The sequence below is a fragment of the Pristiophorus japonicus genome, unplaced genomic scaffold, assembly GCF_044704955.1.
Source record: "Pristiophorus japonicus isolate sPriJap1 unplaced genomic scaffold, sPriJap1.hap1 HAP1_SCAFFOLD_842, whole genome shotgun sequence".
NCBI classification, from domain to species: Eukaryota; Metazoa; Chordata; class Chondrichthyes; family Pristiophoridae; genus Pristiophorus; species Pristiophorus japonicus.
This window is the reverse complement of record NW_027254764.1, coordinates 6,922-151,100: the sequence shown is the minus strand read 5'-3', so window position 1 is coordinate 151,100 and position 144,179 is coordinate 6,922. Positions and strand designations below refer to the sequence as shown.

The 144,179-nt window shown below is 49.8% G+C and overlaps 3 protein-coding genes across 5 annotated transcripts; 2 read left to right on the top strand and 1 right to left on the bottom strand.

The window, feature by feature from the left end:
- Positions 1 to 46,858: 46,858 nt before the first annotated feature.
- Positions 46,859 to 128,489, top strand: LOC139257437 (zinc finger protein 721-like). Its single transcript, XM_070874492.1, has 7 exons — positions 46,859 to 47,108; positions 50,529 to 51,695; positions 68,575 to 69,369; positions 120,345 to 120,470; positions 121,625 to 121,760; positions 125,888 to 126,274; positions 127,131 to 128,489. Exons 2-7 carry the CDS (start codon positions 50,836 to 50,838, stop codon positions 128,244 to 128,246), a joined length of 3,420 nt encoding a protein of 1,139 aa, XP_070730593.1. The 5' UTR covers positions 46,859 to 47,108; positions 50,529 to 50,835; the 3' UTR covers positions 128,247 to 128,489.
- Positions 75,899 to 87,028, bottom strand: LOC139257440 (zinc finger protein 383-like). 3 transcript variants are annotated; one of them, XM_070874496.1, is made up of 3 exons: positions 86,957 to 87,028; positions 79,039 to 83,541; positions 75,899 to 77,146 (listed from the first exon to the last, which is right to left on the bottom strand). In XM_070874496.1, the coding sequence occupies exon 3, from the start codon at positions 76,792 to 76,794 to the stop codon at positions 76,036 to 76,038; it is 759 nt and encodes a 252-aa protein (XP_070730597.1). In that variant the 5' UTR covers positions 76,795 to 77,146; positions 79,039 to 83,541; positions 86,957 to 87,028; the 3' UTR covers positions 75,899 to 76,035. The 3 variants fall into 3 exon arrangements, with proteins under 3 accessions (XP_070730597.1, XP_070730598.1, XP_070730599.1); XM_070874497.1 differs by having other exon boundaries at positions 83,310 to 83,541; XM_070874498.1 differs by lacking the exon at positions 86,957 to 87,028 and adding an exon at positions 86,678 to 86,775.
- On the top strand, positions 95,671 to 115,473 carry LOC139257439 (zinc finger protein 239-like). The gene is made up of 2 exons (XM_070874495.1): positions 95,671 to 96,094; positions 111,411 to 115,473. The coding sequence occupies exon 2, from the start codon at positions 111,762 to 111,764 to the stop codon at positions 112,572 to 112,574; it is 813 nt and encodes a 270-aa protein (XP_070730596.1). The 5' UTR covers positions 95,671 to 96,094; positions 111,411 to 111,761; the 3' UTR covers positions 112,575 to 115,473.
- Positions 128,490 to 144,179: the final 15,690 nt, after the last annotated feature.

Genomic DNA, 144,179 nt, shown 5'->3' with positions numbered 1-144,179 from the left:
AACCACGGTGCCGGCAGTGCGACGGGTGATAGACTTGTTCAACTATTGCAGGAATTTCATTCCTCAATTTGCGAATATGGCCGAACCCATTCAGCGACTAGTGAGGGGAGGGAAACCAGGAACAGAACAGGTAGAGTGGGGATTGGAGCAAGAGGAAATTAAAAGCCGAATTATTGGCAGCCCCAGCGCTGAAGCTACCTGACATGATGAAGCCGTTATCGAGGGAGGTTTCTATAGCGCCGTCACAACCCAGGAAAAGGGAGGGGTAATGAGACCAGTAGCGTATTACTCAACACAAGAGTCCCCGGTAGTGAAGGGACTTCATCGGTGTGTGGCTGCCCTCGATTGCGCCGCTTGGGCTGCAAGAATATGCGAACCAGTCACAATGTCGGGGCAGCTAATCCTACACACGAAGCACACCATAGTGGAATTGCTAAACACCGGGAGGTTAAAAACAGTGTCAGATGCGCGACGAGCTACCTGGGAGGCAGTACTATTACCCAAAGACCAGTCCATACAAGTAATCAGGGATATAGGTTTTAATCCCGCGGAGGGAATAGTGACCGAAGGTGAACCCCATAGTTGCAAAACTGAGATAGACCAAGGAACGGAAGGGGGAATAGCCGATGAACCTCTGAGCGACCCCGATTTAACCCTTTACGTTGATGGGTCCCGACGATATATTGACGGGCAATTCCGCACCGGATGGGGCGTGGTAGACCAGGACGGTGCCACCCTCCTGCGAGGAGCACTGGAAGGAACAGTGTCCGCCCAAGTGGCGGAGCTTGTAGCATTGAACGAAGCCCTCAAATGGGCAGAGGGGAAGTGTGTAAATGTTTATATTGACAGCCGGTACGCATTCGGGGTAGTACACGACTACATGATAGCATGGAGCAGACTGGATTCATAACTTCGGGGGGGGGGACACATTAAACACGAGAATATAGTTCGGGAATTGGTAAAAGCCGTTAAAAGACCCGCGACAGCAGCAGTAATAAAGATCAAGGCGCATCAAAGGGTAGAGAGCAGGGAACAGCGGGGAAACATGCTGGCAGATCAAGCAGCCATCAAAGGGTAGAGACCAGGGAACAGCGGGGAAACATGCTGGCAGATCAAGCAGCAATCAAAGGGTAGAGACCAGGGAACAGCGGGGAAACATGCTGGCAGATCAAGCAGCAATCAAAGGGTAGAGACCAGGGAACAGCGGGGAAACATGCTGGCAGATCAAGCAGCAATCAAAGGGTAGAGACCAGGGAACAGCGGGGAAACATGCTGGCAGATCAAGCAGCCAGAAGCGCAGCGGAAGAAGATGAGCCCCAGATAATCAAAGTAGCCGTGATAGGACCAGGAGAGCTGAATATCCGTAAGGTACAGGAAGAAAGTAGCTCGGAGGAACGGTCGCTATGGGAAAGCAAGGGGGCCAGCATTGGGGAGGACGGGGTGTGGAGGAAGGGATTACAAGTAGTCGCCCCGTCCTCAATCCAGACCGAACTACTCCGGCTACACCACGAGCCGGACCACACTGGGCGAGACGGAATGCTGAGCCGTCTACTCAAAGACTGGTGGTGGGCCGGGGTAGGGCGAGACGTAGCCAAGCATTGCCAGCGCTACATAGTATGCACACAGCATAATCCAGGCAGACCCATAAAGGTCAAAATGGCACATCAGACACATCCCAGGGGCCCGTGGGAGAATCTACAGATTGATTTCACAGGGCCCCTACCCAACAGTCGGGGAAAGAAATACTGCCTGGTCATTATCGATCACTTTACCAGGTGGGTTGAGGTTTTTCCCACCCGGGATTGTGGAGCATCCACGGTAGCGCAGATTCTCGCATTCGACATAATCCCACGGTGGGGAGTGCCCCTTCAAATTGACTCAGACCAGGGGACACACTTCACGGGACAGGTCATGAAGCGGGCATGCGGTCTGCTCGGAATCCGACACCGGTTCCACATCCCGTACCACCCCCAGAGCTCAGGAATGGTTGAGCGAATGAACCGCACCCTCAAGACAGCAATTGCCAAAGCCATAACTGAAACCAGGAAGGGATGGGTGGATGTTTTACCCTGTATACTAATGAGACTTAGGGCCACCCCTAACCGGACCACAGGCCTGACCCCCTTTGAATTAATGACGGGGAGGGCATGAGACTCCCCGAAGGCATCAGAACGGGGGGAGAGGACATGGGGCCTTTACGAGATCGGATTAAACAATATGTAAAACAATTAGATTCACAGCTAAAGGAACTAAGGAAAGAGGTGATAGAGCAACAGACCATACGGGACTTGGAGACCTAAAACAAAGGAAAGGCCGATGCACAGCTCCCACAGGTAGGCGACAAAGTGTTGATGCAAGTCACCCCCGACAGGACGGGGTTTACCCCAAGGTGGACCGGGCCGTATGACATCATTTTGACTAGCGACACATGTGCATGTGTCGACATGAGAGGGAGAGGTCGGTGGAAGCACTGGTCGCAATTAAAAAGGTATAACTCAGAAGGGTAATGGCTGAACCAAGGGTGATACGCCTCGATAAGATGGAATGGTATGCTGTAAAATACCAGGAGTGGTTAGACACCCTTTTGGAAGGGGTGTTCGGAGGAATAGCTTTGGCCTTGGTGATAGTAGGAGTTTGGGTAATATTTAAGTGGGTAAAGACACGGACGCACGTCCTACAGATTCAGCTCAAAATGGTTCGATTGTAACCTTGTGCTTCTGATTTCGCAGGGTGACCGGGACATTCGTAGAGCAAAACCTAACCCCTGGTGATGACCAGGCCGTCTGTTTAAAATTACAGATAATACTTACCAGAATGGGAATACGAACGGCGCTACTCGTAATATGGATAGCCCTGCGACATGCACGTACCCTGGACAACACCGACGGACAGCAGAGCACGCTGGAAATAAACAATTACATGAACTACGGAGTTTTATTCAATTTGACGGATGGAGTGTGTGTCCCAGCGACTAAAGATTGGAGCATGGACAGGACTTATTTTAATGCATGGTAACAAGTAAATCCTAATAAGGACCGGGTATGTGTACAGTGCTCCACGGGTATAAGGAGCAGCTGCATTAAATGGAGGGATGTCAAAGGGCCCGATGAATGTACTTTCGGCATAATTTGCGCACCTCCGGGACAGTCCCAGCAATCAGTCATCCGCAAAAAGGGAATGGGGCTGTGTGGGTACTACGAGGAGGTGGAGGCGGCAGCAATATCATTGTATGTATGTTTCTCACCCCCTCCAACACCGCGCCCCATAAGAACCACTACATTGCCCGAGGAACTGCCTTGTCCCATAACTACTAAGGGACCAGAGAATGGGATTGTAATGTACAACGAAGGGGAATTATTGTATGATAATGTTAAACATGAAATTGTGCCTGTCCTGATCAATATTTCAGGCATCCAGATGCCGGAATACTGTACAGAACAGTCAAGGAAGATGTACAATGTATTAAGTAAAGTTGTAATGCAGCAGGCTGCCGATGCAATGGGTGCCAGTAGATTCTGGGGACAGGGGTCAGCTCCCAGGGTCAAGAGGGAAATAGTTAATGATATTGCCACAGTTTTCAATACAGGGACCTCCGTAGTAAACTGGGTAGATATACAAGGGTTAAATGAGAGGGTGGAACAGCTTAGAGGGGTGATGAAGGGGTTATTAGAGAGGGTGGAGCAAAACCAGGAAGACCAAGCCAACCTAGGAAAAGAGGGTGCCGAAATCCAGTTGGATGGCATCTCAGTCCTGGAAGCTCACGCCAAAACCATCAATCACCTCATTGATAGAGAAAAAGAAGATACAGGAAAGCAAAGACAGGGGCAACTCTGTCACGCTTATGGTCTGTGGATGGTGGGACAGATCTGCCACAATCTCGACCAGATCCAACGCGGGGAAGTACCCGAATGGATAGACAGTTCACATTTGGCTCAGTTGGCTAACCAGAGGGGGACACTGGATAATTGTACTCTGAAGGGACTGACCCGAGTATACCCAGCAATTCCAGATTGCCAGATGGGTAGGAATACTGGAATAGGGATAATCCTGATGATCCCTATAGCCACGCCGGACTCAGGGCCGTTCCCCCTGTACTAACTAGAGAATATCGGAGTAATACGGGAAAATGTCTCCATGCGTTACTATCTGACCACCACCTCCGCCGTTCATCAAAACAACATACTTACCAGGATTTCCCTAACAGATTGCAAGCAAAGGGGGGGAGATCACAGTATGCCCTCACCCGGTAGGCCGAGGTGAGCTAGACGAGTGCGGGCTTAACTGAACCAACGGGTGTGTACAAGAAATAGTGCCCGCACACAGGCACTTCGCGAGGGCAGGCTACAGAGGGAAGGGAAGATACTGCGTCTCTACCACAGAGCGTTCATACCAGTATAATGACCTGCAGTGCCCTATACCACAGCCAAACTTTTGCTTTATGCCACTACGACCTGTCACGATCAGGCAAGCGCATATCACCCAGGTTAGGCGCCGGAAGTCCGAAGTTATTGAGGTAACTGATCAGCTCCATGATCATTTTCAGGATTATGACGAGCCAGATCAGGTCCCTATCCCACATCTAACCGAAGTATTACGAAAGTTGAGGCTCAGAGTGGGTCAATCCGTAAAGCTCTACCACCAACTGCAAACTAAAATCAAAGTACTGGAAGAAGATATCGATGTCGACTTACAAAGTCAGAGTTGGTGGAGAAAGGTCTGGGACTGGGGAATAAATGTGAACATCCATCCTTGGATTAGAATAATTTCACACATACTGGTCGGGATACAATTGATCTTAGCAATAACATGGGGCATAATGGCCTGCCAGGCATGCAGGCACCAAGCACAACGAAGAGGGACCCATGACCGGTCCCCAAATACTAAACAAGCCTGTCTAATAAAGGGGCAGGAAGATTTGGCCTTTGTCAATTTGATTTAAGCAACCGGGACTCCTGAAACGGTGTGACTGGCCAGCACGTTGAGGCAGGGAGCACCGGGCCATGCACAAAATCTAATAAAAGTAGGGCGGTCGGTTAAAGGGGGATTAGGACTAGTCCCTTTACCGAAAGGAGGGAATTGTTGTAGGCATTAGGCACCTGCTGAATATATCAAACACTAGGCATTAGGCACCTGCTGAATATATCAAACACTAGGCATTAGGCACCTGCTGAATATATCTAAACTCATATAAGTTTAAAGCGGCCACATGTAAAATGGCTGCCCAAGCATGATGGGAAGCCCGTTAGTCAAGTAATGAACTGGGGCTGACCGAGCAATGACCGAGCAATGGCCCTGTGAGGCTCACTACCAGGAATGCCTTGGATACATGATAATTATAATGGACCAGTGATTTCACACAGCCGAAGCCCGAGGAAGAGAGATAAGGGGCGAACCTGCCTCACATAACGAGGTCATTAATCAGCCCGAGCTGACAAAAACCGAACATGCAGTTCCTGAGGTATCAGGGGAATTCTATTGGGTTAAAGAAATCTATATGTAATCTATAATCATTATGATTGGATTGTGTCCAGCCGAAGTGGGCTGAGTAACTGTAAAGAACTATTGTAAAACATATAAATATCGATGAGTTTCTTTGTTCGGCGGAGAGAAGTGCCTGGATCCAGTCCTGAGGCTTCCTCCCCGCTAGCGTAAATAAAGGCCGCATTGGCGTTGGAACCGACTCTGAGTGTTGAGTGATTCTTCTGAGAAAACATTCACGCTAACATGGGCATCCTGGAGAAGTTCTCGGAGGGTGAGGACTGGGAAGCCTATGTCGAACGGCTAGACCAGTACTTTGTATCCAACGAGCTGGACAGAGAAGAAAGCACTGCAAAAAGGAGAGCGGTCCTCCTCACGGTCTGCGGGGCACTGACCGACAGCCTCATGAAGAATCTTCTGGCTCCAGTGAAACCCACAGATAAGTCATATGAGGAGCTGTGTACACTGGTTCGGGAGCATCTTAACCCGAGGGAGAGCATGCTGGTGGCGAGGTATCAGTTCTACACGTGCCAGCGATCATAAGGTCAGGGAGTGGTGAGCTATGTCGCTCAGCTAAGGCGACTTGCAGGACAATGTGAGTTTGATGGCTACCTGGAGCAAATGCTCAGAGACTTTTTTGCACTGGGCATCGGCCACGAGACCATCCGATGAAAACTTTTGACTGTAGAGACACCGACCCTCAGTAAGGCCATTGCGATAGCACAGGCGTTTATGTCCACCAGTAATAACTCCAAACAAATCTCTCAGCACACAAGTGCGAGCAATGTTCATAAATTAACTGGCACTGTGTTTGCAAGCAGAAATGTACAGGGCAGAAACCAAGAGTCTGCAACTGCCAGCAGGCCTCAGGTGACCCAGATGACTTGGAGTCCGCAACAAAGGATGAATGCAAGGCAATTGTTGGCGTTGTGGAGGCTTCCATTCAGCCTATTCATGCCACTTCAAAGGTTATGTTTGCAAGAGCTGTGGAACAATGGGGCATTTCCAATGAGTTTGCAGACGAGCTGCAAGCTCTGTGAAACCTGCTAACCACCACGTGGCAGAGGAAGATCGGTTCATGGTGGATCAAAGTAATTTTGAGCCTGAGAGAGGAGGCAGATGCTGAAGTACACGGGGTGCACACATTTTCAACGAAATGTCCACCTATAATGCTAAATGTAAAATTGAATGGCTTACCCATAGCCATGGAACTGGACACTGGCACTAGCCAATCCATCATCAGTAAAAATATATTTGAGAGACTGTGGTGCAACAAGGCACTCAGACCAGCCCTGAGCCCCATCCACACGAAACTCAATATGTACACCAAAGAGCTTGTCACTGTCCTGGGCAGTGCCTTGGTCAAGGTCACCTACAAGGGCATGATGCACGAATTGCCACTCTGCATTGTCCCGGGCGATGGCCCCACACTGCTTGGAAGCAGCTGGCTGGGCAAAATCCACTGGAACTGGGATGACATCTGAGCGCTATCACATGTCGATGAGGCCTCATGTACCCAGGTTCTTAACAAATTTCCTTCCCTTTTTGAGCCAGGCATTGGAACCTTTTCCGGGGCGAATGTGCAGATCCAATTGGCATGACCCATTCACCACAAGGCGCGAGCGGTGCCTCACATGATGAGGCAATGCGAGGGCATCATCGCCCCAGTGGAATTCAGCGAGTGGGCCAGCCCGATTGTTCCAGTACTCAAAAGTGATGGCACAGTCAGGATTTACGGCGATTATAAAGTAACTATTAATTGTTTCCCGCTACAGGGCTAATACCCGCTACCTAAGGCAGACAACCTATTTGCGGTGCTGGCAGGTGGCACGATGTTCACCAAGCTCGACCTGACTTCGGCTCACATGACACAGGAGCTGGAGAAGTCTTCGAAGGGCCTCACCTGCATCAACACGCACAAGGGACTGTTGATCTACAACAGATACCCGTTTGGAATTCGGTCAGCTGCAGCGATCTTCCAGAGAAACATGGAGAGCCTACTCAAGTCGATACCACGCATGGTGGTTTTTCAGAACGACATATTGGTCATGGGTTGGGACACCGTCGAGCACCTACAAAACCTGGATGAGGTCCTCCAGCGATTGGATCGCATAGGGCTGCAGCTGAAGAGGTCGAAATGCGTCTTCATGGCAACAGAAGTGGAGTTTTTGGGGAGAAAGGTCGCAGCGGACGGCATTCGACCCACAGACGCCAAGACAGAGGCTATCAGGAACGCTCCCAGGCCACAGAACGTCATGGAGCTGCAATCGTTCCTGGGACTCCTCAACTATTTCGGTAACTTCCTACCAGGATTAAGCACCCTCTTAGAGCATAAAGGTGAGAACTGGGTATGGGGAAAAAAACAAGTAATTGCTTTTGAGAAAGCCAGAAACATTTTATGCTCCAACAAGCTGCTTGTATTGTATAACCCGTGTAAAAGAATTGTGCTAGCATGTGCTGCATCAGCGTACGGAGTCGGGTGTGTAATACAACAAGCTAACGTTGCAGGGAAGTGCAACATGTCGCCTATGCCTCCAGGAGCTTTTCTAAGGCCGAGAAGGCCTACAGTATGATTGAGAAAGAGGCATTAGCGTGTGTGTTCGTGGTAAAGAAAATGCATCAATATCTGTTTGGCCTCAAATTTGAGCTGGAAACCGATCACAAGCCCCTCATATCCCTGTTCGCTGAAAACAAGGGGATAAATACTAATGCCTCAGCCCGCATACAAAGGTGGGTACTCGCACTTTCAGCGTATAACTATACCATCCGCCACAGGCCAGGCACCGAGAACTGTGCAGATGCTCTCAGCCAGCTACCATTGTCCACTACGGGGGTGGAAATTGCGCAGCCTGCAAACTTGTTGATGGTGGCACAGCCTGCAGACTTGTTGATGGTCATGAAAGCATTTGAAAATAATAAATCACCTGTCACAGCCTGCCAGATTAGGACTTGGACCAGCCAAGATCCTCTGCTGTCCTTAGTAAAAACAAACTGTGTACTGCATGGGAGCTGGGCCAGCATCCCCGTTGAAATGCAAGAGCTAATCAAGCCGTTCCAGTGGCAAAAGGACGAGTTGTCCATTCAGGCAGACTGCCTGTTGTGGGGTAACCGCATAGTGCTACCCAAAAAGGGCAGGGAGACGTTCATCTCGGATCTCCACAGCACACACCCGGGTATAGTAATGATGAAAGCAATAGCCAGATCCCACGTGTGGTGGCCCAGTATCGACTCTGACTTAGAGTCCTGTGTACAGCAATGCCGCGTGTGTGCTCAGTTGAGGCACCACTATGTTTGTGGTCCTGGCCCTCCAGACCATGGTCAAGAATCCATGTCGACTATGTGGGCCCGTTTCACGGTAAAATGTTCCTGGTGGTGGTGGATGCTTTTTCAAAATGGATTGAATGTGAAATAATGTCGGGAAGCACCGCCACCACCACCATTGAAAGCCTGAAGGCCATGTTTGCCACCCACGGCCTGCCTGACATACTGGTCAGTGACAACGGGCCATGTTTCACCAGTGCCGAATTTGAAGAATTCATGACCCGCAATGGGATCAAACATGTCACCTCGGCCCCGTTTAAACCAGCCTCCAATGGGCAGGCAGAGGGGCAGTACAAACAATCAAACAGAGCCTTAAACGAGTCATAGAAGGCTCACTCCAAACCCGCCTGTCCCAAGTACTGCTCAGCTACCGCATGAGACCCCACTTGCTCACGGGTGACCCCGGCTGAGCTACTCATGAAAAGGACACTTAAAACCAGACTCTCATTGGTTCACCCCAACCTGTATGATCAGGTAGAGAGCAGGTGGCAGCAACAAAATGTAAACGATAGTGGCGCCACTGTGTCATGGGAAATTGATCTGAATGACCCTGTGTATGTGCTAAACTATGGACATGGTCCCAAGTGGATCGCGGGCACGGTGATAGCTAAAGAAGGGAGTAGGGTGTTTGTAGTCAAACTAGACAATGAACAAATTTGCAGAAAGCACCTGGACCAAACGAGACTGTAGTTCACAGACTGCCCTGAACTAACCACAGCAGACACCACCTTTTTCGAGCCCACAACACACACCCAAAGGATCAATGACACCACCCCGGACCAGGAAATCGAACCCATCATGCCCAACAGCCCAGCAAGGCCAGGCTCACCCAGCAGCCCTGCAGGGCCAACAACATGCCAGCGCAGCGAGGGCACAGCCAACACACCAGAATAGACATTTGTACCGAGGCAGTCCACCAGGGAAAGAAAGGCTCCTGACCGCCTCTCTTTGTAAATAGTTTTCACTTTGACTTTGAGGGAGAAGTGATGTTGTGTATCTGTAAAGCATGCACTCCCATGTTCTGCCACCAGGGAGTGCAGCCCCTGAGATCCCACGGGATCCCAGCATCCCTTGGGAGCACTGTATATAAGCCGGCCCCTAAGGCCTGTTCCTCACTCTGGAGTGTCTTAATAAAGACTGAGGTCACTGTTACTTTCACCTCCCTGTGTGCAGTCTCATCTGTGTTAGGAACACAATAGCGACGAGATAACGAACAACCACGCGAAAATGCAGAGAACTGTTGGTATCCTGGAGAAATTCTCACAAAGGGACGATTGGGAGGCCTGCATGGAGCGACTCGACCAATACTTTGTCGTCAACGAGCTGGAAGGGGATGAGAACACTGCCAAATGAAGGCCAATCCTCCTCACTGTCTGCGGGGCAACAACCTATGGCCTCATGAAGAATCTTCTCGCTCCAGTGAAACCAACAAGCAAATCCTATGAAGAACTGTGTACGCTGTTCCGAAAGCACCTAAACCCAAAGGAAAGCGTTCTGATGGCAAGGTATCGATTCCATACGTGTGAGTGGTCTGAAGGCCATGAAGTGGCGAGTAACATCACCGAACTAAGGCGCCTTGCAGGACATGAGCTGTGAGAAGGACGCTAAATGGCTGTGTGGTGACTTGGACAGGTTAAGTGAGTGGGAAAACGCGTGGCAGATGCAGTATAATATGGATAAATATGAGGTTATCCACTTTGGTGGCAAAAAACATGAAGGCAGAATATCATCTGAATGGCGGCAGATTAGGAAAAGGGGAGGTGCAGCGAGACCTGGGTGTCATGATACATCAGTCTATGAAAGTTGTCATGCAGGTGCAAAAGGTGGTGAAGACGATAAATGGTATGTTGGCCTTCATAACTAGGGGATTTGAGTGTCGGAGCAGGGAGGTCTTACTGCAGTTGTACAGGGCCTTAGTGATGCCTCACCTGGAATATTGTGTTCAGTTTTGGTTTCCTAATCTGAGGGAGGACGTTCTTGCTATTGAGGGAGTGCAGTGAAGGTTCACCAGACTGATTCCAGGGATGGTTGTGCTGACATATGAGGAGAGACTGGATCGACTGGGCCTGTATTCACTGGAGTTTAGAAAGATGAGGGGGGATCTCATAGAAACATATAAAATTCTGACGGTACTGGACAGGTTAGATGCAGAAAGAATGTTCCCGATGTTGGGGAAGTCCGGAACCAGGGGACACAGTCTAAGGATAAGGGGTAAACCATTTAGGATTGAAATGAGGAGAAACTTCTTCACTCAGAGATTTGTTAACCTGTGGAATTCCCTCCCGCAGAGAGTTGTTGATGCCAGTTCATTGGAAATATTCAAGAGGGAGTTAGATATGGCCCTTATGGCTAAAGGGATCAAGGGGCATGGAGAGAAAGCAGGAAAGGGGAACTGAGGTGAATGATCAGCCATGATCTTACTGAATGGTGGTGCAGGCTTGAAGGGCCGAATGGCCTACTCCTGCACCTATTTTCTATGTTTCTATATTTCTATTGCGAATTCGATGGATTCCTTGAGCAAATGCTTGGCATTGGACATGAGGTTATCCTTCGCAAACTATTGACTGTTGAAACACCAAATCTGAGCAAAGCCATAACAATAGCCCAGGCATTTATGTCCACCAGTGATAACACCAAACAAATTTTGCAGCATAAAGAGGTTTCGGCAAGTACTGTACACAAAAAAAATAACGTCATTTTTAGGCAGAAATGCATTTGGCAGAACGTACACGCCGGCAGCTGCAAGACCTCAGAAGACCCAGAATCGACAACTAATCATTAATGCGATGCAGTTAACGCCTTGTTGGAGCTGTAGAAGTGATCATCAAGCCCATCAATGCCGCTTCAAACACTATCTGTGCAAAGGGTGTGAAACAATGAGACACCTGCAGCGAATGTGCAGACGAGCTGCAAACCCTGCAAACCACCACGTTGCAGAGGAGAACAGATCCATGGCGGAGCAGGCTGAACTAGAGACTCGAACCGAGGAGGCAGAAGTGTATGGGGTACAGACCTTCACCACAAAATGCCCACCATCATGCCAAAAGTCAAATTGGATGGAATTCCAGTATCCATGGAACTGGACACGGATGCGAGTCAGTCTATCATGAGCAAAAAGGCCTTTGACAGGCTGTGGTGCAACAAGGCACACAGGCCCAAGCTTAGCTCCATTCATACCAAGCTAAGAACTTACACTAAAGAGCTGATCCCTGTAATTGGCAGCGCAGCAGTAAAAGTCTCCTATGATGGAGCAGTGCACGAACTCTCTCTATGGATTGTACCAGGAGATAGCATAAGAACATAAGAATTAGGAACAGGAGTAGGCCATCTAGCCCCTCGAGCCTGCTCCGCCATTCAACAAGATCATGGCTGATCTGGCCGTGGACTCAGCTCCACTTACCCGCCCGCTCCCCGTAACCCTTAATTCCCTTATTGGTTAAAAATCTATCTATCTGTGATTTGAATACATTCAATGAGCTAACCTCAACTGCTTCCTTGGGCAGAGAATTCCACAGATTCACAACCCTCTGGGAGAAGAAATTCCTTCTCAACTCGGTTTTAAATTGGCTCCCCCATATTTTGAGGCTGTGCCCCCTAGTTCTAGTCTCCCCGACCAGTGGAAACAACCTCTCTGCATCTATCTTGTCTATCCCTTTCATTATTTTAAATGTTTCTATAAGATCACCCCTCATCCTTCTGAACACCAACGAGTAAAGACCCAGTCTACTCAATCTATCATCATAAGGTAACCCCCTCATCTCCGGAATCAGCCTAGTGCATCGTCTCTGTACCCTCTCCAAGGCTAGTATATCCTTCCTTAAGTAAGGTGACCAAAACTGCATGCAGTACTCCAGGTGCGGCCTCACCAATACCCTATACAGTTGCAGCAGGACCTCCCTTCTTTTGTACTCCATCTCTCTCGCAATGAAGGCCAACATTCCATTCGCCTTCCTGATTACCTGCTGCACCTGCAAACTAACCTTTTGGGATTCATGCACAAGGAACCAATCGTGGAGCAGTGGAGGCGTGTCCTGCTCAGTTGGAGCTGTGAGCAGTGAGTGGAGCTGCTAGCAACTTGAGCTCCTGCCTGGAGAGCCCTGAGACCAGCCCAGGAAGAGAAGGAAGGAAGGGGCTTCAACACCAACTTTTATCCAGAGGGAGAGGAGAACAGAAAACATTGAACAACTTTTAACATTCTGCAAAGAGTTGGAGAGAGGGGGAAAAACCACAACAACCATCCAGTGTGGAAGGAGGGAGACTCTACATTCTACAGGTGGGTGTGGGTGCATTTCCCCAAACAGACTTTGTTGTATCGGTGGGGGGAGGAAAGAAGACCACTGAGGGCCGGAACATCGCGGGGGGTGTGTGTGTGTGTGGTAGTGTGTGTGGGGGCCTTGCTTACAACTAGGCCCCCCCCACAATTGGAACCCCCCCCACCCCCCACATTTGCCTAGCCTGGGATAGCTGGAGCTACCAGGCTGAAGATTGTTTTTCTTAATCACCCAATTAAAGATCGTTAGTAGTGTGAGCCTGGTGGCTCCAGCTACCCCAGGTGAAGACATCTTCTCCCCCCACCTGAAGACCACCCCAAAGACTGTGTTTTTTTGTGTGTTTTGCCATCTGGGGAGTGCACCCACCCACAGCTGCGAGGAGAGACCTGCCCTCGCAGCCCCCCCCCTTCCCACCCCCCTCTCTCTTTTCTCTGTTACTCTGTTTCTCCCCTCTCTCTCTGAGAGCCCTTCCTTCCAAATTTAATTAAAAAAAAAAAACAATTTAAGACAACTGAGCAGAGGGAGCAAGGCCCCTCCCCAATTGCCAACTAGGGGAGAGGTGTGCCTCATTAAGGGCTCCTCTGCTCAGTCATTATACAAGAGGCCAATAAAGACCATTAAGGCCTGTGACTTTGGGGTGGGTGTAGCCCTTAAAGGGACCCCGTGATGGCGACCCCATCCACGCCGGTGGCAGGGCCAGCAAGGACGTATGCGCAGGCAGTGTCTACATCCACGGCACCTCCTGCGCCACCTGCTGCCCTGCCACCATTCAAACTAATAACCAAAAAACACGGGGTCAAGAGCTACACTCACCCCACAATGAGCATCGAGGAGTGCGTGCGGGCGATGGCTGGGGTAGTCGGCCCCTCGGCCATTGTCGCAGCCTCCAAGATGTCTGGGAAGGCCGTGTTCTTCCTGGGGTCGGAGCGGGCGGTGTCCCTGGCCCTTGAAAAGGGGCTCACGGTGGGCGGGACGTTCCTGCCGGTGGACCCTCTCGAGGCCACCGCGCAGAGGGTCATCGTGTCAAACGTCCCGCCCTTTGTTTCCGCTGAGCTCCTCCTCCCTCACCTACACCAACTGGGGGAGGTAAGGTCGGGGATCAACCCCATACCGCTCGGCCTCAGGGAGAACAGCCTGCGCCACGTGTTCTCCTTCCGCCGCCAGCTCTTTGTCCGGCTGGCGCGGGAGGACGTGACAGAAGGGCACTTTAATGTGGTGCACAAGGGGACTGCCTACCGCGTCTTCTGGACGTCGGACGGCGTGCGGTGCCATGCCTGCAGGGAGGTGGGGCACGTTCGTAAGAACTGCCCCGCCTCCAAGGCCGCCAAACCACCGAAGGCGGCCATAGCTGGCGCCGCCGCCACCCCTCCCCCTAGTTGCGTCCGCGTGCCGGGAGCCATGGGTGCGCGGGCATCGTCGGAGGCCTTTGTTTTCAGGGCCTCCGGCGGGGGGGAGGGAGAGCGTCCGAGCGGAAAGAAGGCGCGGAAGAAGTAGAAACATCTAGAGGCGGGTCCCCTCGGTGCGCCGGAAAGTCTGACCACCGTGCGCAGCCCAACCCAGTCACCGGCGAGCGCGGGGTGCCCCGAGCCCGTGCCCGGGCCCTTGAATAACACCACAGAGGGGCCCAGGCGCGGGCAAGAAAAGGAAAAGGGGGGGGCGGAGCGGGAGGCCTCGGCAGACATGGAGGTCTCCCTGACTCCGCGCGCCCCCAGGAACAAAAAGAGGCACCGCCCCAATGAGGCGGAGGGGGAACAACATCCCTCCGCGGAGGAGGCGGTGCCCGCCGCGTGTCCCGCGTCCCCCACCAGCGCCCCCAAATTGCGCTGCAGGCGCGAGGAGTCTTTCCCCGGGGAGGGTGAGGCAGTCGAGGCTGCCCAGCCGCTGCCTCCTGGGGAGGGCGTGGAAGATCTGCCTGTCGTGGGGGGCGTGGGGCCAGTGGAAGAATGCGTAGCCGCCGGGTCGAGCGTCCCGGGGACTGAGGCGGGCGGGGCCGAAAAGGCCGAACCTGAGCCCGCCCAGCTATTATCCAACTTCCCCCGGGAGTCGCTCGACCCGGCAGAAATACAAACAAATAATTATGACACTGTCGATGCTGGGCCGGGGGGTGGCAGCGGGGAGGGGGAGGAACACCCACCCTCGCCCCTTACTTTGGAGCTGGAGCACTTGGAGGGCCTGGGGATTTCCTATGGCCGGGTCTCTCCTTGTTCTCCGGTTCCTGGGGCGGAGGGGGAACCCCTTCCGCTGTCATTTCCCGACCCAGCACCATTTTTAAAAGAGCCCAGTGAGGACTCCTCTGCCGACGATCCTGGGGGTGGGATCGGGGCAGTGCCAGGGCCGGTTGGAGCGGCCGGTTCATTTGCCGTACCTTGTGCGGTCGATGGGCCGGCTGCTGGCGGCCACCTCCCGGAGGAGGACGGGGACTCGGTGGGGGACGCGGGTGAAGACCTAGAGACCACCGCCAGTGAGGCGGTGGATCTGCTCGCGGCCGCCGCTGAGGCCCTCCTCATTCCTGCAAAGGAACTCCGGGACTTTTTGGCCCAGAGCCGGGGTCGCCGCGACCAAGCCCGACTGGCCCTGGAAAAATGGTCCGAGCCGGAGCTGATCAAGGGGTCCGTCCGCGCCGCCGTTAAAACCTTGGCCGCGGGCGGGCCCTTGACAAAGGAGCAGCACCTTGAGCTGCGCGAGCTCGAGGGACTCCTCGCTGGGCTGCGGAGGGAGCGGAGTTCAACAAAAGACTCCGCTCCCTCCCCCACAATAGGTTAAGGTAGAGGGTGCACTATGCTTTTGCCATGAAGATAACCATAGCCAGCCTCAACATCAACGGCGGCAGAGGGGCACGCCGTAGATTTGACAATTTTTCGCTCCTGCGGGAGGGGAAATATGCGGTGTGCTTCCTGCAAGAAACCCACACCGTTCCGGGAGACGAAGCCACGTGGCTCCTGGAATGGCAAGGAGAGGTCCGCATGAGCCACCTCACCGCCATTTCTAGTGGGGTGGCCATCTTGCTGGGCCCGCATTTTCAGCCGGAGATCTTGGGGGTCGAGGAGCCCGTGCCAGGCCGCTTGCTGCACGTAACGGTTCGCCTGGGGGACGTGCCGCTCCATCTCGTGAACGTGTACGCCCCTCATCCCGGCCCGCAGCAAACGCGCTTCTTTGAAGAGGTGTCCGCTCTTCTTGGCTCCGTCGACGTCGGCGACTGCATTGTCCTCGGGGGGGATTTTAACTGCACCCTCGAGGCGAGGGACCGCTCCGGTGCCCCGCAGTGCATGACGGCGATGGAGAAGTTGAGGGACCTGGTCGGGTCCTTCGACTTGGTGGACGTCTGGCGAAATCTCCACCCCGACTCCAGCGCCTTTACTTGGGTGAGGCCTGGAGTTGGATGGTCTAGAGTCGACCGCCTTTACGTGTCTCGGGCGTACGTTTCCTGCGTCCCGGCGGCCTCCATGCGGCCGGTGCCGTGTTCGGACCACCACCTGGTGTGGGCGGAGCTCGCTTCGCTCCGCGCGAGGACGGGGTCCGCGTACTGGCACTTTAACAACCGGCTGCTGGAGGACGTGCGGTTCCAGGACTCGTTCCGTCGATTCTGGTCCGACTGGAGAAGGAAGCAGGGGGGCTTCCCCTCCTTGAGGCTATGGTGGGACGTGGGCAAGGCTCACGTCCGCGTCTTCTGTCAAGAGTACGCGAGGGGGTCGACCAAGAGGCGGGCGGCCAGAGTCGGGCGCCTAGAAAAAGAGGTGCTCGACCTGGAAGGCCGTCTCGGTCAAGTCGTCCAGGACCCGGCCCTGCGGACGGCGTACGAAGCGAAGAAGGCCGCGCTGAAGGACCTGCAGCTCGTCGGGTCCCGAGGCGCGTTCGTGAGGTCGCGGATCCGGTTCCTGCGGGATCTGGACCGCGGCTCCCCCTTCTTCTACTCGCTGGAAAAAAGGCAGAGTGTCCGTAAGCAGCTCTTGACGCTGCTGGCCGACGACGGCTCTCTCGTCTCGGATCCGGAGGGCGTCAACAACAGGGTCCGTGAATATTACGGGGCTCTGTTCTCTCCGGATCCGTCCAGCGAGGAAGCGCGTAGAGTTTTGTGGGAGGACCTGCCGAAGGTCGGCCCGGAGGGCGCCGAAAATCTGGAAGCTCCGCTAAGCCTGGCGGAGCTGACCGGTGCCCTCGCCCGGCTCTCGAGGGAAAAATCCCCGGGGCTGGACGGGCTGACCGTGGAGTTCCACAGGGCGTTCTGGGACGTCCTGGGGAGCGACTACGCGCGGGTCCTGGGGGAAAGTCTGGCGACCGGGGAGATGCCCCTCTCTTGGCGCAGGGCAGTCATCGTCCTGCTGCCTAAGAAGGGCGATCTCCGCCTCCTTAAGAACTGGCGCCCGGTCTCCCTCCTCAGCACGGACTACAAAATCTTCGCCAGGGCGATGTCTGCTCGCCTTGGTGCCGTGCTGGACCACATGATCCACCCCGACCAGTCATACACGGTCCCGGGCCGGACAATCCACGATAACATCCATCTGGTCCGGGACCTCATCCATTGTTCCCAGGAGGCTGGTCTGTCGGTCGCCTTCCTATCCCTCGACCAAGAGAAGGCGTTCGACAGGGTGGATCACGACTATCTGCTCGGAACTCTGCGCGCTTTCGGGTTCGGGACGCATTTCGTCGCCCGGATCCGACTTTTGTACGCCGCCGCGGAGTGTCTGATTAAGGTTAACGGGTCCTTGACGGCGCTCCTTCGCTTTAGGAGAGGGGTGCGCCAGGGATGCCCCATGTCCGGCCAGTTATACGCCGTTTGCGTGGAGCCTTTCCTGCGCCTCTTGCGGACGAGGTTGACGGGACTGGCTCTGCAAGGGCCGGGCGTGGAGGTCGTCCTCTCGGCTTACGCCGATGACGTGCTCCTCGCGATAGAGGATCCCGCTGACCTGCGGAGGATGCGTGAGTGCCAGGAGATTTACTCGGCCGCGTCCTCCGCCAGGATCAACTGGGAGAAATGTTCCGGACTCCTGGTGGGTCAGTGGCGGGTGGACTCCCTGCCGGAGGAGCTCAGGCCTTTTGCCTGGAGCACGACCCATCTCCTCTATCTGGGAGTCTACCTTAGCCCCGACGAGGGAGCCTGGCCGGCGAACTGGCAGGAGCTGGAGGCCAAGGTCGCCGCTCGCCTAGGGCGCTGGACAGGACTGCTCCGAGTGCTGTCCTACAGGGGTCGAGCGCTAGTCATAAACCAGCTGGTGGCCGCAATGCTGTGGTACCGGCTGGTCACTTTGACCCCTCCCCCTGCGTTTGTCGCCAAGATACAGAAGAAGCTGGTGGACTTCTTCTGGAACAACAGGAAGCACTGGGTCTCTGCCGCGGTCTTGAGTCTCCCGCTTGAGGAGGGCGGTCAGTCGTTGGTGTGCGTCAGCGCCCAGCTCGCGACTTTCCGTCTTCAGACCCTGCAGAGATACCTTTACGTCGAGCCCCCTCCTAGGTGGTGCGCTCTGGCGAGGTATTTCTTCCGCCAGCAGCTCGACCTCAATTATGACACGCAGCTCCTGTTTGTGAACTTGGGGGGTGCCAGGACCGCCCTCCGGGAGCTGCCTGTCTTTTACAGGGAACTCATCAGGGTCTGGAACAAAGTCTCCACCAAGCGCAGCTCTCCGCCGGCTGGAGTGGCGGCCGTCCTGCAGGAGCCGCTGCTCGGGAATCCGTACCTTCACGGCCGAGGCTTCATGTGGCGGTCGGAAGAGAGGGCTGTGGCTGGTGAGGTGACCAGGGTCAGGGACCTGCTCGATGGCGGAGGAGCGGGCTGGATGGCGCCAGACACGCTGGCGCGGCGCCTAAATTCTGCCAACGTCCGCCACGCGGCCGATGCCATCGAGTCGCTAAAAACAGCTCTGGGCCCTGACTCCGTTAGGTGCATCGAGGAGGCTCAAGCACGTGGGGAGATCCCGTCCGAACTGACCCCCGTCCGGACGGAATTCCTCATCGGCGCCAAACTCCGGAACCTCCCTCGGGGGCCGGCGCCTCACAACTTGAGCTGCCTCGGGGAAATCCCCTCCGTGCCTTTCAGTTCCGCGCGGAGGGGTTTCCTGTACGGGCTGCTCCTGCACACCCTCAACTTTGCCATCCTCGCCGGCCGTCCGGACACGCCATGGCGTACCATCTTGCCGTCCGGAGGAGGCGGGGGTCCTCGATGGAGGGCACTCTACGCAGGGGTCCTCCCACTATTCATCGGGGACTTGGCCTGGAGGGTGGTGCACGGAGCAGTGCCGTGCAACAAATTTTTAAGCTGGTTCACGGACTCCCAGGACGCCTGCAATTTCTGCGGTCTGGAGGAGTCCGTGTTCCATGTTTTTATGGAGTGCACAAGGTTGCAGCCCCTGTTCCATTATTTGAAGGGGCTGCTCCTGAAATTCTGGCTGCACTTCAGTCCCACTCTCCTGATCTTTGGGCACCCTGTGCGGAGGGGAGCGGGTAGGTCCGAAGGCCTCCTCGTAGGACTGCTCCTGGGCACGGCCAAGGGTGCCATCAGCCGGTCCAGGCAGCGGGCGGTCGAGGGGGTCGTTCAACCTGACTGCCTGCCTCTCTTCCGCTCTTACATCCGGTCCAGGGTGTCCTTGGAGATGGAGCACGCGGTGTCCACCGGTACGCTCGCGGCCTTCCGCGAGAGGTGGGCACCGGAGGGACTGGAGTGCATCATCACACCCGGCAACCAAATTTTAATTTGATTTTACGTTTTTTAAGTTTAATTTGTTTTAATTGCCGGTGCTTTTAGTGTCCCCCTTCCCTTTTATAGGGGGCACTGGGGAAAATTGTGAATTTAGTGCCCAAAAAAAAAAAACCAAAAAAGAAAAACACAAAAAAAACAAAAAAAAAAAGGGGGGAAAAAAGGGCCTTGTAAATGTCTGGAGTGTCACCCAGGTCGGGTGGCACCGTTTAATGTTTTTATGTTTTGCAGGTAAACTTAAAAGAGTTTCATGCACAAGGAACCAATCGTGGAGCAGTGGAGGCGTGTCCTGCTCAGTTGGAGCTGTGAGCAGTGAGTGGAGCTGCTAGCAACTTGAGCTCCTGCCTGGAGAGCCCTGAGACCAGCCCAGGAAGAGACGGAAGGAAGGGGCTTCACCTTCAACTTTACCCAGAGGGAGAGGAGGAGAACAGAAAACTTTAAACATCTTTTTACCATTCTGCAAGGAGTTGGAGAGAGGGGGAAAAGACCAACAACATCCAGTTTGGAAGGAGGGAGACTCTACATCTTCTACAGGTGGGTGTGGGTGCATTTCCCAAAAAGACTTTGTTGTATCGGTGGGGGGAGGAAAGAAGACCACTGAGGGCCGGAACATCGCGGGGGGTGTGCGTGTGTGTGGAAGTGTGTGTGGGGGCCTTGCTTACAACTAGGCCCCCCCCCACAATTGGAACCCCCCCCACCCCCCCCCCACATTTGCCTAGCCTGGGATAGCTGGAGCTACCAGGCTGAAGATTGTCATTAATCACCCTATTAAAGATCGTTTAGGAGTGTGTGCCTGGTGGCTCTAGCTACCCCAGGTGAAGACGTCTTCTCCCCCCACCTGAAGACCAACCCAAAGACTGTGTTTTTTGTGTGTTTTGCCATCTGGGGAGTGCACCCACCCACAGCTGCGAGGGGAGACCTGCCCTCGCAGCCCCCCCCCTTCCCACCCCCCTCTCTCTTTCTCCGTTACCCTCTGTTTCTCCCCTCTCTCTCTGAGGCCCCTTTTCTTCCTAATTTTTAAAAAAAAAACCAATTAAGACAACTGAGCAGAGGGAGCAAGGCCTCTCCCCAATTGCCAACGAGGGGAGAGGGGCCTCGTTAAGGGCTCCTCTGCTCAGTTAAATATACGAGGCCATTAAAGACCATTAAGGCCTGTGACTTTGGGGTGGGTGTAGCCCTTAAAGGGACCCCGTGATGGCGACCCCATCCACGCCGGTGGCAGGGCCAGCGAAGACATATGCGCAGGTGGCAACCGCTTCCACGGCACCTCCTGCGCCACCCGCTGCCCTGCCACCATTCAGACTCATTACAAAAAAACACGGGGTCAAGAGCTACACTCACCCCACAATGAGCATTGAGGAGTGCGTGCGGGCGATGGCTGGGGTAGTCGGCCCCTCGGCCATTGTCGCAGCCTCCAAGATGTCTGGGAAGGCTGTTTTCTTCCTGGGGTCGGAGCAGGCGGTGTCCCTGGCCCTCGAAAAGGGGCTCACGGTGGGCGGGACGTTCCTGCCGGTGGACCCTCTCGAGGCCACCGCGCAGAGGGTCATCATATCGAACGTCCCGCCCTTTGTTCCCGCTGAGCTCCTCCTCCCTCACCTACACCAACTGGGGGAGGTGAGGTCGGGGATCAACCCCATACCGCTCGGCCTCAGGGAGAGCAGCCTGCGCCACGTGTTCTCCTTCCGCCGCCAGCTCTTTGTCCGGCTGGCGCGGGAGGAGACGACGGAGGGGTCTTTTAATGTGGTGCACGAGGGGACTGCCTACCGCGTCTTCTGGACGTCGGACGGCGTGCGGTGCCATGCCTGCAGAGAGGTGGGGCACGTTCGCAAGAACTGCCCCGCCTCCAAGGCCGCCAAACCACCGAAGGCGGCCAAGGCTGGCGCCGCCGCCACCCCTCCCCCTAGTTGCGTCCGCGTGCCGGGAGCCGTAGGTGCGCGGGCATCGTCGGAGGCCTTTGTTTTCAGGGCCTCCGGCGGGGGGGAGGGAGAGCGTCCGAGCGGAAAGAAGGCGCGGAACAAGAAGAAACATCTAGAGGCGGGTCCCCTCAGTGCGCCAGAAAGATTGACCACCGCGCTCGGCCCAACCCAGCCACCGGCGAGCGCGGGGTGCCCTGAGCCCGTGCCCGAGCCCTTGACCAATACCGCAGAGGGGCCCGGGCGCGGGCAAGAAAAGGGAAAGGGGGGGGCGGAGCGGGAGGCCTCGGCAGACATGGAGGTCTCCCTGACTCCGCGCGCCCCCAGGAACAAAAAGAGGCACCGCCCCAATGAGGCGGAGGGGGAACAACATCCCTCCGCGGAGGAGTCGGTGCCCGCCGCGTGTCCCGCGTCCCCCACCAGCGCCCCCAAATTGCGCTGCAGGCGCGAGGAGTCTTTCCCCGGGGAGGGTGAGGCAGTCGAGGCTGCCCAGCCGCTGCCTCCTGGGGAGGGCGTGGAAGATCTGCCTGTCGTGGGGGGCGTGGGGCCAGAGGAAGAATGCGTAGCCGCCGGGTCGAGCGTCCCGGGGACTGAGGCGGGCGGGGCCGAAAAGGCCGAACCTGAGCCCGCCCAGCCAATACCCAACTTCCCCCGGGATTTGCTCGACTCGGTAGAAACTGAAAAAATAGGAAAATTTAATGAATCCGTACACGCTGGGCTGGGGGGAGGTGGCGGGGAGGGGGAAGACCAACAACCCCCGCCCCCTACTTTGGAGCTGGGGGACTTGGTGGACCTGGAGAATTTTCTAAACCAGGTCTCTCCGTGTTCCCCGGCTCCTGGGGCGGAGGAGGAACCCCTTCCGCTGTCGCTTCCCGACCCAGCACCAATTTTAAAAGAGCCCAGTGGGGACTCCTCTGCCGACGATCCTGGGGGTGGGATCGGGGCAGAGCCAGGGCCAGATGGAGCGGCCGGGCCGTTTGCCGTACCTCGTGCGGTCGACGGGCCGGTTGCTAGCGGCGACCTCCCGGAGGGGGACGGGGACTCGGTGGAGGACGCGGGTGAAGATCTCGAGTCCATCGCCAGTGAGGCGGTGGATCTGCTCGCGGCCGCCACTGAGACCCTCCTCATTCCCGCAGAGGAACTCCGGGACTTTTTGGTCCAGTGCCGGGGTCGCCGCGACCATGCCCGTCTGGCCCTGGAAAGATGGTCCGAGCCGGGGCTGCTCGTCGCGTCCGTCCGCGCCGCCGCTAAAACCATGGCCGCGGGCGGGTCCTTATCAAAGGCTCAAGGCCTTGAGCTGCGCCGGCTCAAAAAGTTCCTCGCTGGGCTGCTGAAGGAGTGGAGGTCAACAAACGACTCCACTCCCCCCCCACAATAGGTTAGGTAGAGGTTGTACTATGCTCTAGTCATGAAGATAACCATAGCCAGCCTCAACATCAACGGCGGCAGAGGGGCACGCCGTAGATTTGACAATTTTTCGCTCCTGCGGGAGGGGAAATATGCGGTGTGCTTCCTGCAAGAAACCCACACCGTTCCGGGAGACGAAGCCACGTGGCTCCTGGAATGGCAAGGAGAGGTCCGCATGAGCCACCTCACCGCCATTTCTAGTGGGGTGGCCATCTTGCTGGGCCCGCATATTCAGCCGCAGATCTTGGGGGTCGAGGAGCCCGTGCCAGGCCGCTTGCTGCACGTAACGGTTCGCCTGGGGGACGTGCCGATCCATCTCGTGAACGTGTACGCCCCTCAGCCCGGCCCGCAGCAAACGCGCTTCTTTGAAGAGGTGTCCGCTCTTCTTGGCTCCATCGATGTCGGCGACTGCATTGTCCTCGGGGGGGATTTTAACTGCACCCTCGAGGTGAGGGACCGCTCCAGTGCCCCGCAGTGCATTACGGCGATGGAGAAGTTGAGGGACCTGGTCGGGTCCTTCGACTTGGTGGACGTCTGGCGAAATCTCCACCCCGACTCCAGCTCCTTTACTTGGGTGAGGCCTGGAGTAGGATGGTCCAGAGTCGACCGCCTTTACGTGTCTCGGGCGTACGTTTCCTGCATCCCGGCGGCCTCCATGCGGCCGGTGCCGTGTTCGGACCACCACCTGGTGTGGGCGGAGGTCGCTTCGCTCCGCGCGAGGACGGGGTCCGCGTACTGGCACTTTAACAACCGGCTGCTGGAGGACGTGCGGTTCCAGGACTCGTTCCGTCGATTCTGGGCCGACTGGAGAAGGAAGCAGGGGGGCTTCCCCTCCTTGAGGCTATGGTGGGACGTGGGCAAGGCTCACGTCTGCGTCTTCTGTCAAGAGTACGCGAGGGGGTCGACCAAGAGGCGGGCGGCCAGAGTCGGGCACCTAGAAAAAGAGGTGCTCGACCTGGAAGCCCGTCTCGGTCAAGTCGTCCAGGACCCGGCCCTGCGGACGGTGTACGAAGCGAAGAAGGCCGCGCTGAAGGACCTGCAGCTCGTCGGGTCCCGAGGCGCGTTAGTGAGGTCGCGGATCCGGTTCCTGCGGGATCTGGACCGCGGCTCCCCCTTCTTCTACTCGCTGGAAAAAAGGCAGAGTGTCCGTAAGCAGCTCTTGACACTGCTGGCCGACGACGGCTCTCTCCTCTCGGATCCGGAGGGCGTCAACAACAGGGCGCGTGAATATTATGAGGCTCTGTTCTCTCCGGATCCGTCCAGCGAGGAAGCGCGTAGAGCTTTGTGGGAGGACCTGCCGAAGGTCAGCCCGGAGAGCGCCGAAAATCTGGAAGCTCCGCTAAGCCTGGCGGAGCTGACCGGTGCCCTCGCCCGGCTCTCGAGGGGAAAATCCCCGGGGCTGGACGGGCTGACCGTGGAGTTCCACAGGGCGTTCTGGGATGTCCTGGGGAGCGACTACGCGCGGGTCCTGGGGGACAGTCTGGCGACCGGGGAGATGCCCCTCTCTTGGCGCAGGGCAGTCATCGTCCTGCTGCCTAAGAAGGGCGATCTCCGCCTCCTAAAGAACTGGCGCCCGGTCTCCCTCCTCAGCACGGACTACAAAATCTTCGCCAGGGCGATGTCTGCTCGCCTTGGTGCCGTGCTGGACCACATGATCCACCCCGACCAGTCCTACACGGTCCCGGGCCGGACAATCCACGATAACATCCATCTGGTCCGGGACCTCATCCATTGTTCCCAGGAGGCTGGTCTGTCGGTCGCCTTCCTATCCCTCGACCAAGAGAAGGCGTTCGACAGGGTGGATCATGACTATCTGCTCAGAACTCTGCGCGCTTTCGGGACGCATTTCGTCGCCCGGATCCGACTTTTGTACGCCGCTGCGGAGTGTCTGATTAAGGTTAACGGGTCCTTGACGGCGCCCCTTCGCTTTAGGAGAGGGGTGCGCCAGGGATGCCCCATGTCCGGCCAGTTATACGCCGTTTGCGTGGAGCCTTTCCTGCGCCTCTTGCGGACGAGGTTGACGGGACTGGCTCTGCAAGGGCCGGGCGTGGAGGTCGTCCTCTCGGCTTACGCCGATGACGTGCTCCTCGCGGTAGAGGATCCCGCTGACCTGCGGAGGATGCGTGAGTGCCAGGAGATTTACTCGGCCGCGTCCTCCGCCAGGATCAACTGGGAGAAATTTTCCGGACTCCTGGTGGGTCAGTGGCGCGTGGACTCCCTGCCGGAGGAGCTCAGGCCTTTTGCCTGGAGCACGACCCATCTCCTCTATCTGGGAGTCTACCTTAGCCCCGACGAGGGAGCCTGGCCGGCGAACTGGCAGGAGCTGGAGGCCAAGTTCGCCACTCGCCGAGGGCGCTGGACAGGACTGCTCCGAGTGCTGTCCTACAGGGGTCGAGCGCTAGTCATAAACCAGCTGGTGGCCGCAATGTTGTGGTACCGGCTGGTCACTTTGACCCCTCCCCCTGCGTTTGTCGCCAAGATACAGAAGAAGCTGGTGGACTTCTTCTGGAACAACAGGAAGCACTGGGTCTCTGCTGCGGTCCTGAGTCTCCCGCTTGAGGAGGGCGGTCAGTCGTTGGTGTGCGTCCATCTTCAGACCCTGCAGAGATACCTTTACGTCGAGCCCCCTCCTGGCTGGTGTGCTCTGGCGAGGTATTTCTTCCACCAGCAGCGCGACCTCAATTATGACACGCAGCTCCTGTTTGTGAACTTGGGGGGTGCTAGGACCGCCCTCCGGGAGCTGCCTGTCTTTTACAGGGAACTCATCAGGGTCTGCAACAAAGTCTCCACCAAGCGCAGCTCTTCGCCGGCTGGAGTGGCGGCCGTCCTCCAGGAGCCGCTGCTCGGGAATCCGTACCTCCACGACCGAGGTTTTATGTGGCGGTCGGAAGAGAGGGTTGTGGCTGGTGAGGTGACCAGGGTCAGGGACCTGCTCGATGGTGCGGTGCCTAAATTCTGCCAACGTCCGCCACGCGGCCGATGCCATCGAGTCGCTAAAAACAGCTCTGGGCCCTGACCCCGTTAGGTGCATCGAGGAGGCTCAAGCACGTGGGGAGATCCCGTCCGAACTGACCCCCGTCCGGACGGAATTCCTCATCGGCGCCAAACCCCGGAACCTCCCTCGGGGGCCGGCGCCTCACAACTTGAGCCGCCTCGGGGAAATCCCCTCCGTGCCTTTCAGTTCCGCGTGGAGGGGTTTCCTGTACGGGCTGCTCCTGCACACTCTCAACTTTGCCATCCTCGCCGGCCGTCCGGACACGCCATGGCGTACCATCTTGCCGTCCGGAGGAGGCGGGGGTCTCCGATAGAGGGCACTCTACGCAGGGGTCCTCCCACTATTCGTCGGGGACTTGGCCTGGAGGGTGGTGCATGGAGCAGTGCCGTGCAACAAATTTTTAAGCCGGTTCACGGACTCCCAGGCCGCCTGCAATTTCTGCGGTCTGGAGGGGTCCGTGTTCCATGTTTTTATTGAGTGCACGAGGTTGCAGCCCCTGTTTTATTATTTGAAGGGGCTGCTCCTGAAATTCTGGCTGCACTTCAGTCCCACTCTCCTGATCTTTGGGCACCCTGTGCGGTGGGGAGCGGGTAGGTCCGAAGGCCTCCTCGTCGGACTGCTCCTGGGCACGGCCAAGGGTGCCATCAGCCGGTCCAGGCAGCGGGCGGTCGAGGGGGTCGTTCAACCTGACTGCCTGCCTCTCTTCCGCTCTTACATCCGGTCCAGGGTGTCCTTGGAGATGGAGCACGCGGTGTCCACCGGTACGCTCGCGGCCTTCCGCGAGAGGTGGGCACCGGAGGGACTGGAGTGCATCATCACGCCCGGCAACCAAATTTTAATTTGATTTTACGTTTTAAAGTTTAATTTGTTTTAATTGCCGGTGCTTTTAGTGTCCCCCTCCCCTTTTCTTGGGGGCACTGGAAAAAATTTGATTTTAGCGCCCCAAAAAAAAAGGAAAAAGAAAAAGCTGCCTTGAAAATGTCTGCTCTGTCACCCAGGCGGTTGGCACGGTTCAATGTTTATATTTATTTTCAGGTAAACTCAAAAGAGTTTCATGCACAAGGACCAATTGTGGAGCAGTGGAGGCGTGTCCTGCACAGCTGGAGCTGTGCTGCAGTGAGGAGAGGAGCTACCAACTTTTGCTCCTGCCTGGAGAGCCCTGAGAACAGCCCAGGAAGAGAAGGAAGGAAGGGGCTTCACCACCAACTTTCACCCAGAGGGAGAGGAGGAAAAAGCAGAAAACTTACAACTTTTTACCATTTCTACAAAGAGTTGGAGAGAGGGGGAAAGACCAAAACAACATCCAGTGTGGAAGGAGGAAGACTCTACCATTTCGACAGGTGGGTGTGGGTGCATTTCCCAAAAAGACTTTGTTGTATCGGTGGGGGGAGGAAAGAAGACCACTGAGGGCCGGAACATCACGGGGGGTGTGTGTGTGTGGAAGTGTGTGTGGGGGCCTTGCTTACAACTAGGCCCCACACACAACTAAACCCCCCCCCCCATTTGCCTAGCCTGGGATAGCTGGAGCTACCAGGCTGAAGATTTCTTTTCTTTAAATACCCATTTTAACATCGTTAGGAGTGTGTGCCTGGTGGCTCTAGCTGCCCCAGGTGAAGACATCTTCTCCCCTCACCTGAAGACCACCCCAAAGACTTTGTGTTTTGCCATCTGGGGATTGCACCCACCCACAGCTGCGAGGGGAGACCTGCCCTTGCAGTTCCCCCCCCTTCCCACCCCCCTCTCTCTTTCTCTGTTACTCTGTTTCTCCCCTCTCTCTCTGAGACCCCTTTCTCCCAAATTAATTTAAAAAAAACAATTGAGACAACTGAGCAGAGGGAGCAAGGCCCCTCCCCAATTGCCAACTAGGAGAGAGGTGTGCCTCGTTAAGGGCTCCTCTGCTCAGTCTTTAGACAAGAGGCCAATTAAGACCATTAAGGCCTGTGACTTTGGGGTGGGTGTAGCCCTTAAAGAGACCCCGTGATGGCGACCCCATCCACGCCGGTGGCAGGGCCAGCAAGGACATATGCGCAGGTGGCAACCGCTTCCACGGCACCTGCTGCGCCACCCGCTGCCCTGCCACCTTTTCGACTTATTACAAAAAAACACGGGGTCAAGAGCTACACTCACCCCACAATGACCATCGAGGAGTGCATGCGGGCGATGGCTGGGGTAGTCGGCCCCTCGGCCATTGTCGCAGCCTCCAAGATGTCTGGAAAGGCCGTGTTCTTCCTGGGGTCGGAGCGGGCGGTGTCCCTGGCCCTCGAAAAGGGGCTCACGGTGGGCGGGACGTCCCTGCCGGTGGACCCTCTCAACGCCACCGCGCAGAGGGTCATCGTTTCAAACGTCCCGCCCTTTGTTCCCGCTGAGCTCCTCCTCCCTCACCTACAAGAACTGGGGGAGGTAAGGTCGGGGATCAACCCCATACCGCTCGGCCTCAGGGAGAACAGCCTGCGCCACGTGTTCTCCTTCCGCCGCCAGCTCCTTGTCCGGCTGGCGCGGGAGGAGACGATGGAGGGAAATTTCAATGTGGTGCATGAGGGGACTGCCTACCGCGTCTTCTGGACGTCGGACGGCGTGCGGTGCCATGCCTTTAGGGAGGTGGGGCATGTTCGTAAGAACTGCCCCGCCTCCAAGGCCGCCAAACCACCGAGGGCGGCCAAGGCTGGCGCCGCCGCCACCCCTCCCCCTAGTTGCGTCCACGTGCCGGGAGCCGTAGGTGCGCGGGCATCGTCGGGGGCCTTTGTTTTCACGGCCTCCGGCGGGGGGGAGGGAGAGCGTCCGATCGAAAAAAAGGCGCGGTAGACGACGAGACATCTAGAGGCGGGTCCCCTCAGTGCGCCGGAAAGTTTGACCACCGCGCTCAGCCCAACCCAGTCACCGGCGAGCGCGGGGTGCCCTGAGCCCATGCCCTTGAACAACACCGCAGAGGGGCCCGGGCGCGGGCAAGAAAAGGAAACGGGGGGGCGGAGCGGGAGGCCTCAGCAGACATGGAGGTCTCCCTGCCTCAGCGCACCTCCAGCAACAAAAGGAGGCGCCGCTCCATTTAGGCGGAGGGGGAACAACATCCCTCTGCGGAGGAGTCGGTGCCCGCCGCGTGTCCCGCGTCCCCCACCAGCGCCCCCAAGCAGCGCCATAGGCGGGAGGAGTCTGTCCCCGGGGAGGGTGAGACAGTCGAGGCTGCCCAGCCTCTGCCGCCCGGGTATGGCATGGAAGATCTGCCTGTCGTGGGGGGCGTGGGGCCAGCGGAGGAATGCATTGCCGCCGGGCCGGGCGTCCCGGGGACTGAGGCGGGCGGGGCCGAAAAGGCCGAACCTGAGCCCGCCCAGCCAATATCCAACTTCCCCCGGGATTTGCTCGACCCGGCAGAAACCGAAATTATCAAGAATTTTAACGAAACTGTAAATGCTGGGCCGGGGGGTGGCAGCGGGGAGGGGGAGGAACACCCACCCTCGCCCCTTACTTTGGAGCTGGGGCACTTGGGGAGCCTGGGGATTTCCTATGGCCGGGTCTCTCCTTGTTCCCCGGTTCCTGGGGCGGAGGGGGAACCCCTTCCGCTGTCATTTCCCGACCCAGCACCATTTTGAAAAGAGCCCAGTGGGGACTCCTCTGCCGACGATCCTGGGGGTGGGATCGGGGCAGAGCCAGGGCCGGTTGGAGCGGCCGGGTCATTTGCCGTACCTTGTGCGGTCGATGGGCCGGCTGCTGGCGGCCACCTCCCGGAGGAGGACGGGGACTCGGTGGGGGACGCGGGAGAAAATCTAGAGACCACCGCCAGCGAGGCGGTGGATCTGCTCGCGGCCGCCGCCGAGACCATCCTCATTCCTGCAAAGGAACTCCGGGACTTTTTGGCCCAGAGCCGGGGTCGCTGCAACCAAGCCCGACTGGCCCTGGAATAATGGTCCGAGCTAGAGCTGATCAAGGGGTCCGTCCGCGCCGCCATTAAAACCTTGGCCTCGGGCGGGCCCTTGACAAACGCGCCACAACTTGAGCTGCGCGAGCTCGAGGGACTCCTCGCTGGGCTGCGGAGGGAGCGGAGTTCAACAAAAGACTCCGCTCCCTCCCCCACAATAGGTTAAGGTAGAGGTTGCACTATGCTTTTGCCATGAAGATAACCATAGCCAGCCTCAACATCAACGGCGGCAGAGGGGCACGCCATAGATTTGACAATTTCTCGCTCCTGCGGGAGGGGAAATATGTGGCGTGCTTCCTGCAAGAAACCCACACCGTTCCGGGAGACGAAGCCACGTGGCTCCTGGAATGGCAAGGAGAGGTCCGCATGAGCCACCTCACCGCCATTTCTAGTGAGGTAGCCATCTTGCTGGGCCGGCATTTTCAGCCGGAGATCTTGGGGGTCGAGGAGCCCGTGCCAGGCCGCTTGCTGCACGTAACGGTTCGCCTGGGGGAAGTGCCGCTCCATCTCATGAACGTGTACGCCCCTCAGCCCGGCCCGCAGCAAACGCGCTTCTTTGAAGAGGTGTCCGCTCTTCTTGGCTCCGTCGACGGCGGCGACTGCATTGTCCTCGGGGGGGATTTTAACTGCACCCTCGAGGCGAGGGACCGCTCCGGTGCCCCGCAGTGCATGACGGCGATGGAGAAGTTGAGGGACCTGGTCGGGTCCTTCGACTTGGTGGACGTCTGGCGAAATCTCCACCCCGACTCCAGCGCCTTTACTTGGGTGAGGCCTGGAGTAGGATGGTCTAGAGTCGACCACCTTTACGTGTCTCGGGCGTACGTTTCCTGCGTCCCGGCGGCCTCCATGCGGCCGGTGCCGTGTTCGGACCACCACCTGGTGTGGGCGGAGCTCGCTTCGCTCCGCGCGAGGACGCGGTCCGCGTACTGGCACTTTAACAACCGGCTGCTGGAGGACGTGCGGTTCCAGGACTCGTTCCGTCGATTCTGGTCCGACTGGAGAAGGAAGCAGGGGGGCTTCCCCTCCTTGAGGCTATGGTGGGACGTGGGCAAGGCTCACGTCCGCGTCTTCTGTCAAGAGTACACGAGGGGGTCGACCAAGAGGCGGGGGGCCAGAGTCGGGCGCCTAGAAAAAGAGGTGCTCGACCTGAAAGCCTGTCTCGGTCAAGTCGTCCAGCACCCGGCCCTGCGGACGGTGTACGAAGCGAAGAAGGCCGCGCTGAAGGACCTGCAGCTCGTCGGGTCCAGAGGCGCGTTCGTGAGGTCGCGGATCCGGTTCCTGCGGGATCTGGACCGCGGCTCCCCCTTCTTCTACTCGCTGGAAAAAAGGCAGAGTGTCCGTAAGCAGCTCTTGACGCTGCTGGCCGACGACGGCTCTCTCCTCTCGGATCCGGAGGGCGTCAACAACAGGGCGCGTGAATATTACGAGGCTCTGTTCTCTCCGGATCCGTGCAGCGAGGAAGCGCGTAGAGCTTTGTGGGAGGACCTGCCGAAGGTCAGCCCGGAGGGCGCCGAAAATCTGGAAGCTCCGCTAAGCCTGGCGGAGCTGACCGGTGCCCTCGCCCGGCTCTCGAGGGGAAAATCCCCGGGGCTGGACGGGCTGACCGTGGAGTTCCACAGGGCGTTCTGGGACGTCCTGGGGAGCGACTACACGCGGGTCCTGGGGGAAAGTCTGGCAACCGGGGAGATGCCCCTCTCTTGGCGCAGGGCAGTTATTGTCCTGCTGCCTAAGAAGGGCGATCTCCGCCTCCTTAAGAACTGGCGCCCGGTCTCCCTCCTCAGCACGGACTACAAAATCTTCGCCAGGGCGATGTCTGCTCGCCTTGGTGCCGTGCTGGACCACATGATCCACCCTGACCAGTCCGACATGGTCCCGGGCCGGACAATCCACGATAACATCCATCTGGTCCGGGACCTCATCCATTGTTCCCAGGAGGCTGGTCTGTCGGTCGCCTTCCTATCCCTCGACCAAGAGAAGGCGTTCGACAGGGTGGATCACGACTATCTGCTCGGAACTCTGCGCGCTTTCGGGTTCGGGACGCATTTCGTCGCCCGGATCCGACTTTTGTACGCCGCCGTGGAGTGTCTGATTAAGGTTAACGGGTCCTTGACGGCGCCCCTTCGCTTTAGGAGAGGGGTGCGCCAGGGATGCCCTATGTCCGGCCAGTTATACGCTGTTTGCGTGGAGCCTTTCCTGCGCCTCTTGCGGACGAGGTTGACGGGACTGGCTCTGCAAGGGCCGGGCGTGGGGGTCGTCCTCTCGGCTTTCGCCGATGACGTGCTCCTCGCGGTAGAGGATCCCGCTGACCTGCGGAGGATGAGTGAGTGCCAGGAGATTTACTCGGCCGCGTCCTCTGGCAGGATCAACTGGGAGAAATGTTCCGGACTCCTGGTGGGTCAGTGGCGGGTGGACTCCCTGCCGGAGGAGCTCAGGCCTTTTGCCTGGAGCACGACCCATCTCCTCTATCTGGGAGTCTACCTTAGCCCCGACGAGGGAGCCTGGCCGGCGAACTGGCAGGAGCTGGAGGCCAAGGTCGCCGCTCGCCTAGGGCGCTGGACAGGACTGCTCCGAGTGCTGTCCTACAGGGGTCGAGCGCTAGTCATAAACCAGCTGGTGGCCGCAATGTTGTGGTACCGGCTGGTCACTTTGACCCCTCCCCCTGCGTTTGTCGCCAAGATACAGAAGAAGCTGGTGGACTTCTTCTGGAACAACAGGAAGCACTGGGTCTCTGCTGCGGTCTTGAGTCTCCCGCTTGAGGAGGGCGGTCAGTCATTGGTGTGTGTCAGCGCCCAGCTCGCGACTTTCCGTCTTCAGACCCTGCAGAGATACCTTTACGTCGAGCCCCCTCCTAGGTGGTGTGCTCTGGCGACGTATTTCTTCCGCCAGCAGCGCGACCTCAATTACGACACGCAGCTCCTGTTTGTGAACTTGGGGAGTGTCAGGACCGCCCTCCGGGAGCTGCCTGTCTTTTCCAAGGAACTCATCAGGGTCTGGAACAAAGTCTCCACCAAGCGCAGCTCTCCGCCGGCTGGAGTGGCGGCCGTCCTGCAGGAGCCGCTGCTCGGGAATCCGTACCTCCACGACCGAGGTTTTATGTGGCGGTCGGAAGAGAGGGCTGTGGCTGGTGAGGTGACCAGGGTCAGGGACCTGCTCGATGGTGGAGGAGCGGGCTGGATGGCGCCAGACTCGCTGGCGCGGCGCCTAAATTCTGCCAACGTCCGCCACGCGGCCGATGCCATCGAGTCGCTAAAAACAGCTCTGGGCCCTGACCCCGTTAGGTGCATCGAGGAGGCTCAAGCACGTGGGGAGATCCCGTCCGAACTGACCCTCGTCCGGACGGAATTCCTCATCGGCACCAAACCCCGGAACCTCCCTCGGGTCCGGCGCATCACAACTTGAGCCGCCTCCGTGAAATCCCCTCCGTGCCTTTCAGTTCCGCGCGGAGGGGTTTCCTGTACGGGCTGCTCCTGCACACTCTCAACTTTGCCATCCTCGCCGGCCGTCCGGACACGCCGTGGCGTACAATCTTGCCGTCCGGAGGAGGCGGGGGTCCCCGATGGAGGGCACTCTACGCAGGGGTCCTCCCACTATTCATCGGGGACTTGGCCTGGAGGGTGGTGCATGGAGCAGTGCCGTGCAACAAATTTTTAAGCCGGTTCATGGACTCCCAGGCCGCCTGCAATTTCTGCGGTCTGGAGGCGACCGTGTTCCATGTTTTTAATGAGTGCACGAGGTTGCAGCCCCTGTTTTATTATTTAAAGGGGCTGCTCCTGAAATTCTGGCTGCACTTCAGTCCCACTCTCCTGATCGTTGGGCACCCTGTGCGGAGGGGAGCGGGTAGGTCTGAGGGCCTCCTCGTAGGACTGCTCCTGGGCACGGCCAAGGGTGCCATCAGCCGGTCCAGGCAGCGGGCGGTCGAAGGGATCGTTCAAACTGACTGCCTGCCTCTCTTCCGCTCTTACATCCGGTCCAGGGTGTTCTTGGAGATGGAGCACGCGGTGTCCACCGGTACGCTCGCGGCCTTCTGCGAGAGGTGGGCACCGGAGGGACTGGAGTGCATCATCACGCCCGGCAACCAAATTTTAATTTGATTTTATGTTTTAAAGTTTAATTTGTTTTAATTGCTGGTGCTTTTAGTGTCCCCCTCCCATTTTATACGGGGCACTGGAAAAAAAATTTGATTTTAGTGCCCCAAAAAAAACAAAAAAAAAACAAAAACACAAAAAAGGTAAAAAAAGGGCCTTGTAAATGTCTGGTGTGTCATCCAGGTCGGGTGGCACGGATTAATGTTTTATATTTTTCAGATAAACTCCAAAAAGATTTTCATGCACAAGGACCAATGGTGGAGCAGTGGAGGCGTGGCCTATTCCATTGGAGCCCTGCTGCTGTGAGGGAAGGAGCTACCTGCTTTGCTACTGTGTGGAAGGCCTGGAGTGAGCCCTGAGACCAGCCCAGGAATAGGAGGGAAGGGCTGGCTTGCTACCCACTCAACATCCGGAGGGAGAGGTGGAGTACAGAAACATTTATCACCTTTATTACTGCTACAGAGAGTTGGAGAGAGGGGTAAAAAACAACAACCTGTGTGGAAGGAGGGAGATTCTGCATCATTCTACAGGTGGGTGTTGGTGCATTCCCCGAAAGACATTGTTGTATTGGTGGGGGGAGAAAAGAAGACCTTTCGAGGGCCGGAACATCGCGGGGCGTGTGTGTGTGTGGAAGTGTGTTTGGGGGTCTTGCTTTCAACTAGGCCCCACACACCACTGAAGCACCCCTCCCCCATTGCCTAGCCTGGGATAGCTGGAGCTACCAGGCTGATAACTATATATTTACCCTAATTAACATCGTTGGGAGTGTGTGCCTGTGTGGCTCCAGCTGCCCCAGGTGAAGACATCTTCTCCCCCCACCCGAAGACCACCCCAAAGATTGTGTTTTGTTTGCCATCTGGGGAGTGCACCCAACCATCGATGTGAGGGGAGACCTGCCCTCGCAGCCTCCCTCTTTCCCACACCCCCTCACTCTATCTCTCTCTCTCTGTCTCTCCCCTCTCTCTCTGAGAGCCCTTTCCTCCTAAATTTTAAAAAACAATTAAGACAACTGAGCAGAGGGAGCAAGGCCCCTCCCCAATTGTCAACTAGGGCAGAGGTGTGCGTCATTAAGAGCTCCTCTGCTCAGTCTTATTGAACGAGGCCAATTAAGACCATTAAGGCCTGTGACTTTGGTGTGGGTGTAGGCCTTAAAGGGACCCCGTGATGGCGACCCCATCCACGCCGGTGGCAGGGCCAGCAAGGACATATGCGCAGGTGGTGTCCACATCCACGGCACCTCCTGCGCCACCTGCTGCCCTGCCACCTTTCAGACTTATCACCAAGAAACACGGGGTCAAGAGCTACACTCACCCCACAATGAGCATCGAGGAGTGCGTGCGGGCGATGGCTGGGGTAGTCAGCCCCTCGTCCATTGTCACAGCCTCCAAGATGTCTGGGAAGGCTGTGTTCTTCCTGGGGTCGGAGCGGGCGGTGTCCCTGGCCCTTGAAAAGGGGCTCACGGTGGGAGGGACGTTCCTGCCGGTGGACCCTCTCGAGGCCACCGCGCAGAGGGTCATCATTTCAAACGTCCCGCCCTTTGTTCCCGCTGAGCTCCTCCTCCTTCACCTACACCAACTGGGGGAGGTAAGGTCGGGGATCAACCCCATACCGCTCGGCCTCAGGGAGAACAGCCTGCGCCATGTGTTCTCCTTCCGCCGCCAGCTTTTTGTCCAGCTGGCGTGGGAGACGACGGAAGGCAATTTTAATGTGGTGCACGACGGGACTGCCTACCGCGTCTAATGGACGTCGGACGGCGTGCGGTGCCATGTCTGCAGGGAGGTGGGGCACGTTCGCAAGAACTGCCCCGCCTCCAAGGCCGCCAAACCACCATTCAAATAATATTCCCTTTTACTGTTTTTTTCCCCCAAGGTGGATGACCTCACATTTTCCGACATTGTATTCCATCTGCCAAACCTTAGCCCATTCGCTTAACCTATCCAAATCTCTTTGCAGCCTCTCTGTGTCCTCTACACAACGCGCTTTCCCACTAATCTTTGTGTCATCTGCAAATTTTGTTACACTACACTCTGTCCCCTCTTCCAGGTCATCTATGTATATTGTAAACAATTATGGTCCCAGCACTGATCCCTGTGCCACACCACTAACCACCGATTTCCAACCCGAAAAGGAACCATTTATCCTGACTCTCTGCTTTCTGTTAGTCAGCCAATTCTCTATCCATGCTAATACATTTCCTCTGACTCTGCATACCTTTATCTTCTGCAGTAACCTTTTGTGTGGCATCTTATTGAATGTTTTTTGGAAATCTAAATACACCACATGGTTAGGATCTGGAATGCACGGCCTGAAAGGGTAGTGGAGGAAGAATCAACAACAGCTTTCAAAAGAGAGTTGATTAAGTTTCTGAAAGAAAACATTTGCAGGGCCGGTGTGAAGGAAGGGCGGGGCAGTGGGACGAGCTGGGAGCCAGCAGGGTCTCGACGGGCCTAATGGCCTTCCGTGCTGTAAACATTCTCTGATTGTGTGAGGAGAACCACTCTGTTCCCTGACTCAATCTAAAGCTTCCTGATTGTGAGCACCTCTGTTAAACCTGCCCTGCACCTTCACTGCTCCAAGGAGAACCACCCCAGATGCTGCAGCCATCATTTTATTGAATGGCGGCAAGCTCGAGGGACCAAATGCCGACTCATCTCCTATTTCTGATGTTCTCATGTATTCATGTCACTGGTCCCCATCCTGCACCTGATGGCCTCCCTGCAGTAAGATGGCCGCCGCGCATGCTCCCTGCCCTGCAGAGGGACAATGGAAAGCATTGTGACGTCAGGAAGCCCCGCCCCTGTCGCTCCCTGTGGAGGCCGGTCCCGTGCTGCCCAAAGATGGCGGCCGAACTCCCCACAATCCCCGACAGTATCCAAGGCCCGTCCCCGCCGGAAGGTGCCCCGCAGCCGCCACCCGCAGACTCGGCGGCCAAATCTCGCTACAGGCGCGTGTCCGTGAGTATGTGAGTCCGCAGGGAGACCGGGCGCGCTGCTCGGGCCGCTGCTCCAATAGGCTGGCCCGCGCCTGCGCACAACTCCTCCCCGCCTCACCCGGGCCCCCGAGTTCAAAGGCCGCGAGCGGAGCCCGCCAACCGCCCGTCAGCCCGCAGCCAATGGCGAGGCGGCGCGGGACACCAGCCCACCCAGCGCGCGCTGCTCCGCGCCAATCAGCGGCGGCGGGGGCGGGGCCGAGGCGCCAATCAATCAATCGGCGAACAAGCCAAGGCGCGCGGTGCTGAAGGGAAAGTGTCTCTGGCGACACAAACAGAAGATGCTGGAAGTGTCCGCGGCCCAGGCAGCATCTGTGGGCAGCGTCAGAGGGGGCGGGGCCGCGGCCCTCCGTCACAACTGGAGAGTGCTGGGAAAGAATAGATCCTGAAGGAGCACTGAAAGGGGGAGGGGGAGAAAGGACAACAGGGAAGGCCTGTGATAGGGGGGAAGGCAGGAGAGATTAGAGAGACAACAGGGAGGATGGGCCGAATTCAAATAGTACTGACAGGAGTTAGAACAACATTAGTCAGGATGGGGTGTGAATGGTGGGATAATGATCAGTGGGCACTAGAGACAAGGGAAAAAAACATGCTCGGTGGGTGAAGACCATGAGAAATAGGAGCGGGAGTGGGCCACCCGGACCCCAAGCCTGCTCCCCATTCAATAAGATCATGGCTGGTCTGATCATAGAGTCAGCTCCACTTTCCTGCACACTCCCCAGAACCCTTTACTGCCTTATCGCTCAAAAATCTGTCCATCTCCGCCTTAAATATATTCAATGACCCAGCCTCCACAGCTCTCTGGGACAGAGAATTCACCGATTTACAACCCTCTGAGAGGAGAAATTCCTCCACATCTCAGTTTTAAATGGGCGGCCACTTTTTCTGAGACTATATCCCCTAGATACACTATCCCATCAAAAACTGCCAGGGCAGGTACAGCACGGGTTAGACAGGAAGGTTTAAGCTGGGCATTCCAGAACTTGGGGCCTGGACAACAGAAGGCACAGCCAACAAAGCCACCAGTGGTTGAACAATGATAATCAGGGATGCTCAGGAAGGCAGATATCTTTTTGGCCGGGGGGGTGAGGGGAGCAGATGTGGGGCTGGAAGAGATTACAGAGCTAGGGAGGGGCGAGGCCATGGAGGGATTTGAAAATAAGTATTAGAATTTTGAACTCAAGGCGTTGCTTAACAAAAGCCAGTGTAGGTCAGCGAGCAGAGGGGTGATAGGTGAGCAGGACTTGGTGTGAGTTCGGACACGGGCAGCCGAGTTTTGGATCAACTCTGGTTTATGTAGGGTAGAATGTGGGAGGAGTGCGTTGGAATTGTCAAGACCAGAAGTAACAAAGGCATGGATGAGGGCTTCAGCGGTGGATGAGCTGAGGCAAGAGCAGAGATGGGCGATGTTACAGAGGTGGAACTAGACAATCTTAGTTATGCTGTGGATATGTGGTCAAAAACGTATTTCAGGGTTAAGTATGACACCAAGGTTGCGAACAGACTGGTTCAGTGTCAGACAGAAGTTGGGGAGAGGAATGGAATCAGTGACTAGGGAACGGAATTTGTGGCAATAACAATTACAAATATCACGATATTTCACAGGCTATCACGTGTAAAATGTGTGGATGAGTTTGTTAAATTTAATCTGTTCCAAAACCGGGTTAACTGATACAGAAAGTAACGGATTTCAAATCATACATAGAAATCATAGAAAATAGGTGCAGGAGTAGGCCATTCGGCCGTTCGAGCCTGCACCGCCATTCAATGAGTTCATGGCTGAACATGCAACTTCAGTACCCCATTCCTGCTTTCTCGCCATACCCCTTGATCCCCCTAGTAGTAAGGACTACATCTAACTCCTTTTTGAATATATTTAGTGAATTGGCCTCAACAACTTTCTGTGGTAGAGAATTCCACAGGTTCACCACTCTCTGGGTGAAGAAGTTTTTCCTCACCTCGGTGCTAAATAGCTTACCCCTTATCCTTAGACTGTGACCCCTGGTTCTGGACTTCCCCAACATTGGGAAGATTCTTCCTGCATCTGACCTGTCTAAACCCGTCAGAATTTTAAACGTTTCTATGAGATCCCCTCTCATTCTTCTGAACTCCAGTGAATATAAGCCCAGTTGATCCAGTCTTTCTTGATATGTCAGTCCTGCCATCCCAGGAATCAGTCTGGTGAACCTTCGCTGCACTCGCTCAATAGCAAGAATGTCCTTCCTCAAGTTAGGAGACCAAAACTGTACACAATACTCCAGATGTGGCCTCACCAAGTACAACTGTAGTAACACTTCCTTGCCCCTGTACTCAAATCCCCTCGCTATGAAGGCCAGCATGCCATTTGCTTTCTTAACCGCCTGCTGTAACTGCATGCCAACCTTCAATGACTGATGTAGCATGACACCCAGGTCTCGTTGCACCTCCCCTTTTCCTAATCTGTCACCATTCAGATAATGGTCTGTCTCTCTGTTTTTACCACCAAAATGGATAACCTCACATTTATCCACATTATACTTCATCTGCCATGCATTTGCCCACTCACCTAACCTATCCAAGTCACTCTGCAGCCTCATAGCATCCTCCTCGCAGCTCACACTGCCACCCAACTTAGTGTCATCCGCAAATTTGGAGATACTACATTTAATCCCCTCGTCTAAATCATTAATGTGCAATGTAAACAGCTGGATCTCCAGCACAGAACCTTGCGGTACCCCACTAGTCACTGCCTGCCATTCTGAAAAGTACCCGTTTACTCCTACTCTTTGCTTCCTGTCTGCCAAGCAGTTCTCAATCCACGTCAGCACACTACCCACAATCCCATGCGCTTTAACTTTGCACATCAATCTCTTGTGTGGGACCTTGTCGAAAGCCTTCTGAAAGTCCAAATACACCACATCAACTGGTTCTCCCTTGTCCAGTCTACCAGAAACATCATCAGAAAATTCCAGAAGATTTGTCAAGCAGGATTTCCCTTTCACAAATCCATGGTGACTTGGACCTATCATGTCACCTCTTTCCAAATGCGCAGCAATGACATCCTAAATAATTGATTCCATCATTTTACCCACTACCGATGTCAGGCTGACCGGTCTATAATTACCTGGTTCTTCTCTACCTCCTTTTTTAAAAAGTGGTGTTACATTAGCTACCCTCCACTCCATAGGAACCGATCCAGAGTATATGGAATGTTGGAAAATGACTGTCAATGCATCCGTTATTTCCAAGGTCACCTCCTTAAGTATTCTGGGATGCAGTCCATCAAGCCCTGGGGATTTATCGGCCTTCAATCCCATCAATTTGCCCAACACAATTTCCCGACTAATAAGGATTTCCTCCAGTTCCTCCTTCTCATGAGACCGTCTGACCCATAGTAACATAGAAAATAGGTGCAGGAATAGGCCATTCGGCCCTTCTAGCCTGCACCGCCATTCAATGAGTTCATGGCTGAACATGCAACTTCAGTACCCCATTCCTGCTTTCTCGTCATACCCCTTGATCCCCCTAGTAGTCAGGACTTCACCTAACTCCTTTTTGAATATATTTAGTGAATTGACCTCAACAACTTTCTGTGGTGGAGAATTCCACAGGTTCACCACTCTCTGGGTGAAGAAGTTTCTCCTCATCTCGGTCCTAATTGGCTTACCCCTTATCCTGAGACTGTGACCCCTGGTTCTGGACCTCCCCAACATTGGGAACATTCTTCCTGCATCTAACCTGTCGAAACCGATCAGAATGTTAAACATTTCTATGAAATCCCCTCTCATTCTTCTGAACTCCAGTGAATACAAGCCCACTTGTTCCAGTCTTTCTTGATATGTCAGTCCTGCCATCCCGGGAATCAGTCTGGTGAACCTTCGCTGCACTCCCTCAATAGCAAGAATGTCCTTCCTCAAGTTAGGAGACCAAAACTGTACACAATACTCCAGGTGTGACCTCACGAAGGCCCTATAGAACTCTAGTAACACCTCCCTGCCCCTGTACTCAAATCCCCTGGCTATGAAGGCCAACATGTCATTTGCTTTCTTAACTGCCTGCTATACCTGCATGCCAACCTTCAATGACTGATGTACCATGACACCCAGGTGTCGTTGCACCTCCTCTTTTACATCCGGAAGGTTGTTTTTGTCCTCCTTAGTGAATACCGAACCAAAGTACTTGTTCAATTGGTCTGCCATTTCTTTGTTCCCCGTTATGACTTCCCTTGATTCTGACTGCACCACCATTCAATAAGATCATGGCTGATCATTCCCTCAGTACCCCTTTCCTGCTTTCTCTCCATACCGCTTGATCCCTTCAGCCATAAGGGCCATATCTAACTCCCTCTTGAATATGTCCGATGAACTGGCATCAACAACTCACTGCGGTAGGGAATTCCACAGGTTAACAACTCTCTGAGTGAAGCAGTTTCTCCTCATCTCAGTCCTAAATGGCTTACCCCTTATCCTTAGATAAGGTCCCCTGGTTCCGGACTTCCCCGACATCGGGAACATTCTTCCTGCATCTAACCTGTCCAGTCCCGTCAGAATTTTATGTTTCTATGAGATTCCCTCTCATCCTTCTAAACTCCAGCGAATTAAGGCCCAGTTGATCCAGTCTCTCCTCATATGTCAGTCCTGCCATCCCGGGAATCAGTCTGGTGAACCTTCGCTGCACTCCCTCAATAGCAAGAACGTCCTTCCTCAGATTAGGAGACCAAAACTGAACACAATATTCCAGGTGAGGCCTCACTAAGGCCCTGTACAACTGCAGTAAGACCTCCCTGCTCCTATATTCAAATCCGCTAGCTATGAACGCCCACATACCATTTGCCTTCTTTACCACCTGCTGTACCTGTATGCCAACTTTCAATGACTGATGTAGCATGATACCCAGGTCTCGTTGCACCTCCCCTTTCCTAATCTGCCACCATTCAGATAATATTTTGCCTTCATGTTTTTTCCACCAAAGTGGATTAGCTCACATTATACTGCATCTGCCATGAGTTTGCCCACTCACCTAACCTGTCCAAGTCACCCTGCAGCCTCTTAGCGTCCTCCTCACAGCTCACACTGCCACCCAGCTTGGTGTCATCTGCAAACTTGGAGATATTACACTCAATTCCTTCATCTAAATCATTAACGTATCTTGTAAATAGCTGGCGTCCCAGCATTGAGTCCTGCGGCACCCCACTAGTCACTGCCTGCCATTCTGAAAAGGACTAGTTTATCCCAACTCTCTCCTTCCTGTCTACCAACCAGTTCTCTATCCACGTCAGTACATTACCCACAATACCAGGTGCTTTGATTTTGCGCACCAATCTCTTATGTGGGACATAGAAACATAGAAACATAGAAAATAGGTGCAGGAGTAGGCCATTCGGCCCTTCTAGCCTGCACCGCCATTCAATGAGTTCATGGCTGAACATGCAACTTCAGTACCCCATTCCTGCTTTCTCGTCATACCCCTTGATCCCCCTAGTAGTAAGGACTTCATCCAACTCCCTTTTGAATATATTTAGTGAATTGGCCTCAACTACTTTCTGTGGTAGAGAATTCCACAGGTTCACCACTCTCTGGGTGAAGAGGTTTCTCCTCATCTCGGTCCTAAATGGCTTACCCCTTATCCTTAGACTGTGACCCCTGGTTCTGGACTTCCCCAACATTGGGAACATTCTTCCTGCATCTAACCTGTCTAAACCCGTCAGAATTTTAAACGTTTCTGTGAGGACCCCTCTCATTCTTCTGAACTCCAGTGAATACAAGCCCAGTTGATCCAGTCTTTCTTGATAGGTCAGTCCCACCATCCCGGGAATCAGTCTGGTGAATCTTCGCTGCACTCCGTCAATAGCAAGAATGTCCTTCCTCAAGTTAGGAGACCAAAACTGTACACAATACTCCAGGTGTGGCCTCACCAAGGCCCTGTGCAACTGTAGCAACACCTCCCTACCCCTGTACTCAAATCCCCTCGCTATGAAGGCCAACATACCATTTGCTTTCTTAACCGCCTGCTGTACCTGCATGCCAACCTTCAATGCCTGATGTACCATGACACCCAGGTCTCTTTGCACCTGTCCTTTTCCAAATCTGTCTGAATTCAGATAATAGTCTGCCTCTCTGTGTTAACCTCACATTTATCCACATTATACTTCATCTGCCATGCATTTGCCCACTCACCTAACCTATCGAAGTCACTCTGCAGCCTCATAGCATCCTCATCGCAGCTCACACTGCCACTCAACTTAGTGTCATCCGCAAATTTGGAGATACTACATTTAATCCCCTCGTCTAAATCATTAATGTACAATGTAAACAGCTGGGGCCCCAGCACAGAACCTTGCGGTACCCCACTAGTCACTGCCTGCCATTCTGAAAAATACCCATTTACTCCTACTCTTTGCTTCCTGTCTGCCAACCAGTTCTCAATCCATGTCAGCACACTACCCCCAATCCCATGTGCTTTAACTTTGCACATTAATCTCTTGTGTGGGACCTTGTCGAAAGCCTTCTGAAAGTCCAAATATACCACATCAACTGGTTCTCCCTTGTCCACTTTACTGGAAACATCCTCAAAAAATTCCAGAAGATTTGTCAAGCAGGATTTCCCTTTCACAAATCCATGCTGACTTGGACCTATCATGTCACCTTTTTCCAAATGCGCTGTGATGACATCCTTAATAATTGATTCCATCATTTTACCCACTACTGAGGTCAGGCTGACCGGTCTATAATTCCCTGTTTTCTCTCTCCCTCCTTTTTTAAAAAGTGGGGTTACATTGGCTACCCTCCACTCGATAGGATCTGATCCAGAGTCAATGGAATGTTGGAAAATGACTGTCAATGCATCCGCTATTTGACCTTGTCAAAAGCCTTTTGAAAGTCCAAATACACCACATCCATTGGTTCTCCCTTGTCCACTTTACTAGTTACATCCCCAAAAAATTCTAGAAGATTTGTCAAGCATGATTTCCCTTTCATAAATCCATGCTGACTTGAACTGACCCTTTCACTGCTTTCCAAATGCGCTGTTATGTCATCTTTAATAATTAATTCCAACATTTTTCCCACTCCTGATGTCAGGCTAACTGATCTATAATTACCCATTTTCTCTCTCCCGCCATTTTAAAAAAAGTGGTGTTACATTTAGCAACCCTCCAGCCCATAGGAACTGATCCAGACTGTTGGAAAATGATCACCATTGCATCCACTATTTCTAGGGCCACTTCCTTAAATACTCTGGGATGCAGACTATCATGCCTTGTGGATTTATCGGCCTTCAATCCCATAAATTTCCCTCACACAATTTCCCGTCTAATAAGGATTTCCTTCAGCTCCTCCTTCTCACCAGACCCTCGGTCTGCTAGTATTTCCGGAAGGTTATTGGTGTCTTTCTTCATGAAGACAGAACCAAAGTATTTGTTCAACTGGTCCGCCATTTCTTTGTTCCCCATTACAAATTCACCTCAATCTGACTGCAAGGGACCTACGTTTGTCTTCACTAATCTTTTCCTTTTCATATATCTATAGAAGCTTTTGCAGCCAGTTTTTATGTTCCCAGCAAGCTTCCTCTCAAACTCTATTTTCCGCTTCCTAATTAAACCCTTTGTCCTCCTCTGCTGAATTATAAAATTCTCCCAGTCCTCAGATTTGCTGCTTTATCTGACCAGTTGATATGCCTCCTCCTTGGATTGAACATTATACTTAATTTCCCTTGTTACTCACGATTGAGCCACCTTCCCCGTTTTATTTTTACTCCAGACAGAGATGTACAATTGTTGAAGTTCATCAATGTGATCTTTAAATGTTTGCCATTACCAAGCCACCATCAACCCCTTAAGTATCATTCACCAGTCTATTCTAGCCAATTCACGTCTCATACCATCGAAGTTACCTTTCCTTCAGTTCAGGACCCTAGTCTCTGAATTAACTGTGTCACTCTCCATTTTCTACCAAAACATTCTACCATATTATGGTCACTCTTCCCCAAGGGACCTCGCAAACAAGAGTGCTCATTAATCATTTCTCATTACACATCACCCAGCCTAGGATGGCCAGCCCTCTAGTTGATTCCTCGGCATATTGGTCTAGAAAACCATCCGTAAAAGACTCCAGGAAATCCGCTTCCACCGCATTGCTACCAGGTTGGTTAGCCCAATCAATATGCAGATTAAAGTCGCCCATGATAACTGCAGTACCTTTATTGCACGCATCCCTAATTTCTTATTTGATGCTGTCCCCAACCTCACTACTACTGTTTGGTGGTGTGTAAATAACTTCCACTAGCGTTTTCTGCCCTTTGGTATTCCGTAGCTCCACCCATACTGATACCACATTATCCAAGCTAATGTCCTTCCTTACTATTGCGTTAATTTCCTCTTTAACCAGCAACGCCACCCCACCTCCTTTTCCATTCTGTCTATCCTTCCTGAATGTTGAATACCCCTGAATGTTGAGTTCCCAGCCTTGGTCACCCTGGAGCCATGTCTCCGTGATGCCAATTACATCATATCTGTTAACAGCTATCTGTGCAGTTAATTCGTCCACCTTATTACTAATACTCCTCGCATTGAGGCACAGAGCCATCAGGCTTGTCTTTCTAACACACTTTGCCCCTTTAGAATTTTGCTGTAATGTGGCCCTTTTTGCTTTTTGTGTTGGGTTTCTCTGCCCTCCACTTTTACTTTTCTTCTTTCTACTCCTGAATCCTACTCCATTCATCTACACTCACTGATTCCTGGTATTGTTGTTGATGTAAAAAAATTCTAAATTAATGACACTGCCTTTTGAACAGCACTTAAATAGAATTGTTGACATGTACAATGGGTTTGCTTCTGCCCCCATTCTACTTCCCTCTGTCTCCCTGCATAGGTTCCCATCCCCCTACCATATTACTCTAATCCCTCCCCAACAGAACGAGCAAACACCTCCCCCAGAACCAGTTGCAATATTCCAGGAATTTGAATCCCTCTTTTCTGCACCACTCCTCAAGCCACGTATTCCTCTGAGCTATCCTGCGATTCCTACTCTGACCAGCACGTGGCATTGGTAGCAATCCTGAGATTACTACCTTTGAGGTCCTACTTTTTAATTTAGCTCCTATCTCCATAAATTCGTCTTGTAGGACCTCAAACAGAACAAGTTTGGGGTTTGATATGAAAGAAGACAAATTGGTGAGAAGTGATATAAGTTAGATTAAGAAAAAGCACTAAAATGGAACATCAATTGGTCTCCTGTGATCACGGAACAATCAAGTATTCGAAACACTGTTTTTGAAACACAGATAATTTATTCAATGTTTATACAGGGTATCAATTTCCAGCTCACGTATAGGGGCTATTAAGATCATCAGAAACTAACAAGAGCTGCCAGAATGAACATGTTTCAGTGTCCAATGCAATCACAGTAAATCCTGTTCTATTCACAAATGCAGCCTTTCTCCTCAGCCCATTTAAAACTGAGATGAGGAGGAATTTCTTTTCTCAGAGGGTTGTAAATCTGTGGAATTCTCTGCCCCAGAGAGCCGTGAGGGCTGGTTCATTGAATATATTTAAGGCGGAGATGGACAGATTTTTGAGCGATAAGGGAGTAAAGGGCTCTGGGGAGCGGGCAGGGAAGTAGAGCTGACTCTATGATCAGATCAGCCATGATCTTATTGAATGGGGAGCAGGCCCGGGGGTCCGGGTGGCCCACTACTGCTTATATTTCTCATGGTCTTATGTACCCAGCATGCCCCGTGGGGAAGAATGTGCCGCACCCAGACTACAGGAGCTCAGTGCGCAGGCGCGGGTCCTGGGGGGCGGGGCTTTGGTGTGTGTGCAGTGCGGGTAATGGCGGAGAGCACAAGTTTTGTGTAGGCTCCTCAGAAGTGTCCTTTTCATCGGTACAGAGCGGAGTAATGAACCAACGGGGAGCCGGGGAGGCTTCATAAACAACCGGTGCCCGCCGCAAGCCCGGAATAATAACCGGAATATCGGCGGTTGCAGCTTCGGGGCTTACTCTCGGTCACAGGATCAGGCTAACGGCGGACATTTTGGTGTAGGAAGGCTGGTTCAACGGCCTGCCATCTGTATTCAGTGAGTAGCAAAGCGCATGCGCGGCCATGTTAGTGCAGGAACAAAGTGAATTATGTCAGTGTCTGGAACTGAACCCAGCCAGAGTCAGCACCTACAGGGGAGGGGAACCAGTGAGTGTAGAACTGAACCCAGCCAGAGTCAGTACCTTCAGGGGAGGGGAACCAGTGAGTGTAGAACTGAACCCAGCCAGAGTCAGTACCTTCAGGGGAGGGGAACCAGTGAGTGTAGAACTGAACCCAGCCAGAATCGGTGGTGAAAACTGGGAGTGGAGGGGAAATTCTCTAGAACATAAGAAATAGGAGCAGGTGTAGGCCATTTGGCCCCTTGACCCTGCTCCCCATTCAATAAGATCATGGCTGATCCGATCATGGATTAGGTTCGAATTCCCTGTCCGCTCCCCATAACCCTTTACTCCCTTATCGCTCAAAAATGTGCCTATCTTCACCTTAATTATGTGTCACTCTCCATCTTAATAAAGAATTCTACTCTTCCCCAAGGGGCCTCGCACAAGATTGCTAATTATCCTCTCTCATTACACATCACCCAGTCTAGGATGGCCAGCCCTCTAGTTGGTTCCTCGACATATTGGTCTTGAAAACGATCTCTAATACACACCAGGAAATCCTCCTCCACCACATTGCTACCAGTTTGGTTAGCCCAATCAATATGTAGATTAAAATCGCCCATGATAACTGCTGTACCTTTATTGCACGCATCCCTAATTTCTTATTTGATGCTGCCCCCAACCTCACTACTACTGTTTGGTGGTGTGTACATAATTCCCACTAGCGTTTTCTGCCCTTTGGTATTCCGTAGCTCCATCCATATTGATTCCACATCATCCAAGCTAATGTCCTTCCTTACTGTTGCGTTAATTTCCTCTTTAACCAGCAATGCCACCCCACCTTCTTTTCCATTCTGTCTATCCATCCTGAATGTTGAATACCCCTGAATGTTGAGTTCCCAGCCTTGGACACCCTGGAGCCATGTCTCCGTGATGCCAATTACATCATATTGGTTAACAGCTATCTGTGCAGTTAATTCGTCCACCTTATTCCGAATACTCCTCGCATTGAGGCACAGAGCCTTCAGGCTTGTGTTTTTAACACACTTTGCCCCTTTAGAATTTTGCTGTAATTTGGCCTTACACTTTAACCGTCCTACACTTCAATCTATTTTCCCAGTCCACTTTTGCCCAATCTGCCCTCATACCTATGTAGTCTCTGTCATTTAAGCTTAGAACGCTGGTTTGAGATCCAAATTTCTCGCTCTCCATCTGAATTTGAAATTCAACCATGCTATGATCACTCATTCCAAGGGGCTCCTTTATTCGGAGATTGTTTATTAATCCTATCTCATTACACAGGACCAGATCTAAGATAGCCAGCACTTCAGAGGAGGAGAGAGAGAGAAAACCAGTTATTGTAGAACTGAACCTAGTCAGAGTCAGCACCATCAGGGGAGGGAGAGGGAGGGGAACCAGTGAGTGTAGAACTTAACTCGTCCAGATCCAGCTCATTCAGGAGAGGAGAGGAGAGGAGAGGAACCAGTGAGTGCAGAACTGAACCCAGCCAGAGTCAGCAGCATCAGGGGAGGAGAGAGAGAGAGGGGAACCAGTGAGTGTAGTACTGAACCCAGCCAGAGTCAGAAGCTTCAGGGGCGGAGAAAGGAACATGTGATTGAAGAACTGAACCCAGCCAGAGTCAGCACCATCAGGGGAGCAGAGAGTGGGAAACGTGTGATTGAAGAACTGAACCCAGCCAAAGTCAGCACCATCAGGGGAGCAGAGAGTGGGAAATGTGTGATTGAAGAACTGAACCCAGCCAGAGTCAGCACCATCAGGGGAGGGGAACCAGTGAGTGTAGAACTGAACCCAGCCAGAGTCAGCATAAGAAGAAGTAGGCCATACGGCCCCTCGAGTCTGCTCCACCATTTAATATGATCATGGTTGAGCCGATCATGGACTCAGGTCCGCTTCTCTGTTTGTTCCCCATAACCCCTTATTCCCTTATCGATTAAGAACTTGTCTATCTCTGTCTTAAATTTATTCAATGAGCCAGCTTCCACAGCTCTCTGAGGCAGCGAATTGCACAGATTTACAACCCTTTGAGGGAAGACATTCCTCCTCATCTGTTTTAAATGGGCGGCCCCTTATTCTAAGATTATGCCCTCTACTTCTAGTCTCCCCTATCAGTGGAAACACCCTCTCTGCATCCACCTTGTCAATCTCCCTCATAATCTTATACGTTTCGATAAAATCACCTCTCATTTGTCTGAATTCCAATGAGTAGAGGCCCAACCTTCTCAACCTTTCCTCATAAGTCAACCCCCTCATCTCCGGAATCAACCTTGTGAACCTTCTCTGAACTGCCTCCAAAGCAAGTATCTCCTTTCTTAGATATGGAAACCAAAACTGTACGCAGTATTCTAGGTGTGGCCTCACCAATAACCCGTATAACTGTAGCAAGACATCCCTGCTTTTATACTCCATCTCCTTTGCAATAAAGGCCAAGATTCCATTGGCCTTCCTGTTCACTTGCTGAACCTGCATACTTACCTTTTGTGTTTCATGCAGCAGGACTCCCCAGGTCCCGCTGTACTGCAAATTTTTCTCCATTTAAATAATAACATGCTCTTCGAATTTTTTTCTGGCAAACTGCATAACCTCACACTTTCCAACATTATACTCCAACTGCCAAATTTTTGCCCACTCACTTAGCCTGTCTATGTCATTTTGAAGGTTTTTTGTGTCCTCACACATTGCATTTCCTCCCATCTTGGCTACATTACACTCGGTCCCTCCATCCAATTCATTAATCTAGATTGTAAATAGTTGGGTGCCCAACACTGATTCCTGCAGCACCCCACTAGTTACTGATTGGCAAACCGAGAATTTATCCCGACTCGCTGTTTTCTGTTAATTAACCAATCCTCTATCCATGCGAAAATATTACCCCCAACCCCGTGAACTTTTATCTTGTGCGATAACCTTTTATGTGGCACCTTGTCAAATACCTTCTGGAAGTCCAAATACACCACATCCACTGGTTCCCCTTCATCCACCCTGTTCCTCAAAGCCAGAGTCAGCACTTTTAGGGGAAGAGAGGGAGGGAAACCAGTGAATGTGGAACTGAACCCAGCCATAGTCAGCACCTTCAGGGGTGGAGAGGGAGGAGAACCAGTGAGTGTGGAACTGAACCCAGCCAGAATTGGTGGTGAAAACTGGGAGTGGAGGAGAAACAGTTTAGAAATGTGCGATGGGTTTGGATTTCAGCACAGCAGGGGGGACAATGTGTGGGATAGGGATTTACAGCTTTGGAAGAACAAGAGAGGAAAGAATGTTCCATGGAAACTAGATGTGTCTATCCTGAATTTCTGTCTTGTACTGACAGTGATGAGTTTTATTATCTCCTTTTACAGAATATTGGAAGGGGAGATTTTCAGACAGGAAACACAAACCAAACATCACGTCAAGATCTGACGGACTCAATCGATTCATCAGGACCTGAATATCATCGGCCTTTGAAAGTGGAAGGAGAAATGTTTGTCTGTTCTGCCTGTGGGAAAAGATTTCAAACATCAGTGTGACTGGAAAAGCACTGAGACACACACACACCCTAGTGAGTGTTCCAGTGCACGGCCTGTGGAAAAAGCTTTAACCAATTAAACAGCCTGAAAAATCATCGCACCATTCACAGCGCGAAGAAACTGTAAATGTGTTGTGTGCATGGGCGAGGCTTCAACCCATCGTCCAACCATGGAGAGTCACAAGGATACCCGCATCATGGAGAAACCGTGGAAATGTGGTGACTGTGGGAAGGTATTCAGATCACCGTCTGAGCTAGAAATTCATCGACGCAGTCACACTGGGGAGAGGCCGTTCACCTGCTCTGAGTGTGGGAAGGGATTCACTGGGTCATCCCAACTTGTAGCTCACCGGCGAGTTCACACCGGGGAGAGACCGTTCACCTGCTCTGAGTGTGGGAAGGGATTTACTCGGTCATCCGACCTGCGGATACACCAGCGAGTTCACACTGGGGAGAGGCCATTCACCTGCTCTGAGTGTGGGAAGGGATTCACTTTTTCATCCAACCTGCTGGCGCACCAGCGAGTTCACACTGGGGAGAAACCTTTCACCTGCTCTGAGTGTGGGAAGCGATTCACTCAGATATCCCACCTGCTGACACACCAGCGAGTTCACACTGGGGAGAGGCCATTCACCTGCTCTGAGTGTGGGAAGGGATTCACATGTTCATCCGACCTGCTGATACACCAGCGAGTTCACACTGGGGAGAGACCGTTCGCCTGCTCAGAGTGTGGGAAGGGATTCACTACGTCATCCACCCTGCTGACACACCAGCGAGTTCACACTGGGGAGAGGCCATTCACCTGCTCTGAGTGTGGGAAGGGATTTACTCGGTCATCCGACCTGCTGATACACCGGCGAGTTCACACTGGGGAGAGGCCATTCACCTGCTCTGAGTGTGGGAAGGGATTCACTTTTTCATCCAACCTGCTGGCGCACCAGCGAGTTCACACTGGGGAGAAACCTTTCACCTGCTCTGAGTGTGGGAAGCGATTCACTCGGTCATCCCACCTGCTGACACACCAGCGAGTTCACAAGTGACTGCAGGGGTTGGAATCTGCTGTTATTGCTGCTGTTAATCACATCCCAATTGAACCATGTTCATTCCGACAGTTGGGGTTTGTTTCTGCTGATGTTAATAACCCTATAACTTGGCTGGACTTTAATATTCTGCATATATTGCTGATGGTGTTCTCAGGGCTGCAGTGTCCATTTAAGAAACGCTGTGTGTTATCTTTCCCCTTAATTCAGCGACTCACAACAGAAAGTTAGTTTGCAATATATTATGAACTTTTACTTTAATCCTAAATTGATCTTTGGTACAAAATCTACAATAGTGTGTGAAAGTTTCTACTGAATAAAATGTCCAATTAGAAAGAGCTTGCTGACAATTCTTACTGACTTACACATTACACACAGTGGCCCCTCCATTATCCACCAGAAAGAAGCGGAATGGGAATTGGTGGGGAATCAGTGTTCCCAAATGTTGCCTCTCCCGTCTGGTGTAGCAATCCCCTCGGCACGAGAATAAAGACCACTCCAGCACAAAACTCTGCGCAGTGCTCCAGGTGTGGTCTTACCAACGCCCTGTACAGTTGCAGCAGGACTTCCCTACTTTTATACTCCACCCGCCTTGCAATAAAGGCCAGCATTCCATTTGCCTTCCTGATTACCTGCTGTACTTGCATGCTAACTTTTTGTGTTTCATGTACAAGAACCCCCAGATCCATCTGTGCATAGAAACATAGAAAATAGGTGCAGGATTCGGCCCTTCGAGCCTGCACCACCATTCAATAAGATCATGGCTGATCATTCACCTCCGTACCCCTTTCCCGCTTTCTCTCCATACCCCTTGATCCCTTTAGCCGTAAGGGCCTTATCTGACTCCCCCTTGAATATATCCAATGAACTGGCATCAACAACTCTCTGCGATAGGGAATTCCACAGGTTAACAACTCTGAGTGAACTTTATCCTCATCTCAGTCCTAAATGGCTCAGCGTTTATCCTTAGACTATGTCCCCTGGCTCTGGACTTCCCCAATATCGGCAACATTCTTTCTGCATCTAACCTGTCCAGTCCTGTCAGAATTTTATATGTTTCTGTGAGATCCCCTCTCATCCTTCTAAACCCCAGTGAATACAGGCCCAGTTGATCCAGTCTCTCCTCATATGTCAGTCTTGCGATGTCAGGAATCAGTCTGGTGAACCTCCGCTGCACTCCCTCAATAGCAAGAACGTCTTTCCTTAGATTAGGAGATCAGAACTGAACACAATATTCCAGGTGTGGCCTCACGAAGGCCCTGTACAACTGCAGTAAGACCTTCCTGCTCCTATACTCAAATCCCCTTGCTATGAAGGCCAACATACCATTTGCCTTGTTCACCGCCTGATAATCCTGAATGCCAACTTTCAATGATTGATGTACCATGACACCAAGGTCTCGCTGCACCTCCTCTTTTCCTAATCTGCCGCCATTCAGATAATATTCTGCCTTCGTGTTTTTGCCACCAAAGTGGATAACCTCACATTTATGCACATTATACTGCATCTGCCAGGCGTTTGCCCACTCACCTAACCTGTCCAAGTCACCCTGCAGCCTTTTAGCATCCTCCTCACAGCTCACACTGCCACCCAGTTTAGTGTCATCTGCAAACTTGGAGATATTACACTCAATTTCCTCATTCAAACCATTAATGTATATTGTAAATAGCTGGGGTCCCAGCACTGAGCTCTGCGATACCCCACTAGTCACTGCCTGCCATTCTGAAAAGGACCCGTTTATCCCGACTCTCTGCTTCCTGTCTGCCAACCAGTTCTCTATCCACATCAGTACATTACCCCCAATTCCATGTGCTTTAATTCTGCACACCAATCTCTTGTGTGGCACCTTCTCAAAAGTCTTTTGAAAGTCCAAATACACCACATCCACTGGTTCTCCCTTGTCCATTCTACCAGTTACATCCTCAAAAAATTCTCGAAGATTGATCAAGCAGGATTTCCCTTTCATAAATCCATGCTGATTTGGGCCGATCCCATCACTGCTTTCCAAATGTGCTGCTATTTCATCTTTAATAATTGAATCCAACATTTTCCCCACTACTGATGTCAGGCTAACCGGTCTATAATTACTCGTTTTCTCTCTCCCTCCTTTCTTAAAAAGTGGTGTTACATTGGCTACCTCCAGTCCACAGGAACTGATCCAGAATCGATAGACTGTTGGAAAATGATCACCAATGAATCCACTAATTCTCGGGCTACTTCCTTAAGTACTCTGGGATGCAGTCGATCATGCCCCGGGAATTTATCAGCCTTCAATCCCATCATTTTCCCGAACACCATTTCCCACCTAATAAGGATTTCCTTCAGTTCCTCCTTCACACTAGACCCTCGGTCCCCTAATATTTCCGGAAGATTATTTGCGTCTTCCTTCGTGAAGACAGAACCAAAGTAGTTGTTTAACTGGCCCGCCATTTCTTTGTTCCCCATTATAAATTCACCTGAATCTGACTGCAAGGGACCTACGTTTGTTTTCACTAATCTTTTTCTCTTCACATATCTATAGAAGCTTTTGCAGTCAGTTTTTATGTTCCCTGCAAGCTTCTTCTCATACTCTATTCTTTCTCTCAGATGTTGCCTGACCTGCTGAGATTTCCAGCAGTTTGTTATTATTTCAGATTTCAGCATCTGCAGTATTTTGCTTTTGTATTAAGAAAGAAAAACTTGCATTGATGTAGTGCCTTTTATGTCCACCAAATGTCTCAAACGCTTTACAGCCAATGAAGTACTTTTGGAGTGTTGTCACTGTTGTAATGTGGGAAACGCAGCAGCCAATTTGAACACAGCAAGCTCCCATAAACAGCAATGTGATAAATGTCCGGATACCCTGTCCGTGTTATATTGGAAGATCGGGATATGTTATGGAGGTCGGGGCCATAAAAGGAGCAGTGTGCAGCCCAGGGAGCAGCGTGGAGGCATGCAGCTTCAGGGAATAGCGCAAGCTGTGAAGGCAGCAAAGAGTGACGTCATCAAGGTCCAGGTTGATGATTGGACCATGGGTCGGTGTAGCAGGAGCAGCGAGGTCGGGGCGAAGGAGCGGTGAGAGACTGTGGAGGGACATGATTGGGGCCCAGAAGAGGTGTGAGTTCGGGACCAGGGGCCCAGAGTCAGCACGGGCCAGCCCACACTGTGATATGTGTATGCACTAGATCCATGCAGCAGAGCTGGTCTCCAGTCGACCTGGTTAATCCTCGCCACTGGACCAAGACCTAGCTCTGTCAAGCCCATGTGGTGGCTTCTGTGCAACGGCCACCACCTTAAAAAAAATCCACGCACAGGCATCTTCCTCCCTTCAGGATGTAGTTCAGGACCTGGAATATTAGGTCCTTTATTGAAACACCTGTGAACTCATCCTATTTTGGCGTGGAAGCAAGTCATCCTAGTTTTGAGGGACTGCCTATGATGATGATTTCCCCCTCCTAATTAAAACCTTTGTCCTCTGCTAAATTCTAAATTTCTCCCAGTCCTCAGGTTTGCTGCTTTTTCTGGCTAATTTATATGGCTCTTCTTTGGATTTAACACTATCCCTAATTTCCCTTGTTCGCCACGGTTGAGCCACCTTTCCCATTTTATTTTTACCCACGACAAGGATGTACAATTGTTTAAGTTCATCCATGTGATCTTTAAATGTCTGCCATTGCCTATCCACCATCAACCCTTTAAATATCATTCGCCAGTCTATCCTGGACAATTCATGTCTCATACCATCGAAGGTACCTTTCTTTAAGTTCAGGACCCTAGTCTTTGAATTAACTGTGTCACTCTCCATCTTAATGAAGAATTCTGCCATATTAATGTCACTCTTCCCCAAGGGGCCTCGCACAACAAGATTGCTAATTAATCCTCTCTCATTACACAACACCCAGTCGAGGATGGCCAGCTCTCGAGTTGGTTCCTTGGCATATTGGTCGAGAAAACCATCCTTATACACTCCAGGCAATCCTCCTCCACTGTATTGCTACCAGTTTGGTTAGCCCAATCTATATGTAGATTAAAGTCACCCATGATAACTGCTGTACCTTTATTGCACGCATCCCTAATTTCCTGTTTGATGCCATACCCAACCTCCCTACTACTGTTTGGTGGTCTGTACACAAGTCCCACTAGCATTTTCTGCCCTTTGCTGTTCTGCAGCTCTACCCATACAGATTCCACATCATCCAAGCTAATGTCCTTCTTACTATTGCGTTAATCTCCTTTTTAACCAGCAACACTACCCCACCTCCTTTTCCTTTCTATCTATCCTTCCTGAATATTGAATACCCCTGGATGTTGCGTTACCAGCTTTGGTCACCTTGGAGCCATGTCTCCGTAATCCCAATTGCATCATATCCGTTAACAGCTATCTGCGCCTTAGTATGAATGCTCCTCACATTGAGACAGTCTTCAGGCTTGTTTTTTTTAACACTCTTTATTCTTTTCAAATTATGTTGTAATGTGGCCCGTTTTGATTTTTGCCTTTGGTTTCTCTGCCCTCCAATTTTCCTTATCTCCTTTCCACCTTTTGCTTCTGCCCCCATTTTACTTCCTTTTGTTTCCCTACATAGATTCCCATCCCCCTGCTGTATTAGTTTAAACCCTCCCCAACAGCACGAGCAAACACTCCCCCTAGGACAGTTCCGGTCCTGCCCAGGTGCAGACCGGTTGTATTGGTCCCACCCCCCCCTCCCCCACCCCAGAACCGGTTCCAATGTCCCAGGAATTTGAATCCCTCCCTCTGGCACCATTCCTCAAGAAACCTATTCATCTTAACTATCCTGCTATTTCTACTCTGACTATCATGTGGCCCTGGTAACAATCCTGAGATTACTACCTTTGAGGTCCTACTTTTTAATTTAACTCCTAGCTCCCTAAATTCAGCTTGTTGGACCTCATCTCATTTTTTACCTATATCGTTGGTACCTCATTATCCTATTCATATCCCTTTCGAGATTATTTGCATCTTCCTCACAACTTGGTTTCCCACCTATCTTTGTATCATCAGCAAATCTGACTGTGTTACACTTGGTCCCTTCATCCAAGTCATTAATATAAATTGTAAATAGTTGAGGTCCCAGCACTGATCCCTGCAGCACCCCACTAGTTACAGTTTGCCAACCAGAAAACGACCCATTTATACCGACTCTCTGTTTTCTGTTACTTAGCCAATCCTCTATCCATTCTGATATATTACCCCCAACCCCGTGAGCTCTTAGCTTGTGCAGTAACCTTTTGTGTGGCACCTTATCGAATGCTTTCTGGAAATGCAAATATACAAGTTCAACTGGTATTCCTTTATGCACTCTGCTCATTACATCGCCAAGCAACTCCAGCAAATTTATCAACCATGATTTCCCTTTCATAAAACCATGCTGACTCTGCTGGACTGCAACATGATTTTTGAAATGTCCTGCTACTAATTCCTTAATGATGCATTCCAGTATTTTCCCAATGACCGATGGTAGGCTAACTGGTCTGTGGTTTCCTGCTCTCTGCCTCCCTCCTTACTTGAATAGGGGTGTTACATTTGCAGTTTTCCAGTCTGCTGGGACCTCTCCAGAATTCATGGAATTTTGGAAGCTTACAACCAGTACATCCACTATCTCTGAAGACCTTAGGATGCATGCCATCAGGTCCGGGGGATTTGTCCACCTTTAGTCTCATTTGTTTGCTGAGTACTTTATCTCTAGTGATAGTGACTGTTTTAAGTCCCCCCTCACCCCACCCTCACCACCACAATAGCTCCTTGATTATCAACTGTTGGGATTTTTTAATGTCCTCTACCGTGAAGAACAAGACAAAATATTTGTTCAAAATCTCTGCCATTTCCGTGTTTCCCGTTATTAATTCTTCAGTCTCATTCTCTAAGGGACCAACGTTTACTTTAGCTACTCATTTCCTTTTTATATACCTGCAGATGCTCCTACTGTCTGTTTTTATATTTCTTGCTAGTTTGTTCTCATGCTATCTTTTCTGTCTTTATCATTTTTTTGTCGTCCTTTGCTGGTTTCTAAAAAATTCCCAATCTTCTGGCCTTCCATTGTCCTTCACAACATTATATCAGACAGGAGGGGATTGGTGTCAGTGACTGTGGGTTTGGTTTATATCAGACAGAAGAGGATTGGTGACATGGAATCATAGCAGTTTACAACACAGAACGAGGCCATTAGACCTATCATGTCTGTGTGGCCGAAAAAGAGCTATCCAGCCTAATCACACTTTCCAGCTCTTGGTCCGTAGCCCTGTAGGTTAATGCACTTCCAGTGCACATCCAAGTACTTTTGTAAACGCGATGAGGGTTTCTGCCCCTACTATTCTTTCAGGCAGTAAGTTCCAGATTCCCACCTCCCTCTGGAGGTTAGGCTCGAACTGTGTAAAACACTAGTTAGGACACAGCAGGAGTACTCACACAGTTCTGGTCTTTGCATCACCCTGTTGTGCCAGCCCAGGCTCACCCTATTGGGCCAGCACAGGCTCATCCTATTGGGTCAGCCCGGGCTCAACCTATTGGGCCAGCCCGGGTTCAGCCTATTGGGCCAGCACAGAAGACCCAGTAGAGAAAATTAGCAGCTCATTGAATTTATTCTCACTCTGCGCACAGCAGGTGCAGAACTGAACCCAACTTGTAAGCTGGAAATGCATCGTCGCAGTCACACTGGGGAGATGCTGTTCACCTGCTCTGAGTGTGGGAAGGGATTCACTCATTCATCCGACCTGCTGAGACACCAGCGAGTTCTCAAGTGACTGCAGGGATTGGATTCTTCTGTTATTGCTGCTGTTAATCACATCCTAACTCAATTGTGTTCATTCTATCAGTTGGGGATTGTTTCTGCTGATGTTAATAACCCCTATAACTGGGCTGGAGTTTAATATTTTGCAATTTCAATTAACAGAGTGTGTTAATATTTGATGACTCCAAAATAAGATGAGACTAATTGACATCCTGTTACCGACTGCTCCATTTTGGGCCTTTTCTCCTTTCTAACTCTGGATTATTTTAGTTCTTATACCTTCGGTTACTCTCAGGGGCAAGTCCCAATTTCCCATACCTTCCAGAGTTGATCTCCTAGCCTTGGTCTCCAGGGAAGGTGTTGGTAAGACGCCCAGGATCACGAAACATAAAACCCAGTCTGTTAATCACCTTCGGATACTGGACTTAGTGTGTGCCCCACAGCATCTCTCTCACCTTCGATGTGTGAATGGAGCATCACGCCTGCAAACCTGGTTTCAATTTGTATTTGAATCCACTCAGCAAACATATTTTTTTAAAAGACGCACATGTAAACCAATCACACCAAATAATTGGCAAAGATTTAGAGTCAACAGGATGAAGTAGTAAACACATCACAGGCCAATAAACCAATTCTATATTCACAGGAGAAAGTCTGTTATCTAACTCCTCGAATGTCAGTTGGTGAGATGAGCGACTGAATCACTTTCCATGTACAACACCATCCATTCCCACTGTCCCCACATTTACAGTGTTGAGTCAGGTGGGTGCACGGGTCTCACAGACTGAACGATTGGTTGAAGGTGTATCCACACACACAACATGTGTCCTGTTTCTCCCCGCTGTGATTGGTGTTTTTACAAAGGCTGATGAGAAGGTGATCCTGATCAATCCGGGAATCTGTCAAATCTTGAGGCGATGTTTGGATTGAGTTTCCCAGCTGCAGATCCTCCCCTTCTAATACCCGGCAAATAATGCCATCCTCGCCGGCCGTCCGGACACGCCATGGCGTACCATCTTGCCGTCCGGAGGAGGCGGGGGTCCCCGATGGAGGGCACTCTACGCAGGGGTCCTCCCACTATTCATCGGGGACTTGGCCTGGAGGGTGGTGCACGGAGCAGTGCCGTGCAACAAATTTTTAAGCCGGTTCACGGACTCCCAGGCCGCCTGCAATTTCTGCGGTCTGGAGGAGTCCGTGTTCCATGTTTTTATTGAATGCACGAGGTTGCAGCCCCTGTTCCACTATTTGAAGGGGCTGCTCCTGAAATTCTGGCTGCACTTCAGTCCCACTCTCCTGATCTTTGGGCACCCTGTGCGGAGGGGAGCGGGTAGGTCCGAAGGCCTCCTCGTAGGACTGCTCCTGGGCACGGCCAAGGGTGCCATCAGCCGGTCCAGGCAGCGGGCGGTCGAGGGGGTCGTTCAACCTGACTGCCTGCCTCTCTTCCGCTCTTACATCCGGTCCAGGGTGTCCTTGGAGATGGAGCACGCGGTGTCCACCGGTACGCTCGCGGCCTTCCGCGAGAGGTGGGCACCGGAGGGACTGGAGTGCATCATCACGCCCGGCAACCAAATTTTAATTTGATTTTACGTTTTAAAGTTAATTTGTTTTAATTGCCGGTGCTTTTAGTGTCCCCTTCCCTTTTATAGGGGGCACTGGGGAAAAATTGTGATTTTAGTGCCAAAAAAAAACACAAAAAAAAAAGGGGGGGAAAAAAAGGGCCTTGTAAATGTCTGGAGTGTCACCCAGGTCGGGTGGCACCGTTTAATGTCTTTATGTTTTGCAGGTAAACTCAAAAGAGTTACCCGGCAAATAAATGGTGCTTACAAACATTGTTACTTTAAATACAGGATAGAGATACAGAACAGACAATTCTAGATCCGACACAACATTCTGTCCCCCCGGGGGGGGGCCTGTCACCGGGAGATAGCCCCGCAGCTGCCCCCCGCCCGGGGAAAGGCCGGAGGCCCACAGCGGGTGTGTGTGAGGCGGATAATGCGGAGTGTTGTCTCTCGGGCGGGACGGCGGGGCCTGGGCCCGCACTCGGTGTGTGTGAAGCCCGCGGCCCCCCGGGTTTTATTAACCCGCTCCCTCCCTCCGCCCATCTCACAGCCGCCCAACCGCGCATGCTCAGCTCACGCTGCACGGGTGATTGACGGCGGCTCCGGTCCAATAGGATGAGCAGGGGGCGGGGCTGGAGGACCGAGCGGGCGGGGCTGGAGGACCGAGCGGGCGGTTGGTCCTCCAAGCAATCGGAGTGTGCGAGGGGCGGGGCTTGCGGTCACCATTCCCCCCCCCCCCCCCCCCCCCCGGATCTCCAGCACTGAGCATGCGCGGGCGGCGGCGGCAACAATTGGTGGAGCCCGGATGATGTGGGACACGAGACGGTGGGTTGTAGGCGCGGGGCAGGAATTGGAGCCGCGAGTGGGGCTGGTGAGTGACATAAACACCTGGTGTAGGGCCCAGGGCCCAATAACAGGCCAGAGGCTGAGCCCGGGGTTGTCCCGCCCGCCCGCGGGGACAGGGCCTCAGGCTCCCAGGGACACCCACACTCAATGCATTCTGGAAGCAGGAGAGAAATGGGAGGCATTCTAAACCAAATGGTCCAATTTAAAGGTGACCACAAATCTGTGAGGGGCAGGATCAGCTGATCAATCTGTTAAAGCATTAATAGCAGTATAGAGCACAACAACAAGCTCATTATGGTCAACCTTTATCAGTCACTAGTTAGACCTCAGATATTGAGGGTTGGGCTCAATTCTGGGCACCACACTTTGAAAAGTTCATCAATAATAACATAGAAAATAGGTGCAGGAGTAGGCCATTCGGCCCTTCGAGCCTGCACCACCATTCAATAAGATCAGGGATGATCATCACCTCAGTACCCCTTTCCTGCTTTCTCTCCATACCCCTTGATCCCTTTAGCCGTAAGGGCCATATCTATCTCCCTCTTGAATATATCTAATGAACTGGCATCAACAACTCTCTGCGACAGGGAATTCCACAGGATAACAACTCTCTGAGTGAAGAAGTTTCTCCTCATCCCTGTCCTAAATGGCCTACCCCCTTATCCTTAGACTGTATCCCCTGGTTCTGGACGTCCCCAACATCAAGAACGTTCTTCCCGCATCTAACCTGTCCTGTCCCGTCAGAATCTTATACGTTTTTATGAGATCCCCTCTCATCCTTCTAAACTCCAGTGAATACAGGCCCAGTTGATCCAGTCTCTCCTCATATGTCAGTCCAGCCATCCCTGAAATCAGTCTGGTGGACCTTCGCTGTACTTCCTCAATAGCAAGAATGTCCTTACTCAGATTAGGAGACCAAAACTGAACACAATATTTCAGGTGAGACCTCACCAAAGCCCTGTACAATTGCAGTAAGACCTCCCTGCTCCTATACTCAAATCCCCTAGCTATGAAGGCCAACATACCATTTGCTTTCTTTACTGCCTGCTGTACCTGCATGCCAACTTTCAATGACTGATGAACCATGACACCCAGGTCCCATTGCACTTCCCCTTTTCCTAATCTGCCTCCATTCAGATGATAATCTGCCTTTGTGTTTTTGCCACCAAAGTGAATAACCTCACATTTATCCACATTATACTGCATCTGCCATGCATTTGCCCACTCACCTAACCTGTCCAAATCACCCTGCAGCCTCTTAGCATCCTCCTCACAGCTCACACCACCACCCAGTTTAGTGTCATCTGAAAACATGGAGATATTACACTCAATTCCTTCATCCAAAAAATGTATGTATATTGTAAAGAGCTGGGGTCCCAGCACTGAGCCCTGCGGCACTCCACTAGTCACTGGCTCCCATTCCGAAAAGGACCCGTTTATCCCGACTCTCTGCTTCCTGTCTGCCAACCAATTCTCTATCCCCGTCAGTACATTACCCCCAATACCATGTGCTTTGATTTTGCACATCAATCTCTTATGTGGGACTTTGTCAAAGGCCTTTTAAAAGTCCAAATACATCACATCCACTGGTTCTCTCTTGTCCACTCTACTCGTTACATCCTCAAAAAATTACAGAAGATTTGTCAAGCATGATTTCCCTTTCATAAATCCATGCTGACTTGGACCGAACCTGTCACTGCTTTCCAAATGCGCTGCCATTTCATCTTTAACAATTGATTCCAACATTTTCCCCACTACTGATGTCAGTCAACCAGTCTATAATTACCTGTTTTCTCTCTCCCTCCTTTTTTAAAAAGTGGTGTTACATTAGCTACCCTCCAGTCCATAGGAACTGATCCAGAGTCGATAGACTGTTGGAAAATAATTACCAATACGTCCACTATTTCTAGGGCCACTTCCTTAAGTACTCTGGGATGCAGACAATCAGACCCCGGGGATTTATCGGCCTTCAATCCCATCAATTTCCCCAACACAATTTCCCGCCTAATAAGGATATCCTTCAGTTCCTCCTCCTCACTAGACCCTTGGTCCCCTAGTACATCCGGAAGGTTATTTTTGTCTTCCTTTGTGAAGACAGAACCAAAGTATTTGTTCAGTTGGTCTGCCATTTCTTTGTTCCCCATTATAAATTCACCTGAGTCCGACTGCAAGGGACCTACGTTTGTCTTCACTAATCTTTTTCTCTTCACATATCTATAGAAGCTTTTGCAGTCAATTTTTATGTTCCCGGCAAGTTTCCTCTCGTACTCTATTGTCCCACTCCTAATTAAACCCTTTGTCCTCCTCTGCTGAATTCTAAATTTCTCCCAGTCCTCAGGTTTGCTGCTTTTTCTGGCCAATTTATATGTCTCTTCCTTGGATCTAATACTATCCATAATTTCCCTTGTTAGCCAAGGTTGAGCCTCCTTCCCTGTTTTATTTTTACTCCAGACAGGGATGTACAACCGTTGAAGTTCATCCATGTATCTATAACTGTTTGCCATTGCCTATCCACCGTCAACCCTTTAAGTATCATTTGCCAGTCTATTCTAGCCAATTCACGCCTCATGCCGTCGAAGTTAGCTTTCCTTAAGTTCAGGACCCTAGTTTCTGAATTAACTGTGTCACTCTCCATCTTAATAAAGAATTTTACCATATTATGGTCACTCTTCCCCAAGAGGCCTCGCACAACAAGATTGCTAATTAGTCCCTTCTCATTACAAATCACCCAGTCTAGGATGGCCAGCTCTCGAGTTGGTTCCTTGACATATTGGTCAAGAAAACTATCCCTAGTACACTCCAGGAAATCCTCCTCCACCACATTGCTACCAGTTTGGTTAGCCCAATCTATATCTAAATTAAAGTCACCCATGATAACTGCTGTATCTTAATTGCACACATCCCTTATTTCTTGTTTGATGCTGTCGCCAACCTCACTACTTATAGTTCGTGGCCTGTACACAACTCCCACCAGCGTTTTGTGCCCTTTGGTATTCCGTAGCTCCACCCATACCGATTCCACATCATCCAAGCTAATGTCCTTCCTTACTATTGCATTAATTTCCTCTTTAACCAACAACGCCACCCTGCCTCCTTTTCCTTTCTGTCTATCCTTCCTAAATGTTGAATAATCCTGGATGTTGAGTTCCCAGCCTTGGTCACCCTGGAGCCATGTCTCTGTGAAGCCAATTACATCATATCCATTAACTGCTATCTGCACAGTTAATTCGTCCACCTTATTTCGAATACTCCTCGCATTGAGGCACAGAGCCTTCAGGCTTGTCTTTTTAACACACATTGCCCCTTTAGAATTTTGCTGAATGTGACCCTTTTGTTTTTTGCCTTGGATTTCTCTGCCCTCCACTTTTACTATTCTTACTATTCTCCTTTCTATCTTTTGCCTCTGTCTCCCTTTTATTTTCCTCTGTCTCCCTGCATAGGTTCCCATCCCCCTGCCATATTAGTTTAACTCCTTCCCAACAGCACTAGCAAACACTCCCCCGAGGACATTGGTTCCGGTCCTGCCAGGTACAGACTGTCCGGTTTGTACTGGTCCCACCTCCCCCCAGAACTGGTTCCAATGTCCCAGAAATTTGAATCCCTCCCTTCACTCATCAAGCCATGTATTCATCTAAGCTATCCTGCAATTTCTACTCTGACTAGCACGTGGCACTGGTAGCAATCCTGAGATTACTACTTTTGAGGTCCTACTTTTTAATTTAGCTCCTAGCTCCCTAAATTTGTCTCGTAGGACCTCATCCCGTTTTTTACCTATATCGTTGGTACCTATATGCACCACGACAACTGGCTGTTCACCCTCCCTTTTCAGAATGTCCTGCACCCGCTCCGAGACATCCTTGACCCTTGCACCAGGGAGGCAACATACCATCCTGGAGTCTCGGTTGCGGCTGCAGAAACGCCTATCTATTCCCCTTACAATTGAATCCCCTATCACTATCGCTCTCCCACTCTTTTTCCTGCGCTCCTGTGCAACAGAGCCAGCCACAGTGCCGTGAACTTGCCTTCCCTTGATGAGTCATCCCCCTCAACAGCACCCAAAGTGGTGTATCTGTTTTGCAGGGGGATGACCGCATGGTACCCCTGCACTACCTTCCTTGCACTGCTCTTTCTGTTGGTTACCCGTTCCCGAGCTGGCTGTATACCCTTTACCTGCGGTGTGACCAACTCGCTAAACGTGCTATTCACGTCATTCTCAGCATCGTGGATGCTCCAGAGTTCATCCACCCGCAGCTCCAGTGCCGCAATGCGGTCCATCAGGAGCTGCAGGCAGATGCACTTCCCGCACGAGTAGTCATCAGGGACACCGGAAGTGTCCGAGTTCCCACATAGTACAGGAGGAGCATAACACGTGTCCGAGCTCTCCTGCCATGATTTAACCCTTAGATTAACTTAATTGAGCAACAACAATGTTAAAAGGTTACTTACTGATAAAGAAAGAAAAAGAAAAACTTCTTGCCAATCACCAGCCAATCACTTACCCCCTCGGCTGTGACATCACCTTTCGATTTCTTTCTACTTTTTTGCCTCCCTGTAGCTGCACAAGCTCCGCCTCCCCACGCACCTCCCGAGCCTCTGGCTGACGCACCACGAACTCCCGACGACTCACGGACGCTGGACCTTTTTATAGGCCTCCCCACGCACCTCCCGAGCCTCTGGCTGACGCACCACGAACTCCCGACGACTCACGGACGCTGGACCTTTTTATAGGCCTCCCCACGCACCTCCCGAGCCTCTGGCTGACGCACCACGAACTCCCGACGACTCACGGATGCTGGGCCTTTTTATAGCCTCTCCTTGCACCTCCTGAGCCTCTGGCTGACGCACCACGAACTCCCGACGACTCACGGAGGCTGGGCCTTTTTATAGGCCTCTCCACGCAATAATTTTCAAAACGATAAGTGCTTCGGAGGATGTTGCATGGACTGGAGAATTTTAGCTATGAGGAAAGATTGGATAGGCTGGGTTTTTTTTTGGAAGGGAGGAGGTTGAGAGGGGAGACCTAATTGAGGTGTATTAAATTATGAGGGGCCTGGATAGAGTGGATAGGAAGGACCTATTCCCCTTAGCAGAGAGTCAACAAACAGGGGCCTAGATTTAAAGTGGTAGGAGGTTTAGAGGGGAAATCTCTTCACCCAGAGGGTGGTGGGGGTCTGGAACTCGCTGCCTGAAAGGGTGGTAGAGGCAGAAACCCTCATAGCATTTAAAACAAACTTGGCTATGCACTTGAAGTGCCGTGACCGACAAGGCCATGGACCAAGAGCTGAAAGTGGGATTAGGCTGGATAGCTCTTTGTCAGCCGGCACAGACACGATGGGCTGAATGGCCTCCTTCACTACTGTAAACTTCAGTGATTCCATGGTCCTGTACTTAGTGATGACGTTTGTAAATTATGAGAAATATAGAAGATTAAAGGATGATCTAATTGAGGTGTTTAAGATTAAAGATAGGGTGGATGGAGAGAAACGATTTCCTCTGGTGAGGGAGTCTACAACAAGGGTCACAACTTTAAAATCAGAGCCAGGCCGTTCAGGGTGATGTCAGGAAGCACTTCCTTACACAAATGGTGATTGGCTGTTTCTCTTTGTTGGAGAGTCTGGAACTAGGGGTCACAGTCTCAGGATAACGGACGGCCATTTAGGACTGAGATGAGGAGAAATGTCTTCACTCAAAGGGTTGTAAATCTTTGGAATTCTCTGCCCCAAAGAGCTGTGGATGCTCAGTCGTTGAGTATATTCAGGGCTGAGATCGATAGATGTTTGTACAGTAAAGAAATCAAGGGATACGCGGATAGTGCGGGAAAGTGGAGCTGAGGTAGAAACATAGAAAGTAGGTGCAGGAGTCGCCATTCGGCCCTTTGAGTCTGCACCACCATTCAATATGATCATGGCTGATCATGCAACTTCAGTATCCCATTCCTGCTTTCTCTCCATAACCCTCAATCCCTTTAGCTGTAAGAGCCACATCTAACTCCCTTTTGAATATATCTAACGAACTGGCCTCAACAACTTTCTGTGGTGGAGAATTCCACAGGTTCACAATTCTCAGTGAAGAAGTTTCTCCTCATCTCGGTCCTATAGGCTTACCCCTTATCCTTAGACTGTGAACCCTGGTTCTGGACTTCCCCAACATCGGGAACATTCTTCCTGCATTTGACCTGTCCAGTCCCGTCAGAATTTTATATGTTTCTATGAGATCCCCCCTCATTCTTCGAAATTCCAGTGAATATAAGCCCAGTCAATCCAGTCTTTCTTCATATGTCAGTCCTGCCATCCCGTCAGCCATGATCTTATTGAATGGTGGAGCAGGCTCGAGGGGCTGTTTAACCCACTCCTGCTCCTATTTCTTATGCTCTTAAAGCCTAGTGGAAATCCGGAACTCTGTTCCCCATAAAATGGAGGCTGGGGGCCAATTGAAAATTCCAAAACTGAGATAGATAGATTTCCTTAGGCAAGGGTATTAATGGCGATGGAACCAAGGCAGGTAGACGGAGTTAAAATACTGATCTAATTGAATGGCGGAACAGGCTCAAAGGGCTGAATGGCCTATTCCTGTTCCTATGCTCCTAATAATAGCTGTCGACACTCACTGTCGAGGTTCACACACGGACATTGGGCACATGGGGGGTGTGTGTGTGTGTTACTGTGTTTTGGGCACTGGGGGGGATGTTGTTGCCGTGTTTTGGGTAGTGGGGTGGGTAAGGGGATTATCAATGATTGGGCTGTAGGATGGGGAAGGGAATTATCAATGATTGGGCTGTAGGGTGGGGAAGGGGATTATCAATGATTGGGCTGTAGGGTGGGGAAGGGGATTATCAATGACTGGGCTGCAGGGTGGGGAAGGGGATTATCAATGATTGGGCTGTAGGGTGGGGAAGGGGATTATCAATGATTGGGCTGTAGGGTGGCGAAGGGGATTATCAATGATTGGGCTGTAGGGTGGGGAAGGGGATTATCAATGACTGGGCTGCAGGGTGGGGAAGGGGATTATCAATGATTGGGCTGTAGGGTGGGGAAGGGGATTATCAATGATTGGGCTGTAGGGTGGCGAAGGGGATTATCAATGATTGGGCTGTAGGGTGGGGAAGGGGATTATCAATGACTGGGCTGCAGGGTGGGGAAGGGGATTATCAATGATTGGGCTGTAGGGTGGGGAAGGGGATTATCAATGATTGGGCTGTAGGGTGGGGAAGGGGATTATCAATGACTGGGCTGTAGGGTGGGGAAGGGGATTATCAATGATTGGGCTGCAGGGTGGGGAAGGGGATTATCAATGACTGGGCTGTAGGATGGAGAAGGAGAGAGAGGGGAACCAGTGAGTGTAGAACTGAACCCAGCCAGAGTCAGACATTAGTGAACCAGTTGGGTTTTTACGACAATCCGGCCGTTTTCATGGTCACTTTGTTCGAGTGCCGGCCCCACAAATTAGCAGATTCATTGTTCAATTTTCTAACCTGCCTCTTTGTGGGTTCTCTCTCTCACTCCCTTTTTCCTGTTTTAAATTAATTTTACAGGGTATTAGAAGGGGCGGATTTGCAGACGGGAAGCTCAGATCGCACACTGCATCAAGATCTGACAGTCACTCGATTCATCGGGACCTGAATATCATCGGCCTCTCAATATGGAAGCAAAAAGCACCGTAGACGGTGGGGAGAAAGTGTACACGTGTTGTGTGTGTGGACGTGGCTTCAGCCGAATCTCTGGCGTATCAAGGCACAAGCGCAATCACACTGGGGAGAGGCCGTTCACCTGCTCCGAGTGTGGGAAGGGATTTACTCAGTCATCCGACCTTCTGAATCACCAGCGAGTTCACACTGGGGAGAGACCGTTCACCTGCTCCGTGTGTGGGAAGGGATTCACTTCGTCATCTAGCCTGCTGAATCATCAGCGAGTTCACTCTGATGAGAGACCTTTTAAATGCCCGGACTGTGGGAAGAGCTATAAAAGTTCTGGGGAACTGAGCTGCCATCAACGTGTTCACAGTGGGGAGAGACCGTTCAGGTGCTCTCACTGCGGGACTGGGTTCAGTCGATCATCTGAACTCACTGTACACCAGCGTACTCACACTGGGGAGAGGCCGTTCACCTGCTCCGTGTGTGGGAAAAGATTCACTCAGTCAAGCAACCTTCTGATACACCAACGAGTTCACACTGGGGAGAGACCTTTTAAATGCCCGGACTGCAGGAAATGCTATAAAAGTTCCGGGGAACTGAGCTGCCATCAACATGTTCACAGTGGGGAGAGACCGTTCACCTGCTCAGTGTGTGGGAAAAGATTCACTCAGTCATCCGACTTTCTGAGACACCAACGAGTTCACACTGGGGAGAGGCCATTCACCTGCTCCGTGTGTGGGAAGGGATTCACTCAGTCATGCAACCTGCTGACACACCAGCGAGTTCACACTGGGGAGAGGCCGTTCACCTGCTCTGAGTGTGGGAAGGGATTTACTCGTTCATCCAGCCTGCTGGCACAACAGCGAATTCACAAGTGACTGCAGGGGATGGATTCTGCTGTTTTTGCTGCTCTTAATTACAAGCAGGACTGAACCATGTTCATTCTGACAGGATCGTACAGCGGGAACAGAACCTCAGCCTGGACACAATTCTTCAGGGCCACACTAAGAGGGGGAAACGGCACTTTGGTTTTCCTCGTCTCTCTGCACTGACCACAAAGTCACCGTGCGGGTTAATCTTGAGGTGTGTAAGAAATGAGTCACAGCCGCTCTCTTCCATGGTTCAGAGCTCCTGGGCACGGAACAGAAGGCTCCTTTAGAAATGAACCCCAGTACTTGTTTGCTGTTTTAAATGGCCGTATTAACCCGCGTCGCTACTTTCAGTGATTTGTGTATCTGTACCCCTCGATCCCTTTGCTCCTCTGCCCCATTTCGACTCCTATTTTCCAAATAGAATGTGGCCTCCTTATTCTTCCTACCAAAACACACCACCTCTCACTGATCTGTACTGAAATTCATTTCCCAATTACACACGCATTCTGAAACTTATTAATGTCTTGCATTTTGTCACAGTCTTCCTCAGTATTAAATCTACTTTCCAATTTGTGTCATCTAAAAATGTGGAAATTGTACTTCTGATTCCCGAGTCCAAATCCTTTATGTAAATGGTGAACAACAATGTTCCCAGCACCGATCTCTGTGGAACGCCAGTGCCCACCTATTGCCAGAACTGTGCTCTCAGCACCGATCCCTGTGGAACACCACCTCCCACCTATTGCCAGAACAGTGGTCCCAGCACCGATCCCTGTGGAACACTACCTCCCACCTATTGCCAGAACAGTGGTCCCAGCACCGATCCCTGTGGAACACCACCTCCCACCTATTGCCAGAACAGTGGTCCCAGCACCGATCCCTGTGGAACACCATCTCCCGCCTATTGCCAGTCTCCGAGTAGCTACTCTTAATCCCTACTCTGTTTCCTGTTTTGTAACCAGCTTGCTATCCACAACAGTATGTGAGATCTACAAGATGACCAAGTCAGGCCGTGTGGAGTGAAGGGCCAGGCAGCAGAATGGATGGAAAGATGGCTGCAAAACAGAAATCATTTGTTGAAGTTGAGGGCAGTTTGTTGCCATATTTCCATCCATTCTGTTACCTGACCTTTGACTCCACACGACCTGACCATGGTCATTTTGTAAGAGGGTACATACTGCAGACACAGTGCACCAGAGGTGGAGGGGGTGGATATTGAGTCCTGTGGCAGGGGCGCTGATTTCTCAGTCAGTTTTGTGGCAGCGCTCGTGGCGTTTTTCACCACGTTCCAATTTTTAAAATAAAAATCTTATTGCCAGTTTATTAAAGCCATTAAAAGCCTCTCTGATAGGGGTCACAATAAAATGAGGCCTCATAGCTTTCCATCAGAGTTAGAATCCCAGTTAGAAAGCATTTAGTGACTGAGCCAGACTGGGCCGGGTCTAAGGTGTGAGTTAGTGATGGAAAAGTGGCGGCCAGCGTACTTGGCCCCGGGCACTCGGGTTTCTGTGACATTGATTGATGAATTTTGTTCATTGCTCAGTCTCAGTCGCAATGGTGGGTCATCTTACTGTCCAGCGGAGGCTGGGGTCCCCAATGGAGGGCTCTCTATGCAGGGGTCATTCCCTGCACCATTGGGGATCTGGGGTGGAGAGTGTTGCACGGAGCAGTCGTGTACAACAGTTTTTATTATTATTAATAACTTTTATTTATAGGGCGGCTCTAACATAGTAAAACAGCCCAAGGAGCTTCACAGCAGTGTAACAAGACACAACAGATACATTTGACACTGAGCCATAAAAGAAATTAAGGCAGATGACCAAAAGCTTTGTTAAAGAGATAGGTCTTAAGGAGCATCTTAAAGAAGGAAAGAAAGGCAGAGAGGCGGAGAGGTTTAGGGAGGGAGTTCCAGAGCTTAGGGCCCAAACAGCTGAAGGCACGGCCACCAATGGTTGAGCAGTTACAATGAGGGATGTTCAAGAGGGCAGAATTTGAGGAGTGCAGAGGTCTTGTGGGGTTGTGAGGCTGAAAAAGACAGGGAGGGGCAAGGCCATGGAGCGATTTGTAAACAAGGATGAGAATTTTGAAATCAAGGCCTTGTTTAACCGGGAGCCAGTGTAGGTCAGAAAGCACAGGGGTGGTGGGTGATCGTGACTTGGTGCGAGTTAGGACATGGGCTGCTGAGTTTTGGCTGACCTCAAGTTTACGTAGTGTAGAATGTGGGAGGCCAGCCAAGAGTGAGTTGGAGTAGTCAAGTCTAGAAGTAACAAAGGCAAGAATGAGGGTTTCAGCAACAAGAGAGCCGTTCTTAACACCCTTCCAGATTCCAAGGCTGGGTTTGTTTTTTGCAGCCTAGAAGAGTCCATGGCCCATGTATATATTCAATGTGAGAGGTTGCAGTCCTTGTATAGTTACCTGAAGGGCGTGCTCCTCAATTTTTGGTTCCCCTCCCTTTCCTCCCCTGAAGGTGCTGACTCTGGCTGGGTTCAGTTCTACACTCACTGGTTCCCTTCCCCTGAAGGTGCTGACTCTGGCTGGGTTCAGTTCGACACTCACTGGTTCCCCTCCCCTGAAGGTGCTGACTCTGGCTGGGTTCAGTTCTACACTCACTGGTTCCCCTCCCCTGAAGGTGCTGACTCTGGCTGGGTTCAGTTCGACACTCACTGGTTCCCCTCCCCTGAAGGTGCTGACTCTGGCTGGGTTCAGTTCTACACTCACTGGTTCCCCTCCCCTGAAGGTGCTGACTCTGGCTGGGTTCAGTCCCACACTCACTGATTCCCCACTTTTTGTGAAGTGCACCTGGCACTTTATTAAACACACACAGCAGAAGCACATTAATGTGATGGGAGATCACTGACACACAAGCAGCCAGTAGTGTGGAGACTCCTGAGAATCCGGTCCCTTTACAGCCAGTATTTACAGGAGCTGGGACACGGGAAGAGTCCCATTAAAATCACTGATACATTTGTTAACTAAAAATAGTAATTTCTCCTCCATTTACAGACACTCCCTGACCAGTCCCCATTTCTCCTCCATTTACAGACGCTCCCTGACCAGTCCCCATTTCTCCTCCATTTACAGACGCTCCCTGACTCGATGGGGATTTCCCGGCATTTGCTGGTTGTCTCGGGGTTTGTGTCTGAAACTGGCGGGTAGTTGTGGGGAGGCGGATAATGCGGAGTTTGTCTCTCGGGCCTGGGCCCGCACTCGGTGTGTGGAAACCCCCCCCAGGGGTTAGGAAGAGCGGGGCGGGGCCGGAGCTAGTCGTCAGATGGTCCTCCAACCAATCAGTGTGAGGGGCAGGGCTTGTGCCACTCAGTGGGCGGGGCTGAGCCCGGATCTCCCTCATTGGCTGAAACACTGCATCATTTTTAAAGTTGATTTATCTTGAGAAAACGGGATCTTTCTGTTGTGGCTTTAAACAGATGAAATGCTGTGGTGCGGAGCAAACATTCCAACATTTGTTTGTGAAATGTATTCATTCAGGACAGCCAGCAGGGTTTCAGGAAATGCAGGGGATGTTGTGTAGATGGATTGTCAAAAGGTGTTTGATAAGGTGCCGGACAGGAGGCTTGTTGATCAAATTAAGGCTCAGAGTATTAAAGGGAGTGGGACAGCTGGATAGGAAGTTGGATTTAGGGCAGAAAACAGAGTAGCGGTTAATGGAGGTTCTTCATAGAAAGTAGGTGCAGGAGTAGGCCATTCAGCCCTTTGAGCCTGCACCACCATTCAATATGATCATGGCTGATGATGCAACTTCAGTACCCCATTCCTGCTTTCTCTCCATATCCCTCCATCCCTTTAGCTGTAAGGGCCACATCTAACTGCCTTTTTAATGTATCTAACGAATTGGTCTCAACAACTTTCTGTGGTAGAGAATTCCACAGGTTCACAATTCTCAGTGAAGAAGTTTCTCCTCATCTCGGTGCTAAATGGCTTACCCCTTATCCTTAGACTGTGAACCCTGGTTCTGGACTTCCCCAACATCGGGAACATTCTTCCTGCATCGAACCTGTCCAATCCCGTCAGAATTGGAGGGCGTAAACAGTGGAGTCTCCCAGGGTCAGTGTTGGGACCATTGCTCTGCTCGATGTAGAGAAATGATCTGGGCTTAGGTATATGGGGCATATGATCAAAATCTCCAGTTAATGCCAAAAAGGACCCATGGCCAACTGAAGCGGACTTTAAGTGCCTTCATTGTCAATACACAGGTTAGTAATTGGAGCGGGTAAATGTGAAATGAAATTTAATGCAGAGAAATGTGCTGCGATAGATTTTGGGAGGAAGAAAAAAAGAGAGGAAATGTACATTAAATGGTAAAACTTTCAATGGAGTAGAGGAGCAGAGAGATTTAGGGTTGTAAGATTCTAGCTAATTCCTTGTCTTATTAAGGATCGAGAGTCTAGTGTTAGAACACAAGAAATAGGAGCAGGAGTAGGCCATCTGGCCCCTCGAGTCCGCTCTGCCATTCAATAAGATCATGGCTGATCTGATCCTGGCCTCAACTCCACTTCCCTGCCTGCTCCCCATAACCCTTCACTCCCTTATCTTTCAAAACTCTGTCTATCTCCACCTTAAATATATTCAATTATTATTAGCAACTTTAACATAAGAAATATAATTTGAGCAGATCCTCTGTGCTCTACCACATCAGAGTAAAGATGCAAGTCCTGCGTGTCCACAGTAACTGACACCAGGTCAGCCCGCTGGATGCCCTGAGCTTGATCTCCGGTGTCTCCAGTCCCGACTGCCCCCTTACATCAGTCTCCCCTCACTCATACCCTGCACTGATCCACCTCTGGCACCGGACTCTTCTTTGCCTTCCCAGCTGGGTTTTGGCAGGAAGCGAGGAAAAGACAGCTGGAACTTCTCTCATTTGTGATTTACAAGGTCACTTTCCCTGGTTCCCAGCAGTTACTTTTCTTCAGTAATTTTCTCAATATCCCTAAACTCCCCTGCCTGCTGTTAGTTGTTATTTCTTATAGTTCCACAATTATAGGTATCAACATCACACATTATAATCGAATCTATTGTGTTACTCACTCTGGTTTGAGCTTACATTGTGGTTACTGACAGACAAACTCTCTTCTTTCCCCTGATCTGATTACAGATTGCAACAGTGGGTTCAGTGAATGGAATGTCTGATCAGTGTTGCCATGGTGACCTGTCTGCAGTGAATCGATTGTTTGAGTTTCTAACTCAGACTAAACTTTTCTTTCCCATGATGCACATTTAAGTTAAAGTCAATGTATTTTAGCCATTTTATGTTGATAAAGTGGTTAAACAGCACATGGGGTCCTAGATTTTATAAATAGGGGTGTGGAGTACAAAAGGGCAGAGGGCATGTAAACCTGCACAAATCATTGGTTAGGCTGCAGTTTGAATATTGTGTCAGGTTTTGGGGATCTTACACCAGGAAGGATGTCGAGGCCATGGAGAGAGTGCAGAGAGATTCACTGAGATGATACCAGGGAAGAGAGGCTTTAGTTATCAGGGGAGATTGGAGAAACTGGGGCTCTTTTCATTAGAACAAAGGGTAATTGGAGATCTGAGGGAGGTGTTCAAAGTTTGATCAGGTAAATGAGGATAAACTATTTCCACCAGTCGATGAGTCAGTAATTCGAGGGTATCAAATTCAAATCATCACCAAAAGGCTCAGACCACGGGAGGAACTATCGAGCACACTGTACAACAATGTTCGGGACACTCACTGTCCCTCCGGATCTGTGTCCGGGGAAGGAACTGATGGGTTTCTCTTATCTTTGGGTTAACTGATGTTCTCATCGAGGTGATGGATGTCTGTGGAGGGAATGGGGTATTCTGAGCACCTAGTGTCCGCCATAAACACTCTCCAGTCAGGTACAGCACGGGTTAGATAAAGCTCCCTCTACATTGTCCCATCAAACACTTCCAGGCAGGTACATGGACATGTTACCAATACCTTCTCTGGATACCAAGGCTAGGAGAGGCACTCTGGAAGGTATGGCGAGCTGCGGTTTGTCCATGAGAGTAACTGAAGGTATGAGAATTAAAATAATCGAGTAATGATCGGGTTCAGTCGTGGCTCAGCGGTAGCAGTTTTGTCTCTGAGTCAGTAGGTTGTGGGTTCAAGTCCACCTGTAGAGACTTGAGCACAAAATCTAGGCTGACATTCCAATGCAGTACTGAGGGAGTGCTGCCCTGTCAGTGTTCCCATCTTTCGGATGAATCGCTGAACCGAGGCCCCATCAGCCTTCAATCAATATCACTAAAACAGATTATCTGACCAGTATCACATTGCTGTTCGTGGGAGCTTGCTGTGTGCAAATTGTCTGCCGCATTTCCTACATTGCAACAGTGAATGCACTTCAAATGTACTTTGATGTTGTTGTACCTCATTGGCACTTTGGGACACCCTGAGGTCAGGTAAGGTGCTACATAAGGACAGGTCTTTGTTAAATGGAGAAAAGTTCCAAAAAAGGAACAGTGGGTAACAGGATATCAATTAGTCTCCTCTTATATTGGAGAAATCAAGGAATCGACACACTGTGTTGGAACCAAAGCTGATTTATGTGTCAGATATCCAGAAAATAAAATTCCAGCCCAGTTACAGGAGAAACACAGCCCAACTGTCAGAATGAACACTGTTCAGTCCCGATGTGATTCACAGCAGAATCCAATCCCTGCAGTCACTTGTGAACTCGCTGGTGTTTCAGCAGGTGGGATGGGGCAGTGAATCCCTTCCCACACTCAGAGCAGGTGAACGGCCTCTCCCCAGTGTGGATATGTTGGTGTTTCCTCAGATCACTTCTGCTTTTAAAGCTCTTCTCACAGTCATAACATTTAAATGGTCTCCTATTGGTGTGAACAACTTGGTGTGCAGTGAGATTGCATGACTGAGTGAATCCCTTCCCACACACACAGCAGGTAAACGGCCTCTCCCCAGTGTGAACTCGCTGGTGTCTCAGCAGACTGGATGACTGACTGAATCCCTTCCCACACTCAGAGCAGGTAAACGGCCTCTCCCCAGTGTGGATACGCTGGTGAGCCAGAAGGTTGGATGAATTTGTGAATCCCTTCCCACACAGGGAGCAGGTAAACGGTCTCTCGTCAGTGTGAAAACGCAGGTGTCTCAGGTGGTGAGATGATTTCATGAATCCTTTCCCACACACACAGCAGACGAACGGTCTCTCTCCAGTGTGAATTCGCTTGTGATGAGTGAGGTGAGATGAACAAGTGAATTTCTTCCCACACTCTGAGCAGGTGAATGGCCTCTCCCCGGTGTGAACTCGCTGGTGTTCAATGAGGTTGGATGAAATAGTAAATCCCTTCCCACACACAGAGCAGGTGTACGACCTCTCCCCAGTGTGACTGCGTCGATGAATTTCCAGCAGGGACGGGGAACGGAATCCCTTTCCACAGTCCCTACATTTCCACGGATTCTCCATGGTGCGGGTGTCCTTGTGTCTCTCCAGATTGAACGATCAGTTGAAGCCTGGTCCCCACAGAATACATGTACAGTTTCTCCCCGCTGTGAATGGTGCGATGTTTTTTCAGGCTGTAACTGGTTAAAGCTCTTTCCACAGTCTGCACAGGAACACTCACTCAGGTGTGTGTGTCTCGGTACTTTTCCAATCACACTGATGTTTGAAATCTTTTCCCGCAGACAGAACAGACAAACATTTCTCTTTCCACATTCAGAGGCCGATGATATTCATGTTGCGGTGGATCGAGTGACTGTCAGATCATGGTGATGTTTGGTGTGAGTTTCCCATCTACAAATCTTCCCTTTCTAATCCCCTGTAAAAGGAGTTTACAAGAGTCATCACTAAGGACAGGATAGAAATTCAGAACAGTCAATTCTAGTTTCTATGGTACACACATTCCTCTCTGGTGTCTCCACAGCTGTAAATCCCTGTCACACACACTATCCCTACTCCCCATGCTGAAATCCAAACCCATTACATCATCTCCAACATTTTTTCCTTCTTGCTGAAGGTGCTGACTCTGGCTGGGTTCAGTTCTACACTCACTGGTTCCCCTCCCTCTCTGACCCTGAAGGTGCTGACTCTGGCTGGGTTCAGTTCTGCACTCACTGGTTCCCCTCCCTCTCCTCCCCTGAAGGTGCTGACTGGCTGGGTTCTAGTTAGGCCACAGCTAGAGTACTGTGTGCAGTTCTGGTCACCACATTACAGGAAAGATGTGATTGCACCAGAGAGGGTACAAAGATTTACTTGGATGTTGCCTGGACTGGAGAATTTTATCTATGAGGACAGATTGGATAGGCTGGGGTTGTTTTCTTTGGAACAGAGGGGAGACCTCATTGAGGTGCATAAAATTATGAGGGGCCAAGATAGAGTGGATAGGAAGGACCTATTTCTCTTAGTAGCAGGGTCAATAACTGGGGGGCATAGATTTAAAGTAATTGGTCGAAGGTGTAGATGGGATTTGAGAAGTTTTTTTCACCCAGAGGATGGTGGGAGTCTGGAACTCACTGCCTGAAAGGGTGGTAGAGGCAGAAACCCTCATAGCATTTAAAAGTACCTGGATGTGCACTTGAGGGGCCAAGATAGAGTGGATAGGAAGGACCTGTTTGCTTTAGCAGAATGGTCAATAACTCAGGGGGCAGAGAATTAAAGTAATTGGTAGAAGGATTAGAGGGGAGACCTAAATGAGGTGTATAAAATTATGAGGGCCTGGATAGAGTGGATAGCAAGAACCTATGTCCCTTAGCAGAGGGATCAGCTGTGGCTCAGTGGGTAGCACTCTCATCTGAGACAGAAGGTTGTGAGTTCAAGTCCCACTCCAGAGACTTGAGCACAAAAAAAAATCTAGGCTGACACACCAGTGTCGTGCTGAGGGAGAGGAGCCGACTTTCGGATGAGACATTAAACCGAGGCCCCGTCTGCTCTCTCTCTGGTGGACGTAAAAGATCCATTGGCACTATTTCAAAGAAGAGCAGGGGAGTTATCCCTGGTGTCCTGGCCAATATTTATCCCTCAATCAACATAACAAAAATAGTTTATCTGGTCATTATCACATTGCTGTTTGTGGCAGCTTGCTGTGCTCAAATTAGCCACCGCGTTTCCCACATTGCAACAGTGACTATGCTCCAACAGTACTTCGTTCTCTGTAAAGAACTTTGAGATGCCAATCGTCGTGAAAGGCGCTGTATAAATGTAAGTCTTTCTTTTTTGTGCCGTTACCTACAGGGCTACAGACCAAGAGCTGTAAAGTGGGATTAGGCCAGAGAGCTCTGTGCCGGCTGGCAGGGACACGATGGGCCGAATGGCCTCCTCCTGTGCTGTAAATGTCTGGGATTCTATGTCGTCACAGGTCTCACCAGCAGTCGCACTGCCTGATGGGTGATTGACAGCCCAGAGTCCATGCCTGCGCCCCGGGAACCGTGTCCGGCACAGTGCCTCCCTCTCGGTCGCAATGGTAATAACCGCGCATGCCCAGAGGACACCAACCGCCCCCTCCCCCCACACTCGGAGCTGCGCCTGCGCACTCGGATCCTGTGGCACGGAGTCGGCATGGGGCCTTCCGGGGAAAGGCATTTGTGTCCGTTTAAGAGCCGCAATCGGAGTTTTCTCCGCTCCGATTGGGTAGAGAATTGCGCGGGGGGGGGGGAGGAGGGAGGAGGGAGGAGGGAGGAGGGAGATAGGGAGAGAATAAAGGGAAATCCAAACCTGAGAGTACGCACATCCGGGTCCCGAGACCAGTTTCCACCAGTTTGGCGGAACGCGCTCGCAGGACACGTGACACGGGCCCATGGCCTCATTGACGGGAGCTTCCGACCAATGGGGAGTGAGTGGGGCGGCCTGGAGCAGTGATCCGGCGGGTCCTCCAACCAACAATCAGGGAGCCCGAGGGGCGGGACTTGCACCATTGATTGTCTGAGCCGCAGCACGCGACTTTGTGCAGTCCCTTGTTCAGGGCCTTAAATATATTCAATGACCCAGTCTCTACAGCTCTCTGGGACGTAGAATTCCACAGATTTACAACCCTCAGAAGAAATTCTTCCTCATCTCAGTTTTAAATGGGCGGCCCCTTATTCTAAGACTATGTCCCCTAGTTTTAGTTTCCCCTATGAGTGGAAATATCCTCTCTGCATCCACCTTGTCGAGCCCCCTTCATATCATATGTTTCGATAAGATCACCTCTCATTCTTCTAAACTCCAATGGGTATAGGCCCAACCTACCTTCATAAGTCAACCCCGCCATCTCCAGAATCAACCTAGTGAACCTTCTCTGAACAGCCTCCAATGCAAGTATATCCTTAAATACAGAGACCAAAACTGTATGCAGTACTCCAGGTGTGGCCTCATCAATACCCTGTACAGTTGTAGCAGGACTTCTCTGCTTTTATACTCTGTCCCCATGGCAATAAAGACCAACATTTCATTTGCCTTCCTGATTACTTGCTGTACCTGCATAGTAACTTTGTGTTTCATGCACAAGGACCCCCAGGTCCCTCTGTATTGCAGCACTCTGCAATTTTTCTCCATTTAAATTGTAATTGCTTTTCTATTTTTTCTGCCTCACATTGGACAACCTCACATTGTGCCACATTGTATTCCATCTGCAAAATTTTTGCCCACTCACTCAGCCTGTCTATATCCCTTTGTAGATTTCTTGTGTCCTCTTCACAATTTGCTCTCCCATCCTTCTTTGTATCATCAGCAAATTGGCCACATTGCATTCGGTCCCTTCATCCAAGTCATTAATATAGATTATAAATAGTTGAGGCCCCAGCACCGATCCCTGCAGCACCCCACTAATTACCGTTTGCCAACCGGAAAATGACCCGTTTATTCCGACTCTCTGTTTTCTGTTCGTTAGCCAATCCTCAATCCATGATAACCCCGGGAACTTCTATCTTGTGCAGTAACCTTTTATGTGACACGTTATCAAATGCTTTCTGGAAATCCAAATACACCACATCCACTGGTTCCCCCTTATCCACCCTGCTCGTTACATCCTCAAAGAACACCAGCAAATTTGTCAAACATGATTTCCCTTTCATTAACCCATGCTGACTCTGCTTGATTGAATTTATGCTTTTCCAAATGTCCTGCTACTGCTTGCTTAATAATGGACTCCAACATTTTCCCAACGACAGATGTTAGGCTAACTGGTCTATATTTCCTGCTTTTTGTCTGTCTCCTTTTTTAAATAAGGATGTTAGATTTGTGGTTTTCCAATCCGTTGGGACCTCCCCAGAATCCAGGCAATTTTGGTAGATTACAACCAATGCATGCACTATCTCTGTAGCCACTTCTTTTAGGACCCCACACTGCAAGCCATCAGGTCCAAGAGACTTGTCCGCCTTTAGTCCCATTATTTTACCGAGTACTACTACTTTAGTGATAGTTCCTCCCTCCCTATAGCAGCCACAGTGCGAAAGTGGTGAAGGGAGTGAATGATGAAGGTGGTGGGTGGGGTACCAATCAAGCGGCTGCTTTGTCCTGAATGGTGTCGAGCATCTTGAGTGGTGCTGGAGCTGCACTCATCCAGGCATGTGGAGAGTATTCCATCACATTCCTGACTTGTACCTTGTGGATGGTGGAAAGGATTTGGGGTGTCAGGTGATTGAAAGTGATTTGACCAATTGAGGGTAAGGAAAGAGGCATACATTAAGTAGATAAACAACAGGGTAGGGCATGATAAGGGAGAATACAAAGGGATCAGGAGAGAAGTAAAAAAAAAAAAAATTAGGAAGGCAAAGAGGAAATATGAAATGAAATTATCAAGGAACATAAAACAAAATTAAATATTTTACAGGAAGATAATAGGAAAAGGAAGGTTGGGATGGGAATAGGGCCATTAAAGGATAGACAGGCAATGCCACGAGTAACGATAGCGAGATGGCAGAAATATTAAATCATTATTTCGCTTCGGTATTTAGATAGAACAGGTGGACATGACATGAGTAATGAGAAGTGCATTTAAAATAAAGAAAGGGGATACATTAAATAAACTAATCAAACTCAGGATAAAACCTCTGCATCCACATATTTTAAAAGAATCTAAGAGATATCAGAGGCATTACTGCACATATTTAAAAATTCTTCAGAAAAAGGTGTATTGCCAGAGGACTGGCGAACAGCTAACGGAGTACCTATATTTAAGGAGGAGAATAGAACATGTCTAGGTAATTACAGACTAGTTAGCTTCACATCGGTGGCAGGAAAAATAATGGAATCCCTACTAAAGGAGAAAATAGAATGTCTAGAAACAAAAAGTATAATAATGAATAATGGTCTTCCACAAGGATTAGGGCTGGGACCACTGCTGTTCACATTAACCATTTAGACTTTGGAATCAAAAACACAATTTCTACATTTTACGGGTTATGTAAGAAAACAGGAAAGGCTCTCCGTTCAAATAGATCAAGCACTAACTGCTAATGCAGAAGACCAAGTCATGGAGGAAGTAGTTCAGAAGCCAGAGAACATTGTTAGGACAAAGATGCAGTTGGTGAGGTGCAGGGAGATTCTGGCTGTAGGGAGGTGGGTGATGAGTGTGGTAATGATGATGAATTGGTTACCGAGAGATAGGTCTGTGCATATTGAAGATATATGACAAAAGGTACTGGAGGATCAGCAGGAAGGGCTAAATGACAGTGTAAGAAATCCTGTAAGGACTCAAGCTTCCCATGCAAGAATGGCTTCGAAAAATCAAGGCAATTTCCTTTGTTATACTAACAGTTTTTGGTGAAAAAGATGTTTGCAAAGAATATTTCAAATATGAATAACTGTCAACCTGCGGCTAAAATAATACTGGGACTTCGAAAAGTAAATGGTGGTGTTCTTCTGAGAAAAAATGGGAGAGATATAACCAAATAAAAACAATGGAACTGGTCAGGAACGTTGAAGTAGCTGCAAGAAGCATTTACATTGGAGGAGGGAGAAGGCCAGGAGGAAAGGTGATCCACATGACATTGATTACAGAGTGGAATCTAGACAGCAGGTGGGTGATATACAAGAACCAGGTAACATTAACAAGGGTAAACTAGGGGCCAAAAGATGGAACATCTACAGTAAGCTGTATAGACGTGAATGCTGAATGCATTCGGAATCAGCAATTCCAAAACACTGCAGCACTCAGGAACTCCAGTGTTGTGGGAATATTATAAACATGGCTGACTGCAGAGGATGGTGCACAGGGACAGGAGGAGCCTGTTCCACCATTCAGTTCGATCTGTACCTCAACTGCATTTACCCACTTCTGCTCCATAATCCCTTGATGCCCTTCACCAACAACAATCTACCCATCTCAGTCTGGAAAATGGTGAATGGTTTGATCCTCGCATTCAGTCTTTTAAGGGAGGGACTTCCAGATTTCCACAACTCAGTGAAATGAATTTTAAAAAAAAAGTAAATTAAAGGAAAAACATATATTCAGGCACAGCAGAGTAGACAGCAGGAATGTGATGTGGACCTGGATGTCAAAGACACCGAGGAGATTAAAGCTGTTGATCCTGTGAAAGAGCTGTCCAATTTATTCCCACACCCAATCCTTTCCCCATAACCCTGAAAATTAGTTCTCTCCAACTACATGTCCAATTGCCCTTTGAACGTCCCGATGGAATCTGCTTCCACTGCCCTGAGGCCTAACCAGTGATGTGTAAAGGTTCAGCATGACTTCCTTGTATTGAATTCAATGCCCCCGTTTACAAAGCCAAGTATCCCACAAGCTTTCTTCACTGTCTTATCAACTTGCCCTGCCACCTTCAAAGGTTTGTGAACATTTACCCCAGTTCCTTCTGTTCTTTCACAACCCACAAAATAGCACTATTTAGATTACAATGCCTCTCCATGTTGTTTGCCCCAAAGTGCATCACTTCACACTCATCCGCATTAAACTGTATCTGCCCATTTCTCCAGTCTGTCTATGTCCTCCTGAAGTCTGCTACTATCCTGCTCACTATTCACTACGTTGCCAAGTTTTGTATCACCTGCAAACTTCAAAATTGTACTTTCTATCCCCAAGTTCAGGTTATTTATATACAACAAGGAAAGCTTATCGTGAATGGTCTCGGATTTCTCGCAGATTTATCTCCATTCCGAATAAAATATCATCTTTTCCTCATTCAGTTCTTCGATCAAATTCTGTTCCTTTTCATCCAAAATATTGCGCAATGTCGAAAATTCAGAGTCGATGAGGTTCTGCGACTGATTCGACTGTTCCTGTGAAGACAAAAAGAGTTTGTTAAAAAAGGAAGCAAAACTATCGCAGGTCACCAGCACATAGAAACGTAGATGCAAGAGTAGGCCATTCGGCCCTTTGAGCCTGCACCACCATTCAATATGATCATGGCTGATCATGCAACTTCAGTATCCCATTCCTGGTTTCTCTCCATACCCCTTGATCTCTTTAGCCGTAATGCTTAATAAACACCAAGCCAAGCTGCCGAAAATGCACAGGGATAGAGTTCTGTTAGCCGGGCATGGGGTGCATAACACGCTACCCGTACAGGCACAGCCCATATCGGCCCACTGAGAATTCACCTTCATTTCGGAGATGCTCTCTTCGAGCTTAAACTTAAAATCTTAAAAAGGTTTTCTTCTTCCTCAGAGAATGTAGGATTGTCTTCATTTTTTCCTGAGATTGAAACTCAGAGATCTCGAGATAATTGGCAAATGGCAAAAAAAAAATCCAGGGGATAAATGAGCGGATACATTTTTACACAGTGAGTTATGGTGATCTGGAGTGCCCTGCCTGAAAGGGTGGTGGAAGCAGATTCAATAGAGAATTGGATAAATAGTTGACTAGGAGACATTCACAGGGCTCTGGGGTAAGAGCAAGGGAGTGAGACTAATGGGACAGCTCTTTCAAAGAGCCAACACAGGCACGATGGGCCGAATGGCCTCCTCCCGTGCTGTGTGTTTCTATGATTCTAGAGTCGGGGCTCTGTTAAAATTAGAAAGATTAAATGTGAATTTTAAAATAAATTCTTAGCTGGACCAACTGTTTTAACTTCACTTCATAATGGTTGCAGCTGGTGCAAAGCTGAAGTGGAGTCAAACTCTCTCCTGGCCTATGGTCAATGGAAACTATTGGTCTTCAGAGTTACTCTGCACATCTCCCCTCGCCATCAATCTCAAACTGCTTTGCATCAACACAGAGTATGCGGCATGACTGTCCCAATCACACTGAGCCGGGACATACTGAGTTAAGACATGCAGAATCAGCTGAACTATGAACAGAAGTACTGAGCTTTTGAAACTTCAACAACATTAGATTCACAGTAAGATTCCTGCCCTCCTCCAGCTCACAAGATATCCTGAAATGTAAATAAAATGTAAAGTCAGGCAACACCATGTTTCCTATTGGGAAGAAGAGCAGGGGAGTTCACCTCAGTGTCCTGGGTCAATATTTATCCTTCAACCAACATCACTAAAACAGATGAGCTGGTCATTGTCACATTGCTGTTCGTGGGATCTTGCTGTGCGCAAATTGGCTGCTGCGTTTCCTACTTTGCAACACTGACTACGCTTCAAAAGTACTCCATTGGCTGTAAAGCACTTTGGGATGTCCTGAGCTTGTGAAAAACACGATATAGTCTTTCTTTCTACGGGATTAACACACACCATTATTGCAGCATGACATGTCCTCTGCTAGAAACTGTCAGACACAAGTCAGTGACAGTGTGTGACTGAGATAGTCCTGATACAGCATCATTTCCTGTCGTTGCTGATTCAATCATTTCTTACCCATACTCCAGTTATGAGCAGATTCTTCACACTACAAGTCTAATTTACACACACATACACACCTTACAATAGAGGACAGCCCCCTCAAAAAAACAGAAGATCCCATGCACAGATCGTCTTTAACCCATGACTAAGATTACCCACCATTATATTATAGGGATTATTTGCATCCTTCCTCTGCCTCACCATTCCCACTCCTCATCCCATCCCCCTCCCTATCCCCATCCTCATCCCATCCCCCTTCTTATCCCCCTTCCTCTCCCCCATCCTCATCCTATCCCCCCCTCCCCAATGCACATTGGGCCCATAATCTCTCGAGTTAAGAAGAAAGAGAGGTGTTCTCATTGAAACACAAGATTCTGAGGGGGACTGACAGGATAGATGCTGAGAGGTTGTTTCCCCTGTCTGGAGAGTCTAGAACTAGGGGACATCGTCTCAGGATAAGGGGTCGGCCATATAAGACCGAGATGAGGAGGAATTTCTTCACTGAGAGGGATGTGAATCTTTGGAATTCTCTAACCCAAAGGGCTGTGGATGCTGAGTCTCTGAGTATATTTAAGGCTGAGACCGATAGATTTTTGGACTCTTGGGGAATCAACAGATATGGGGATTGGGCAGGAAAGTAGAGTTAAGGTCGAAGATTAACCAAGATCTTATTGAATGGGGGAGCAGGCTCGAATGGTAAAGGGGGGGGGGGACCCTGATAATAAAGGATGACAATAAAGAATAATAAAGAACCTAGTTTCCCCTTAATTGCATCTATGCTATTCTCCTCAACAACTCCATGCAGCAGCGAATCCCACATTCTCAACACTCTCTGGGTAAAGAAGTCATCCTCTTAAAACTGTGCCTTCATATAGTGACAGGAGGGAGATAATTGAATCAAGACCTGACCCCAACTCCTCCTGTCTATTTTTCTGTATTACCAATTTGGTTTTTTTTAGACTCAGAAGGTTATGGATTTAAGTCCTGCTCCAGAACCTTGAGCACAAAATCTAGGCTGACACACCAATGCAGTGCTGAGGGAGCGCTGCACTGTCGGAGGTGCCGTCTTTCGGATGAAATCTTAAACCGAGCCCCCCGTCTACCCCCTCAGGTGGATGTAAAAGATCTCACGGCACTATTTTGAAGAGCAGGGGAAGTTATCCACAATGTCCCTGGCCGATATTTATCCCTCAACCAACATCAACAAAAACATATTATTTGGTCGCTAACACATTGCTGCTGGTGGGAGCTTGCCGTGTGCAGATTGACGGCCACGTTTCCGACATTACAACCACAAGTACACTTCAAAAGTAGTTCCAGATCACAACAACTCGCTGTGTTTAAAAAACAAAGTTTCATTTCGCCCCGCTTCTTAAATCGGTGTCAACACTGAGCCACGTGAGGAGATATTAAGACAGGTGACCAAAAGCTGGTAAAAGAGGGAGGTTTTAAGGAGCACTTTAAAGGAGAGGGGTAGAGAGGCGGAGAGGTTTAGGGAGAGAATCCAGAGCTCAGGGCCCAGGCAGCTGAAGGCACGGCTGCGGTTTGTGAATTTAAAAATGATCCGCTATATGGTGCCCACTCCAAATAACAGACTTGGCAGGTCCGGAATTAGGTGCATTACCTTCCAATAGATGAAACATTTGATCTGTGCCCTCTGCAGCACATCCTGTACCCAGCAGCCAGGCCTGTGGCTCACTCACTGGGCAGCAGACCCTGTCATTGCAAACACTCTTTCAATGTGTTTCCCCTCTGTAACAATCCACAACAACATTCAACACATTATATATAGTACAGACTGGAGCAAACACATCCCCCTCCTCCTCAATCCCCCCTCCCCTCATCCCAGCCCTCACCCCCCGGGTATAAAACCAGGCAGCCGCTCCCACCGGCTCCAACTCACCGACACAAGGACCCAGCGCCGCGTCACTGGCGCCCGGCCCAAACACACTGCCCGAGCTCCGAGTCCCACTGAAGCCCGGGCCCGCCTCCCTCACTCTGAGTGACAGGCGCTCCGGCCAATCCGCTTCCCCGAGGACATCCCCGCCCCGGGAACCCGCCTCCCTCACTCTGAGTGGCAGGCGCTCCGGCCAATCCGCTTCCCCCTGGAGATCCTCACCGGGCCGCCCCTGGCCAATCAGCGCCGCCGGGAGGCGGGGTTTGCGGCCATGATTTGGGTTGAGCGAGGCTCGCGCTCGGAGCTTGGCGGTTGGGTTGAAATATTTGAATGTTTAACGGGCGGTGACCTTTGCCCCTGTGTTCCACTCCAGGACATTGTGACGTATTTACTGAGGCGGCCGAGAGCTCGGGCCTGACACTAAACATCCGTCAGACAAAGGTCCTCCAGCAGCCTGTCCCCGCCGCACAGCACTGCCCCCCAGTCAGCAAGGTCCACGGCGCTGCCCTGGACACCGGGGATCATTCCCCAAACCTCGGGAGTCTCTTATCAACAAGGGCAGGCATTGACCACCAGATCCAACACCGCCTCCAGTGCACCAGTGCAGCCTTTGGCCGCCTGAGGAAAAGAGTGTTTGAAGACCAGGCCCTCAAACCTACCACCGAGCTCATGGTCTACAGGGCTGTAGTAATAGCCGCCCTCCTGTATGGCTCAGAGACATGGACCATGTACAGCAGACAGCTCAAGTCGCTGGAGAAATACCACCAACGATGTCTCCGCAAGATCCTGCAAATCCCCTGGGAGGACAGACGCACCAACGTTAGCGTCCTCGACCAGACCAACATCTCCAGCATTGAAGCACTGACCACACTCGACCAGCTCCGCTGGGCAGGCCACATTGTCCGCATGCCAGACACGGGACTCCCAAAGCAAGCGCTCTACGCGGAGCTCCGTCACGGCAAACGAGCCAAAGGTGGGCAGAGGAAACGTTACAAGGACACCCTCAAAGCCTCCCTGATGAAGTGCAACATCCCCACTGACACCTGGGTGACCCTGGCCAAAGACCGCCCTAAGTGGAGGAAGTGCATCGGGAGGTTGTTGAGCTCTACGAATCTCAACACCGCGAGCGTGAAGTGGTCAGGCACAGGCAGCGGAAGGAATGTGTGATAATTCAGTGCCACCCACCACTTCCTCCGACGAATATCTGTTCCACATGTGACAGGGTCTGTGGCTCTCATATTGGACTGTTCAACCACCAAAGATCTCATATTTTAGGAGTGGAAGCAAGCCTTCCTCGATTCCGAGGGACTGCCTATGAAAAAAAAGAGGGATTGGCGGGACAACAACAACAACAACTTGCCTTTATATAGCGCCTTTAACGCAGTAAAACGTCCTCTGGCGCTTCACAGGAGGGTCACAGATTGTTTTGTCTATTCCGGGGCAGATCTGCGATTGTCACCGAACTAATCTGCCTCCCACAATATCTACAGAATCCCGGGAATACCCGCAACCTCCCCGAGAATAGTCTTCATCATCATCGGCGGTCCCTGGAACCAGGATGACTTGCTTCCACATGGGTTCGCAGATGTTTCAATGAAGGAGCCGATATTCCAGTCCTGAACTCCAATTGAAGGGTGGAAGATGCCTGTGCGTGGATTGTTTTAACGTGTGGTGACCGTCTCACACCAGCCACCACACAGGATTGACAGAGCTCGGCCTTTATCCAGTGGCAAGGGTTAACCAGGACGGCAGGAGATCTGCTTTGCTGCAAGGACCTAGTGCGCACACATATCGCAGTGTGGGCAGGTCCGTGCTGCCCCTGGGCTCTCGGCTCTTCTGGACCCCGTACCCTCATTCATCACACCTGCGCCACGATTTTTCACCGTTCCTCCGCCATGATCTCTCACTGTTCCTCCGCCACGATCTCTCACCGTTCCTCCACCACGATCTCTCACCGCACCTCCGCCACGATCTCTCACCGTTCCACTGCCACGATCTCTCACCGTTCCTCCACCACGATCTCTCACCGCACCTCCGCCACGGTCTCTCACCGTACCTCCGCCACGATCTCTCACCGTTCCTCCGCCACAATCTCTCACCGTTCCTACGCCACGATCTCTCACCGTACCTCCGCCACGATCTCTCACCGTTCCTCCGCCACGATCTCTCACCGTTCCTCCGCCCCGACCTTCCCGCTCCTCCGCCACGATCTCTCACCGTTCCTCCGCCACGATCTCTCACCGTACCTCCGCCACGATCTCTCACCGTACCTCCGCCACGATCTCTCACCGTACCTCCGCCACGATCTCTCACCGTTCCTCCGCCACGATCTCTCACCGTTCCTCCGCCACGATCTCTCACCGTTCCTCCGCCACGATCTCTCACCGTTCCTCCGCCCCGACCTTCCCGCTCCTCCGCCACGATCTCTCACCGTACCTCCGCCACGATCTCTCACCGTACCTCCACCCCGACCTTCCCGCTCCTCCGCCACGATCTCTCACCGTACCTCCGCCACGATCTCTCACCGTTCCTCCGCCACGATCTCTCACCGTTCCTCCGCCCCGACCTTCCCGCTCCTCCGCCACGATCTCTCGCCGCTCCTCTGTCCCGATCTCGCACCGTTCCTCCGCCACGATCTCTCACCGTTCCTCCGCCACGATCTCTCACCGTTCCTCCGCCCCGACCTTCCCGCTCCTCCGCCACGATCTCTCACCGTTCCTCCGCCCCGACCTTCCCGCTCCTCCGCCACGATCTCTCACCGTACCTCCGCCACGATCTCTCACCGTTCCTCCGCCACGATCTCTCACCGTTCCTCCGCCCCGACCTTCCCGCTCCTCCGCCACGATCTCTCACCGCTCCTCCGCCACGATCTCTCACCATTCCTCCGCCACGATCTCTCACCGTACCTCCGCCACGATCTCTCACCGTACCTCCGCCACGATCTCTCGCCGTTCCTCCGCCACGATCTCTCACCGTACCTCTGCCACGATCTCTCACCGTTCCTCCGCCCCGACCTTCCCGCTCCTCCGCCACGATCTCCCACCGTTCCTCCGCCACGATCTCTCACCGTTCCTCCGCCCCGACCTTCCCGCTCCTCCGCCACGATCTCTCACCGTTCCTCCGCCACGATCTCTCACCGTTCCTCCGCCCTGACCTTCCCGCTCCTCCGCCACGATCTCTCACCGTTCCTCCGCCACGATCTCTCACCGTTCCTCCGCCCCGACCTTCCCGCTCGTCCGCCACGATCTCTCACCGCTCCTCCGCCACGATCTCTCACCGTTCCTCCGCCCCGACCTTCCCGCTCCTCCGCCACGATCTCTCACCGTACCTCCGCCACGATCTCTCACCGTTCCTCCGCCACGATCTCTCACCATTCCTCCGCCACGATCTCTCACCATTCCTCCGCCACGATCTCTCACCATTCCTCCGCCACGATCTCTCACCGCTCCTCCGCCACGATCTCTCACCATTCCTCCGCCACGATCTCTCACCGTACCTCCGCCACGATCTCTCACCGTACCTCCGCCACGATCTCTCACCGTTCCTCCGCCCCGACCTTCCCGCTCCTCCGCCACGATCTCTCACCATTCCTCCGCCACGATCTCTCACCATTCCTCCGCCACGATCTCTCACCGTACCTCCGCCACGATCTCTCATCGTTCCTCCGCCACGATCTCTCACCGTTCCTCTGCCACGATCTCTCACCGCTCCTCCGCCACGATCTCTCGCCGCTCATCCGCCACGATCCCTCGCCGCTCCTCCGTCCCGATCTCTCACCACTCCTCTGTCCCGATCTCGCACCGTTCCTCCGCCACGATCTCTCACCGTTCCTCCGCCACGATCTCTCACCGCTCCTCCGCCACGATCTCTCGCCGCTCATCCGTCCCGACCTTCCCGCTCCTCCGCTGTACCTGGACCCCGCCGATGTTCCTGCCCACGCTCCAAACTGTGACCTGGATTTTGATGATGTCATCCAGTCGCCCACCTCGAAGCCGTCGCACACTTGTAGCAGCTCACTCTGGAAGCTGCAGTGGTATGCTCTTTTATCCTCCTGACCCACGATAGTCTTTTTTTTCCTTCAAAAATATACTTTATTTATATAAAATTTTCACAGTACATTGGAAAATAGTTCAGTACCTTGCGGTCAGCAATTCCATACAATTCGTTTGGATGCTGACAGCAGTTCCATACGATGCACCAGCGTGCATTTCATTTCAAGGTACAGTTTAGTACAATCCGTAAATCACGTTACATGTACTACTGTGCAAATAAGGGTATTACATGGAGAAGATAATAACAGGTTTACATTACATTCCGGGATACATTTCAATACCGATCACGAATCACGTTACATGTAGCACTATGCAGATGAAAGCAGTACACGGAACGGATGAGAATATGTCCTCTCGCAGGTCATGGTGACCCACGATGTCCCAGGACCCATGCTGCTCTTTTATCCTCCCGACCTGCGGTGGTGTCCTCTCGCAGGTCGGGGTGGCCCGCGATGAATGAATGCCCCGGGAATAAGTTGCCCTGATATTGACGCTCAGATTGTAATTATTTCTCTGGTGCCCAACTTTAATATTCTCCTGAAAGTCCCACTGCAATCCAGTTCCAGTTCCATTGAGGGTGTAAAAGAAAAGATAGCCATCCGTGGCTAACTAAAGAAATAAAGGACGGTATCCAATTAAAAACAAAGGCATACAAAGTGGCCAAAACTAGTGAGTGAACAGAAGATTGGGAAGCTTTTAAAAGTCAGCAAAGAATGACTAAAAAAATCATTAAGAAAGGGAAGATAGACTATGAAAGTAAACTAGCACAAAATATAAAAACAGACAGCAAGAGTTTCTATAGGTATATAAAAAGGAAAACAGTGGCTAAAGTAAATGTTGGTCCCTCAGAGGACGAGAACGGGAATTAGTGATGGGGAACAAAGAGATAGCAGAAACTCTAAACAAATATTTTGTATCAGTCTTTAAGGTAAAGGACACAAGCAATATTCCAACAGTGGATAGTCAAGGGGTTTTCGGGGGGGTGGGGGAAAGAACTTATCATAATCACTAAAAAGTAAGATAATGGGACTAAAGGCGGATACATTCCCTGGACCTGATGACTTGCATCCTACGGTCTTAAGAGAAGTAACGGCAGGGATAGTGGATGCATTGGTTACAATTTACCAAAATTCCCTGGACTCTGGGAGGTCTCAGCAGATTGGAAAACTACAAATGTAACGCCCCTATTTAAAAAAGGAGGCAGACAAAAAGCAGGAAACTAGGCCAGTTAGCCTAACATCTGTGGTTGGGAAAATGTTGGAGTACATTATTAAAGAAACAGTCGCAGGATATTTGGAAAAGCATAATTCGGTCAGGCAGAGTCAGCGTGGATTTATGAAGGGGAAGTCATGTTTGACAAATTTGCTGGAATTCTTTGAGGATGTAACAAACATGGTGGATAAAGGGGAACCAGTGGATGTATATTTGGACCTCCAGAAGGCATTTGACAAGGTGCCACATAAAAGGTTACTGCGCAAGATAAAAGTTCACGGGGTTGGGGGTAATAGATTAGCATGGATAGAGGATTGGCTAACAGAAAACAGAGAGTCGGGATAAATGGTTCATTCTCAGGTTGGCAATCAGTAACTAGTGGGGTGCCGCTGGGACCCCAACTATTTACAATCTATATTAACAACTTGGAAGAAAGGACCGAGTGTAACGTAGCCAAGTTTGCTGACGATGCAAAGATGGGATAAAAAGCAATGTGTGAGGAGGACACAAAATACCTGCAAAACGACATAGACAGGCTAAGTGAGTGGGCAAAAATTTGGCATAATGTTGGAAAGTGTGAGGTCATGCACTTTGGCAAAAAAAAAATCAAAGAGCAAGTTATTATTTAAATGGAGAAAAATTGCAAAGTGCTGCAGTTCAATGGGACCTGGGGATATTTGTGCATGAAACACAAAAGGTTAGTATTCAGGTACAGCAAGTGATCAGGAAGGCCAATGGTATCTTGGCCTTTACTGCAAAGGGGATGGAGTATAAAAGCAGGGAAGTCTTCCTACAATTACAGGGTATTGGTGAGGCCACACCTGGAATACTGCCTTGGTTTCCATATTTACGAAAGGATGTACTTGCTTTGGAGGCAGTTCAGAGAAGGTTCACTAGGTTGATTCCGGAGATGAGGGGATTGACTTACAAGGAAAGGTTGAGTAGAATGGGCCTCTACTCATTGGAATTCAGAAGAATGAGAGGTGATCTTATCGAAACGTATAAGATTATGAGGGGGCTTGACAAGGTGGATGCAGAGAGGATGTTTCCACTGATAGGGGAGACTGGAACTAGGGGGCATAACCTTAGAATAAGGGGCCGCCCATTTAAAACTGAGATGAGGATAAATTTCTTCTTTCAGAGGGGTGTAAATCTGTGGAATTCGCTGCCTCAGAGAGCTGTGGAAGCTGGGACATTAAATAAATTTAAGACAGCGGTAGACAGTTTCTTAACCGATGAGGGATTAAGGGGTTATGGGGAGCGGGCAGGAAAGTGGACCTGAGTCTATAATCAGATCAGCCATGATTGTATTAAATGGCGGAGCAGGCTCCAGCGGCCTTATGGCCTACTCCTGCTCCTATTTCTTATGTTCTTATGTAAAAGGCCGATGATAATCAGCCCTTGATGAATCGACTGACTGTGGCAGATCGGGATGTGATCTTTGGGTTTGAGCTTCCCGTGTGCTAATCTTCTCCTTCTAATACCCTGTAAAAGGAGTTTACAAAAGTCATCACTGTAAGTACAGGATAGAACTTCAGAACATTCTCTCCTTCTTGTTCCTGTCCCGTGGGTCATGCAGCGCCGATACACCTGGGTAATCTGGGCCTGTCACTGATGGTAAAACCCGCAGCTCCCGCCCCGCTGGACACACACGTGACAACCAATGGGCCAATGGTTTTCCTGCTGCCCTCCACGCACCTGGTGCCAGGCTCAATACATGGCCATTCTGTGGTGTTGGTGCACTCCCCGCGTCCGCCACCCCCCACCACTGTTGCCAGGCTCAATACTCGGCCATCCTGTGGGGTGTGTGCCCTCCCCTGGTGCCAGGCTCAATACTCGGCCATTCTGTGGGATTTGTGCCCTCCCCTGGTGCCAGGCTAGATACACGGCCATCCTGTGGGGTCGGTGCCCTCCCCTGGTGCCAGGCTCGGTATACGCCCATCCTGTGGGGTCGGTGCCCTCCCCTTGTGCTAGGCTCGGTATATGGCCATCTTGTAGGGTTTGTGCCCTCCCCTAGTGCCAGGCTACCGCGGTATACACCCATCCTGTGGGGTCGGTGCCCTCCCTTGGTTCCAGGCTCGGTATATGCCATCCTGTGGGGTGGGTGCCCTCCCCTGGTGCCAGGCTCGGTATACACCATCCTGTGGGGTCGGTGCCCTCCCGTGGTGTCAGGCTCGGTGTACGCCCATCCTGTGGGGTGGGTGCCCTCCCCGACATGACATCATAGAGACTGCGTTGCCAGGTTACTGTGTCACACAGCTCGCGTTGCTGGGGTTTGACGTCACACACCCCTTCTTGCCAAGTTGTGATGTCACGCAGCTCATGCTACCGAATTGGTGACGTCATTGGCGCTGAGTGAGTGGCGGCGCGGGTTCGAATCGCAGCCACGCAGCAAGCCGCCTCCGACTGTGGGAGTGGGCGGGGTAAATGGCAGAAACAGGGTCGCGATTGGTGGGCGGCCTGTCAATCAGGTCAATCAGCCAATTGCAGGGGCGGACAACGCCTCCCTGAGCGCGCTGTGAGGCTGCACTGCGCATGTGCGGGATCCCCGCAGGCTGGCCTTTGGTGAAGGTAAACAAAATGGCTGAAAGTGAGCGGAGCTGAGCGGAACCGGGGGGGGGCCGAGGGAGAGTGTCCCGGGGGGGAGGGAGAGTGTACCAGGCGGGTGGGGTGGGGTGGGGAGGGGAGGAGGGCAAAAGAGACACGGGCGCACAGACTGACACAGGAGGCACACCCCCAGAATGACTGGGGAGGGAGGAGACAGACCGGGTGTGAGAGTGGTGGGGGTTCCTGGGAAAGCTGACGGACTCCTGTAATTGTCCCCCACTCCTCTCCCTCTCCCATCCCCTTTCCTCCCCCTCCCCTCGGCTTCTCGTCACCGGGGCCCAGTGAGATCAGACAGAGTGTAACCCGGGGGCCCAGTGAGATCAGACAGAGTGTAACCCGGGGACCCAGTGAGATCAGATAGTGTGTAACCCGGGGACCCAGTGAGATCAGACGGTGTTTAACCCGGGGGCCCAGTGAGATCAGACGGTGTTTAACCCGGGGGCCCAGTGAGATCAGACAGCGTGTAACCCGGGGGCCCAGTGAGATCAGACGGTGTTTAACCCGGGGGCCCAGTGAGATCAGACAGTGTGTAACCCGGGGGCCCAGTGAGATCAGACAGTGTGTAACCCGGGGGCCCAGTGAGATCAGACAGTGTGTAACCCGGGGGCCCAGTGAGATCAGACAGTGTGTAACCCGGGGGCCCAGTGAGATCAGACAGTGTGTAACCCGGGGGCCCAGTGAGATCAGACAGTGTGTAACCCGGGGGCCCAGTGAGATCAGACAGTGTGTAACCCGGGAGCCCAGTGAGATCAGACAGTGTGTAACCCGGGGGCCCAGTGAGATCAGACAGTGTGTAACCCGGGGGCCCAGTGAGATCAGACAGTGTGTAACCCGGGAGCCCAGTGAGATCAGACAGTGTGTAACCCGGGGGCCCAGTGAGATCAGACAGTGTGTAACCCGGGGGCCCAGTGAGATCAGACAGTGTGTAACCCGGGGAGAATTCTGGTGATTTTCTCTAAGTCCAGACGGGCGGGACAGAGATCTGAGGAAAAGGATAAAATCAAACAGAAATACTGGACATATACTTTTCTGAAACTTTGGAAAAACACTTTACATTACATTCCACTTCACAACATTAATCTTCTAATTTTATGCCCTGTGATAATTAGATCCCGGTGAATCACGGAGTGATTGAGAAAGTTCCACAGCTGGAAGGAAACAGGGATTGTGGACTGAGGAACAACAGCAGGTGAACCAGCACAGGATTGTGAGAGCACCAACCAGTGAGCCCCTTCCGATTGAAAGCGCTTCAATAGATCGACTGGGGAGAAAGGTAAGAGAAAGTGCCATTTACTCAGATACACACCGGTCCTGTAGACAGTACACACAGGTTACAAGGTAAGACAGGAAATGAGACCGGGGGAGACTAACCACCGAGTACAATTATCCAGCATGAGGCCGTGCAATGGGATGTGCAGTGAGATCAGTTTCTGTCTCTAAACACAGTCACAGTGAATCTTGTGTGTGTTTTAGAGTAAAGGGCTTTGATCTAAGAGGTGACTCCAGTTTGAGGCAGAGCCCAGCAGATGGACCGGTCTCTGTACATTAGGTGCGGCTGAACTCTCACCGACACCATCAGATCTCAATGTTCAAATATTTCCCATCTGGTGAGAAAGCCAATGGAAAGATTGAACCGGAAGCACATCGTCAATTCACTGATCACGGTGCACAGACCCATCTGAAAGACCAGCACGGCCTATCGCCCACAGAATCAATTATTCATTCATGAACATTTAGAATGATAAGAAAATATATTGATGATGACTTTATATTGATAATTACTAATATTGAAGCATTGATCACTGGAGATACATAGTATTCTAATATACTGAAACAAAGATATGGGGAGTTGCAATTTATTGATTGGCATCGTACTTGACCCCGAGATGAACTTCCGAACCCATATTCTCTCAATCACCAAGTCCGCTTACTTCCACCTCCATAACATCGCCGGTCTCTGCCCCTTCCTCAGTTCATCTGCTCAAACCTTCATCCATGCCTCTGATCGGCCTCATACCTCACACTCTCCGTAAACTTAAGCTTAAACTTTGGGGGCATAGTTTTAAGGTGGTTCTTGGAAGGCTTAGAGGGGATTTGAGTGGGGGTGGGCTTCTTTATGCAGAGGGTTTTGGGGATCTGGAACTCACTGCCTGGAAGAGTGGTGGATACAGAAACCCTCACCACTTTTAAGAGATGGTTGGATGGGCACTTAAAGTGCCGTAACCTGCAGGGTTACAGACCGAGAGCTGGTAATTGGGATTAGACTAGATCACTTCTTGTTGGCTGGCACAGATATAATGGTAAGTGCTGCAGGGAATCGAATATGGCCAGGGTGATCTGGACTAGTTTCGATCACCTGGATGGGTGGGAGAGAAATTTTCCCACATTTTCTTTCCCTAAATTGGCCTGGGTTTTTACCTGTTTTTTTGCCTCTCCCAGGACATCACATGGTTCTGGTTGGGGTGGAGTGTAGAATGTTTCGGTGCAAGGGGTGTCGCAGTTCTATGAGGCGGGCTGGTTGGGCTGGGTGCTATTTACCTTTCCACCATTGTTCATTCTTCATAGGTTTATCTGTAACCTTCAGGGCTGTTGACCGAGGGCCGTGCGGCTCTTTGTCGGCCGGCGCGGACACGATGGTCTGAAATGGCCTCCTTCTGTGCTGTAAATTTCTATGTTTCTTCAACACTTCTGCCCGTATCCTTACTCAAGAACACAAGAAGTAGCAGCAGGTGTTGGCCATACGGCCCCTCCCATCTACTCCGCCATTCAGTAAGATCTCTATTCGATAGAGAATTTTAAAGATTCACAACTCTGAGTGAAGAAATAGCTCCTCCACATAGTCTTAAATGACCGATCTCTTATCCTAATACATAGGAACCCTAACTCTAGACGATCAAGCCCTTGTCAATTCCTCTCAGAATTTTATATGTTTCAATGATATCACCTTCTGTTCTTCTGAACTCCAGAGAATATAGGCCTATTCTACTCAATCTGTCCTCAGCCCTCTCATCCCAACTTGTACCAATTTCCGTTCACCCATCACCCCTGTGCTCGCTGAACTACATTGGCTCCTGGTCCATCAGTGCCTCACTTTCAAAATTCTCATCCTTGTTTTGAAATCCGTCCAGGACCTTGCCCCTCCCTATTGCTGTGACCTCCTCCAGCGTGACAATCCTCAGATCTTTGCATTCCTCCAATTCTGGCCTCTTGAGCAGCCCCAATTTTCAGCAATATTGGTGGCCGTACCTTCAGCTGCTGAGGCCAAAAGCTCTGGAATTCCTCCCTAAACCTCTCCACCTTTAAAATGCTCCTTAATACCTAGCCTTTTGGACCAGCTTTCAGTCACCTGTGCTAATATTTCCTTACGTGACTGGGTGTCAAATTTTGTTTGCTAACAGTCCTGTGAAGTGCCTTGGAACATTTTACTGCATTTAAGGCACGATATAAATGCAATTTGTTGCTGATAACTGAAGATATTTCGAATTGTAATATAACGAAATTACATGCCTGGGGAATTGCAATAGATTGATAACTGCAGAGGAAGAGGATTTTTATGTATTGCTAATAGCGTGCATTCTTTTAATGTGAGGTGGCCCTTGCATATTAGCTACCACACGGGCTTGGCAGAGCAAGGTCTTAGTCCAATGGCAAGGGATCGAAGATGACTGGAGACCAGGCTCTGCTGCATGTTTCCTCTGGCACTGACTCTCACTGGGATACAGTTTCCTCTGGCACTGACTCTTACTAGGATACAGTTTCCTCTGGCACAGTCTCTCACTGGGGTACAGTTTCCTCTGGCACTGACTCTCACTGGAGTACAATTTCCTGTGTCACCGATTCTCTCTGGAATACAGTTTCCTGTAGCACTGATTCTCACTGGAATACAGTTTCCTCTGGCACTGACTCTCACTGGGATACAGTTTCCTGTGTCACTGACTCTCACTGGGATACAGTTTCCTGTAGCACTGACTCTCACTGGGGTACAGTTTCCTCTGGCACTGACACTCACTGGGGTACAGTTTCCTCTGACACTGACTCTCACTGGGGTACAGTTTCCTCTGGCACTGACTCTCACTGGGGTACAGTTTCCTCTGGCACGAACTCTCACTGGGGTACAGTTTCCTCTGGCACGGCCTCTCACTGGGGTACAGTTTCCCCTGGAACGGACTCTCACTGGGGTGCAGTTTCCTCTGGCCCTGACTCTCACTGGGGTACAGTTTCCTCTGGCACTGACTCTCTCTGGGGTACAGTTTCCTCTGACACAGATTTACTGTGTACCTAATTTGTGCTGTCCCTTCCCTGAGAGTGCATGATGGGACAGTTTAGAGGGAGCTTTAACCTGAAACTGATCAGGAGCTGCGGGTGGAAAGTTTTCAGTGCAGTGGCAGATCGTACTGCTGCTGAATTTTAATTGATAAGCTGCCAGCAGTGCGGTCGGGACGGACACCGAAGTGTGCCCTGCGGCAGGGTAGGGGGAATTTTACTCTGTATCTAACCCATACGCCCCCTAGTCTGTGGGAATTTAGTGTGAATTTGAAAGCAACTGCTAGGGTAGATAGAGAGAAATTTATTCTGCTGCTTGGGGTGTCTAGGACGAGGGGACATAAACTTAAAATCCGAGCCAGGCCATTCAGGAGAGATGTTAGGATACACTTCTTCACTCAATGGATGGTTGAAGTGTGGAACTTCCCACAATAAGCAATCGATGCTCGCCCATTGAATAATTCTGGGCCGGTTGTGATGTCTGCCCAATGACCCGTTGCTTGTTCCCTTGGATTGGATCTTTATTTATTCCCTTTGGTTTGTTTTCAGCTTCACTGCTGGACCCACCACTCAAAGCACTTTGTCTGATCTGCCCCTGGGAATGAGCAGACTCCTCCCTCCTCTCCCACACTGCACCGTCTCTCCTCCACTTTCCCCCTTGGTTGTGTTCCACACTCTGGGCCTTGGGCCTTCCCCCGGGATTCTCAGTATGAACAGGGGGATGTGTGTTGAGACAGGCTGTCCCAGCTCTCCACCTTTGAAGGGACATGGAGAGGACCCACTGGGCTGAATGGCCCTGCTTTATGATAACACTGCAGTGCCTAGCAACCAACCTCTCTGAGCCCTGCTCATTATGGGCTAGCAGTTTCTGATGGGACAGTGAAGAGGGAGAAAGACTTGGATTTATTTGGCGCCTTTCACGACCAAAGGACCCCTCAAAGCACTTTACAGCCAATGAAGTACTTTTGGATTGTAGTCACTGTTGTAGTAAGGGAGAGTTACCCTGTATCTAACCCGTGCTGTACCTGCCCTGGGATTGTTTGCTGGGACAGTGTAGAGGGAGCTTTACTCTGTATCTAACCCATGTTGTACATGTCCCGGGACTGTTTGATGGGATAGTATAGAGAGAGTTTTACTCTGAATCAAACCCTGTGCTGTACCTGCCCTGGGAGTTTTTGACAGGATAATGTAAAGGGAGCTTTGCGCTGTATCTAACCCATGTTGTACCTGATCTGGCAGAGTTTGACGGGACAGTTTAGAGGAAGCTTTTCTCTCTATCTAACCCATACTGTAACTGCCTTGGGAGTATTTGATGGGACAGTGTGGTGGGAGCTTTTCTCTGAATCTAACCCATACTGTACCTGCCCTGGGAGTGTTTGATGGGACAGTGTAGATGGAGATTTACTGTGTGCCAAACCTGTGCTAACCTAGCAAGTTGTGAAGAGGACATAACCCTTATCCCCTTATTGTTTAAGAAACTGTCTATTTCTGTCTTAAATTTATTCAATGTCACAGCTTCTACAGCTTTCTGAGGCAGCGAATTCCATAGATTTCGAACCCTGTGAGAGAAGAAATTTCTCCTCATCTCTGTTTTAAATGGGCGGCCCCTTATTCTAAGATCATGCCCTCGAGTTCTAGTCTCCCCCATCAGTGGAAACATCCTCTCTGTATCCACCTTGTCGAGCCCCCTCATAAATTTAGATGTTTCGATAAGATCGCCTCTCATTCTTCTGAACTCCAGTGAGTAGAGGCCCAACCTACTCAACCTTTCCTCATAAGTCAACCCTCTCATCCCCAGAATCAACCGAGTGAACCTTCTCTGAACTGCCTCCAAAGCAACTATATCCTTTCGCAAATATGGAAACCAAAACTGCACGCAGTATTCCAGGTGTGGCCTCACCAACACTATGTATAGCTGCAGCAAGACTTCCCTGCTTTTATACTCCAACCCCTTTGCAATAAAGGCCAAGATACCATTAGCCTTCCTGATCACTTGCTGTATCTGTATACTATCCTTTTGTGTTTCATGCACAAGTACCCCCAGGTCCCGCTGTACTGTGGCGCTTTGCAATCTTTCTCCATTTAAATAATAACTTGCTCTTTGATTTTTTTTCTGCCAAAGTGCATGACCTCACACTTTCCAACATTATACTCCAACTGCCAAATTTTTGCCCACTCACTGAGCCTGTCTATGTCCTTCTGCAGATTTGTTGTGTCCTGCTCACACATTGCTTTTCCTCCCATCTTTGTATTGTCAGCAAACTTGGCTACGTTACATTCAGTCCCTTCTTCCAAGTCGTTAATATAGATTGTAAATAGTTGGGGACCCAACACTGATCTCTGCGGCACCCTACTAGTTACTGGTTGCCAACCAGAGAATGAACCATTTATCCCGACTCTCTGTTCTCTATTAGTTAGCCAATCCTCTATCCATGCTAAATATATTACCCCCAACTCTGTGAACTTTTATCTTGTGCAGCAACCTTTTATGTGGCACCTTGTCAAATGCATTCTGGAAGTCCAAATACACCATATCCACTGGTTCCACTTTATCCACCCTGGTCGTTACATCCTCAAAGAACTCCAGTAAGTTTGTCAAACATGACTTCCCCTTCATAAATCCATGCTGACTCTCCTGACCGAATTTTGCTTATCCAAATGTCCTGCTACTGCTTCTTTAATAATGGACTCTGGCAACATTTTCCCAACCACAGATGTTAGGCTAACTGGTCTGTAGTTTCCTGTTTTTTGTCTGCCTCCTTTTTTAAATAGGGGAGTTACATTTGCAGTTTTCCAATCTGCTGGGACCTCTCCAGAATCCAGGGAATTTTGGTAAATTACAACCAATGCATATACAATCCCTGCCGCTACTTCTCTTAAGACCCTAGGATGCAAGCCATCAGGTTCAGGGGATATATCTGCCTTTAGTCCCATTATCTTACTGAGTACCACCTCCTTAGTGATTATGATTGTGTTAAGTTCCTCCCCCCCCCCCCCCCCCATAGCCCCTTGTCTATCCACTGTTGGAATATTGTTAGTGTCCTCTAACGTAAAGACTGATACAAAATATTTGTTCAGAGTTTCTGCCATCTCCATGTTCCCCATTACTAATTCCCTGGTCTCGTTATCCAAGGGACCAACATTTTCTTTAGCCACTCTTTTCCTTTTTATATACCTATAGAAACTCTTGCTATCTGTTTTTATATTTTGTGCTAGTTTACTTTCATAGTCTATCTTCCCTTCATCATTTTTTTCAGTCATTCTTTGCTGACTTTTAAAAGCTTCCAAGTCTTCTGTCCTCCCACTAGTTTTGGTCACTTTGTATGCCCTTGTTTTTAGTTAGATACCGTCCTTTATTTCTTTAGTTAGCCATCGATGGCTATCTTTTCTCTTGCACCCTTTCCTCATCACTGGAATATATTTTTCTTGAGAGTTGTGAAATATCTCCTTCAATGTACACCACAGTTCATCAACCGTCTTACACTTTAATCTATTTTCCCAGTCCACTTTATCCAACTCTGCCCTCATACCTTCATAGTCTCCTTTATTTAAGCTTACTACGCTGGTTTGAGATCCAACTTGCTCACCCTCCATCTGAATTTGAAATTCAATCATGTTATGATCACTCATTCCGAGGTGATCCTTTACTAGGAGACTGTTTATTAATCCTGTCTCATTACACAGGATCAGATCTAAGATAGCCTGCCTCCTGGTTGGTTCTGTTACATACTGCTCGAGGAACCCGTCCCTTATGCACTCCATGAACAACTCCTCAAGGCTGCCCTGACCAATTTGATTTGTCCAATCAATATGGAAGTTAATATCACCTATGATTATTGCTGTTCTCTTTTTACAAGCCCCCACTATTTCCTGGTTTATACTCCGGCCAACAGAGCTTCTACTGTTCGGGGGCCTATAGACTATGCACACCAGTGACTTTTTCCCCTTATTATTCCTTATCTCCACCCAAACTGTCTCCACACCCTTATCATTTGAGCCAATATCATCTCTCACTTTTGCAGTGATTCCATTCTTTATCAATAGAGCTACCCCACCTCCTTTTCCTTTCTGTCTGTCCTTCCGGATTGTCAAGTACCCCTGAATATTTAATTCCCAGTCCTGGTCACCTTGCAACCACATCTCTCTAATGGCTGTCAGATCATATCCATTTGTCTCAATTTGTGCCGTCAACTTATCTATTTTGTTACAAATGCTACGTGCATTTAGACACAGTGCCTTTAAGTTTGTTTTTTTTTACCTTTTTTTCCTGCTTGTATCCTCTCTCCTTCAAATTCACTTTCTTTATTTTTGCTTTCTAATTCCAGCTTTACTACTCTCCCTATTGAATCTATTTTCAAGTTCCCATCCCCCTGCCAAGCTAGTTTAAACCCTCCCCAACAGCACTAGCAAACCCACCCGCAAGGATATTGGTCCTTGCTATGTTGAGGTGCAACCCGTCCGGCTTGTACAGGTCCCGCCTCCCCCAGAAGCAGTCCCAATGCCTCAGGAAGCTAAAGCCCTCCCGCCTGCACCATCTCTCCAGCCATCTGTACTCACTAGCTCGTGGCACCGGGAGTAATCCAGAGATTACTACCTTTTGAGGTCCTGCTTTTTAATTTCTCTCCTCACTCCCTAAACTCTGCCTGCAGGACCTGATCCCTCTTCCTACCCATGCCATTGGTACCGATGTGAACCATAACCTCTGGCTGTTCAACTCTCCCCCCAGAGTGTAGAGAGAGCTTTACTCTCCACATAACCCGTGCTGTACCTGTCTTGTGAGTGATTGATGGGACACTTCAGAGGGAGCTTTGCTCTGTATCTAACCCATGCTCTACCTGCCCTGTGAGCTTTGATGGGTTGGTGTAGGGGAAGCTTTCCTCTATATCTAACCCATACTCTACCTGCCCTCGTTGTGTCTGATAGGACAGTGTAGAGGGAGGCTTACTCTGTATCTAATCCAAGCTGTACCTGTCCTGGGAGTGTTTGATGGGACAGTGTAGAGGGAGGTTTACTCTATCTAATCTATGCTGAAACTGCCCTGCAAGTGTTTGATGGGACAGTGTAGACGGAGCTTTATTCTGTTTCTGACCCGTGCTGTACCTGCTATAGCAGTGTTTGAGGGGACAGTTAGAGGGAGCTTTAATCGGTACCTAACCCATGCTGTACCTGCCCTGAGAGTATTTGATGGGACAATGTAGAGGGAGCTTTACTTTGTATCTAACCCGTGTTGTACCTGCTCTGCGAGTGTTTGATGGATAATGTAGATGGAGATTTACTCTGTATCTAACCTGTGCTAACTTAACAAGTTGTGAGGAGGACGCAAAGAATCTACAAAGGGATATAGAGAGGCTAAGTGAGTGGGCAAAATCTTGGTAGATGGAGTATAATGTGGGAAAATGTGTGGTTATCCACTTTGGTCGGAGAAATAAAACAGCAAATTATTATTTAAATGGGGAGAGATTACAAAATGCAATAGTACAGAGGGATCTGGGGGTGCTTGTACATTAAACACAAAAAGTTAGTGTGCAGTTACAGCAATTAATTAGGAACACAAATGGAATGTTGTCCTTTATTGCAAGGGGGATGGAGTATAAAAGTAAGAAAGTCCTTCTGCAACTGTACAGGGCATTGGTGAGACTACACCTGGAGTACTGCATACAGTTTGGTCTCCTTATTTCAGGAGGGGTATACTTGCACTGGAAGCAGTTCAGAGAAGGTTCCCGAGGTTGATGACTGAGATGAAGGAGTTGTCATAAGAAGAAAGGTAAAGCAGGTGGGGCCTGTACTCTTTGGAGTTTAGAAGACTTAGAGGTGATCTTATTGAAACATATAAGATTCTGAGGGGGCTTGACAGGGTTGATACAGAGAGGATGTTTCCCCTCGTGGAGGAATCTAGAACTAGGGAGCATAGTTTCAGAATAAGAGGTAGCTCATTTAAAACTGAAATGGAGGAATTTCTTATCTGAGGGACGTGAATCTTTGTAATTCTCTACCTCAGAGAGCTGTGGAGGCTGGGTCATTGAATGTATTTAAGGTGGAGATAGACAGATTTTTGAATGATAAGCGAGTCCAGGGTTATGGGAGCGGGTGGGGAAGTGGAGTTGAGGCCAGGATCAGATCAACCATGATCTTATTGAATGTCGGAGCAGGCTCGAGGGGCCAAATGGCCAACTCCTGCATCTATTTCTTATGTTCTATACCTACCCTTGGAGTGTTTGATGGGACAATGAAAAGGGAGCTTTCCTCTATATTTAATCCAGGCTGTACCTGTCCTGGGAGTGTTTGATGGAACAGTGTAGAAGGAGATTTACTCTGTATCTAACCAGTACTGTACCTGTCCTGGGAGTGTCTGATGGGACAGTATAGAGAGAGGTTTACGCTATCTAATCCGTGTTGTACCTGCCCTGGTGGGATAGTGTACACAGGGCTTTACTCTGTATCTGACCCATGCTGTACCTGCTCTGGGAGTGTTTGGGGTAGTGTAGAGGTAGGTTTACTCTGTATCTAACCTGTGCTGTACCTCCCCTGGGAGTGTTTGATGGGACAGTATAGAGGAAACTTTACTCTGTATCTAACCTGTACTGTACCTCCCCTGGGAGTGTTTGATGGGACAGTATAGAGGGAGCTTTACTTTGTATCTAACCCGTACTGTACCTCCCCTGGGAGTGTTTGATAGGACAGTATAGAGGGAGCTTTACTTTGTATCTAACCCGTGCTGTGTGGGCCCTTGGAGTATTTGATGGGACAGTGAAGTGGGGCCATTAAGACCCAAGGTTGCAAGCCATCACGTCCAGGGGACTTTTCCATCTTTCGTCCCATTATTTTACTGAGCCCTTTTTTTGTGATAGTGATTGCTTTAAGTTCCTCCCTCGCTATAGCCCCTTGATTATCTATTATTGGGATGTTTGTAGTATCTTCTACCGTGAAGCCTGACACAAATTATTTGTTCAAAGTCTCTGCCATTTCCCTGTTCTCCATTATTAATTCCCCAGTCTCATTCTCCAAGGGACCAACGTTTACTTTAGTTACCCTATCCTTTTTACATACCTGTAGAAGCTCATACGATCTTTTTTATATTGCTTGCAGGTTTACTCTCATAATCTATCTTCCCTCTCTATTATTTCTTTAGTCATCATTTGCTGTTTTTAAAATATTTGCCAATGCTCCGGCCTCCCACTGATCTTGGCCACTTTGTATGACATTGTTTTCAAATTGATACCATCCTTTACTTCCTTCGTTAGCCACGGATGATTCTCCCTTCGCTTAAAGTCTTTCCTTCTCACTGAAATATATTTTTGTTGAGTTATGAAATATCTCCTTTATTGTCTGTCACTGCTTCTCAACTGTCTTACACTTTAATCTATTTTCCCAGTTGACTTAAGCCAACTTTTTTTTTTTAATACGTTCATGGGATGTGGGCGTCGCTGGCAAGGCCAGCATTTATTGCCCATCCCTAATTGCCCTTGAGAAGATGGTGGTAAGCCACCTTCATGAACTGCTGCAGTCCGTGTGGTGATGGTAGTGCCACAGTGCTGTTAGGGAGGGAGTTCCAGGAATTTGACCTCGCGACGATGAAGGAATGGCGATATGCTTTCAAGTCAGGATGGTGTATGACATGGTGGGGAATGTGCAGGTGGTGGTGTTCCCATGCGCTTGCTGCCCTTGTCCTTCTCGATGTTGGAGGTCGCGGGTTTGGGAGGTGATGCTGAAGAAGCCTTGGCGAGTTGCTGCAGTGCATCTTGTAGATGGTACACACTGCAGCCACGGTACGCCGGTGGTGGAGGGAGTGGATGTTTAAGGTGGTGGATGGGGTGCCAATCAAGCGGGCTGCTTTGTCCTGGATTGTGTCGAGCTTCTTGAGTGTTGTTGGAGCTGCACTCATCCAGGCAAGTGGAGAGTATCCCATCACACTCCTGGCTTGTGCCTTGTAGATGATGGAAAGGCTTTGGGGAGTCAGGAGATGACACACTCACCGCAGAATACCCAGCCTCTGACCTGCTCGTGTTGCCACAGTATTTATTTGGCAGGTCCAGTTAAGTTTCTGGTCAATGGTGACCCCAGGATGTTGATGGTAGGGGATTCGGCGATGGTAATGCCATTGAATGTTAAGGGGCGGTGGTTAGACTCTCACTTGTTGGATATAGTCATTGTCAGGCACTTGAGTGGCGCGAATGTCACTTGCCCAAGTCTGAATGTTGTCCAGGTCTTGCTGCAAGCGGGCATGGACTGCTCCATTATCTGAGGAGTTGCAAATGGAACTGAATACTGTGCAGTTATCAGCGAACATCCCCAGTTCTGCTTTCATACCTTATAGTCGCCTTTATTTAGAATCAGGTTTGAGGTCTGACTTTCTCACCCTCCAACTGAATTTGAAATTCAACCATGTTATGTTCACTTTTTCTGAGAGGATCTTTTACTATGAGATAATTTATTAATCTTGTCTCATTACACGGTACCAGATCTAAGATAGCCTGCTCCCTGATTGGTTTCTTCAACTTACTCTTCAAGGAAACCATCCCGGATACACTCTTATAAACTCTTCCTCAAGTCGACCTTGGCCAACTTGATTTGTCTAATCAACATGAAGATTAAAGTCGCTCATGATTATTGCCGTACCTTTCTTACAAGCCTCCATTATTTCTTGATTTATACTCCGTCCAACAGTGTAGCTACTGTTAGGGGGCCTATGGACTACGCCCACCAGTGACTTCTTCCCCTTATTATTTCTTATCTCCACTCAAACTGATTCTACATCTTGATCTTCTGAGCCAATATCATTTCTCACTACTGCACTGATCTCATCCTTTATTGACAGAACTACCTCACCTTTTCCTTTCTGTCTATCCTTCTGAATTGTTAAATACCCCTGAATATTCAGTTCCCAGCCTTGGTCACCTTGCAACCACGTTTCTGTAATGGCTGTCAGATCATACCCACTTGTATCTATTTGTCTTGTCAACTCATCTATCTTGTTACAAATGTTTCGTGCATTCAGATAAAGAGCTTTTAATTTTGTCTTTTTACCATTTTCCCCTGCTTTGACCCTACTTTCTGTTACACTCTTATTTTATACATTCTGTCCCTTCCTGTCACAGTCTGGTTATCATTTCCCCCACTGCTACCCTGCTCTATTGCCTTCTCCTTGCTCTTTGACTTTTCAAATTTCTGCTAGCCTGAACCCTCTTTCCCCCCCACCCCCCCCAGTACTGGTGCCAGTGCCCCATGAACCGAAACCCATTTCTCCCACACCAGTCTTTGAGCCACGTGTCCATCTCTCTGATCTTATTTACCCTATGCAAATTTGCTTGTGGCACGGGTAGTAATCCAGAGATTATTGCCTTTGTGGTTCTGCTTTTTAATTTAGCCCCTAGCTGCTCAAAATCCCTCAGCAGAACCTCTTTCTTTGTTCTGTCTATGTCATTGGTCCCTACGTGGACCACGACAACTGGATCTCCCCCCTCCCACTCTCCAGCCCGGAGGAGATGTCCTTAACCTTGGCACCGGGCAGACAACACAACCTTCGGGACTCCCGCTCTCGGCTGCAGAGAACAGTATCTATCCCCCGAACTATACTCTTTCCTACCACTACAGCATTTATTTTTACTCCCCCCATTGAATGGCCTCCTGTACCACGGCGCTGTGGTCAGGTTTGCTCATCCTCCCTGCAGTCCCAGCCCTCGTCCAAACAGGGAACAAGAATCTCGTACCTGTTGGACAATTGCAAGGGCTGAGGCTCCTCCATCACTACCTCCTGGGTCCCCACAGCTGCCTCGCTCATAGTCACACCCTCCTGTCCCTGACCACGGACCAAATTTGAATGAATTAATCTAAGGGGTGTGACTGCCTCCTGGAACACAGGGTCCAGGTAAGTCTCCCCCTCCCTGATGTGTCGCAGTGTCTGCAACTCGGACTCCAGCTCATCAACGCGGAGCCGAAGTTCCTCGAGCAGCCAACACTTACTGCAGATGTGGTCGCCGTGGACCTCAATGGGGTCAACCAGCTCCCACATGTAGCAGCAGTAACACATCGCCTGCCCTGCCATCTGGAATGGATTTAATTAAGTTTTCACGTTTTGAAAGTTTAGATTTTTAATCCCAGCTCTTAATTTAAACCAATGGCCAAGAAAAGAGAGAAAAACTGACCAACCAATCACTTCCCTGCTTTCCTGTGACATCACACTTTGAATCTTTTTACTTCTTATCCTCCCAGGTCACTTGGTGCTGTTTCGGCTGTCTGCTCAGCTGACTCACGCCCTTTGTAGGCTTACCGCTGCTCCCACTCTGTGCCCTTTCCGAAGTCCCGCTGCTCGGCTGACTCACGCCCTTTGTAGGCTTACCGCTGCTCCCACTCTGTGCCCTTTCCGAAGTCCCACTGCTCGGCTGACTCACGCCCTTTGTAGGCTTACTGCTGCTCCCACTCTCTGGCCCTTTCCGAAGTCCCACTGCTCGGTTGACTCACGCCCTTTGTAGGCTTACTGCTGCTCCCACTCTCGGGCCCTTTCCGAAGTCCCGCTGCTCGGCTGACTCACGCCCTTTGTAGGCTTACCGCTGCTCCCACTCTCGGGCCCTTTCCGAAGGGATGGACGCAAGTAGGTTTTCCTCCTCGTGTTGGTTCTCTCACCACCTGCTGCAGGCCCAGTCTGGCAGCTATGTCCTTCAGGACTCGGTCAGTAGTGGTGCTGCCGAGCCAGTCTTGATGGACATTGAAGTCCCCCACCCAGAGTACATTCTGTGCACCTTGCTACTCTCAGTGCTTCTTCCAAGTGGTGTTCAACATGGAGGAGCACTGATTCATCAGCTGAGGGAGGGCGGTGGGTGGTAATCAGCAGGAGGTTTCCTTGCCCATGCTTGACCTCGAGCCACGAGACTTCATGGGGTCCGGAGTCAATGTTGAGGACTCCCAGGGCCACACCCTCCCAACTGTATACTACTGTGCTGCCACCCCTGGTGGATCTGTCCTGACGGTGGGACAGGACATACCCAGGGATGGTGATGGAGGAGTCTGGGACATTGGCTGAAAGGTATGATTCTGTGAGTATGACGATGTCAGGCTGTTGCTTGACTAGTCTGGGACATCTCTCCCAATTTTGGCACAGGTCCCCAGATGTTGGTGGGAAAGACTGGGCTGGGTGCGCCGTTGTTATGTCCGTAACCGGGGCGGAGGTTGATGCCGGGTGGTCCGTCCGATTTTATCCTTATTATTGATTTTCGTAGCGGTGGATCAATTGATGAATCAGTATGGTCTTGAATGGCAGAGCAGGGTCGAGGAGACAAATGGCCTACTCCTGCTTCTAATTTTTATGTGTTTATACCTTAGCCCAGATCATTTCTCTATATTAAGAGCAATGGTCCCAACACTGACCCTGGGGACACCACTGTTTACATCCCTCCAGTCTGAAGAACATCCATTAACCACTACTCTCTGTTTTCTGGCCTTTACCCAACTTCCTCTCCACACGGCCCCACTCCCTTTAATACCGTGAGCCTTAATTTGATCAATAAGGCTCCTGTCCGGCACCTTATCAAACACCTTTTGACCATCCATCTACACAACATCCCCTGCATTTCCTTTCTCACTGCACTGTGTTATTTCCTGCAATAATCCCTGCTGTCTGTCCTGAATCAACCCATTTCACTACCAAATGTTGCAACGTTTACTTCTGTAGCCAGAATCCCCCGCGCAGGGGTAAAGTGCTCTATCAATGACAACAGGAGCCCAGACGCGGGACCGGGCTGTGCTCTGAGCAGGTGCAGTGCCAGTGGTGGAGGTGGTCAGAGGCGGAAGAGACGTTCTGCGAGTCGGTAGGAGCTTGTGGGCTCAGCGGAGGAATTGGACCCCTGGGTGGGCTGGGCAGCTTCATAAATACCTGGTGTAGGCCTCAGGCCCCGAATACGAGCCCGCAGGCCCCATGTTTGACCCGCGGTGATAGACCCGACTGCTTGGGGTAACTAGCCAAATTCTTGGACAGGATCAGGGTGCCTGCGCGGCTATCTTGCTACAGGAGCAGAGGGTGGGCGGGGCTTTAGAGTCCCAGTGACCAGGAGAGAAAATCATTCCTCATTTATTCTCAGTCTGCACACTAGGAATGTAGAACTGAACTCAACCAGAGAAGAGGGAGTGAGAAAACAGCAGATGGAAGAAAGAAATGATGGAGATGGTGCGATGACTTTGGATTTCAGCAGCAGGAGGAGGGAGAGTGTGTGGGACGGGAATTTACAGCTTTGGGGGAACAAGAGAGGAAAGAATGTTCTGTAGAAACTAGGATTGTCTGTCCTCCATTTCTATCCTGCACTTCCAGTGCTGACTTTTGTAAACTCCTTTTACAGGATATTAGAAAAGGAGGATTTGCAGATGGGAAACTCCAACCAATCATATCGAGATCTGACAGAGTCACTCGATTCACCTGTATATCATCGGCCTTTGAATGTGGAAGGAGAAACATTTGTCTGTTCTGTCTGTGGGAAAAGATTTTCAACATCAGTGACTGGTAAAGCACCGAGACACACACCCGAGTGAGAGTGTTCCAGTGCACTGACTGTGGAAAGAGCTTTAACCAGTTACACAGCCTGAAAAAACATCGCACTATTCACAGCGGGGAGAAACCGTACATGTATTGTGTGTGTGGACGAGGCTTCAACTGATCGTCCAACCTGGAGAGACACAAGGACACCTGCACCATGGAGAAACCGTGGAAATGTGGAGATTGTGGGAAGGGATTCAATTACCCATCTGAGCTGGAAACTCATCGACGCAGTCACACCGGAGAGAGGCCGTTCACCTGTCTCGTGTGTGGGAAGGGATTCACTCGTTCATCCGCTCTGTTGGTACACCAGCGAGTTCACACTGGGGAGAGGCCATTCATCTGTCCTGTGTGCGGGAAGGGATTCACTCGTTCATCCCACCTGCGAGCACACCAGCGAGTTCACACTGGGGAGAGGCCGTTCACCTGCTCGGTGTGTGAGATGAGATTCACTCGTTCATCCCACCTGCTAGCACACCAACGTATTCACACTGGGGAGAGGCCATTTACCTGTCCCATGTGTGGGAAGGGCTTCACTCAGTCATCCAGCCTGCGGGCACACCTGTGCACTCACACTGGGGAGAGGCCATTCACCTGCTCCGAGTGTGGGAAGGACTTTACTTGTTTATCCAACTTGCTGACACACCAACGCATTCACACTGGGGAGAGACCGTTCATCTGTTCTGAATGTGGAAAGGGTTTCGTTCGATCATCCCAGCTGCTAGCACACCAGCAAGTTCACACTGGGGAGAAGCCGTTCACCTGCTCCGAGTGTGGGAAGGGATTCACTGATTCATCCACCCTGCTGACACACCAACGCATTCACACTGGGGAGAGACCGTTCATCTGCTCTGAATGTGGGAAGGGATTCACTCGAACATGTGACCTGCTGACACACCAGCGAATTCACAGGGGACTGCAGGGGTTGGACTCTGCTGTTATTGTTGCTGGACTGAACATCCCGGACTGAACCATGTTCACTCGGACAGTTGGGGTTTGTTGCCGCTGGTGTAATTAATCCCTGCAACTGGGCTGGAGTTTAATTTTCTGGATATCATAGAATGGTTACAGCAGAGAAGGAGGCCTTTCGGACCGTCGAGCCTGTGCCGGCTCTCTGCAAGAGCACTTCAGCTAGTCCCACTCCCTGCCCTTTCCCCGTAGCCCTGCAAATGCTTTATTTCCGGTACTTATCCAATTCACTTTTTGAAAGCCAAGATTGAATCTGCCTCCACCAGCCTTTCAGGCCGTGCATTCCAGATCCTAAACACTCGCTGCGTAAAAAAAGTTTTTTCTCGTGTTGCCTTTGGTTCTTTTGCCGATCACCTTGAATCTGTGTCCTCTGGTTCTCGACCCTTCCGCCAATGGGAATATTTTCTCTCTACTCTGTCCAGACCCCTCATGATTTTATCAAATCTCTCAACCTTCTCTGTTCTAAGACCACCCCCAGGTTCTTCAGTCTATCCATGTAACTGAAGTCCCTCATCCCGCAAATCTTGTTGTGCGAGGCCCCTTGGGAAATAATGACCATAATATGGTAGAATTCTTTATTAAGATGGAGAGTGACACAGTTAATTCATAGACTCGGGTCCTGAACTTGGGGAAAGGTAACTTCGATGGTATGAGACGTGAATTGGCTGGAATAGACTGGTGAGTGATACTTAAAGGGTTGACGGTGGATAGGCAATGGCAAACATTTAAAGATCACGTGGATGAACTTCAACAATTGTACATCCCTGTCTGGAGTAAAAATAAAACGGGGAAGGTGGCTCAACCGTGGCTAACAAGGGAAATTAAGGATAGTGTTAAATCCAAGGAAGAGGCATATAAATTGGCCAGAAAAAGCAGCAAACCTGAGGACTGGGAGAATTTTGCAATACAGCAGAGGAGGACAAAGGGTTTAGTTAGGAGGGGGAAAATAGAGTATGAGAGGAAGCTTGCTCGGAACATTAAAAACTGACTGCAAAAGCTTCTATAGATGTGTGAAGAGACAAAGATTAGTGAAAACATTGCAGTCAGATTCGCGTGAATTTATAATGGGGAACAAAGAAATGGCAGACCAGTTAAACAAATACTTTGGTTCTGTTATCACGAAGGAAGACACACATAACCTTCTGGAAATACAAGGGAACCGAGGATCTAGGAAGAAGGAGGAACTGAAGGATATCCTTATAAAGCGGGAAATTGTGTTAGGGAAATTGATGGGATTGAAGGCCGATAAATCCCCAGGGCCTGATAGTCTGCATCCCAGAGTACTTAAGGAAGTGGCCATAGAAATAGTGGATGCATTGGTGGTCATTTTCCAACAGTCTATCGACTCTGGATCGGTTCCTATGGACTTGAGGGTAGCTAATGTAACACCACTGTTTAAAAAAGGAGGGAGAAAGAAAACGGGTAATTATAGACCGGTTAGCCTGACATCAGTAGTGGGGAAAATGTTGGAATCAATTATTAAAGATGAAATAGCAGCGCATTTGGAAAGCAGTGACAGGATCGTTCCAAGTCAGCATGGATTTATGAAAGGGAAATCATGCTTGACAAATCTTCTGGAAGTTTTTGAGGATGTGGACAAAATTAGTGGAGTGGACAAGGGAGAACCAGTCGATGTGTGTATTTGGACTTTCAAAAGGCTTTTGACAAGGTCCCACACAAGAGATTGGTGTGCAAAATTAAGGCACATGGTATTGGGGGTAATGTACTGACGTGGATAGAGAACTGGTTGGCAGACATGAATCAAAGAGTGGAAATAAACGTGTCCTTTTCAGAATGGTAGACAGTGACTAGTGGGGTGCCGCAGGGTTCAGTGCTGGGACCCCAGCTATTTACAATATACATCAATGATTTGGATGAAGGAATTGAATGTACTATCTCCAAGTTTGCAGATGACACTAAACTGGGTGGCGGTGTGAGCTGTGAGGAGGATGCTTAGAGGCTGCAGGGTATCTTGGACAGGTTATGTGAGTGGGCAAATGCATGGCAGATGCAGTATAATGTGGATAAATGTAAGGTTATCCACTTGGGGGCAAAAACACAAAGGCAGAATATTATCTGAATGGCAGCAGATTAGGAAAGGGGGAGGTGCAACGAGACCTGGGTGTCATGGTTCATCAGTCATTGAAAGTTGGCATGCAAGTACAGCAGGCGGTGAAGGCAGCAAATGGTATGTTGGCCTTCATAGCTAGGGGATTTGAGTATAGGAGCAGGGAGGTCTTACTGCAGTTGTACAGGGCCTTGGTGAGGCCTCACCTGGAATATTGTGTTCAATTTTGGTCTCCTAACCTGAGGAAGGACGTTCTTGCTATTGAGGGAGTGCAGCGAAGGTTCACCAGACTGATTCCTGGGATGGTGGGACTGACATATGAGGAGAGACTGGATCAACTAGGCCTTTATACACTGAAGTTTAGAAGGATGAGAGGGAATCTCACAGAAACTTACAAGATTCTGACGGGACTGGACAGGTTAGATGCGGGAAGAATGTTCCCAATGATGGAAAAGTCCAGAACCAGGGAACACAGTCTTTGGATAAGGGGTAGGCCTTTTAGTACTGAGATGAGGAGAAACTTCTTCACTCAGAGTTGTTAACCTGTGGAATTCTCTACCACAGAGAGTTGATGATGCCAGTTCATTGGATATATTCAAGAGGGAGTTAGATATGGCCCTTATGGCTAAAGGGATCAAAGGGGTATGGAGAGAGAGCAGGAAAGAGGTACTGAGGGAATGATCAGCCATGATCTTATTGGATGGTGGTGCAGGCTCGAAGTGCAGAATGGCCTACTCCTACACTCATTTTCTATGTTTCTTAATCATTCTTGTAAATCTTTTCTGCTCCCTCTGTCAAACAACTGTCAAATAAATTAGCTTTGTTTCCTACATACAGTGAATCGATTCCTTGATTTCTCCATGGGGAGGCTAATTATGTCCTGTTATCGACTGTTCCATTTTTAAGCTTTTTCTCCTTTGTCAAAGGAAGACTTGTATTTATAAAATGCTTTTCACAGCCTCTGTTTTAGTGATGTTGGTTGAGGGATAAATGTTGACCAGGACACCGGAGAGATATTTTTTCTTCAAAATAATGTCATGGAATCTTTTACACCCACTTGAGAGGTCAGATGGGTCTGATTCGTTTTTTTATTCGTTCAAGGGATGTAGGCATCGCTGGTAAGGCCAGCGTTGCTGGTTAAAGAGGAGATTAACACAATAGTAAGGAAGGACATTGGCTTGGATGATGTGGAATCTGTATGGGTAGAGCTGCAGAAAACGCTAGTGGGAGTTGTGCACTGACCACCAAACAGTAGTAGTGAGGTTGGGGTTGGCATCACACAGGAAATTAGGGATGCGTACAATAAAGGTAGAGCAGTTATCATGGGTGACTTTAATCTACATATAGATTGGGTTAACCAAACTGGTCGCAATACGGTGGAGGAGGATTGCCTGGAGTGTCTAAGGGATGGTTTTCTAGACCATTATGTCGAGGAACCAACTAGTGAATTGGCTAGAATAGACTAGCGAATGATACTTAAAGGGTTGATGGTGGATAGGCAATGGTAGACATTTAAAGATCACATGGATGAACTTCAACAATTGGACATCCCTGTCTGGCGTAAAAATAAAACGGGGAAGTTGGCTCAACCGTGGCTAACGAGGGAAATTAGGGGATAGTGTTAAATCCAAGCAAGAGGCATATAAATTGGCCAGAAAAAGCAGCAAACCTGAGGACTGGGAGAAATTTAGAATTCAGCAGAGGACAAAGCATTTAATTAGGAGGGAGAAAATAGAGTATGAGAGGAAGCTTGCCGGGAACATAAAAACTGACTGCAAAAGCTTCCACAGATATGTGAAGAGAAAAAGATTAGCGAAGACAAATGTAGTCCCTTGCAGTCAGAATCAGGTGAATTTATAATGGGGAACAAATAAATGGCAGACCAAATGAACAAATACTTTGGTTCTGTCTAAACTAAGGAAGACACAAATAACTTTCCAGAAATTCTAGGGGACCGAGGGTCTAGCGAGAAGGGGGAACTGAAGGAAATCCTTATTAGTCAGGAAATTGTGTTCAGGAAATTGATGGGATTGAAGGACGATAAATCCCCAGGGCCTGATAGTCTGCATCACAGAATACTTAAGGAAGTGGCCCTAGAAATAGTGGATGCATTGGTGGTCATTTTCGAACATTCTATAGACTCTAGATCAGTTCCTATGGATTGGAAGGTAGTGAATGTAAAACCACTTTTTCAAAAAATGAGGGAGTGAGAAAACAGGGAATGATAGACCGGTTAGCCTGACATCGGTAGTGGGGAAAATGTTGGAATCAATTATTAAAGATGTAATAGCAGCGGCTTTGGAAAGCAGTGAATGGCTCGGTCCAAGTTGGCATGGATTTATGAAAGGGAAATCATGCTTGACAAATCTTCTCAAAAATGTTGAAGATGTAACTAGAAGAGTGGACAAGGGAGAACCAGTGGATGTGGTGTATTTGGACTTTCAAAAGGCTTTTGACAAGGTCCCACATGAGATTAGTGTACAAAATTAAAGCACATGGTATTGGGGGTAATGTATTGACGTGGATAGAGAACTGGTTGGCAGACTAGAGGCAAAGATTAGAAATAAACGGGTTTTTTTCAAAATGGCAGGCCGTGACTAGTGGGGTACCGTAAGTTTCAGTGCTGGGACCCCAGCTATTGACAATATACATTAATGATTTAGACGAAGGAATTGAATGTAATATTGCCAGGTTTGCAGACGACACCAAGCTGGGTGGCAGTGTGAGCTGTGAGGACGATGCTCAGAGGCTGCAGGGTGACTTGGACAGGTGAGGTGAGTGGGCAAATGCATGGCAGATGCAGTATAATGTAGATAAATGTGAGGTTATCCACTTTGGTGGCAAAAACAGGAAGGCAGAATATTATCTGAATGGTGACAGATTAGGAAAAGGGGAGGTGCAGCGAGACCTGGGTGTCATGGTACATCAGTCATTGAAAGTTGGTCTGCAGGTACAGCAGGTGGTGAAAACGGCATGTTGGCCTTCATAGCGAGAGGATTTGAGCACAGGAGCAGGGAGGGCTTACTGCAGATGTACAGGGCCTTGGTGAGGCCACAACTTGAATATTGTGTACAGTTTTGGTCTCCTAATCTGAGGAAGGACATTCTTGCTATTGAGGGAGTGCAGCGAAGGTTCACCAGACTGATTCCGGGATGGCAGGACTGACATATGAAGAAAGACTGGATCGACTAGGCTTATATTCACTGGAATTTAGAAGAATGAGAGGGGATCTCATAGAAACATAAAATTCTGACAGGATTGGACAGATTAGATGCAGGAAGAATTTCCCGATGTTGGGGAAGTCCAGAACCAGGGGTCACAGTCTAAGGATAAGGGGTAAGCCATTTAGGACCGAGATGAGAAGAAACTTCTTCACCCAGAGAATTGTGAACCTGTGGAATTCTCTACCAGAGAAAGTTGTTGAGGCCAGTCCGTTCGATATATTCAAAAGGGAGTTAGATGTGGCCCTTACAGCTAAAGGGATCGAGGGGTATGGAGAGAAAGCAGGAATGGGGTACTGAAGATGCATGATCAGCCATGATCATATTGAATGGTGGTGCAGGCTCGAAGGGCCGAATGGCCTGCTCCTGTACCTTTTTTCTATGTATTTATTGCCCATCCATAATTGCCCTTGAGAAGATGGTAGGGAGCTACCTTCTTGAACCGCTGCAGTCCGTGTGGTGTTGGTACTCCCACAATACTGTTAGGGAAGGAGTTCCAGGATTTTGACTCAGCGGCAATGAAGGAACGGCGATATGCTTCCAAATCAGGATGGTGTGTGACTCGGAGGGGAATATGGAGGTGGTGATGTTCCCATGCACCTGCTGCCCTTGTCCTTCAAGGTGGTAGAAGTTATGGGTTCAGGAGATGCTGCTGAAGAAGCCTTGGCGTGTTGCTGCAGTACATCTTGTACCTGGTAAACACTGCAGCCACGGTACGTCGATGATGGAGGGAGTGAATGTTTAAGGTGTTGGATGGGGTGCCAATAAAGCGAGCTGCTTTGTCCTGGATGGTATCGAGCTGCTTGTGTTGTCGCAGTTGCACCCATCCAGGCAAGTGGAGAGTATTCCATCACACTCCTGACTTGTGCCTTGTAGATGGTGAAAAGACTTTGGGGAGTCAGGAGGTGAGACACTGGCTGTAGAATACCCCGTCTCTGACCTGCTCTTGTTGTCACAGTATTTATGTGGCTGGTCCAGTTAAGTTTCTGGTCAATGGTAACCTCGAGGATGTTGATGGTAGGGGATTCGGCGATGGTAATGCCATTGAATGTTATGGGGTGGTGGTGTCTTGCTTGTTAGAGATAGTCATTGCCTGGCACTTTTGTGTCGTGAATGTTACTTGCCACTTATCAGCCCAAGCCTGAATGTTGTCCACGTCTTGCTGTAAGCGGGTATGGACTGCTCCATTATCTGAGGAGTTGGAACTGAACACTGTGCAGTCATCAGCGAACAGCCCCATTTCTGACATTATGATGGAAGGAAGGTCATTGATGAAGCAACTGAAGATGATTGGGCCGAGGACACTGCCCTGAGGAACTCCTGGGGCTGTGATGATTGACCTCCAACCACCATAACCATCTTCCTTTGTGCTAGATATGACTCCAACCAGTGGAGAGTTTTCCCCCTGATTCCCATTGACTTCACTTTTACTCGGGCTCCTTGATGCTACACTCGGTCAAATACTGCCTTGATGTCAAGGGCAGTCATTCTCACCTCACCTCTAGAGTACAGCTGTTTTGTCCATGTTTGGACCAAGGCTGTAATGAGGTCTGGAACAGAGTGGTCCTGGGGGAACCCAAACTGGGTATCAGTGAGCAGGTTATTGGTGAGTAAGTACCGCTTGATAGCACTGTGGACGACATCTTCCATCACTTTGCTGATGATTGAGAGTAGACTGATGGAGCGGTAATTGGCCGGATTGGATTTGCCCTGCTTTTTGTGGACAGGACATACCTGGGCAGCTTTCTATATTGTCGGATAAATGCCAGTGCTGTAGCTGTACTGGAACAGCTTGGCTAGAGGCACAGCTAGTTCTGGAGCACAAGTCTTCAGCACAACAGCCGGGATGTTGTTGGGGCCCATAGCCTTTGCTGTATCCAGTGCATTCAGCCCTTTCTTGCTATCACGTGGAGTGAATCGAATTGGCTGAAGACTGGCTTCTGTGATGGTGGGAACCTCAGGAGGAGGCCGATATGGATCATCCACTCGACACTTCTGGCTGAAGATGGTTGTAAACACTTCAGTCTTTTCTTTTGCACTCGTGTGCTGGGCTCTGCCATCATTGAGGATGGGGATATTCATGGAGCCGCCTTCTCCCGTTAATTGTTTCATGGTCCACCACCACTGGATGTGGCAGGACTACAGAGCTTTAATCTGATCCATTGGTTGTGGGACTGCTTAGCCCTGTCTACAGCATGCTGCTTCTGTTTTTAAGCATGCATGTATTACTGTGTTGCAACTTTCCCAGATTGGCACCTCATTTTTAGGTACGTCTGGTGCTGCTCCTGGCATGTTCTTCTACACTCTTCATTGAACCAGGGTTGGTCCCCTGGCTTGATGGTAATGGTAGAGTGAGGGATATGCCGGGCCATGAGGTTACAGATTGTGGTGGAATACAATTCTGCTGCTGCTGATGGCCCACAGTGCCTCATGGATGCCTAGTTTTGAGCTGCTAGATTTGTTCTGAATATATCCCATTTAGCACAGTGGTAGTGCCACACAACACAATGGAGGGTGTCCTCTGTGTGAAGATGAGAGTTCATCTCCAGAATGACTGTGAGGTGGTCGCTGCTACCAATGCTGTCATGGAAAGCTGCATCTGCAACAGGTACATTGGTGATGTTATGTCTTAGATAAGGAGTCAGACTAGATACTGCAAGCTCAAAGTAAGCTCATAGTCCTTTATTGAAGGTCTCAGAGTGCTTCTCCAGCCTGTGAGGCCTCTTTATATGCAGGTACTGCCAAGGGATTGTGGGATCCCTTGGGACATCAGGGGATAAGCCCTCTGGTGGTTAGACATGGTAATTACAGATTTACATACATAACAGGTGAGGACGAGGTCAAGTAGGTTTTTCCCTCATGTTGGTTCTCTCACCACCTGCTGCAGGCCCAGTCTGGCAGCTATGTCCTTCAGGACTGGGCCAGCTCGGACAGTAGTGGTGCTACCGAGCCACTCTTGATGATGGACATTGAAGTCCCCCACCCAGAGTACGTTCTCTGTCCTTGCTACTCTCAGTGCTTCTTGCAAGTGGTGTTCAACATGGGGGAGTACTGATTCATCAGCTGATGGGGGGCAGTAGGTGGTAATCAGCAGGTTTCCTTATCCATGCTTGACCTGAAGCCATGAGACTTCATGGTGTCTGGAGTTTTACCTATTACTGATGTCAAACTGATGGGCCTATAGCTACCTGGGTCTGCATTGTCACCTTTTTTTAAAAATGGGGACTCCTTCCAATCTGTAGGAACCATTCCAGAGTGCAGTGATCAATTAAAAATACAGGCAATTAGCGATAATTAATCCCTGCCCGTGAGCTTGGTCCACTTGAACCCAGATAGCTTCAGCTGTGCCTAATGAGGCAATATCAAGTCTCTCTCTCGAGCTGTTAGATTCTCACAGATAAAAATAGCAACCCCACCTCCCCTTTGGCCTACACTAACCTTTCTGAAACCCTTGTAGCCCTTTAGATGAATGTCTGTGCCATCATTGTCATCTAGTCATGTCTGAGAAATACACAATGTCTAAATTCTTCAACACATCACAGGATTGCAATTCTAACAATTTGCTTCTAACACTCCTTTGCATTTACATGAAAGCAATTTAAAAGGTCTCACATCGATTAATTCTTGTTTGCTTCCTAACTGGTTTATCTTCATGCTTTGCTGCTATGTAATTATCATGTGCAGTAGGCTAACTTTGAACTTATCTACACTATCCCCTTGCTGTACTCGGGGATAATTCAGCACCCTCTGCCAGCCTTTTAGCTCCCAAGAGGTTAAGATGGAGGCTGTCCCTCCTAAACAACTTGCCTTGTCCAGGGAACACCTCCCGATTATTGATGAAGTGAAGCTGCTTCTTGCAGAGGTCCTGAAGCCGATGTTGAATCCCACGGATTTGCCTGTTCCTCTCCCTCGATCTGGACATGACTGGTAATAGCCCGGAGACTACTAACCTTGCACCCCTTTGCTGAAGGACATCTATGAGGCTTTTGTCGGAATCCTGCAAAACAAATGGACTTCTATCCATGATATCGTTAGTTCCAATATGTAAACCTACTGCAGAATCCTGACACTCACCTTTCATTAGTTCATCCACACGATCCCGGAGATCAGCTATCTTGGCTCCTGGAAAACAGAAGTCTGCTCTTGACACAGCCTTGCCTCTACACAGGGTGCTGTCTGTGTGCCTGATGATGGAGTCCCCTATGAGGATTTCCGTTTGCCTCTTGCTTTTCCTTGGCTGTTCAAGCAACGTCCTTTTGGACTTTGCAGCCTTCCTCTTATCTTTTCCAAGATGCTGATATGAGCATTGAGATTCGGTGTCATTGCTGCTAACATCACTGCCTGTTCTCCAAATCACAAAAGTGGGGCATACCCCTGTTTGAAGCAATCAGAAAATCAAAAGAAACTCCCTTTAAACGGGCACAGAGACTCTCCCTTTAAACGGGCACAGAGACTCTCCCTTTAAATGGGCACAGAGACTATGTGAAACTAAGAAAGAAGCATTATTGGCCGACTAAAAGTAAACCAGATGCTGGTGCCTGTAAGTCATCATAGGCAGTCCCTCGGAATCGAGGAAGACTTGCTTCCACTCTGAACATGAGTTTTTAGTTGGCTGAACAGTCCAATACGAGAACCACAGTCTCTGTCACAGGTGGGACAGACAGTGGTTGAAGGAAAGGGTGGGTGGGGAGTCTGGTTTGCCGCACGCTCTTTCCGCTGCCTGCACTTGACGTCTGCATGCTCTCGGCGACGAGACTGAGGAGCTCAGCGCCTTCCCGCATGCTCTTCCTCCACTTCGGGCGGTCTTTGGCCAGGGACTCCCAGGTGTCAGTGGGGATGTCGCACATTATCAGGGAGGCTTTGAGGGTGTCCGTGTAACGTTTCTCCTGCTCACCTTTGGCTCGTTTGCCGTGGGCAAGTTCCGAGTAGAGTGCTTGCTTTGGGAGTCCAGTGTCTGGCATGTGAACTATGTGGCCTGCCCAGCGGAGCTGATCGAGTGTGGTCAGTGCTTCAATGCTGGGGATGTTGGCCTGGACGAGGACGCTAATGTTGGTGAGTCTGTCCTCCCAAGGGATTTGTAGGATCTTGCGAGACATCGTGGGTGGTATTTCTCCAGCGACTTGAGCTGTCTACTGTACATGGTCCACGACTCTGAGCCATACAGGAGGCGGGAATTACTACGGTGCCTGTAAGTAGCGCTCCACCAGCCGACATCCGACTGAACCCCGACTGCTGAAGCTGTGGTTGTCAGTGCCAGGCACAGGACCAGGGGGCGAGGGACAATTTTTGGTCCGGGGCGCTGTGCATGGTTATTACTTCAGCATCACGGAGTGCAGCAGAGTCACTGCAAAACTCCCGCCAACTTTAGCGGAAAGCACTGTTCTCACCGCGCCCAGTCGCAAACTCTCTTGCACCACATTTCGTGAGCTGGGGGCAGTAACACGAGATGTAAAGTAGCAAAATTTCACTCCCTCTCCCTTTAAACAGGCACAGAGACACTGCACATTTAAACATGCACAGGGACACTGCACCTTTAAACAGGCACAGGGACACTGCACCTTTAAACAGGCACAGAGACACTGCACCTTTAAACAGGCACAGAGACACTGCACCTTTAAACAGGCAGTGACACCTTCAAAGCCGCCTTGAAAAAGTGCAACATCCCCACCGACACCTGGGAATCCCTGGCCTAAGACCACCCGAAGTGAAGGAAAGCATCCGGGAAGGCGCTGAACAGCTCGAGTCTCTTCGCCGGGAGCAAGCTGAAGCCAAGCACCGACAGCGGAAGGAGCGCACGACAACCCAGGCTCCCCACCCACCCGTTCCTTCAACCACCTTCTACCTCACCTGTGACAGAGACTGTAATTCCCACATTGGACTCTTCAGTCATCTGAGAACTCATAGAAACATAGAAAATAGGTGCAGGAGCAGGCCATTTGGCCCTTCGAGCCTGCACCACCATTCAATATGATCATGGCTGACCATGCAACTTCAGTACCCCATTCCTGCTTTCTCTCCATACACCCTGATCCTTTAACCGTAAGGGCCACATCGAACTCCCTTTTGAATATGTCCAACGAACTGGACTCGACAACTTTCTGTGGCAGAGAATTCCACAGGTTCACAACTCTCTGGGTGAAAAAGTTTCTCATCTTGGTCCTATATCCTTAGACTGTGACACCTGGTTCTGGACTTCCCCAACATCGGGAATATTTATCCTGCATCTAACCTGTCCAATCCCGTCAGAATTTTATACATTTCTATGAGATCCCCTCTCATTCTTCTAAATTCCAATGAGTATAAGCCTAGCCGATTCAGTCTTTCCTCATATGTCAGTCCTGCCATCCCGGGAATCAGTCTGGTGAACCTTTGCTGCACTCCCTCAATAGCAAGCACGTTCTTCTTCAGATTAGGAGACCAAAACTGCACACAATACTCAAGGTGTGATCTCAGCAAGGCCCTGTATAACTGCAGCAAGACCTCCCTGCTCCTATACTCAAATCCCCTCGCTATGAAGGCCAGCATGCCATTTGCTTTCTTTACTGCCTGCTGTACCTGCATGCCTACCTCAATGACTGATGTACCATGACACCCAGGTCTCGTTGCACCTCCCCTTTTACTAATCTGTCACCATTCAGATAATCTACCTTCCTGTTTTTGCCACCAAAGTGGATAACCTCACACTCACCTAACCTGTCCAAGTCACCCTGCAGCTTCTTAGCATCCTCCTCGCAGCTCGCACTGCCACCCAGCTTAGTGTCACCTGCAAACTTGGAGATATTACATTCAATTCCTTTGTCTAAATCATTAATGTATATTGTAAATAGTTGGGGTCCCAGCACTGAGCCCTGCAGCACTCCACTATTCACTGCCTGCCATTCTGAAAAGGACCCGTTTATCCCGACTCTCTGCTTCCTGTCTGTCAACCAGTTCTCTCCACGTCAGTACATTACCCCCAATACCACGTGCTTTAATTTTGTACACCAATTTCTTTTGTGGGACCTTGTCAAAAGCCTTTTGAAAGTCCAAATACACCACATCCACTGGTTCTCCCTTGTCCACTTTACCAGTTACATCCTCAAAAAACTCTCGATTTGTCAAGCATGATTTCCCTTTGATAAATCCATGCTGACTTGGACCGATCCTGTCACTGCTTTCCAAATGCGCTGCTATTACATCTTTAATAATTGATTCCAACATCTTCGCCACTACCGATGTCAGGCTCTGAGAGAAACTGGTGAGTGTAGAACTGAACCCAGCCAGAGTCAGCACCTTCAGGGGAGGAGAGGGAGGGGAACCAGTGAATGTAGAACTGAACCCAGCCAGAGTCAGCACCTTCAGGGGAGGGAGAGGAAGGGGAACCAGTGAGTGTCGAACTGAACCCAGCCAGAGTCAGCACCTTCAGGGGAGGGAGAGGGAGGGGAACCAGTGAATGTAGAACTGAACCCAGCCAGTATTGGTGGTGAAAACTGGGAGTGGAGGAGAAACAGTCTAGAAATGTGCGATGGTTTTGGATTTCAGCACAGCAGGAGGGACAATGTGTGGGACAGGGATTTACAGCTTTGGAAGAACAAGAGAGGAAAGTATGTTCCATGGAAACTCGGGGGCCAAGTTTCGACCGACCCGTAGAATGGCGCACCTCCGAGAGGTCCGCCGACTTTCTAGAAGGAAAAGCGCACCTAATACTTACCTCGGGATTCTCCACGATGATCAGGCCTGCTTTGGACTGGGTGCAGTGCAGCAGAAGCAGTGGGGGGCGGAGCTACAGCCCTTCGCTGAAAAAGTGCCGGCAGCTGCGCGCGTGCGCAGTGGAGTCTGTGCACATGCGCAGTAGTTCCTGGCCCTCCCAGCGCATCGTGGCTCCAGGTGACCCTATCCCTGGCCAAGTGGCTGAGCCCGGGCCGAGTGGCCTGCCTGCCTCACCGTCCCTCGCCTCGCTGCTGCCCAACCTCGGGCCTCGCCTCACCGCCCCTCGCCGCTGCCCAACCTCGGGCCTCACCTCGCCACCACTGCTCTTACCTCAAGGCCTCCTCGCTGGTCCGCCTGAACACCTCCTCCGCGATGGGGCCGCCCGACCACCTCCTCGGCAGCGGACCCCACCCGACCACCTCCTCGGCAGCGGGCCCCACCGGACCACCTCCTCGGCAGCGGACCCCACCCGACCACCTCCTCGGCAGCGGACCCCACCCGACCACCTCCTCGGCAGCGGGCCCCACCGGACCACCTCCTCGGCAGCGGACCCCACCCGACCACCTCCTCGGCAGTGGACCCCACCGGACCACCTCCTCGGCAGCGGACCCCACCGGACCACCTCCTCGGCAGCGGGCCCCACCGGACCACCTCCTCGGCAGCGGGCCCCACCGGACCACCTCCTCGACGGCGGGGCACACCCGAGCTCTTCCCCTTGAAAATGTAATCAGGCAGGCAGGTCTGAGTGTGGGCCGTGTGCTGCTGGAGGGCTCCCGGTGCTCCCCAACACATCGGTGCTGCAGTAGGTGAGGTAGGAACTTATAATTTTTTATTTATTGATTTATTGATTTTTTTAATTTATTGATTGATTTATTGATCATTTATTATTGATGATGGTTCTTTATTTTTCAAAGAGAAGTGTTTAATGCTTTGGAAAATCCTCTAACTTCACTTCCCCCTCCCCTTAACTCTGGCTACCTGCGCCCGATTGCTAAAGTGTCCGCAAGGTTTTTCTGAGCATATCAAAGTGGACATTGACTCAGGCCTAAGTTAGTTTGGAGTAACTTATCGCTGTCTAAACTTACTTAAATAGCCAAAACAGGCGTAAGTGGCTGGAAACGCCCCCTTTTGGAAAAAAAAAACTCAACTAACTGACTGAAACTGGAGCTAACTAAATGGGGAGAATTGCGATTTCTAGAATACTCAAAAAAAAACTAGTTGTTCCAAAAAAATAGGAGCAACTCCTATTGAAACTTGGTCCCTAGATTGTCTATTCTGAATTTCTGTCTTGTACTGACAGTGATGAGTTTTATTATCTCCTTTTACAGAATATTAGGAGAGATTTTCAGATAGGAAGCACAAACCAAACATCACGTCAAGATCTGACGGAGTCAATCGATTCTTCAGGACCTGAATATCATCGGCCTTTGAAAGTGGAAGGAGAATTGTTTGCCTGTTCTGCCTGTGGGAAAAGATTTAAAACATCAGTGTGACTGGAAAAGCACCGAGACACACACACACCCGAGTGAGTGTTCCACTGCCTGTGGAAAGAGCTTTAACCAGTTACACAACCTAAAAAAACATCACACCATTCACCGCGCGGAGAAACTGTAAACGTGTTGTGTGCGTGGGCGAGGCTTTAACTGATCATCCAACCATGGAGAGTCACAAGGATACCCGCACCATGGAGAAACCGTGGAAATGTGGTGACTGTGGAAAGGTATTCAGATCACCATCTGAGCTGGAAATTCATCGACGCAATCACACTGGGGAGAGGCCATTCACCTGCCCCGTGTGTGGGAAGGGATTCACTGGGTCATCCGACCTGCTGACACACCAGCGAGTTCACACCGGAGAGAGGCCGTTCACCTGCTCCGTGTGTGGGAAGGGATTCACTCAGTCATCCAACCTTGTAGTTCACCAGCGAGTTCACACCGGGGAGAGGCCATTCACCTGCTCCGTGTGTGGGAAGGGATTCACTCGGTCATCCAACCTTGTAGCTCACCAGCGAGACCACACTGGGGAGAGGCCATTCACCTGCTCTGAGTGTGGGAAGGGTTTCACTGATTCATCCCACCTGCTGATACATCAGCGAGACCACACTGGGGAGAGGCCGTTCACCTGCTCAGAGTGTGGGAATGGATTCACTACATCATCCACCCTGCTGACACACCAGCGAGTTCACACTGGGGAGAGGCCGTTCACCTGCTCAGAGTGTGGGAATGGATTCACTACATCATCCACCCTGCTGACACACCAGCGAGTTCACACTGGGGAGAGGCCGTTCACCTGCTCAGAGTGTGGGAAGGGATTCACTCAGTTATCCCACCTACAGTCACACCAGCGAGTTCAGACTGGGGAGAAGCCGTTCACCTGCTTTGAGTGTGGGAAGGGATTCACTGATTCATCCACCTTGCGGAGACACCAGCGAGTTCACACCGGGGAGAGGCCGTTCACCTGCTCTGAGTGTGGGAAGGGATTCACTCATTCATCCCACCTGCTGAGACACCAGCGAGTTCACACTGGGGAGAGGCCGTTCACCTGTTCTGAGTGTGGGAAGGGATTCACTACATCATCCACCCTGTTGAAACACCAACGAGTTCACACTGGGGAGAGGCCGTTCACCTGCTCTGAGTGTGGGAAGGGATTCAGTCAGTCATCCAACCTGCTGAGACACCAGCGAGTTCACAAGTGACTGCAAGGGTTGGAATCTGCTGTTATTGCTGTTGTTAATCACATCCTGACTGAACCATGTTGGGGTTTGTTTCTTATGATAACCCTATAACTGGACTGGACTTTAGTATTCTGGATATATTGCTGATTGTGTTTTCGGGGCTGCAGTGTCCATTTAAGAGACGCTGTGTGTTATCTTTCCCCTTAATTCAGCGACTCTCAACAGAAATTCAGTTTGGAATAAAATTATGAACTTTTACTTTAATTCTAAACTGATCTTTGGTACAAAATCTACAATAGTGTGTGAAAGTTTCTACTGAATAAAATCTCCAAATAGAAAGAGCTTGCTGACAATTCTTACTGACTTGCACATTACACACAGTGGCCCCTCCATTATCCACCAGAAAGAAGGGGAATGGGAATTGGTGGGGAATCCGTGTCCCCAAATGTTGCCCCTCCCGTCTGGTGCAGCAATCACCTCGGCACGGGAATGGAGACAATCCAGACCAAAACTGCACACAGTACTCCAGGTGTGGTCTTACCAACGCCCTGTACAGCTGTAGCAGGACTTCCCTACTTTTATACTCCATCCCCCTTGCAATAAAGGGCAGCATTCCATTTGCCTTCCTGATCACTTGCTTTACCTGCATGCAAACTTATTGAGTTTCATGTACAAGAACCCCCAGATCCCTCTGCACCACAGCATTTTGTAATAGTTCCCATTTAAATAATAATTTGCTTTTTTATTTTTGCTACCAAAGGGGATAACCTGACATTTTACCACATTATAGTCCATCTGCCTGATTTTTGCCAGCTCATTGAGCCTATCTATATCCCTTTGTAGATTATTTGTGTCCTCCTTCCAACTTGCTTTCTCACCCATCTTTGTATCATCAGCAAATTTGGCTGCATTACACTCGGTCCCTTCATCCAAGTAACTAATATAAATTGTAAATAGTTGAGGCCCCAGCACTGATACCTGCAGCACCCCACTAGTTACTGATTGCCAACCAATGACCCATTTATCCTGACTCTCTGTTCTCTGTTAATTAGCCAATACTCTATCCATGCTGATATATTACCCCCAACCCTGTGAACTTTTACCTTGTGCAGTAACCTTTTATGTGGCACCTTGTCAAATGCCTTCTGGAAGTCAAAATGCACCTGATCCACTGATTCCCTTTTATCCACCCTATTCATTACATCCTCAAAGAATTACATCAAATTTGTCAAACATGACTTCCCCTTCATAAATCAATGCTGACTCTGCTTGACCGAATTTTGTTTTTCCAAATGTCCTGCTACTGATTCTTTAATAATGGACTTCAACATTTTCCCAACCACAGATGTTAGGCTAACTAGTTTCCTGCTTTTTGTCTGCCTCCTTTTTTAAATAGGGGCGTTACATTTTCAGTTTGCCAATCTGCTGGGACCTACCCAGAATCCAGGGAATTTTGGTAAATTACAACCAGTGCATCCACTATCCCTGCCGGTACTTCTCTTAAGACACGAGGATGCAAGCCACTCCGCTGCTCTTGCCTCATAACCCTGCAAATCTTTCCAATTCAAATATTTATCTCTTTTGAAAGTAACGTGAATCTGCTTCCATCACCCTTACAGGCAGTGCATTCCAGGCCATAACATCTGGCTGCTTAATTTTTCCCTCTCGTGTAGCATCTGGTTCATTTGCCAATCACCTTAAATGGGTGTCCTCTGGTTACCGAGCCTTCTGACACTGAAAATTGTTTCTCCTTATTAAGAGAGTTGGTGGGCTGGAGGAGGTTACAGAGATAGTGAGGGACGAGGCCTTGATGGGATTTGGACAAGAGGAGTATTTTAAAGGTTGAGGCTACCAGCTGTCTCTCCCAGTGCAGAATGTGACTGACTGCTAACAGGAAAGATTTTTGTTTAACGACTAAAGATGCATAAAGAGGGTAAATCAATCTCTGTACCTTTAACTAACAGCAACATGGACCCCCGACACAGTAAATTATTTCTCATTATAGAAGCATAGAAATTTACAGCATGGGAGGAGGTCATTTAGGCCCATCGTGTCTGTACAGGCTGACCGAGAGCTATCCAGCCTAATCCCACTTTCCAGCTCTTCGTCCGTAGCCTTGTAGGTTACAGTACTTCAAGTACACATCTAAGTATTCTTTAAATGTGGTGAGGGTTTCTGCCTCTACCAACCTTTCAGGCAGTGAGTACCAGACCACACACCACCCTCTAGGTGAAGAAATTTCCCATCAAATCCCCTCTAATCCTCCTACCAATTACTTTAAATCTATGCCCCCTGGTTGTTGACCCCTCTGCGAACGGAAATAGGTCCTTCCTTTGCACGCTATCTAGGCCCCTCTCAATTTTATACACCTCCATAGGGTCCCCCCCCTCAGCCTCCTCTGTTCCAAAGAAAACAAACCCAACCTATTAAGAGGGTTGCTGAGCTGGAGGAGGTTACAGAGATAGGCAGGAGTGAGGCTTTGGAGGGATTTCAACAAGTAGAGAAGTATTTTAAAGGCTGAAGCCACCAGCTATTCCTCCAGCACAGAATGTGACTCACTACCAAGCGGAAGGATGTTACTTTAACTACTACGACTGCATAATGAGGGGAAATCAATCTCTGTTCCTTTAAGTAACAGTGACATGGTAAGAGGGAAATGAATGATCTTTTCAACATCTATTCCACTTGGCACTGAATTGTCTGGAACTCATAATAGGAACTCTAGGGAAACAAGATATTGACAAATGTTAAACTGTTATGTTGAGAAAACAAACCTCGATTTAACTGTTAAAAGATAAATTCTTTAAGAGGGCTTCACACTGACTCACCTGACAGCCCGACTCAGGCTCCAACCCTGAAGCACCTCGATTGGCTGCAGAACACGCTGCTGCCTTGGCCCACCTGTCATGGCCTACTCCTGCACCTATTTTCTATGTTTCTATAGCAGGAATGGGGTATTGAAGTTGCATGTTCAGCCATGAACTCGTTGAGTGGCGGTGCAGGCTCGAAGGGCCGAATGGCCTACTCCTGCACCTATTGTCTATGTTTCTATGTCATGTATGCAACACCAGGCAACCTGTATAATGCTGCCACCAAAGGGCTTACCTGTTGGAGTCCCAAGGGATCCCAGCATCCCTTGGGAGCACTGTATATAAGCAGGCCTCCCACGCTGTACCAGCATTCTGGATGGAGTCTGCATAAAGGAGCTCAGGTCACACTTACTCATTGTCTACAGTACTCAGTTGCATTACTTTATTATGAGCATAACAATTGGCGATGAGATAACGAACAACCACGCTTAAATGAAGAGAACTGTTGGTATCCTGGAGAAATTCTCAGAAGGGGATGATTGGGAGGCCTTCGTGGAGCGAATGGACCAATGCTTTGTAGTCAACGAGCTGGAAGGGGATGAGACCACTGCCAAACGAAGGGCGATCCTCCTCACCGTCTGCGGGGCAACACCCTATGGCCTCATGAAGAATCTTCTCGCTCCGATAGAACCAGCAAACAAATCCTATGAAGAACTGTGTACGCTGGTCCAAAAGCACCTAAATCTGAAGGATAGCGTTCTGATGGCGAGGTATCGATTCTACACGTGTCAGCAGTCTGAAGGCCAGGAAGTGATGAGCTACGTTGCTGAACTAAGGCGCCTTGCAGGACATTGCAAATTCGATGGATTCCTTGAGCAAATTCGATGGATTCCTTGAGCAAATGCGAAAAGACTTTTTTGTGCTTGACATTGGCCATGAGGTTATCCTTCGCAAACTGTTGACTGTTGAAACACCGAATCTGAGCAAAGCCACTCACTCACCTACTCACTCCCACTCACCCACTCACTCACATTCACTCACTCACTCCAACTCACTTACTCACTCCCAGTCACTTACTCACTCACTCACCCACCCACCCACTCACTCACTCACCCACACTCACCAAATCACTCATTCACTCACTCTCCCACTCATCACTCACTCACTCACTCCAATGTTGGGGATGTCCAGAACAGGGGACACAGTCTAAGAATAAGGGGTAGGCCATTTAGGACTGAGATGAGGAGAAACTTCTTCACTCAGAGAGTTGTTAACCTGTGGAATTCCCTACCGCAGAGAGTTGTTGATGCCAGTGCATTGGATATATTCAAGAGGGAGTTAGATATGGCCCTTACAGCTAAAGGGATCAAGGGGTATGGAGAGAAAGCAGGAAAGGGATAGTGAGGGAATGATCAGCCATGATCTTATTGAATGGTGGTGCAGGCTCGAAGGGCTGAATGGCCGACTCCTGCCTATTTTCTATGTTTCTATGATAGCCCAGGCATTTATGTCCACCAGCGATAACACCAAACAAATTTTGCAGCATAAAGAGATTTCGGCAAGTACTGTACACAAAGTAACATCGTTTTCAGGCAGAACTTAAACGCCGGCAGCTGCACGACCTCAGATAACCTAGAGACCACCATCAACCATTAATTCGAGGCAGTTAACACCTTGTTGGTGCTGTGGAGGTGATCATCGAGCCCATCAATGCTGCTTCAAACACTATGTGTGCAAAAGCTGTGGAACAATGGGACACCTCCAGCGAATGTGCAGATGAGCTGCAAAACCTGCAAACCATCACATTGCAGAGGAGAACAGATCCATGGCGGATCAGGCTGAACTAGAGACTCGAACCGAGGAGCAGAAGTGTACAGGTTACACACTTTCACCACGAAATGCCCACCAATCATGCTAAAAGTTTAACTGGATCGAATTCCAGTATCCATGGAACTGGACAAGGGTGCGAGACAGTCTATCATGAGCAAAAAGGCCTTCGACAGGCTGTGGTGCAACAAGGCACACAGGCCCAATCTTAGCTCCGTTCATACCAAGGTAACAACTTACACTAAAGATCTGATCCCTGTAATTGACAGCACAGCAGTAAAAGTCTCCTATGATGGAGCAGTGCACGAACTCCCACTATGGATTGTACCAGGAGATAGCCCCACACTGTTCGGCAGAAGCTGGCTGGGAAAAATCTGTTGGAATTGGGACAGTATCCGAGCACTCTCGTCCATCGACAACACCTCGTGCCCAGGTTCTGAGCAAGTTCCCGTCATTGTTTCAGCCAGGCATCGGAAGTTTCTCAGGGTCACAGGTACAGATCCACTTGGTTCCTGGTACACACAAGGCATGGGCGGTACCATATATGATGCGAGAGAAAGTGAAAATTGAGCTGGACAGGCTGCAGCGAGAAGGCATCATCGCGCCGATGGAGTTCAATGAGTGGGCCAGTCCTATTGTTCCAATTCTCAAAGGTGACGACACGGTCAGAATTTGTGGGTACTATAAAGTAATGATTAACTGTTTTTTGCTACAGGACCAGTACCCACTACCTAAGGCAGATGACCTATTTGTGACTCTGGCTGGAGGAAAGAATTTCACCAGGTTGGACCTGATCTCGACTTACATGACGCAGGAGCTGGTGGAATCTTCGGAAGGCCTCACCTGCATCAACACGCACAAAGGTTTGTTCATCTACAATAGGTGCCCATTTGGGATTTGATCGGCCGTGGCAATTTTCCAAAGGAACATGGAGAGTCTGCTACAGTCGGTTCTGCACACCGTTGTTTTCCAGGACAACATACTGGTCACAGGTCGGGACACCATCGAACACTTGCAGAACCTGGAAGAGGTTCTAAGTCAGCTAGATCGCGAGGGACTCAGGTTGAAATGCGTGAAGTGTGTTTTCCTGGCGCCAGAGGTCGAGTTCTTAGGGAGAAGAATCGCGGCAGACGGCATCAGACCAACCGACACCAAGACAGATATCATCAAGAATGCGCCGAGACCACAGAACGTGACAGAGCTGAGATCGTTCTGGGGACTTCTCAACTATTTTGGTCATTTCCTACCCGGTTTAAGCACCTTGCTAGAACCCCTACATGTGCTACGCAAGGGAGACGACTGGATATGGGGGAAATCACAAGAGGCTGCTTTTGAGAAAGCCAGAAATCTGTTATGTTCCAACAAACTGCTTGACTTGTATAACCCATGTAAACGCTTAGTGCTAGCTTGCGATGTGTCTTCATACGGGATTGGGTGTGTGTTACAACAAGCTAACGAATCGGGAACATTGCTACCAGTCGCCTGTGCATCCAGGAGCTTGTCCAAGGCCAAAAGGGCCTATAGCATGATTGAAAAAGAAGCTCTGGCATGTGTTTACGGGGTGAAAAAAATGCACCAGTATCTCATGTTTGGTCTCATGTTTGAGCTGGAAACTGACCATAAGCCACTCATATCGCTATTCTCAGAGAGCAAAGGGATTAATACCAATGCCTCTGCCCGCATCCAAACATGGGCGCTCACGCTGGCTGCATACAACTATGTAATCCACCACAGACCAGGCAGAGAAATGCACTGATGCTCTCAGTTGGCTACCATTGCCCACCACCGGGGTAGAAATGGTACAGCCTGCAGACTTGCTCTTGGTGATGGATGCATTTGCAAACGAAAAGGCACCCGTTCCAGCCCGCCAGATCAGGACCTAAACCAGCCAGGATCCTTCACTATCTCTTGTAAAAAACTGTGTCCTCCATGGGAGCTGGTCCAGCTTCCCAGCGGAAATGCATGAAAAGATCAAGCAGTTCCAGCGGCGCAAAGACGAAATGTCCATACAGGTGCACTTTCTTTTGTGGGGTAATCTCGTGGTTTTGTCCAAGAATCATGGAAAGATAGAAATTAGATGCAGGAGCAGGCCAAACGGCCCTTCGAGCCTGCACCGCCATTCAATAAGATCATGGCTAATCATTCAACCTCAGTACCCCTTTCCTGCTTTGTCTCCATACCCCTTGATCCCTTTGGCCGTAAGGACCATATCTAACTCCTTTTTGAATATATCTAATGAACTGGACTCAACAACTTTCTGCGGTAGAGAATTCCACAGGTTCACAATTCTCTGAGTGAAGAAGTTTCTCCTCATCTCGGTCCTAAATGGCTTACCCCTTATTCTTAGACTGTGACCCCTGGTCCTGGAACTCCCCAGCTACGGGAACATTCTTCCTGCCTTGAACCTGTCCAGTCCCATCAGAATTTTATATGTTTCCATGAGACCCCCTCTCATTCTTCTAAACTCCAGTGGATACAAGCCCAGTTGATCCAGTCCCTCCTCATATGTCAGTCCTGCCATCCCGGGAATCAGTCTGGTGAACCTTCGCTGCACTCCCTCAATAGCAAGAATGTCCTTCCTCAGATTTGGAGACCAAAACTAACAGAATATTCAAGGTGTGGCCTCAGCAAGGCCCTGTACAACTGCAGTAAGACCTCCCTGCTCCTATACTCAAATCCCCTAGCTATGAAGGCCGACATGCCATTTGCCGCCTTCACTGCCTGCTGTACCTGCATGCCAAACTTCAATGACTGATGTACCATGACACCCAGGTCTCGCTGCACCTCCCCTTTTCCTAATCTGTCACCATTCAGATAATATTCTGCCTTCCTGTTTTTGCCACCAAAGTGGATAACCTCACATTTATCCACATTATACTGCATCTCCCATGCATTTGCTCACTCACCTAACCTGTCCAAGTCACCCTGCAGTCTCTGAGCATCCTCCTCACAGCTCACACCGCCACCCAGCTTAGTGTCATCTGCAAACTTGGCGATATTATACTCAATTCCCTCATCTAAATCATTGATGTATCTTGTAAATAGCTGGGGTTCCAGCACTGAGCCCTGCGGCACTCCACTAGTCACTGCCTGCCATTCTGAAAAGGACCCGTTTATTCTGACTCTCTATCCACGTCAATACATTAAACCCAATACCATGTGCTTTAATTTTGCACACTAATCTCTTGTGTGGGACCTTGGCAAAAGCCTTTTGAAAGTCCAAATACACCACATCCACTGTGTCCACTCTACTAGTTACATCCTCAAAAAATTCTCGAAGATTTGTCAAGCATGATTTCCCTTTCATAAATCCATGCTGACTTGGACCGATCCTGTCACTACTTTCCAAATGCGCTGCTATTTCATCTTTAATAATTGATTCCAACATTTTCCCCACCACCGATGTCAGGCTAACCAGTCTATAATTCTCTGTTTTCTCTCTCCCTCCTTTTTTAAAAAGTGGTGTTACTTTGCTACCCTCCAGTCCATAGGAACTGATCCAGAGACAATAGAATGTTGGGAAATAATCTGCATCCACTATTTCTCAGGCCTTAAGTACTCTGGAATGCAGCTTATCAGCCCCTTGAGATTTATCGGCCTTCAATCCCATCAATTTCCCGAACACAATTTCCTGACTAATAAGGATTTCCTTCAGTTCCTCCTTTTCGCTAGACCCTCGAATCCCTAGTGTTTCCGGAATGTTATTTGTGTCTTCCTTAGTGAAGGCAGAACCAAAGTATTTGTTCAATTGGTCTGCCATTTCTTTGTTTCCCTTATAAATTCACCAGATTCTGTCTGCAAAGGACCTACATTGGTCTTCACTAATCGTTTTCTCTTCACATATCTATAAAAGCTTTTGCAATCAGTTTATATGTTCTCTGCAAGCTTCCTCTCATACTTTATTTTCCCCTCCTAATTATACCCTTTGACCTCCTATGCTGAATTCTAAATTTCTCCCAGTCTTCAGATTTGCTGCTTTTTCTGGCCAATTTATATGCCTCTTCTTTGGATTTAACACGATCCCTAATTTCCCTTGTTAGCCACGGTTGAGCTACCTTCGCCTTTTTATTTTTTACTCCAGACAAGGATGTACAATTGTTGAAATTCATCCATGTAATCTATAAATGTCTGCCATTGCCTATCCACTGTCAACCCTTTAAGTATTATTTGACAGTCCATCCGAGCCGATTCATGTCTCATACTGTGAATGTTTAAAAATGTATAGAGACATTGAAGTTGAGAACGTGGGAATTGTATAGGGACAGTATAAGCTAACAAAGAATTCATGGAGGAATAGCCATGACATCTCAGACTCGAGACTGCGAAATGTTACAACACTAACACATATTGAAACAAAACCCACAGCTTGCAGAAAAACCTCAAGGTCTTATTAAATCATGTTATTAACCTGAAACATTAACAGAAGGTTTTTGTTTAAAATCAGACCATACTTAGGTCGGCTTATGAGTGGACAAAGGGAAAGAGGGATCAAAAGAGATAGGCTGAACTAGGATGTCACTCTAACCCTATCTCGTTATCTTTTGCCGAAAATGTATAACTGTCATCCCTTTACAATGTAACGTCACTTTGTCCGTAGGAAGTGGGTGCGATCTATCAGAGTTGCATTCTGTCTGATAAGGTCCCCGATCGGGATTTGCTTTTGAAATAAAAGCTTGCTTTGTTTAAAGCACAAACGGTATTTGTTTCAGTAATTTTGCTGAACCAGATTGAAAGAAAAGAATCCACATTTACATTTGGTGTCAGAAGTGGGATCTCAACGGACGACTGCCGAAAACTTGCGAATTAAGAGCCAGACTAGCCTTGGACGAGACGAGGGGAAAGTGGCCACTGGAGTGAGTATGATTTCAATACTGCTCCAGTTTCCCCCGGTTTCAAAAGTCTGAGGAAAGTTTAGCCACTCGCTGGTTCTCAGGTAGTGTCTGAACGAGATCCAGGACAATCTGGTGAATACCTTTCAAACTTAGAATAGGGATAGAGATAGGGAAATTGCGCGGTGACGCAAACCAAGCGGCGACTTGGAAAGATAGGTTAGAATAGGTAAGTCTTGCGCGGTGACGCAAACCAAGCGGCGACTTGGAAAGAGTAGATTCGTGCGGTGACACGGAAAGTAGGGATAGTTAGAGCTAGATAGGGATAGATGATCAATCATGGATCCAAAAATTAATAGGAAAGAAAAGAGACTCTTGTGAACGTCTGTTTAAATGAGAAATGCTTGTGTGATTTTTACTGTAAAAAAAAAAGCCGGGGAGTTGTGGTTTGTTTTAGCTCCACCTACTTTTTCAAACAGAATGAAAGTTTTTTTAACCCTTCGTAGTGTTGTCCTGTATGTGGGAAGTTTAAGAGTGTGAACCTTATTGAATTACGTATATTCGGATGATAAGTTACGGAGCCAGGAAATGCACAAAGGATAGGTTTGTTGAGTAAAAAAAAAAGAAAAAAATACATGGTCCCGGTGGTTAAAAAAAAGGATTTGACATGCTCACTTACTTGTCGAAAGAAAACATTCAGAGAAGGCACAGCAAAACAACTGAGATGGATTCAAAAGGATTCAAAAAAAATATTATATTAAATAACACGACCTTGAGGCTGGAACAATTGAGATAACGAAAAGCAGTCCACAGCCTACGTGCCAGACTTCCCTCTAGTTATGGAAAAGACAAAAAAAAAGTAACGTACTAAATAGGTGCTAAAAAAAAATGTTCTGAGATTTTAAATTATGAGAAAAATTCCACTGCAATCTAAAAAAAATTACTCCTGTCCAGTTGGCAGAAACACTCCATTAAATTAGGGCTTTCATTGACAGAAGGAGGACATATTAAAAACCGTAGACGTCTTAAAGAAAGAGTGCACGCACGAGAAACGTACTCAGAGTTCCACTGGGACCTCTGAGAAATGTATCGATAGACTACGTAGTTAAAATGGTTGGCTTTGCATTGACCGAGGCTGATGACGAAATTGAATTTCAGTAAACAAATAGCTATTAAAAATTTGTGGTCTCGTTTTAAATCAATTAAAAAATATATCTTTGGCAAGTACTTGAATAAGAAGTTAAAAACATTGGAGTTTAATCAAATACTGCCTTTCCTGATGAAAAGATTTTTTTTTCAGATGGTTACGTGAAGTCACGTAATGACATCAGGTCTTCTTACAAACCTGCAAATGAGTTAACCCTTTCCATTGACAGCCGTTTCATACTGAACATTATCAATTTGGATTTCTTAATAGAAAAAGACTCACCTAACAGAGGAATGGTGCGATAGTCAGAATAAAAATAAAAACAGAACTAGCTTATGTCATAATACTTGCCTGATACAATAAAGAAATAGATACTCAAACAAAACAAATTGAAGAGTTAAAAGGCTAAGATAAATAAGCTGAAAGGGATCCACAAACCCAACTTAACCCTGACCTCCGATTTCACGGAGTGACCTCGACATGCATGGATATAATGCAGAATCAAGGGACCTATGGGCCCTGGTAAAGCAAACCCTGAGCCCAACTGAGCATGCCCGATTTCTAACTCACCTAGGACATGCTACTCATGATGCATTGTTGGTTGCTCACCCTAACGATGTCCAGGATCGCCTAAACGCTATCTTTAATGCTCTCACCACGACCCTTCAGAAGCCCATCAGTATGGCCGCAGTATTAGAAACTAAACCCAAACGAGAAGAAACTGCCGATGAATTCATGGAAAGATTTATTGAAATATACGGAAGTCAATAAACCGCAGATGTCCAAGCCTTTAAGGAACTAAAGACAGCCCTGCTGCAAGCTCTGGCTTTGGGCCGGCCCCTCTATGACCGGCCCTTTCAACTGTACTGTACAATCCTGAAAGACTGTGCTACTGCTGTCTTAACTCAGAAACACGGGGATAAGCATAGACCCCGTTGCCTTGGAGCACCCTGTATGCACTCAAATATTAACCGCCATCTACAATAGCCTTCAATCTGTTGCCAACCTTACCCTCCAGCAGGATATTGTTGTGTACACCTCTCACTCCGTAGCTGCCCTCCTGGGCCAACTGCAGACTCAACACCTTACCATGGCCAGGCAAAGCAGATATGAGATCTACTTACAAAACAATCCTAAGCTGATCTTTCGGCACTGTGCTGCAATTAATCCAGCCTGTTTTCTTACTGAGCCGCCCCAAGATGAGGAAGAACCCAGTCATGATTGTTTTAGTTGATGTACCACTGGAAGATCCACATCAGTCAGGGAAGATTACGCCATAGTAAACCAGGAGAATCAGGTCTTGGAATCTGCCGCTTTTGAAACTGCCTATTCTGCCCAACAAGCTGAACTATTCGCCCTCACCCGAGCCTGTATCTTGGCCAAAGATCTCAAAGTCAATATCTATACCGACTCTAGGTATGCCTTTGGGGTGGCCCATGATTTCGGACAATTATGGAAAAATAGGGGATTCCTAACCTCACAGGGGAATGAGATATCCCATAAGCAACTAGTATCTGATTTGTTGCAAGCCCTCATGCTCCCCAAGCACATTGCCGTTGTTAAATGTACCGCCCACACCACTGGAAAATCCCCGGTTGATATAGGGAACCACTGTGCTGACAAAGAGGCTAAACAGGCCTCTCGTGACCAACAGATGGTAGTGCCCAAAATTATGATTCAGACTAAAAATCCTGTGAAGGATAAGTTAGCCTCAGAAAAACCAATGCCAACCATCCAAGATGTTATAAAAGCACAGGAGGACGCTCCTGAAAAAGATAAACTGTTGTGGAAATATTATGCATGTACTTATGACAATGTTTCTAAACTCTGGACCACTCCCGCGGAACAGATTTGCATGTTTGACGAGTTGGCTCTATGGGTTATTGAATGTATGCATTTTGTTACTCATTGTGGAGCAAGGACCACGAGTGACACACTTTTGGCTACTTGGTGGCACCCTAGACTCCAGGCGCTCGCCCAGAACATCAGTAGTCGTTGCCTGGTTTGCCAGCAACATAATCCAGGGAAGGGAGTCCCCTGTGATTGGGGTAAAACGCCCCTACCCGAAGGTCCCTTTGAGACATTTCAGTTGGACTACATTGAGTTGCAAAAAGTTCAGTGTTACAAATATGTGTTAGTAATAGTAGATGTGTTTAGCAGATGGATTGAAGCCTACCCTACCCTGGAGAATAAGGCTCAAACTGTTGTTAAGGTGTTAATGAGGGAAATTGTTTCTAGATATGGTATCTCAGCTCGACTGATGACCACCTATGTTCTTTCTCTGACTCAGGCTCTGCGACTAGCTCACAACCAGGTTCAAGATGCTCACCTTGACCTCCCAGTTTTACCCGAATTGTCCCTCATGGCTCCAGGGAAGTATGGATTCGGAAGGGATTAGAGCCACAATGGGAGGGGCCTTTTCAGGTGTTACTCACTACCCCCACTGCAGCCAAGGTTGAGGGGAAAAGTGCCTGGGTTCACCTGCACCACTGCAAGCTCACCACCCTCTAACGAACCTATTTTACTGGTTATTCTAACTCCTGTTTCTGTTCCAGACTTCCTCTTCTCCATAGCTGAACAAGGCCGTTGGCATCCTAATTGGAACGTGGACCAGTTTGAACTTTTACCCGTAGTGATAGACAGCCAGCTACACCGACGGTGATCTGAGAAGAGAGACGGGAAAACTGAACTCTTTTAATCAACAAAATAATTGGACTATTTATCTGAATCCTGAGCCATAAGATGAAACTGTGTCTGTATGCCACAGTCTGTATAATAGTGTTGATATATGACAGTTTCAGTGCATGGGAAGGGAGACAGAGACGAGAGCTCCATGTAAACACCTTTTTGTACATGTCTTATGTTTATGTGCAAAATGGGAACTTTTCTAGATGTTGGGTGTGTTCACATATCCCTATACATTCCAAAGGGGGAATTCCTTTGCGCCCCGTTCCACTGACCCTAACTGAGACTGTCAGATGGATTCAGAGCCAAACTATCACGAGAGGAGGGGGGGCCAATACAAATACGAGAGAGGAAAGGCGGGTCAAAAGAGGGATCACAGAGATCAGGAGGAGTATCATACCGTTACCACATGAACGACCACGGGGAGGTCACCAAGTGGGAGAGTGCTGGAGATCCCATTAGTCAGACATTCCAGGGATGGTACCAACCAACCTACAACCGTGAAAAGGAACCCCCATTCATAGCCCTGACCAATACCTCAGGGATTGGGAGGCCAACCGGGGACATATGTCTAACCCGAAATGACACCAGTAACAAGGGACATATCGTAGGGTACAGCAATTGCCCACACAGTCTCAACCTCACCACAGGTGCACGAGTCACCATCCACTCTCACGATCCGAATCCTTGGTTGCCTTGGCGATGGACAGGGTTCTGATATCTGGGATATGTGGTGCCATTTGTGCGGCAAGTACGTACCCTGGCGGAAGCACATGCCTCCAGCCGATACAAGCGAGCCATCACCCCCACCGACAAGTTCTTTGGGGTCTTAATGTTCCCAATCGGGATAAGACGTCTCATGGACGAAGTACAGAACCTAGAAACGATATTGGAACAGATAGCTAACCATACTGCTGAAGCTCTGGAGGGCATCACAGCTGAAATGGTAGCAATAAGGACCGTAGCATTACAAAACCGAATGGCCCTCGATTACCTGTTAGCTGAGAAAGGGGGAACATGTGCCCTGATAGGATCTGAATGTTGCACTTACATTCCTGATTGTTCAGAAAACATAACCAATCTCGCTGATCACATAAGAAGGGAGGTGAAGAAGTTATCCACACCAGCAGAAGGATCTAGCTGGTTTGATTGGCTATCAGATGGATTTTGGAGATCCTATCTAATTGTTGGTTGCCTTAACCTTTGTTGTAAAGTAATGATGGCAAGGTTAGCAAACCCTCTTGTGGTCAAGGGCTCCCGAGTTATGATTCAACGAACTAAAGAACTAGTCGACACTAACAACAATATGATTCAGGAAATAGAGTGTGAACGGATGAATGCGATACTCCTAGAATGATCCTAAGTGTTATCATGGAATGATAAAAGGGGGGAATGTGAATGTTTAAAAATGTATAGAGACATTGAAGTTGAGAACGTGGGAATTGTATAGGGACAGTATAAGCTAACAAAGAATTCATGGGGGAATAGCCATGACATCTCAGATTTGAGACTGCGAAATGTTACAACACTAACACATATTGAAACAAAACCCACAGCTTGCAGAAAAACCTCAAGGTCTTATAAAATCATGTTATTAACCTGAAACATTAACAGAAGGTCTTTGTTTAAAATCAGACCATACTTAGGTCGGCTTATGAGTGGACAAAGGGAAAGAGGGATCAAAAGTGATAGGCTGAACTAGGATGTCACTCTAGCCCTATCTTGTTATCTTTTGCCGAAAATGTATAACCGTCGTCCCTTTACAATGTAACATCACTTTGTCCGTAGGAAGTGGGTGCGATCTATCAGAGTTGCATTCCTTCTGTCTGATAAGGTCCCCGATCGGGATTTGCTTTTGAAATAAAAGCTTGCTTTGTTTAAAGCACAAATGGTATTCGTTTCAGTAATTTTGCTGAACCAGATTGAGAGAAAATAATCTACATTTACAGCTCAACCGTGCTAACAAGGGAAATTAGGGATAGTGTTAAATCCAAGGAAGAGGCATATAAATTGGCCAGAAAAAGCAACAAACCTGAGGACTGGGAGAAATTTAGAATTCAGCAGAGGAGAAAGGGTTTAATTAGGAGGGGGAAAATCATCATCATAGGCAGTCCCTCGCAATGAGGATGACTTGCTTCCACGCCAAAATAGGATGAGTTCACAGGTGTTTCAATAAAGAACCTAATATTCCAGGTCCTGAACTACATCCCAAAGGGTGGAAGATGACTGTGCATGCATTTTTTTAACGTTTGATGGCCGTTGCACACCAGCCACCACACAGGCTTGACAGAGCTAGGTCTTGGTCCAGTGGCGAGGATTAACCAGGACGACTGAAGACCAGCTCTGTTGCATGGACCTAGTGCACACACATATCACAGTGTGGGCTGGCCCGTGTTGCCCCTGGGCCCCTGGCCCCGAACTCACGCCTCTCCTGGGCCCCAATCACATCCCTCCACAGTCTCTCGCCGCTTCTTCGCCCCGACCTCGCTGCTCCTGCTGCACCGACCCATGGTCCAATCATCAACCTGGACCTTGATGATGTCACTCTTTGCTGCCTTCACAGCTCGCGTTGCTCCCTGAAGCTGCATGCCTCCATGCTGCTCCCTGGGCCGCATGCTGCTCCTTTTATGACCCTGACCTGCCATAACATATCCCG

Coding starts and splice junctions, on each gene's coding strand:
- LOC139257437 (XM_070874492.1), top strand. CDS start 50,836: ATGGGCGAGGCTTCAACCCATCGTCCAACCATGGAGAGTCACAAGGAT. Junction 120,471..121,624: donor GAAAGCTGCATCTGCAACAG/GTACATTGGTGA, acceptor CCAGCCTTTTAG/CTCCCAAGAGGTTAAGATGG. Junction 126,275..127,130: donor GAGCTCTTCCCCTTGAAAAT/GTAATCAGGCAG, acceptor ACAACCTAAAAA/AACATCACACCATTCACCGC.
- LOC139257440 (XM_070874496.1), bottom strand. CDS start 76,794: ATGGAGAATCCGTGGAAATGTAGGGACTGTGGAAAGGGATTCCGTTCC.
- LOC139257439 (XM_070874495.1), top strand. CDS start 111,762: ATGGAGAAACCGTGGAAATGTGGAGATTGTGGGAAGGGATTCAATTAC.